We start from the raw sequence: 121,180 nt of genomic DNA on the forward strand, positions 1-121,180 counted from the left end.
TATTATCGTGTGCGTGCTTATCAGTACATGGAGAACCTCATGGAACGAATGCGTGTCATCTATCTCACTTGCACTAGCGATCGCTCTCACGGATTTGATAGTATGCGGTGGTGTTAACCAATGTATTAGAAGATCGGAACAGCTATACGCACCAGTGTGCGGGGGAATTGATGTCATTTCCTAAAAAACATGTTCTCTTGGTATCCGAAATCGAAAATCGGTTCGTTTGAATGGAAGGAATTTCGCATCTGCCGACGGGGACTTTGAGAGTCACGCGTACACCAATTGAACCAATGCTGCTGCATTTCATGTAACATGTAATGTTTCATGATCATCCACTACAGAGTGGTTGGAAACCAATGTTAGCACGATTTCAAAAATTTGCATTATATTTTTGTGTGAATTCTAAGTGAGAATTTAGCGAAATTAAGTGCAACTAATGATATTATTTGTAGCATGTTTGTAAACTATCATGTGGTGGAAAATCGATGCCGATAAATCGATTAATAAATGCTGATAATGTCTGTGGTTCTATTCGCCTACCGCCTACCGTTTGATTCGCCGCTGCAATAGTCATAGGGTCTATCTGGCCAAAAGTAGTCCGGTATCGAAGAACACGCTGCCTTGTTGTGGCACATATATTTTTTAAAACTATTTCGGAAACATTCTCATCTCCTCCAGTATAAGAAAAGATATTAAAACCATTGTTTATAACAATCTTTTTTTGCACCTATATTTTAAGGGCAGTGATAAAGTCACTTAAATCGACCAGTTCCTGCTCGTGCGTTAACTTTTCCTTCCGGGCCTGTTTGTTTACATCGTCAGCTGCTGTGCGCAGCAGCTCTTGCCAGTTGGACACCTCCTTAAGCCGTCCATTGTCGGTACAGTAGAAAATTTCATTCACATCCTCCTCGAGCTGATACGAAAGAACGTAACGGAACGTTTGCTTCAGCGATTCAACCGTCGTTTCCCGCAGACTCTCGTTGCGACACACAAGATTCAACACGAAAAGTCCCGTTTCGCCGATTAGCTTGCGTACGTTGGACAGCACAGCGCGCTCGAGAAAGGCAGCCGGTGGACAGCTCATACCAACAGTTGGATCTTTACTGTCGACATCAAACAGTAGGGCGGAATATTGCGCATTGCGGGCTGCTTCATCGGCTAAAAATTGGATACCATCGGCAATAACGACCCGTAGACGTTGGTCGAGCGTTAGGCCGAAATACTTCACCGCAATCTGTTCTATTTCAGGATCGATTTCAATTGCCGTAATTGTAGTCTTTTTTAAACATTCGCGGATGAACGTACAGAGCCCTCCGCCACCTAATCCAACCACGGCCACCGGACAGTTGTTGCTTGAGCTAGCGGTGGTCATGTTTGCGGCTAGCTGTACGCCCACTGTCATGAATAGATGATGTTGACAGGCAAGGTACCCCGGATCAATCACCTTCTGTGCCGCTCGGTTCCCGCGTACGCGGGCCATTTTAAGCGCCGCTTCCGACTGTACGACGGACTGGTTGGCGAGGAAAACTAGCCGTCTGAACAGACGGCCATTTTCACCGGCAATTTCCTCCACGACATACTCGCCGGACAGTTCACTAAGGCCGGAGTGGATCGTTTCACGGCGGCCTACCTCGGCACCGATAGAAAGATAGGGTATCGAAGCACCCTGCAGGCCATTCGGTGCGAGTGATTTTACGCTTTCCGCTAGTTCCGTCTTAACCGTATCCAGATCGTCATACACGTGGCCACGGTGTAGTGTTACTATCGCTAAACGATCGAACTTTGCCGATTCTTGTAATTTTCTACGACCGGCCGGTGTTGCAAAGAGCCATTCCGTTTCCCGTCCCTGGGGAACTATGAATGCCGCGTACTTCCCGTTGCCCCGTTTCGGTGCCTGATCCAGCACATGGATTGTGTAGCGAGGCCGCTGCTTTTCGGATGGTGCAAACAGATCCAGTGAAACTTCCGCCATACCAGCTATGCTACCACGCGCAAGCCCATTACAAACCATGGCCGCCTTCTGAGCGGTAGCTACGGCCGCCAACAGCTCTTCAGGACGCTGCACTCGCTCGATGTGACTGCCGGCCAGGCCGAGCTCGAGGATACGCATCGGGATATTTTTCAACTTTGTCGCCACAATGGCAAACACAACTAGCGATGAACCGTCCCCATTGGAGGATTCATCTTTGCATTGCCCTTTGCCGGCTTCCGGACACCGCACAATTCGTAACATAAAGTGAGAGGCCGGAAAATGATCTACCACCTTTCGAAGGATGTGTTCCTGGAGCAGCGATATGCAAATGTACCGACCAGCCGCACGAAGGACACGACCAATTTCGTTAAAGTATTTCTGCACTAAGGTAACCACAGCAGTTGACTCATCAGTAAATAGTGCATCGAGGGTACCCTTATCCAGCACGACGGAGAACGACTCATCGGGGAAGGACATGGCGGTAGCGTCCATCTGGTTCCAGGTCATTTCGGGACGTGTGGAACGGTTTGCTTCCTGCATCTGTTTGATAACCACAGGCGAAATGTCGATGTTGGTGATTTTTCTGCAGATATAAGTACGAATAATGTAACTGCGATTGAAGTAAAAGAACGGAAAAACTCACTTGAACCCCACATCGTACAGGTCCATGCTTAGCTTCGAGTTACCGCAACCGACCACGAGTACTTCATCCTTGGGTTTAATATACTGATGCAGCTGATCGCATAGCTCCGGATATTCGCCATACCACTCGAACGCCTGCTTTCCACGCTTGCGGAAAAAGTTGTTCCAATACTCGGTTGACCCAAAGTCGGCTGTCGATTTTGGTAGCAAATTCATAGTGGTGTTGCGAGAAATCTAGCTTCGACCTAAATTGTCTGCTTTTCTACGAAAATGTCTTGCGCGTATGTTTCACACCTGCCCTTTAGCTATATACAATCAAACACTGCATTTTGAGCTAGAATTAAATGTGAATAACACGTGCTTTTATGCAAATTTTAGCATGTTTATGATTTTGGTCGGTTTTGGAAGTGATGGAAAATGTTTGTTATGATAGCTGTCATGGATCAGGGTAAATGTTTATGATGCACGGTTCAATACTCAACATTTCATTCGGGTGGCTGCACACTGGGGGTTTGTCATACTCAGAGAAGGTCATTTTTGTTTATAATTCTACAAATAAAAAGTCATTTTGGCCCAGATAATGGACGAAATCTACAATAGAATATCTGTAATGTATTTGTGTTAAAAAAGACACAACGAAATTCGAGTTGTGAGAATCCTTTGCTTATGACTCACAACTGGGTTGAGTATTGGCTGCGTGAGCCTGCAGGTATGCAATTTATTTTTGAAACATTTTGGTGACAGCATTATGTATAACGGAATAAGTTTATTCTTGTTGGTATGCAGTCGCCCTACACAACTATTTTCGTCGGGAAATCATCAGCTCTAAAGTAAAAATCATTGTTTTTCCAAATTGCATATTGCTATGCGTACACAATGACGCTAACGATCTGCGTAACCCACGTACACAAGATGGAACAAACCTGAATTTACAAATACGTTTCTTTCCTTATAACATCAATTAACAACAACAAAAGTGTGGTTTAAATCACTTGAAAATAAAAAAAATATTTTATTTCGTGTAAAAAATCATCTTTGCATGTGCGCCTCCATCAGTTTCACCACGTGGGGTGGTCTGTCCTACTGCTATATACTGGCCTTCGTAAAGGGTTTCAAAATGGTTGCTCACCATGGTTTGGTGCCGAGGTTTGTTTTTGGGCATCGTGTTTTTAGTGCATGGATTGTTACTTGTTTTTTATGTTTTTTTTCTTTTATAGTTTTCTTGCTCAAGTCTCACGTTAATACTCTAAAAGTGGTCACCAAATGCGCTAGTTGGTTGTTTTGAAAATTTCTGCTTTCACTTTTTCTATCTTTCTCTCTCTCTCTCTGTTCTTCTTCTTTCTCGTTACTTTTATCTCTCTTTACTGCCTCTTTCCACTCTTTCAACTTCGTGCCCAGTGAGAAACCGAACACACAAACATATATGATCTTAACAAAGGTGTAGGTTTAACAACTTACATTTCTGGAATACTTTTTCTGTTTTGCCTTTTGCATTACGGGTTTGTTTGAAATTGGCATACATCTGTCTACATCATCTTGCTAGTTTCGTTTTAGTTAAATATCTTCTTTGCTGCGTCCTGTTCTTTATCTTACTCAGTTACCTTTATTGGCCATTTGGTTTTATTTTCAACATTGATTGTGGTGTGTTAAAGTACTGCTGCTGTTTCCTACCCTTCTCGTCTTTTACGGACCATTCGGATTGGTTTTATTCTTGGCATCATTTTTGTTTTAAATACAGTTACGATTTTCTCTTTGATTGTTTGCGATTTTACTGTTGTGCCAGACATATTATCATCAGTTCACACAATATATATGCTTACGTCTTGCGAACTTGTGGTGAATTACTTATTACTTTGCGTTTTTTGCTGTTAATAACTTTCAGAACGTGTACCAAATTATTACCGTGTTACCTATTCATTATTAGACTTAATGTTGGAACCGTGTATCAAAATGTTGCCGAAATTTGTGTATTTTTTGCGTAATGATACGATTTTTACGATACGATTTTTACTTATGCTTACTTTTATAAAATTATACCGTCTTCAAGTACATAGGAACGCAAGAGATGATGCAATTCATGCTAAGTAAAATTGAGCATGGTTGTGCTTTTATGTATTCCTAGCATGAATTCTATTATAATTTAAATTATACGCAAGTGTCGGTCGTATCGATCAGAGAACATACTTGTATGGCTTCGCGTAAATTTTTTCTGTTAAAAATCGTTTAGAACCTCAGTCTAGTACCGTAATGAGTAATGACTAGACTATCAATAATACAAAATGAAGAAAAACTTCCAAACATCATCTGATGAAGGTCCTTGATCGATCCCTCTACATGACAGTTGTATTTTTCAAACTCAAAACGTAGTTTGTCTCGTGGAAAACATAGATGTATGATTTTCCACGAGGGAATTCCAGCACGCTTACTGGTAAGAACTGTCGGTACTATTGTTTTTTTTGTTGTGGTTTGCGGTGCCTTCGGTTATTGAAAGAATTAAAAGTACCGACAAAGATCGCACTTTTTGTATTCTTCCAACTCAACCGATTGGCAAGGTTGTAGTTCTGTACGGATCCATTCTATTGTTATTGTAGTTGTACCATTTGATACTGCTTATGTTATATCTGCTTTAGTTTCTTTTAATCGGAATTGTTGTAGTTCAGAACATCACCGTGTACTTTTGAGCCAGCACTTGTTGACCATACTAGCTACCGAACTGTCATCTGCCGTTGCGGTTTTATATGTTAAGTGGGATTTGATACATTAATTACGCTTTGTTATCCTGGGTTTGTGCTATATGCAGGACACTGTTACTATTTACTATACGTGAATTTGTAAAAATGTAGAGACATTGGTTATTGCATGGATGCGGAAAACGGAATCTTGTATTTATACGCACTGTAACTGATTCGGTGTGGTATTATTGTGACTTTTTTTACATTAATTGCAAGCTGTTTGAAGCCAACCTGCAGAAAAAAGCTGCTAAAGAAGTTGTTATTAAGCTGCCAGAAGGTAATTATGTTACGCAGATTGCATACGCTGTGGGCGTTAAACGAAAGTTTGTCACAGTACGCGTGAAGGTATGCTATCTGCATAACAAAATGATCTTTTTCCAAATGGCTTAGTGCCTCGGTCAACTTCTTCCAAGCAACTTTATTAACAGATCTAGCTAGTAGATAAGTAATCCGGTTCTATTGATGCCACCATCGGACAAATGGTAACCATACCCATTTAGCAAAAAACGGGAAGGTAGAATGGAACAGGTCATCGGTTTGTGCTGCGATTTTGACTGGCGATTTTCAAACACGAAGTCCTTTCATTTGTGCCTATAAGGATGTTGGCCTGTTTGGTGTTGGTTTGTGTGTGCGTGTGCGGCTTCGTTCTTATTGGGAAGATGTTCTATTGCATACTGGCGAGTAGTTTGTGGATTGTTTGCTTAAAATCTATTGCGCTTGTGGAATCGAACGGCAGACGATAGTCAGTAGCCATGTTGGCGACGGTTGGCATCGGTTAACTCGCCTGGAAAAGGGTGGGCTCGATCGTACACGATAATGGTTGCATTTATGTGAGTTGATTCCCAAGAGCAAGGGAGTTGCTGTTTGGGATTATAGTGAGTATGGTTTTAATCGGGTGCAATAGTGATTCTGTTACCGGCTGTCGACCAACGTTACGCGCCTTCACTCATGCGTTGCATGTTAACCGTGGGTTGAAAACGATTGTTTGACACAAGTAAGTAAACGATTGCTGATGACGAATGAATGGTACAAACGGTGTTGTCGCATTGGCTGTTTGTTACATTTAGCTAGAGAGTTTGTCGTGCATTTAACTGGACCGCATTATTGCCGTTCGATACACGTACGTTACACATATGCACGTTTAAATATGTAATATTTGCTTAGAATGCTTAGCTGCCTCCCATATAGACAATACAATTTTTACTATCTTCACAAGCACGTTTCAGTGCTCCTCACGGTCGCAAGTGTGTAAACACAGGACGAAGGAAACAAAATGGCGGAAAGAACGTTTGTTGTAAGTTTAAGCAGTTAATTTTAGCGATACGATCGCAAGTTGGCGATCGTACCCACTGAATGGTTACTTCTTCTCGATGGCGATTTGTTACGAAGAGTCTCACAATACAGACGCGGCAAACTTGCAACAGGCTTTCTTTCGCGTGATTGCCACTAGCTAGTAGAGTTAGTAATTTCTATACACAATGCCTCGCAAAGCGCATCTCGATCAGGTGTAGATCGTACAAAAACAAATAATTGCACCTTCATTAGGGTATTTCTTGTACACACATTTTCCTATTCGTCTTCCAGCATTCCACCGGTGGATGAGATAGTTCACAGACGGAAGTAGAAACAAACTGTACAACTTTAAATAACATATACATTTACTTGCGCAGCAGCACATCGATGGCACGCTTCCCGTTCACGTTCCGTCGCTCGTTGTCGATGCGCTTTTGGAGCAAATTGTAGATATCGACGTACTGGAATTCCGCCGCCAGATGGAGCGCTGTGTTGCCGCGCACGTCAACGTGATTTAGTGGCAGGTTGGGAAGCTTCAGTATCTCACGCACGACAGCAACATGGCGCGAAAACACGGCATAGTGTAGCGGAGAGCGTTGCTCGTGATCGAAGAGATCTTGATCGAGCGATAAAACTCCGGCCCGTAGGATGGATTGCACGATGCACAGGTTCCGGTTGCAGATAGCCGTGTGCAGAATGGATTGCCCATTGGCGGAGGGTATGGTAGCGTTGGCACCGTGTCCGAGCAGGTACCCGAAGATAGCTTCATGCCCTGTTTGCGCACTGATGTGAAGCGCCGTAAAGCCTTCCTTGTTCTGTGCGTCCAAACTGACCCCTCCTACCCGGTGGAGCTTCACGCAGTATTGCACTATATCGAGTGCCCCGCGCAATACGGCCAAGTGAAGGACGGAATTCTTCGTGTCGGCTTCCACCGCATCGAGAAAGTGTACCAGCGCGGGAAAGTTGTTAACGAAGTACTGCAACGCATCCAGCCGATTGTTCATGACGGCGATCGAGAGCACATTGTGGCCGAATTGATTGCAGTGCTCCACGTCTGCACCATGTCGAACCAAGATGTCTAGCGTTGCGAGTGGTGCCCTCGAGAGGGCGTGAAACAGAGCGGTAGAACCGATTGTATCCTTCGTGTTAACATCGAACAGAGCACTCTCCAGGAGGTACTCCAATATCCGGTTGTAACCTTCGCGAGCAGCACAGAAGAACAGCTGAAGGGGATGTTGATGTTGGGGTGGATGTTGTCTGGAACTCCGGTGTGTTGGTGATAAGGCTATCAACGTTTTACCGATCGTATCGATCGATGCTCCCATCTCTAGCAATAGATTAGCAATGTCGATTGATTGCTTTCTGATCGCAATCGCTAGCACAGTGTTGAGATCTTCTCTATTGGTTGGTTGCGTGTTGAAAGTGTCGTGTTTGAGTAACGTCTCCACAATGGATATACTGCGATTGCTAACCGCTAGCAGAAGTGGTGTCCATCCTTCCTCATTGGAAAGCATCGGATTTGCGCCATGTTTGAGAAGAGCCTTCACACGCTGCGGTTCGTTGCAAAGGCAGGCCAAATGGAGTGGAGTTGTGCGGTACCGAGGACTAGCCACATCTACCTCGTAAAACTGGAGTAGCTGCTGTATCGTACACTCTTCCCTTGCATGATGCAAAGGCGTAAAGCTATCACTACACACATCGGCGGGTGAAAGACAGTACTCAAACGGTTTGGTCACAAACAACAGCTCGTTCACAATGCTCTGATTTCGTAACCGTTCCGGTAGCGATATACTTTCCACCTTTTGTCCACTGTGCAGTAACATCCGAGATATCTTCCGATGTTCACTTGCGATCGCTAGTTCTAACGGGCTTTTCCCCAGCGAGTTCCTTACACCTGAACTGGCACCGTGTCGTAGAAGTAACCGTACCGTTTTCACACATCCACACTCAACAGCAAAATGCAGCGCACTGTTCCCGTTTACGTCGCGCAATAGAACGTTGGCACCGTGCTGAAGAAGTACCTGCGTCACATCGGGGTACCCCTTGCGAGCGGCAATCTGTAACGGCGTAAGACCCTGTCCGGACACTTCCTTCCGATTCACGTTACTTTTCACCTTCCGGTCACTTTCAACCAGAAACCGTAACACGTTTAGGCGTCGAAAGGTGACGGCTTTTGTGTAGATACTCGCGTACTTCACGGCCTCATTGGCAAGCATGAACTCAACGATCTCCTCATTGCTATCGTCGCAGTACTGTAGGAACAGGTCGACACAGGCACCGGCTATTTTGGCACTAAGCAACTCGTTATTCTTGAGAAACACAATCGCGTCCTGATCGTTGTTGAGAAAGATCCACGAATATTGGCTGTACCCGTGCTCTCCGTTAGTGTACCAACGGGCTCCCGCATTCGTCAGGGCCTTGACCATCTCCACGTTGCTCAGCTTGCAGGCCACATCGAGCGGTGTTTGACCACATTCGTCGCGCTGGTTAAGGTCATGGCACTGATCCAGCAGCAAGTTAAGTAGCTCTACATTGCCGGAAAGCACCGCGTAGTGCAGTATCTCCGCATTACTCTCCGCGTTCACGTTATAGTCCGGGTGTGTTTCAAGAAAGCTAGCAAACAACCGATCAAAGTTGAACACCATTGGAATGGCATCGATCTGTCCATACCCGAAATCGGCCACAATCTTCGACAGGATATCCTCATCGTTGCTAAGCATTGCCAAGCTGTAGCAGAACTCAACACGGGACCGAACATCCGCCAGAATGTCGTACAGTGGACGTCCGCACGATATCGCACTTACGCTTTCCATTAGGTAGGACAGCGGTTTGAGAAACTCGTCCATCTTACCAAAGTCCAGCAGGTGTCCCAGCAGCATGCAACTCTGGTGCTGTACCAGGTGATCGACTATACCGTGGTTGAGATGATTTCGGCCGAGCAGATACGCTTCCTTCCGAATTGTGTCCCGAATCTCGCTACAGTTTCGATACCGGAAACCGCCGAGTATACTTTCCTGGTGCTTGAGCAGCGCGAGTTTCTCCGCAAAATCCCAACCGTGCCGATCGTAGATCTCCGAAATAATGTTCTTCGACAGCTTGATAATGCTGAGCGCATTGAGCAGGATCGTTTTCGGTCCCGTGTTTGGTATCAGTATCTCGTACGTGATGTGACCGTGTGCGAGGTAGTTGCGCAAATTTCGCCCCGTCAGCACTGGTAAATAATTGCAGAGACTCTCCCGGTTGTCGACTAACTTCGCCGACAGTGCGCTTGTGGCTTCCAGCATCAGCATTTCGAATGCAATTTCATCCACCCGCTCGAATGGTTTCATGTTCATGTTTTGGTCAAGGAATAGCTTCTGCAGCTGGGCTACTTTTTCCTCCGTCTCACGTTCCTCATCACGGCGCAGGTCAGCGAGCAGGTTAGCACTGTATAGGACACGGTGTCGTCGCAGGAGCTGTCGGAGCAGATCGTAGCGCTTTTCGGGATGGTCTTGAAGTTTGCAAAAGTTGGGATCTTTGATGAGGTATGAAAGTTGTTGACCGGTTGCTTCTTCGAGACGTTTTAAAAGTAGCGAATTATCACCACCTGCAAGATGCACTGTCTGAGGTCCACAAGAAGCACACGACCGTTGGTAAAGCTTCCTGTCAATGGCGTACAAAACGCGACATACTAACAGAGCTACCCTTCGCTCCAGTTCGCACCGATGCCGCAGCTCTGGGAGATCATCGTAAAAGTATGTGAGAAGAGCACTGCGAAGGCCTACCAAAAACTGGACATCAATGCTACGTTGGGATGTTTCTAACACTTTTAGATGGGACCGGAAGATATGACGCATTTTCTCGTAGCTGTGGTTCGATTTGATCTTCGATATGAGACCTTCCACCATGAGCATCGTGTTGCTGAAGTGTTGATGGAGCGTCTTATAACTGTGAATTTCCTGGGTGATTTTCGTTCGTATCCGCCGAATATGATCGTTCGAGGGAACTCCCGCACCGTGATATTCTTCCTCGATCGCATCCACCAAAACACCGAGCTCAAGCAACGTGAATGGAGCACATTCTAGCTCCTCCAGATGTTCTACCGGATTGTGACGAAAAAGGTAAGCGTAATAGGACTTAATCTCCTCCAGACTTTTACTGTCGTACAACCGATTGACTAGCGTCTTGATGGCCAGTATATGCAGGAGGTTCCGTGCATACTGGAACAAATGGCGCAAAATTTTGAGATTGCGATGCAATTCCTCACAGCCCGGCGAGTCATCGTTGATGTGAAGATGGTCCCGTCGATCATCCTCATGCGGACAACTAGCGGTTAGAATAGCCAACAAATCACTACCCCGTCGGTAGTGCGAGAGATAGTCACGAACCCGAGCGTCACCAAGTATTCGTTGCGGTGTGAGCACATTAACGAAACATTCTTGATGTCGTGTAAGAATGGGTGTGTCACGTCCGTGTCGGATGCTTTCACAAACCACCTGCACCACACGCTTCATTGCTAGTGTTTTAATTTCCCGATCGCACGACCAGTCCAGCTCCGATACGGAGTCGATGTACCCGAGTGCCCGATTAATGGCGTGCAGTTCCAGCATGCGCCGATAGCACTTTGACATCTTACGGAACACTTTACGATTTTTGTCCGACACTTTTGGGAGGCTGGTACGCATATAATACCGATAACTAATCGCATCCGTTTCGGTGCGTCGACGGATCTCCTCCGGTAGTAGCTGGTCGCGCTCAATTTTGCGCTGCTGCGTGAGCAGGTTCTGTTCGGTAAGGTCCCAGGGAGGCTGTTCGCCATCGGCAATGCAGCCCTGGGGTTCCTGCGCTCGTTGCCGTTCTAGCCACAGTTCGTGTAACCGGGCTCGATAGTTGGGCCGATCACCGTCGCACGTGCCGCCAGTGACAACGTAATGGCAGAACATAAGCTCCCGGTTTCTCTCGTTTGTCCAGCGGAACTTAAGGCAAGCTTTTGGGAATTTTGGACACACCAAACTAAGGCTCGAAGGGCTGGTTCCGTCGGAGGTACTGCTTTCTTCTGGCGAGGTGGATGTGACGGATGTTTTGCGCGCGGCGTTACCTGGTAGGGCGAGAATTTTCTTCAGTTCGTTTGCAACGGCTCCAAGGTAGAGTAGGAGTTTGCGTTTGTCGATCAGCATTTTGTACATGTCATATCGGGGAGGATTTTTCCAGATGTGTAGAAAAATGCCTGTAAAGATCGAAAAAAGAAATCCTAATCAGTATTGGTTTATGCAACAATATGATTGTTGAAAGATAATTTTCAAATTTAGCAATTCTTTAGTAAACCACCAAAGATAGGACACTCCTGGAAGACTACTGTTATTTATTTCTTCGTAAAAACGATTCTTAACTTCTAGGCGCCGTAACATATCCGTGTACTTTAAAATTTGCAATTAAAGAAGGATAATGTACCTCAAGCTATGCAATTTGTATGATAGAATATCGTTATTATGGCTTAGTAAGTGTTTTTTTAGTGAATAGACACTGTTTTTTTACTATGTTTATGTTAAACCAATGAGTAAAACATAATTTTAAGTGGGAAAATGATCAAAACAAATTATTTTACTAATTGTGGAAAATTTTAAACTTGACTTAATTATTCATTTTCATAAATATTCTCCATTAAACATGTCTATTAATAATGGTTGATCATTTTTTTTAAACCACTAGAAATTTCGTTACAATCCCTAGCATACAATTATTTTCTATTTCAACGACAAAGTATCGATAATCCTTTCAGGAGTTCCCCATGAGAATCGGGTCCTGTCAACAGTTCGAAACGAACCGGCTCCTAAGGCTTTCGTAAAACGGTTCACCGTGTTATCGTCTGTTTACAAACAAAGTCTCCACTACCACCAATTACCACGCTTCTCCAGGTATCCACCGCCCCACCGGTAGGATACGAAACAGTACCAAGGTCCTCTGTAGCACATCACCAATGAAGGCGTACGTCCGATTTGGGTGGTGTGTGAGCGTACTGTCTGTACGGTCTTGTGTATGACTCGTACCGACCAGCTGGTTTCATTCACCAAAACTCGTCCCAAAACCCCAATGGATGGGGAAAGTTTACCGTGTTAAAGAATCTTCTCTCCAATTCGATTGGAAAAACGGGGTTGGGGTACAGCAGATGCAAACAAGTTCCGGTCGCACTTGTCTTACCGGGGTTAGTCTGTCAAGGTACGAAAAGAAGTTCCTATCGTGGCAAAAGAAATGGATTCGATGCGCACATCTCGAAGGGCCGGTTGTCCCTTGTGGTAGAACGGTACGAGATATGCATATTCCGGTGAGTGTGTGTGTATAGGACCGATCCTTCCTATGGAGCTGGGCAAGTATTGGGAAAACTATTTTAGCAATTCATTTTCCTCACCCTCTGCGATTACGGTCCGTTCCTTCTGCTGCTCTTGGCAACAACGGCGTAAAGAATGGTGTTTGAAAGAAAAGATCAGGTTGGATAAGCTGCTTTAGATACTTCTATCCTCTTCCTTTTTCCTCTCGTCCAAGATATCCAACTAGACGAAAGGAAAAAGGATTGCAAAAATGGGGGGAAAGAAAAAAAATAATACAGGCTGACCCCTTTTCCCAGCAGGCCCAACAGGATAGAAAATAATTTAAAATTTTACCGATTAAAACTCCTCTTCGCTTCGGGGCGAAAGAGTTTACCTTTTAGCCATCATCAACATCATCATGGCCATCACCGGTAGACTTTTAGCTTCGAAGAATCGAGAGTCGGAGAGGGCGTTGCATGGATGGGATGGGCTCGCCATCAGTAGCCTTTCCAATACTCGACGTAAATTGTTCGAGATTGTATTTTCCATTCCGTTGTTTTTTTGTTGCTCCAGAAGCTGTGGAGCAGTATGGGGACGTTAAGCCAGCACTTTTTCCAGGAAAAGCGATGAAAGGTAGAAAGGAGCAGGAACGGTACACTTTTAATATTGTGCACTTTGAGTGCCGTTTTTTGTTGCGCTTTCAAGATTTGTTCCCATTTTTGCACCCGATGGTTCTTCTAGATCGTTCTTCCTTTCTGTGCAGAATCTTCATTTTCTGGCAAGTTTTGAATTTTTGCTTCGTGCTCTGTATGTTTGTTGGACCCTCTTCTCGTCCCGTTCACCTTTACCTTGATGTGGACATTCTTTTGTTTTTGCCAGCTTTCTCTCACTGTCTTGGCAAACATGCAGCAAATAAATTTCCCAAACTCCGGTATGTTTCGCCCAAGAAACGGTTCTTGATCGTGCTGTGGCAGCTGGACGGTGGTCTGCTGCGAGGGAAGGATTTGAAGCAAAAAGTCAAGAACTGTGCAACCGGCCACAAAGCATTCGAAAGAAAGCGAGCAACGCACTAGCCAAAGGAGTGGTTTTACAAAGTTTGTTTTTTAAAAGTTTTGTAGCGTCCTGTGTATTTTTTGCTGTTGTTGTTGGTTCGGGGTGTGATTATCTTGCTGGAGGCGCCCGTGGCTTGGTAAGCTTGCGCCATTGGTGAGGGTTTTTTTGGGTTTTGTTTCGTTTACTTGGCGTGGTGCACACAGGACATTCGTACGATGGATTAAAACTGGTAAAAACATTGCAGAGATTTGGCTGGCTTTTTTTAGTGTTTGATTGAAAAACGAGGTAACAGAATGTTTGCCAAGGATTTTCTTTATCCATAGATTTTTTTTTTATTTTTGTTCACTGAAAGAGTGTTTGCCATTGTTATTTGCTTTCTTTGCGCTAGGCTAAAGTACGCACTAGGTTAGGGATTAGAGATTATTGATCTGTTTTGAGAATTTTTGTAGTGCCGATAAATTAACATTCGGTGTAAATGTTTCCTAGTTTGTGTGTTACGTTCTTGCGTCTGCAATAGTGCTATTTTTGTATAAAATAATTTGAAACTTCCGATGAAAAGTGAAGAATTTTCGTCTAGTTTTACTAACTTTATTGGAAAAGAACTTAACTCTCTACTAACAATCTTTTATTGTAATGATATTTGTATACTTTACGTCGCTTATAGATACAAACAGAGTATGGATACTCTATGATTAAAGTCTTAAAGGTAAGTTTAAGATGATATTATTAATACAATCAAACAGTTATTGAGCAATACCTTTTTCATAAAAATTTGTCAATTCTTCAATTATATTAGATGCGTGACGATCCTTCTGCGATCATTAATCATTTCTAATCATGTCATTTTCTAATAAAATGGTTGGATAGAACAATGTTGCCCAGCCCGAACCAAAAACGTCATTACACGCCATTTTGAACCTCCACCCATACGAATGTTTCCGGTGTGATGCTATCCCGGGTACATATCAAAAATGATACTTTTCACCATTCAATCGTTCAACCGAACTGGTAGTTCCCGGAAACACCAGGAAAATTGTTAGAGGGGAGGAAAAAATTGACAAATCATCAAACACATAATCGGATCGGGAAAACCACTCCCTCGGCACAGTCAAGCGAAGGGAGCTTTGGTGCCGTGCACACTCGTGCACATATATTTCTGCTCCACCATTGCGCGACCCAGGATGCGAGACGGTGTTTAAATGTTACGGTTGATTTTTCCCAACATTTCCACTGCACGGTGTCTGTAGTACATAGTGCATTTCACCACTACTGCACGGCGTTTCGATTGGTTTATTATTGAGGGTACCATCTTTTCGTGTTCTCTGTGTATGTGTTTTTTTTCTACGCCAAACTCCACTACTGCATCAGCGTTATTTTAAATGGTAAATGGGAAAAAGGCAAAAAAATAGATACCTCTAGTTCGAAGCGTGTTGGTGTGCGTATAGGTTGGAAAAATCCGCGTCAATATTGTTCGTTTGGTTTATGGAAATATTTTCCTCACCGTGGACCATCCTCCGCATGCTCCTCATTCACTGGCTCGTTTCGAGCGGAGAAAACAAAAAGGGGATTTATAACCCTTGTGTGGCATTCTTCACAGGCCATTGATTCTTCGCCCCTTATCTCTCTCTCTCTCCCGCTTAGGTTTTAGCGATCGTGGAGTGCAGCAGCGTACAAAGTGCGTGCACTCGGTGCATTCTGCTTCAATCCGCAAACACTATCATACGCCACCGACGGATAAAAAAAACGGAAACGAACGGACTCGATGGGGGCGGCTGTTGTTCAAAGGCCCACGCATACTGGTACGTATCGGTCCCCACATACACGCATGCGGAAAAAATGCACAATTCCCTAGCTGCTGAACGGTCCTGAACGAATGAAACCAAACCCACCGCACCACACGCACAAACGCACGCGGCCAACGGTCGCTGATTCGTCGGAATCGGGCTCAAAGCTGGGCCAGCCAAAGGACAGCACCCGAAAACGAGGGGATTGGGTTCGGTTGGGTGGTTGAAGCCATGAAAAGAACCTCGGGAAAAAATAGGATAGGCAAAAAAAACATTCTCCCTCACGCACACGGTCTTCGTGGCACATGGTGACGGTCAGGCGTAGGCTTCACGCGTACCGTGATTCGTGAGTACCGTACCCTTAATATTGCCGACAGCACGGTGGACAGTACGAGATAAAGATAGGCCTGCATCCAGCAGCCCCATTCACGATGGCACCAGCTATGAAAATAACGAAATGGAACGAACGCAAAGCAAAAAAAAAAAATGTACGCCCACTTTTCCCATCAGGAAGTGGGGATTTTTTTTAGTTGTTGGTTTGTTCACGGGCCTTTGTAGTCGTCCTTTGTGGACAAACGGTCTTGAACCCGGGGATGTTTTTGTTTTTCCACAGTTACTATCATTTATCTCTCTCATCACGCAGTACATCAGGATTGGAGTGACCATCGGTATTTTTTTTCAATGAAGTGTAAATTTTTTCATCTCAAAATCCCAAATATCGGTCCTGCGCGATGTGTGATTGGCGCTTGGTTTGGAGGTGTACTTGTTTTTTTTTAGCAACAACTTATGCGCAAAATTTTAATCCCCCATTGCTAAAAGGTGACTAAAGGGTAGAACACTTACTGGTAGTGTTAAGTGATTGGTCAAGATATTGTTTTTCGATTGTATAAAATGATTAACAAAAAATCTATATAATGCAAGTGTAGAATAATTACATGTAATGTTTCATTAGAACAAAGGCTGTTGATTCTATAAAGATATAAATCGACGCTTCATTCATGCAGCGTTTGAGTTAACATTGGACTGTTTTATTACATACATTTCTATAGTGTATATTATCTAATAAGCTATAGAGAATTCACGCTAATTAGAAAAAGAAAAATAAAATGATAAAGCACTCAACACATTGCTCCATAGTCCTCTCAACATGAGGAGACTGCTTAGCTTTATTTAAAACACTTAAATATTTATATTGCATACTTTAAGGTTTTGTACTTTACGCGTTGTACACCAATCGCCCTCTTACGGGAAGAAAATATAACGATAAATACTATTCAGATACAACAGGTAGATGGTAAAGGTAATACACATCAATTCAATTCAGCATCATTGTCAGCAAATTATCTTAAGAAAAGTCGTTTTTACTTTAAGAAATTCCCGAGTGCTAGAAGACACCCTTTAGTCATCAAAATTCTAGGGAATCACGTGCAAGCTTGAGGTAGTGGCGAGGAATTTCCTTTGGAGAAAATGGTTCGGTTCTGAGTTGAAGATATTTTAAACGAATAAAGCAGAGGCATGTGGGTAAGAAAGTATGCTGCCCGATAGTACCCTCATTGCAATTGAATACAGGTTATCGTCGTGATTGAGTTATGGTTGGGTGTGTTTTCTTCAAACCCAACAATATTTTTTTTATTCTATTCTGGTTTCTCACCAGGTACATGCTGGATAACTGTTGACCTTTTCCATTGTCCAGGGGAAAATCATCTAGTGCAGCATGCCCTGCAACTGGTTCAACCAAATGCACAAGGACACCAATCAAGCGAATCCCACTAGGATATTCACAATCCTTTCTCAAATGAACTCGAGGTAATAGTTTTAAAGAGCTCCCGATCCGTTCGATTCAAACCGTGCTCTAACTCTACCGTGTGTAAGATTGTTTGTATGGAACAGTTTCTAGTCGGACTCATGCCCGTGCATGTAGCGTGTGTCGAGTCGCAAACCCGGAGGGAAGTCTGCGAACATCGCTTCTCGTCTCGCGGCATCCCGTGGTAGCGTCGTCTTTTTTAAACAACGTTTTCTCGCCCGCTTTCGCTGGTGTCTTTTTTTAAACAACTTTTTTAAACAACTTTCAATTGCTCCAAACCGCGCGACGTCGACACGGCGAAACCTGGCGAGAACCGTTCCCCGAAAGCCTGGGGAGGAAAGCGTTCATGCGATGGTTTTCTTCATGCCTCCATGCCTTGCACTACGGGGCCGAGACACACGTACACATCCTACACCGACACACGGAATCTGGCGCCCACTACCGTCCGCCGGTACCGTGGTGTTAGTTTTGAGCGTCCGTTTGTAGTGGTGGATAGTCGCATTCGTCCTTAAAATAATAATAACGGTCGCACGACGTCACCATCCAGTGTGGTTGTGTGTGTTTGTGTGTGTGTGTGTGCTGCTAAGTGTGATGGAGAAGGAGAGAAGTTAGTTTGACATGGCGCAACTATCACGCGGGCTGCATGTGAGCCGCGCGTTTTCCACCACGCTCTACAAACGTGCGCGAAATCGGCACACTGGGCACTTCGGTGTATGTGTGTATATTGAATGTGAAGGACACAATTCCTTGTGGCAGGGACGGCGTAATGGGAATGGAAGTGTAATGCCCGTTCGATCTTTCCTCCTGTCAGAGAAATCGGTGACGATAGTGGTGTGATAGTGTTGCGTAGGCAAAATCCAATCAACATGTGTTTACAGTGCTGTACACCCTTGTGCCCATATTATGAGCTTTGAGATTTATAATTCTAAACATGCACAGATTTTTTGTACTACATAAGCGTTTGAGTCTTCCACTATTTGTCTGTCTAAGGTAACGAAAATAGACTCCAATAAGAGTTTATTTCATTTCAGGAAAGTATTTGATGATTATCTATTATAATGAAAAGTTAGTAAATAAATACTCAAAAAGAGCAACAAAATGTTGGATCGTATATACTTTGGTTCTAAATAAATTATATCTCAAGGGTTATTCTGTTGAGCTTGAGAGATTTCTACTCTGCTTGAGAGATTTGACATCTTTTTATGAATTAACTGTCTAGGATCGGACGGATGCAATGATTTTGAGATACACGTTAGGTTGTGTGATTGTGTTGAACTAACTCACATTGGTGACTGAGACATGTAGATAGTAGGACACTGATGAAAGATTATTAACCGTGTTCGAGAGAAAGATGCTCAGTAGGCATTTGGCTCGTATGTGTGGTAAGAAAACGGAGGACCAGCTACAGCGACGATCAACGACGATGTAACTCAACTTAGAATTTTTTTTATAGTGTCTGATCTATTGGTTATATTATTTTTTAAATAAAAATTTTCCGCAGTACGACAAACGAGAAAACAAAATTGTCACGCATTGTAAATAAACGAGTGCAAGCGCATTCTGACGTCGACGCAGGAAGAGAGTAACTAGGTGTGGATGGATAGTGCGTACGGCTCGTGCATTGCGTTCAAGTAGATACGTTATATTGTACCGAATCGCTCGGAAGTAGGCTCGAAACAGGAAAACGGTAATTGGAAAAGGACGAAAAAGAGCATCAGAAAGAGAGCGAGAATTGGGTGGGGGAACGGACCTTCATTCCTCTGCGGTGTGGGCATTGCATTTGTACGCGTGTGCATGTGTGGATCGGAGCGTTTAGCTACACTGTATGCTGTGCGTGTGTTCGTATGTGACGCTGCTTTATAGGCTTATAGTTTTACGAGCTAATGAGCGCAGGCAACCATCATAAGTTCACTTTGGAAAAACAACGCGTACAAAACACTTTGCCGAAAGGGGGCGTCTATTTGGCGGAAGGCAGGAAGAAAAGTTGTTTGGCATGAACCGATTGAAGCGGCATTAGGGGTTAGATCTATGCCTCATCCGATCGGACATCAATAAATATTAGTACGCGTACACGCACACGAGGCCAGGCGCACATCAAACACCCAGTTATATATGAAATAGAATTTGTTGCAGCAATTACATTTAATATTATCATCATCATCCTCGTCGTCATGGTTACCATCAATAGCTTGGGGATCTGTTCATATACACTATCGAACAGCTACAGTCAAATGGTCACGTATGTAGTTATTATGACCACTAATGAAAGTGGAACCGTTTTGTCATAAATATTTTTCATGACAAAAATTATTTTAAATATATTGTCCTTACTAATTACAATAAATTTTGTAAAATTGGAAGCAAACAAATATTTCAAGAATATGCAAACAGGTGAACAAAATGTAAAATTTATTATTAAACGGATTAAAAAATTTCAACATAAACAAATTTGAAGGGTACGATGCGACAAAACAATTTTTCCTCAATGAATCTAATGCAAGAGATACGTTTCAATTTTTAATCTTTGACCAGTGCCGTACATGTATCTAAACATGTCCAAATATCTATAGAATGGTTTAATTGAAACGAGGTATGTGTTCGAACGAAGCAGAGTTTATAATTTATCATCGAGAATGAATATAAATAAAATCTATGTGCTTCTAGCCCCGGGAAAGCAACTGATACCGAGTGTCCCGGGATTTTTCCTTTACTCGCGCTAGCTTGCCAGTGCTAGATGGTACGGAAGCCATCGAAAACGAAGCTAGAACTGGTTCGAGCTAACGTGTATTATTGCAATCGGCTAGCGGACCATTTGACTGGTATAAACGTGTAGGTTTTTCCCTTCATGTTTGTGTAGCACTTCGGTATCTAAAGCGCGTTGTTTAGTGGACGGAAAATATATAGCTGCTTGTATGTGTATGTGATTCTATGAGAGTTTTTTATTTAAAATCTAATTTTCACTTCAATACAATGGCTACCATGGGTGGCGGGATATCTAAACAGCAGTACGCATAAAGCATAGCTGTTGTAGCGAAGGTACCGTGGAATGGGACAACAGACGCTCGGTATGCATCATCGTACGTAGGTTCCCGGACATCCCTTTGGTGGCTCGTTCTAATTGTTTTCGTTTGCCCGCGGTTTGCGAAAACGGTGGCGGTTTGTTTTCGTATTTCGAACACATGGCGAACGGTGCCGTGTTTTTTGTGTTGGTTTTAATCAATAGGAAAAATCGAAAACTAACCCACACTATCGGTAATAAAACGGATAAAGGCCGTTTTGTCAGAATCAAAGCGCTGTTTAGTTGTTGTTCTAAAACTACATCAAACGTGAGCATTCCAACGGTAGTGGCGAAATCCCGATCATTGATGTGTTTGTACTGTGAAAATTATTCTATTCGATTGGACAATAACAAAATGAAACGTAATAAAAACAGATTTTGAAACATCAAAAACAGAAAACGTTTGCTGTTTTTGAATAAACTGAAAAGGAGGCGCTTGGTGCTTTAGTACAACTCATGGAGACGCCCAGTTGTTTATGACTGCTGGAATAAAAAAAAGTGAAGCATAATTATTTGCAATGTTTTTACTTTTGCAAGAATTTATACACTGTAGTGATAGCGAAAGAGTAAATGTTTGCTATTTCCGGAAATGTAACTCCTTATCTTCGTTAGCCACGCCATGACGATGGCATTTTTTGTGCAAATATGCACCCGTCCTTTATGTTATTTTAATTTTCTCCCCAATGCTGTACGGAAATACGTACGAATGATGCAGAGTCTGTTACCCCTGGTTCAGTTCTCGATTACTGTACCGTGTGTAGCTTTACAGCTTTACACATCTTTTACCAGCTACACTCTTTTCCACGTCCCGCGATTCAGCATACACGCAAATGATGCTCGCATAATGCCACCTAGAGGACGAGATGCGAACAACTCGACCCGTAAGACATTTTCCGGATTTTCCCCGAGTGGGAAAAAGATACACAACAGACGCTTGGACGCTTTTAATGCACAAAAAGCAAGTTTCCATCCCCCGGACCGGCGCCGCTCGCAGTGTACATCGTAATTAAGAAAATTTTAAAATATTCCAAAGCTATAATTTCCATCGTACCATCGCGTGTCCGCTGTCTTGCTCTGACGCTCGTACGGTCAACGATTTGAAGACCCGGCACTGGCGTGGGATAAAAAAGCGGGAGGAGAAAATAAAACGCAGGGCTACGGCAACGAAAAAAGCAAAACGAACAAATTGAATGAAACCCACTCCAGAAGGGTTTAAAACGAGAGTGAGAAAAAAGCTCCACACAGATACAATTACGACGGATGCCGACGCCCGGTATTGTGGCAGTCCCAGTGGAAAGCGGTACGGAACAGTGGACTTTGTTTTTCCTCCATTCCCGGTTTGGGGCGAGTGTGAAAAGGTTTCGTGGCGTTCATCTCCATTTTGTTTGTTCGCTTCCCGTCCGAGGGCGAAAATTTGCGCTCGAGAATGAAAATTGAAACGAAACGGAGGAAGACATTCGAGCTGTTTTTGGTTTCGAGGTGGGGTGTTTTCCTTTTTTATTCTCTTCTACTCTTAAAGGAAAAAATAAACTAGCATAGCTGTGCTGGCCCGAAAGCTTCTGCCAGTGAGCCGGTGGAACAAAACGGGTTGCAGAGAGGGGAGAAAATGAATTTGAAGTAAGGAAAAACTTCGACCGGATTCTTGCATGGAGCAAACTGCTACGAAAGGAAGCGAAAAAAAGGCAAACCATTTGCTAGGATATGCTCAGGGAAGAGATGGTAAAAGGGAAAACAGACTAAAGATATCACCAGCAAAAAAGAGTATTTTACGAAAAGAAACACAAATAAAAAAAAAAACAGACTGCTTGATAGCAGTCTCGGACGCTTCCTTTGGTTGGTCGTGGACCAAGGGACGTCTTTGGGGCCAGCCAAAAGAAACGACTTGCAAACAGAAAAAATGCCAACAACAGTAGCACCGAGAGAGGCAACGTAGCGAAAAAGGCTGTCAGATAAAAAAGTTGTTTAAATAACAAAAGTGTACGATATTTTGCTACAGTTTACTGCAAGCTTTATGTCCTTCCGTTTGCGCAAGATATATCAGAACGTTTACCCTGTCATTGGTTTTATTTTGTGTCGTTTTTTATTCAAATTTCATCTTCATGTTCTTGTTTGAGTCGTTTTTCAAGAGAAGCCTACATCAGCGAACCGTCAGTGTTATTTATTTCTTTGCTGTTCGCTTGTGTTGTTTGTAGTAGAAGAATTCTCGGGTAGTTCGCTTGATTCAATATCCTTTCACAGTTTATACAGCTATTTTTTACACAATTCTTAATTAAAGCACGCTGAATAGAGGGCATTTAACCGTAGGAAAAGAACGAGAAGGAGAGAGATAATGTTCAATGGCGAAAATAAAAGGTGCCATCGAACGCATAATTGGTTTTCAAACACAAAAGAATAAAACTGTCGTCCTTTTAATCGCCATCTCTCAGACAAAAATTGGAAGGAAAAAATATAATTATTGCAGCTTATCAATTACCTCAGTTTCTTTGTAAACAGATCTTTTTTTTAAATTGTAAAGTATAGGACTGAAAAAAAAAACACTTTTGGTTCGACGCTTGAATAGAATTGTTCGTATGCATAATTTAAGAAATAATGGTTGTATCGACAACCATTATTTCTATTTATTTTATTTTTATACATAAACTTTGTGAATAGTTACTCTACAACATAATTCTAAAAATATATTTTATGTAAAAAAGCTCCGTTTTGCTAAAATGTACTAAAAACCCAGAAGATTAAAATCGTAAGAAGTTAGAGCAATTAAATAAGTCACCATTGAATCACAATGGACAATAATGCCAATATCAATCACAATCATCACGCCGCGTGCACAAATGCAAAGAAGTTCACCCCAAAAAAGAACCATCCACTCTATTTAAATCCAAAAAAATGACTTCTGAGAGCTTTCATCATTTGCAATGATTTAGCAACTGTAAAAGAAGCATCGCACTGGTGCCTGCTTTCATCTGGATCTCAACCCTCCACCCCAAGCTTTCAACCGACCGTGGGTAATGCTTTTCGGAATGGAAACATCCTATTGCGTTCGTCGGTAAAATGTTATTTTAGCAATAAATATTGCCATCTCCTCATCCCATTGCTGGCCCAACCACTCGGCGAAACAGCAATGCCGGCTCTCCATTTTCTTACTAAGCAATCGAGCTGAGCAATGAAAAGTACGATAATGACAGTGGAAGCTGATGTCACCATCGGCTGAGAAGGAGTTGAAAGTTTTGCCTCATTTTTCCATTCAACGTCCTTTGTGTCCAGGCACTGAAGCGTACCGGCCAGTACCGGGGGTGTAGAGTGTACATCGTTTTTCTTTGCCCATTTTTCACCACCACCGACTCCCGGTGAGTGCTGTCGGACCGGTTCCATTCCCGCTCCTTCGTTGCGTGCTATCAGTCACCTTTCGGATGGCCAGTATTCTCGGGACGCAAGCCTGTGAGCGAGGTGAAACGCGCAGTACACCGGGGCAGTTTGTATTAATTTCCACATTTTCATTCCCATTCGCACTTACTTTGTGTGCAACGCGGAGACGCGGAGTAGGGCGGAGCACCAGCACCATAGACCAGCAAGATGGAAAGATTTTAAAATGCAAAGTGCGCGAACCGGTGTAGGGGGTAAGTAAAGGAGAAAAATTAATTTATTTCTCATAGTAAAAAATAAATTACTCACGAAAAAAAAGAAGTACAAAACTTTGAGAAAACGAAAATAGTAGAAAAATAGGAAAAATACAACAACTATAGCAAAACCCCGGGTCCGGGACATCTTTCGGGTAGCTGTCGTTTGCCCAGCTCAAGAAAAGTTGCTGTTGACGTGGTGTGCAGCTCAGAGTGGAGCGATGCAAAGAAACAAAAAATGGAATACGGAACCTAGGAAAATCGGATATGGCGGTAAAGAAAAGCAACGGTTCAAAGGTGGACGTAGAGAAAATGCACTTGACGACGGACACTCGGGACGGTTTTCAACACTTTCCCGCCACCAAGCGTCGAAGCTGCTACAACCTTTCGAAGGAAGGAGAAAAGTTTTCGATATGATTTTTTTTGTTGTATGTTGTTTCCAGCATCAGGACTTTTCTGTACCTTTATTTAGATTTCAAAAGCACAAACTGGGCGTAGAAAAAAAAAAAGTAGAACGCCAGATCGTTTAAACCTATTGGTTCAGAGCGTTAAGTGGTACAACACAAAGCGAAAGTGGAAGGTGGTCTCTTATCCATTGTTGTACTGTGCACACGGATGAAGCTTTTATTTTTAACGCTGTCACTCACTGGTCCAGAAAACTTGGAGCGTTCCTTGCAGACCGGTTCGAAGGTTGTTGCGAAGGTTGAAAGAATGATGGTGGTCCGCTTGCATGCGGGTGTGCAGTGTGTGCCGATTGCATTAAACGGAAGGGTTTAAATCTCTGAATAAAGAGGCAGAAGATTAGAAGCGATCCGGTTTATGGTAAACTTTGTACCGCACTAAACGACCGATGACAGAATGTGTAGTCAGTTCGGTCAACTCGTTCGAACTAGCATACTTTTATTCGCCGTTCCGTTTATGTTCACCGAGAGTAGTGCGTGGTCATTGTTAGCTAGATCTTTATCGTATTAATTGGCCATAGATTGATAGTTTAAGCCTCGCCTAAATGGTTTATCACTCACAACACTGTTTTATACATATGTAGCTATATACAGCATAGAGTGACAACATTACGGCAAGGGTTTTATAAGGTATTTACGAAAGAATGAGTAATATTCAGATTTTCACGAAAGAAATTTTGTTAGAAAAAAGTGGTAAGCGGTTAAAAAAATCCATATAAATATTTTATATTATATAGGGAAGTTTTAGGGGGGGGAAAGTATACTAACAAAATCACTTCCTTTAAATTTAGATATCAAAATTTCAAGTACTTTATACCAATATCTAAAAAGTAGCCAGCATTTAAATTTTCGAAATGCACATAAAAGTCGAAAGAATTGTTAAATTAAAATTAGTTACCAGTAACCGTTTATCACGTGCCTACTGAAGTGCAAGAAAACGATCGTTTAGTATCATCATCTGAAAATGGAAGTGCTCTATCATGGTACCAGTCTGCAGGAAAGGAACAACGAATCCGTAGCAGGGGGAAGCTAAAACAAGTTTAAGTAAATAAAATCATTTTATTTCCACCAGACTGATGACCACTGTAAATTCCATTATTGCACGGTAGAGTACTCAACGTCACCCCACGCATCAACCCTACGCAACTAAAATTCAATCCAATCGTGTACTCAACGCCACGTGAATTAATCATGTTTTCTTCAATTAAATCTTCCCGTGCAGTGTTTCGTCTCGAAGTGGCCTTTTACTTCTCTTGCCGGGAAGGGTGGTCGTAATTAAGTTAACTGTAGGTGATTTTTTTAGATGTGATCCAATTCCACACGCCGCATGAAGATGTTCAGATAATGGCCAGGTAATGAGAATGAAACCACCCCCAAAAGTAAAATGGTTTGGATGCTGGATGAGGTCATTTTTATTACTGCACTATGCTTAGCGCACAATTAAAAACAAATAATTGTTTTCATTAGCTTTGCCGTCAAACGAACCAACCACGACCAAAAGCAAGTAATTTGAGTCAATCAATTGGTAGTGTTTCATTGGTTCACTGAGATGAGTTTTACAAAACGGGTTAGGTAGAATTACATTTCTCCAAACATCTAGTTCAATGTAAAATATTTGACTTACTCAAAACGATTGTCTTATTCATCGGACTTAAAATTCTGTAAAACACATTGTTGGTCTGCTTCTGGTTATCGAATGTTATTTGAATGGGTTTGTTTCGCAACAAATTCTTAGAACCGAAACACTACAAGTTCTTTTAGTTATGTTTTGTAAATAGCAACAAACTGAACTGAATTCAAGCAAACTGTATAGAATATATAGGTGCTTTAGTATCGTTTTCTTTCAGTACAGGCCCACGAAAGTCTGGGCGATTGGAGTGAAAGAGGGGAAAAGGATGAATTTTGTTCTTTTCCATCGAGACACAGACACCATGGCAGACCAATGTCCTGTCCGCACTAGAGACGTGTTCCTTCCTTTCCTATCATCCACCAAACAAACCCACCCAATCTCCCTATTTCCTGCTCACGAACGACGGCTATGATGAGGTTTTAATTGTGTTATTTTTTAATTAGGCAAAAAATTAAAACGTTTGTCCGTTGCACGAGTTCGCCTCACCGATCCCATTCCCATCGTTTTGCACCGTCTGGACAATGTTTCGCTCCTTGGCTTTGGCTCGCACAAAACGTTTGCGTACCCGTGAGAAAGCGATGTCCACCGAAGATGTCAACAAAAAGGACAGGGCAAAAACTGAAGAGACCATTTCTTTCTTCATTTCGTTTTTCTTCGGGTGGATGCTTTTGAAACGAAATCTCTCGCACCAGACGTCAATGTTTGAGTCAACAACTTTTCCGTGTGCGTTTTCTTTAGCGTTTGTGCGAGCGTGTGTCTGTGTACATGGATGCTGAGGAAAATATGATTTTCTTTCCAAAAAAGTAAAGAAAAGAACAAAATCTTTGAAAAAAACTGTTCCTCGAGTGGACTCGTTGAAGGTACCGAGTAGGTTGAAAAAATCGGTTGAACTCAGCGGACACTAGACAAGACCAAAAAAACAGAAAGCAAGAAAATAACTGGTCCTTTAATTGAACCCATAGCGGGATGGTTGAGGTGTTGCGGATGTGGAAGGTGGTTTTCTTAATTAAAAATAACATTTTTTCAACATCTTCTATCGTCCGATGGTGCTGTTTGACAAACAAGAGGTCTTGCTGGCGCAGACAGCAAAAAGTTTACTCCACGCAGAAACGTTTGCTTTAGCTGCATGGGTTTAAAATAATATTAAATGTAGTATAATAAATTTCATATTTTTAGCAACAATGATACTTCTATAAGAGCAGCAAAAGGGTCGTTGTGAATTTTAAATATTTAAGATGGTAAATAAATTCAAACATCTTTGATTGCACAATATCGAATGGAAAACGATTCGATTTTGTATGAAACAAATTGTGCATATTGTTTTAAAATAGAATTATAAAAATATTATTTTTTTATTATTTATTTATTTTATTTATAAATATGGTTTACAAACTTGCACTTCAGACGACCATCATTACTAGGTGCCTTTTGCTCCGTTTGCTAATTAATCAAAACGGGACGTTGTCTAACGGCTTCGGCGGATTGTAACGACCATTTCCCCAACGCTTTTACGTGCTTTACAAGAAGAAATGTAAATAAAAGTATACATTCATTCGTTGTGGCAATGCAATGATGGCGGCCAAACGGGTGCGGGTGATACGAATAGAAAAAAAATATATGGAATAATAATCATTCCCCATTGCTGTTGAAGTCTTCGGTGGTGTGTGTGTGTGTGCTTTTTTTGTTGGGAGCTCGAAGTAGGAGTTTCTGATTCGCCAACAGCACAGCCATCGTTACACTTGACTGGCTTCATTTTGAACAGAGCAGAGCAACCGGGTGAGGCATCGGAATAAAACACTTTTCACACAGAACATCCCCACTACGGCCAGAGGACGTCTCAAGAAGGGAAAGGAACTGAGCGGAGTGGTCATTAAAGGAGCATCGCTGGGAAATGGCAGGGTAGTGCAATCCAAGAGGGAGCGAAAGAAAAAAAATGGACGCATTCTGCTAAAAGCAGAGATTGTTCCGTAAGCATAAAAGCTTCCAGTTCTTCTTTGCAGTTTCCGTCTCGTTTTCTTACCCGTCCTTTTTTCTCAACCTTCGTCGGCACGATGATTCAAACGGGCGTTTTTATGTTTCCAAATGGCAAATCATTCTTTCTTGCCAGCTTCCAATTTTCCGACCCCATCCCGGGTTTTTTCTTGTGCAACCCGCATTTTTGTCCGGGCCGACTTTGATGGGGTCCCCGGGAGGATGGCGGGTGGGTTTTTCTTTTCAATTTCAAAGCTTTCCTGCACTGTGCGCTATGTCCATCCGTCAAAGGGCTTTGTTTGGTGTTTCGTTAGGTTTTCTTCCGTCCTGAGTGTACCAATGGAAGCACTTCTCTGCGAAGCAGAGTCCAATTGTGTTGGGGATTCGTGAGGAATAAAAGCCTTTTTTACTACAAAGGGCTTCCATATTGAATGGCCAAAAACTGAGATGTTGTTAAAGGGCAAACTAGTAGATGCGAATAATGATAGCAACTAGACAAAACGGAAATATTTTATAAGCGCACGTATTGTTGGTGGAAATGTAACGAAGATCAATTTTCCGTTGATTTTAGCAATAATAACAGGAAAACTGGTAAAACCGAAATGTGTTTTGGTAAGCTTTAATTATAACAGCTGTAAATAATAAAATCACTCACATGAGAAAGTTATTTTTAGTACAAATGTGTAGAACTTTAGTGCAATTGAACCAACAAGCAGATTCGAAGCAGATGTAGCAGTTAATTATATCACATTTAACAAACAATTATCAATTCTCGCACTTGAGAAATGATCGTGATTCATTTACAGTATATGGGAAGCTCAGTCATCTTCAAACTAACACAGCGGACCAAGCAGCAAAGCTAAACCATCCCTAAAATACCTAGTTTTATTATTTCTTCGTGGAAATTAAGCCTCACCCATTTTGGACGGTAAGTAGAGTCGTTGACTTTAGGTATCGTTTTTTTAAAGGAGTTTCTAGTTTTCAGTTCATAGTTTTCTAATGAGTTTAGTACTGGTTTAGCCAATCATTAGACCGATGACCTTTGCTCGTTGATGCCGTTCCGTTGCGAAACCGGCAAAAACGTGTATAAAACCAGCTTATCACCATGTGATTAATGGCACCTGGTAAGATTTTTCATTCTCTGTAAGCAATGAAAAATGATGATCTGGACCACAGTTTGTGTGCTCGAGCAGGAAAATTAATTCGCCTTCTTGTGGTTATTGATGGTTTTTAGACTATTTTAATCATTTAGTAAGCTTGAGTATTCGAGAATTCTATTTCTTTTAGCATATTTTACCACCTTTGAAATAAAGGATCATAAGGTATCGAATTGAATAAACTAATGATGATGAGAAATATGAGGTTAATATTTTACCCAGCAACACTTCAGCGTGCGTGTCCCAATGGTGTCAAGTATTCCGGAGTTGTTTCAACATCACCCAACACTGTGTGAAGCTTTGGCAAAAAGAATTCTTTGATTAATTACAGCAGCAACAGCAAGAGAATACACAAACATGAGAAACTGCGTAAAGTTACACCCTTCTTGGAGAAAATGAGCAAAATACTACTTGCCTTATATTGTTACCAATAAATCGTCCTGCGGAGGACAATCTCAAAGAAATCCCCTGAAAGGGTGAAGAAATTCCAACGATACATTGTCCTTTAACGTCAAGCTCCATTGTCTGCCAGATGTTTTACAATGAAGCCACACTGTTCGTTCCCAGTTGAAACTGAGCTTACGATATGAATCAAATCTATACAGCAACAAAAGAAAAAAGGCCACACCGTGACATACGATACGTACCACGGGACTGACTGCAGATAGGACAAGTTTCATTTACCACGTCCAATAGTGTTTTGTTATGCAAGCGGGAATAAAAATCCAGGTTTCTTCACCCCAAATGATAGCAACACAAGCCTGGTAAGGTGGAAGCGAAAGATCACGCGAGCAGGAACTCACTCCGTTTCGCTGACGTGGAAAAATAAGCAGTTATTTTTCAAATTATACACACATCCACAACTTTTAGCACACACCGTTGCAGAAACATTTTGCGCCATGGTTCGTGGTGGCAGCAAGCAGGACAGAAAGTGAACGGATGTTGGCGTGTTTTTTTGTTTTGTTTTGCTATTCGACTTTAATTTTCCCAACTGTGGTTTTACGTTGTATCACGCTGAGAAAAAGGTGTTACGTGCAGAAAAAGCATATAACCGATACGTTACCGTGTGCTACCGGTCCTCTGTGGCAGGCGGGATGAAAAATGTGTCCGAAACCGAGCAGCTAACTGTTGGGTTTGCCCCACCAAAAAAAGGGAAACTACCAGTATACTGACTTTTTGCTGTCATTAAATCTTGGTGAATGGTAGAGACTTGGCGTGGAAGCATTGGAGGGAAGTTACAAAAGGTGGAGCCGAAGTGAATGATGCATTTTATACATTTTGCATGGCTCAAGAGAGATATGTTTCTGCTTCACACTACAATGCTGCAATAGAATGTTTGTAGGTTTCAATGAGTGTATTGAAATTTCAAATCAGGTACTATGCAGTTATTTTTTCACAGAATTAACCACTGTCTTGCCTAACCCTATAACCGTTGTACTAAATTTTAGTACTCACTTGTAATATTATCATCTATTTATTTGACGCCCTTGAACTTATTTCAATACCCGATACCCTATTGGGAAAAAGCGATTAACGGGTTAATTTAGTTTTAGCACAGTACTTAAATTAGTTCTCAGTAATTCTTTAGTACTAACGAACAAACTAACTTTAGTACTAACAATGAAAGTATGAAAAAACTAATAATCTACTATCGTCCTCTTTTTCATTACATGTCAAAACCTGCACATTCAAATTAAATCTGCTATTTGTAACTTGTGAGCAAGTTAAATGAATGCATAAAAAATAATTCGATTGTATTCTCTGAAACACACAGAGTAAATTCAACCGAACTACAAATATCCTCTTTTACACTCTAACCATTTTGAATCATCGGGTTGTTCATTGGCACCCGTGTTTCAGCAAAAAAAGTAATGACCCAAACCAACAGTCGACCGCAATCAACTCCAACTACACTCCCACCTCCGTTTATATCGGTGGTAAATGAAGGAAAAAGAAAAATGCGCGCGCGTATAATGTCTGCAAGATAACGAAAAGAAGGTAGGATATATGGGAGAGGACGAAATTAAAAAAAAAACCACACACCCAAGCAATGGTCTGCCATTGTGGTAGAAATATTTACCCGTGCGCAACACCATTAACGCGCCACATGAATGGGGCTGAAAAATGTGTGTGTGTGTGGGAAAATTTTTTTCACCCCTCAAGACAATAAAAAGGGACGCGAAGGAGAAAAAATGGCACATCATTCCTGGCCCGTTGGAAGCATGAAAGAAATGCGAAAGGGAATGCAAAGAAACAACACGTCGTTGGCGCCTTCACTTTCGCATGTTTGTGTGTGTTAAGAAGTAATGTGTTGATATGGTGCGAAGAATGACTACCGTACCGGTCTGGGGTTTGAGCAAATGAAACACGTCCGAATACAATGGTAGGAAGCAACCGTGAGGGAAGTTAAGATGGTTTCGAGAATAGCCTCTTTAGACGTGCTCTGCCTTCGTGTTGTAAAGGTGTCTGAAGGCATCTTTGTAATTGTGCACATCCTCGTGGAGTGTGGTATTTTTTTGGTTTTTGTTTAAAGTGTAGTTTCATGCAGACAGCCTTCGGTAAGGTAAAAAAGTGCAATTTAAGGGTCAGAAAAACTTTGCAGGTTGCAAAGTAAAAAAATATCCTCAACATTGTTCAACGTTCTTATGCTAACTGTTTATGAAATATTCACAATGCGCGTCATTGTCACAAAATAAAACACCTAAATGCATGCAATATGCTTTTTCTGGTAATTGGAAACTGAATAATGCTTTTTTACTAATGTTCTATTTTTTCATTTTTTATTTTGCCAACAATGAAATAACGAATATTCATACAGATACGTTTAGCACAACGAGTTGTATAGTCAGTAGAGTTTGACACCAATCAAAAGAAAATATCATTAGAATTTTTAAACAATTGTTAAAAGAAATAATAATCATCAAAAAAATAAAGGTTGGTTTAGTACTGCAGTGCAATATAAACATAGAACATTATCAATAATAGTAAAAAGCGCTAGATATGTGTTTTGTTTTGTTGACAAAACCCAACACGGTTCATAAAACGACTTTACCTTCTTACCACACTTTATCGCCGTTGGTTTCGTTGGTTCGCTCCGGTTGGACTGCCAAAAAGCCATTTTAGCTTCTTCGGCTGTCTGTATGTGTGTTGGCATTTGCGTAACATAAAGAAAGTTGCATTTATAAAAGAGGAAATGAATGAGTTTTGGGCGGTCTACTTTCCCTCACTGCCGTGTATGTAACGGTGGCAACATAAAAATCCTTCCCTACGCCCAGCAGGGGTTGTGTGAAGGTGATCTTATGGCTGCGTGTTTGGCAACTGGCATATGGGGCTGGACGGGTTTTTTTCTTTCCGCACACCAGTGTATTTCGTGGCTATCTTCCGCGGAAGGAAAATTACTTTTTCCATTCATTTTAGACCCCTTTCAGGTGTTTTTAGAAGATACAGCAAAGTAAATGCACGTATGGCATAAGAAATGGTACGTGAGCAAAACGAGCTCAGATAACGAGCGAAGAAACGCCAGTGTTGTATGAAGTCGAGACATTTAATTTAAAAAAAACACCTCTGAAATAAAGCGGCACAGCGTGTGTTGCAAAGTTTTATCGAACAACCTCATTCCTGTGGTTAATGGTTGGTCAGAGAAGAAGTGGAAGATAAGTTGACAACTGGTTCTTGAACTAAAACTAGTTGAGCAACGCAATTTTAAAAACATATTCATAAATAACATAAGTTTTTTAAATGAGTCTAATTTGATGTTTGGCCAAAATTTCTTTGTACTAAAAAGTGTACTAATTGTATTAAAGATCATTTTAAACACGTAAAGCACTGGTACTTTCATTGATTTCGATATTAAATGGATAGTCTGCAAATGAAAATTCGTAGCAACAACAATTCAAAATGAGTGAAACTACCTTTCGCCACGGAAAACACTTCCACCGGCGCGAATGCTGACAAATTGCCAACAATTTACCCGCGCTACCATCCGAACGAATGAAGGTGGCATACCGTTATCCTTGCGATTCTAGCCATCGGATTATCGTTTCAGCAGTTCATTAAAGCACCATTGCGAAGGCACCGCGAAATCCGTGGTCCGTGGTTTCAAAGTACGCTGCTCGGGAAGGTCGTATCATCTTGTGTGCCCGATGGGACCGATTCCGGTACACGCTTAGTTAACATTATTTGCGGATTGCCACCGTGTTCTTGCTCGGTGGAATGCTGCCCAACTAAGGGGGGATTTTCCTTATGTACAGGATGGCACAGTTTTCACACCATATCGTTGGCAAGTGAGTAAGGATAAAGGTCCGTTTCCTTTAACCCTTTGTTGCCCATCGATCGCACTACCTTCACGTTGGTCAAGTTTTGTGGCCAAGATGATGAACTTAAGGGTCTGTAGGTGCCGGAGCTGGAGACGTCGTCGGGCTGGTTGGCCTGCACTAAACTGTGTTTCGATCATCGGCCCAGTCTCAGTGGCCGTAAGATTAGGGTGCTGATAGGCAGGTAGTGAGATTCTTGAGAACCGACAAAAGGTTCGTTCGTTGAGCGTTTGCGTATGGTTCAATATGTCAAGCCGAAGCCTCGGGTGTTTTAAAGGTTGCGGATGTTGTCCGTACGTTTGTGAAGTTTATGTCAGTGTAATGGAGAAGTAACGTTTACACTAACTACAAATGAAGGCGGTAGTGAAACTGTCTAACGATGATTTGTGAGTGTGAAAGAGTGTCCATCAAAAAAGTTAAGCGATGATCTGTTTCATTCGGTGAACAAGTTGGCTGAAGTATTTGGGTTTATAATTCTTATTGATCCTGAAGCCAGAAAGTGAGTTGAAGGCCCTTCAATTCTTCAACTAGATGATTATTATGAGATTGATTCTAAACGGCAACCTCACAAAAAATATCATCTATGGCTCTTGATGATGTAGCTTAAGAGAACTATACATATGTTGTTGTGTTCTATAAATGAATACAAACTGGAATTTCAACTGTAAATGTTTATTCTCAAGAAATGAAAGATTAAACACTCGATAAATAAAATACTCGCAAGTAAATGTACCCATCAGTCACAAACTAATGCAATTATCTATCAGGAAAATATATTCCAGCACTCCCTGCAAGTTTCCATCGACACAATGCCGGCACTTACGCTGCACACTTGTTCTCCTAAACAACAGTTCAATGCTGCTGTCAATTCGCCCATCCCGAGCAGCAGACTCGAAGAAACGGTACACGTATGTCCTTTGGCGTCCGGGATTCACTTGGTATTAAATCAAACCCGATGTGCGTTTTATTATCCACCGAGGGCTCATCCCGAAACCCTCGTGCACCGTTGGCACTACCCCGTTTTTGATGATGCATTGTCTGTCGGCTGCTTTTTTGCCGTTTGCCCCATCCCGGGAATCATACCCGTGCTGCTAGAAAGAGACGGTGTAATAGAGTTTGAGCGGCCAAAACGGGGGTAGGTTTTTACAATGTTGCGAAAGATATGTCGAGGATGGGACAACGCTGAACGAGACGGAACCAAACGTCTGTAAGTAACGCTGTAAATCAAATACAATGAGCCTCGAAGATCCGACAGGGGATCTCTGGATGGGATTGGAACATAACCTTGGGTCTTACGGCACGGTTCAAGTGTGCATCTCCAGCAAAGAGGCTTTAGGGAAGGATTTTGTATGACTGCAGCTAATCGTTGCATATGTTAACGGCATGGTAGAAAGTGCTTTACGGAGAAAAAGAAACAAGGAAAGATAACAGATGACATATTATGTGCCTGGTTGCCGTTGGGACGTATAGATTAGATTCAGGACATGGTTTAAGAAATTGCAATACAAAGTGAATAATAAATTCGAACTGTTGGGATAATATAAAAAGCTAGTGGTAGAGGCTGTGTATTGCGATCTGTGGCGATGGATCTGATTAGTAATGCCTAAATTAATCCAACAATTCACTTTAAGGATATGAAACGAATCAAGGACTGCTCTGTATTGACCTGCTCTGCTTCATAACTTAAATTACTAACGCCCTAAAATTATTTTAAAAGTTGAGTAAAATCGTAATCATATCTCAAAAAGTAATCAAATTATTATACAAACACACTATACTCATTAGTATAATCTCATTTAAATCGCAATTGTATCATTAATTCACAATCTCTAGTGGAACGTTAGTTGTAGTAAGTCAATATATTTTTAAAATTTAATTATGTTTTGTTTCGCTTTCCATTTCATAATCCTGGAAGCCGTGCGTCATAAACGTCCACGGGAACCCTACACGTGTGATAACTGTAGTAAGACTCTATGCTCAGCAAAAAAGTTGTAAAGAAGCGCGTCTGTTTGTCTTAAGTTGCGTAGGTAACATGCTGGAAGGGAATGGAATGAATGATGAAAGTTTCGCTCAACACACTCAATATACATGTGTTACCTCTCTGGGTCCGATGGACAACCTATCAGGCACCACATGCTCGTGAGTGGACGGGAAGGCAGGTTCAAAGGATGAGGACACGGTGGTTTAAATATGAACCGAAACGGAAGCTAACTACACGGACATAACAAGCTATAATGCCACCGAAGAGTTTGCTTATCCCCCAACATTTCCTTTTGCCACACACATACACATGCATATGCGCGCATGAAGATCGTTATTCTTCGCTCACCCATTAAACACCATCCGCATCGGTGGTATCGGTTTGCATTTTGCACGTTTTTCCCTTGCGTTCGCACAAATTTCTGCTCATTTTCTGTGACGGCACGGGACGACGGCGACCATGCGCCTCCATCAGGAAAGGTGAAAGGTGTGGGATTTTCTTGGGCGTATATAGAAATGGGGAATCGCACAATTTAGGGAGGCTCAGGGGAGCGAAATGAACGGAAGAATGAGGTGCATTTCCCCCCTGCCCGCCATCACTTCATGTCTTCCCCACCTCAATTTCATTCTTCTCTTTGTTTTGTATTTTAAAGCATTAGGATGGTGAATACTCGGTGGTGGCAATGCCCGGAATTGGTTTGGGGTTGTCTTGGAAAGCGTCTTAGAAAATGGAGGAAACGTCTTACAAGAGGTGCTACTGGGCTTTCGATACACAGGCTACCCGCCCGTTGTGTCCTCAGTGCTCCTGTACCGGTTGGGGGTGGTGGGTGGCGAAGAACAACGATAAGGGTGGGTTTGCTTTAACGGGTGTCCAGTCCTTTCCCCATCTCTGTAACATTCGCTTTCCTTTCCTTTATTTCTCTCTCTCTCTCTCTCGCTTACTCTTTCTTTCTGTCTCTCTTTGTCTAATAACGAAACTGTACACAACTCGTTCGCTCACTGTCATACCCTATGGCTCGCGCTTTCTCTTTCATTTCAGATGACCAACAGGGTGTTGCAGAACCGTGCTCGAATGGTGGGATGAAAGGATGATGTTTGTGAGTGGTTTTGAATTTCAAATCGAATCCTTCTACCGCCCGAACAGTGGGTGGCCGGTGGGTGATATTCCAAGATGTTAGATGAGGGAGCCAACAACAACTGCAACAACAGCCGATGGGGTAAGATGTATTTGTGCCACCCACTATTTGCTTCCTCTTCTTCGTCTTCGGGTAACGAAGGGTGGTCTCATCTTGCCTACATCCCCTTTTCCCCTAATTTTCCTAGCACCGATTAAAAACGGCCACCCAACAACCCACCCAACTGAAACAAACACTGAAGAGGTCTTTCTTACTGTGGCATCATTCCCTGGGACCGTTGTTTAAGACGTTTCATATCCTTAGCACGTATATGTATGCTTTATATTTTATCTTCCATGTCTCTCTCTCTTTCTCTCTCTCTCTCTCTCTCTCTCTCTCTCTCTTCCACAAATAATATATCTTCTTCATTTTCACTTCCACGACAGTGTGCTAACACATACAAGTTAGTGTTTCGTAACCATCACCAAATCTTTATTGTTCCTTCGGTAGAATTGGCAACCGGTGGGTGGTAAGTTTTGAGTATGGTCCACTCGGAATGTTGGCAGAATGGTTTTGCAATGCCCGAAAGGAAATACAATTTGAAGTCAGATTTTGTGAGCCCAACACTATTCCACAATAAGCACCCCGGCGGGAATATTGAAGGTAGAAAAGTTCCTCTTGCTTCGAATGGATATTTCCAACGAGAGTTACCAAAAACCTGGTTGCCTCAATCTTTTTATGCTTTCACACACACCTCCCTGCTGACTGAAGATGGTTCCAGATTTCAAGGCTTCCTGCACCGGTCAGTGCTGCGTGGGTGGGTATTGTAAAATGGTATGTGTGAGCAAGATGGTTCCCGGCCAAGGAAAGCCATGGTAGCATCTTACCACTTTCTTAGACATTTTATGTGTGTACACGTCTTATCTTTAATGCATGTTTCGCTTCGCACACACATGCTGAAAAGTTTGTGCATTCTAGGGGGGAAGCGGGAGGGGGAGGCCGGTTTGGATAATGGGGTTTTGGCCTGCACACATACGGGTCCGGTTTGGGTGCCGTGCACACATACAGAACGGCACAATCGATGCGGACCCGTGATTCCAGCTTGAAGTTAGCCCTGTGTGCTAACCGCAGACACAATTCGCCACCTTAACCTCTCGTTCTCTCTCTCTCTTACACACACACACACGCGCGTCCTTCTTAAGGAGCTTATAATCCTTAGCTACCAAGAGGATAATGAAGCTTGTTCGCAGTGCTAAGAAGGGTGCAAGGAGAATTCCGAGATATGGGGACGAAAGGATCCTTTATTAAGATCGACCGCCTGCAACACGTGTGTGAGCAGGGGGTTTGTTATGTATGTGGACGTGTGTTTTGTACGCTTCGTGGGGCAAGATGCCCTCTGCCATTGTGTCCACCCCGGGTATTTGCGTCCCTTTTTGGATTTCGGAGCAACGCCAAGGGAGAGGGAGGTCGAGAAATGGGGCGAGTTTTAAAAACCCCCCAAACCAAGAGAACGGGGAGGGTTTTTGGCCCATAGGATCGGGTTTTGTTTGGCCAGTCGGTTGTTGGGGGTGTGAGTTGTCTTATGCAAATATAAAAGCACGATCGAGAGAGATAAGAAAATGGCAGTTCCGGTAGTTCGTTGTGGACAATCGCTAGGATGTCTTTTCCGGTTCGGCACGCATTAAGATACACGAGCCGCTGTATACTGCACACGCACACAAGCACAACCCCCATGCATGGGAGGATACAATGGAATAATAAGACAAGACGTGAAAATTTTCCACCCCCCGAGAAAAGGGGAGTCGGTGGGTGAATTTTCTTAAGAAAATCTTAAACACTCCTGGCCGAGTCGATCCACTGGACACATACACGTGCATACGCACACCAATGTGCGGTTGCTCCACATGCACTCCTTAGCTATTGGCGTTGTCTTAGAGATTATCAAACGAGCTTCTTCTGGGAGAGAAGATCCCTACTACACCACCTTCCTCCGGTTCCTTTTACCAACCGTTTCCCTTACTATTTGTGCCCATGTACATATGGAGATGTACGTATACGTGGAGTAAGCTTCCAGTCGTGCATAATGCATAGTGCAAGAAGTTCAAATATTATAGTGTCTGTTTTTTTTACTTTTCGTTTGCCTTCTTCCGATTTCTTAGGCATAGCTTTTGGCAAAGATGCGCATGTTCTTAGCGCATTCCGGAGTGCAAAGATACGCACTGGAAACCTCGACAAGGGGGAAGAGAATGGTGGTAGACTGTGGGGGCCAGAGCGCATTAAAACTTGAACGAAAGGATTAGGTTGCATTTTATGCTCCAAATTGGATATCGATCACACGGACGGTTCGAAGATGGTCAAAAGAAGGAGAACCAGTACTGACAGGGTTGAAGGGAAATAAGCGAGTGTGATAGTAGGAGTGAAGCTAACATAATTTAGAGCGACGATGTAGGGGGCATACCATTTGAACTTCAATCAATGTTTTGTAATAACCTAACGAATTTTAGAGCAGGAAGAAAATAGTTGCTGTAGAAGAAAAGGGGTGCGTCCTATTAAACAACATCCACAAATTTTAAGACGAATTCGTTGCTTAGCTTTGATTACGCAAATCAAAACAGGACGATGAAAAAACAGTTGCCATACTAGGCAGTTAATTATGTCCCAGGGTGCTTTATCGACGTTTTGATGACCAGCACTCCCAATTAGAGCCTAAACGGGTTGAATATAATGGGGTGGGGCTTATCTCACCATTGGATCATATTACAGTGGTCGGTCGGGTTGATAATAAAGCATCGATAAATGTTGCTAAAATAAATCGAACAATCGATGGTGTTGAACAACACAGCTACGCCTTTGTTTTATGATGAGGACGTTTGAACTGATAGGAATTTTGAAGCGATGAAAATATTCTCCAATCATGTACCAAAATGCAAAATGCTAATTGCTCGCTATTAATTAAATAAATTATCCGTATGCAAGAACCAGGTGAAAGGCAAGTAAAACATGATATCTGATCGGTTAATATTGCAACACGAGATATGCAACTTAAATCCTTAAGGTAACTAATAACCCGTTTCTAGTAGTATAAATTAAGAACACGTAGAACACAATAAATAAAAACTGTTACTACGCAGTAAATTGGAGTGTACAAAAGTTCGTTGCAGGCAATGACTACATTTAGAACCGTTTTGAGCAGTTTAGCCCTTGTACCCAAATAGTTTACGAATGTTATACAAAAACAGCGTGATATGTTTTGGGATTTGGCAGTGGTAATTCTTCTTTTTTAGCGGCAAAATAACCTCAAGAGTCCTAGGCCTATCATTTCTGGCGATCTTTCTTATTTTATTTAGCCTAGTCATTTGTATTATTTAGCGTAGCCAAATTAAATCTTCATAAACAACTTTGATGGAAATAAAAACTTATTGCAGACAAGTGAGCTGCTAGCAATATTCAATAAATGACTTTTACTGTATTTGTTTACGATGTTTTACATTTTTGCGTGCTTTTCATCAACAACATAAACGAAGCGAGCAATCTCACGTTTCAGTATGGTGTGTTCAATTCAATCGTTCAATCGTTTATTTAATCCGTCCACACTATAAGTTGGACGAGACCAAAAATACTTAATTTACAACACATTTATCACACAAATGATCGAACTATTTAAACCCTCCGTAGCATTGACTGATGAACAATGACGCACCATCTCACTTTGTTACCACCAAAGAGTGTCCAAAGAGGATGATGCGTTTTATTCTGTGAATGCAGCAAACATTAGATCAACCGCTTCCGGTAGATTTACAGATTTTCCCTGCTAAAAGATGGTTCTATCCCTTTCACTTTGCTGTCGTTGTGAACCTTTCATACGTGTGAGTGTGTTTTCCCGTAGCCATGCCATGCGTGCCATACGCTGCCATAGTTGTGCAAAAATAGTGCAACGGATGGGAAAATAAACACGTATGAAAAATGAGCATCTCGTAAAAAAATATAAACATTGGGGCCCATCGTGATGTGCGCTAGATGCGTTCACTCTCGGCAAAGGCAAAGAAAGTGATGTAGCAGATCGGTACAGTGGTAATAATAAGAAGTAAAAATGGCTGCACGATTTAGTGAATGTGGGTTGGGGTAATACGCAAACCTAGACAGCCGATGGGAGGTTAAGATGTAGGCTGGATGGCTTTACCAGTGCCTCGTAGATAAGAACGACAGAGTTGATGAGATTAAAAGATGCAATTACGTACGAGATAATAACGCGATAAAAGAAACACTTCAAAATATACAAAAATATTGCACACTTTGTCTGTGCTGACGTTTAACGAAGTTCGATTGCTTTGGGGTAATTTTTTGTAAGCAAATACAAGTTATTATGATCTTACCAGCTATGGCCATCTCCAAGACCATGTCAAGTGTTAGTATTTTTAACCAATTTTTATTTGCCTCCACCGGGACACATCTTCTTTTCCAGCTGCCTGTTACACATATACACGGTGCAATTTACTGCATCGGTGCAACTCACAATTATCGTGTTTCTCCGTCACCGCTAACCACCCTCACATGTCACGCGCTCTCATCATCTTTCCAGCGCGGAGAGAAAATAATATCGCCCAGCAGTTCATTTGTTTATCTATCCTGCTACCGAACAGTTACCGAGTGTATATTCGCAAGACGAGATGCGGAAAGTTCCTCAAATAATTTTTATTTCTTCTTTTCATGTTCTTTTTACGGTTTGCAGTCGTAGTGTGCAAGAGTGCAACGGATCTGGCACTGTTTCGCGCGATCGGTTGGGCTAGTTACGTTCGTAGGTTAAGTTTGAGAAAAAAAAAATGCAAAGAAGCATCTCAGTGTTTATTGGATGGTTTTTTTTCTCCATTTGCCTGGCCGAAGGTTTAATCATGGATAAAATTGGAACTATTCTGAGCATCTTCGCACAACGTCCCGCAAGGAGACAGTTGCGCATAAAGAAAGAGCATAAAATAGGAAGAAAAAATCATTTCAATTCATATAAACACTACTATTTAATTGTTTTCTTTTCTACTCTTTATAATCATAGAAAGTATCTTTTTCTAATTAAATTAAAACTATGTAACAGTAAGAAAATTTTATTAATAATATTCAGCATGCTTTTGTCGCAGTAAACCATCAAAAATGAATTATAATAAAAACTAAATCAATGAAAACAACGACGTCATCCGTTTACATCAATGACTGAATACCAGTCCAGAAATGTGTTAACACATAATTAAAAAATGTCATTTACTAATTAACAATATTATTTGAGTATGAAATAATTTAAGTAAATATTATTGCACTATTATATTTGTTATTGTACAGAAAAATGACAAATGCTATTGCCTAATCTTGAAGATTTAAATTTATCAAATTATTTTATCGAAATGTTAATTTTATTGCATATTATTGTGATCTATCATAACATAATAGCCGGATGTTAAATAAACAATAAAGATGTCATTAATTTCGTAAAAAGATTAATAATAATTTTGCAATAAAAAGCACTTAAAACAGCAAATAGCTAGCGAATTAAGACTCTACTCCATACTATTCAGTGAACTAAACCAAATTTGCTCACCAACTCGGTGGAATGCGTCTGGAATTGTGTGCTGCCAAGTACCTAAAGCCCTCGCACGCGAATACAGCCGTGTGTTAGTTTTTGTTGTTGTTGTCGCTTTCTCTCGATTCCTTTCGTTTAGTTCAATTTTGTTTTATTTTATTGTCGTGCCATACGTTATGCGTTTCTTTCCTACAATCCGGACCGGGTTTGACGCCCGACACGATCGAACTGTCTCCCAGCGTTATATATACAGATTCCGTTCCCTGCCCATCCCTCCATCTCCCTTGCTTTCCTTTCCTTTGCTGTACTACTAGCAACCCCAACGATTTGGAGGCCAACGGCCAACCGGCTTCCACCAGCGTGGAAGGCGTTAGATGTGCGTGAGAAGGCGAGAAAAAGAACTGGAAACGATTGACACAAAGAGTGCACCAACGAGTTAACGGGCAACCCCGCATCCCCCAAAGAGCAGAGGCAGAGGCAAAGAATGGAAATAATCATAAAAATAATGCACTTTTGCATTACATTCGCCGTTCGCACAGCGCACTTACACAGGGTGCCGCATCGGTACACAGTCTTGCGTTTTTTTTTTGTTTTGCTTTGCGTGCTTTTTCTTCCGCCCCGGCTTTGCACTTTGAGACGTGCCGTAAATTTGCGTACGGATCAGCCAGCCGGTCGGCGTGGCGCGGTGCGGGTGTGGTACACCAGCATTTGTCTTTAAGATGTACGCGCGCGCGTTCTTGCCTCGGCTGGTTGGTCCGTTTTGTTGGCGGATGCATTTAGCGTCGATTGGCGCGCGTATGTGAGTTTCTTTTTTTGCTTCTCCTATCTCTGACGCTGAATTCTGCTTTGCATCTATTTCACCTTGCAAGCCCGTCGATGCAAGCAGCACCGTATGGTTGTGTTGCATTGTTTATTTTTTCTAACCCCGCTACTCTAATAATGCACACATGTACAGTGCACTGCACATGAGAACATGAGGTACCCCTTATGAGATGCGTATTTTGTGGTTGAGATTCGCTGGGGTATTCATTTCCATTCGATTCGACATTCTTTCTGTGGGGTGATTTGTGTGTCTGTTTTGGGATTGCTTACGAAATTTGCAACATGAACGCAAGGAAACTTGCAGTTGTTTACTTTATTGTACACACTACTAATAATGTGAATAATTGGAAGGTAAAGGTGTTAAACAGAGTCGAGGGAGCTTCTAATCCAAGGAGAGCTAACATTAAAAGGTGCTGCAGTTGTCTGCCAAACACTGTCTGATAAATGATTGCAAACCTTATTTCAGAGTATTGCACATCATCTGTGTGCCATTCTGAAAAAATGTCATTATTTGCAGTAAAGCCGTCATATTGGCAATATACAGGGTTTACACAACCAATACGTTATCCTAAATGCACTATATGTCTTCACAAACACCGTAAACCCAAAACTCGACAGCGTAAATCCAACAATGGCATTGAGAGCTTTCAATCGGCCAACGCAAATACCTTATCGCAAATAAACTTAAATTAAAGTTTAAGCAAATAACTTTTGCTAGGCCTATTCACATTTAGTTGGCAGCATTAGCTGTTGGTTAACTTATGTATAGCGCAGTAAACTGCTTGACAGAGAAATTTTTGTACCTAATTTTAACTCACCATAGGATGACATATTTCCACATAGTGACATTTTGTTCAAAATATAAAAATGGGAAAAGACATAGAATGCTGTGCTATCCAAACTTCAATTGACCCAAAACCATCCATTCAAGCACTATTATTAACGGGTATTAAACTAACTGTGCATTTATGGAAATAAAATAAAACGGTTTCACACGTCATCTTGAGTACCGACGATACGGTCATGCTCTGATAAACAGGTGAACTTAATCGTCACTTAACGAGCGGTCAATTTAACATCTCCCATGTAAAAACTTCAACCTCAACACGTGTACAACCCCGAAGGCCTAAAGGCAAATCCATTTTTTTTGCTTTTTGGATAAAAAAGGTCCAAGCAGACTCAAGCCACTCTCCCTTTGTGACATTGCGCCACCACGATCGAATGTACCGAACGGATGGTTAACTCTTCGGCCAAAAACAACCCTTTTACAAAATTCCTCTTTCATCTTTCCGTCGATCGGAATAAAAAGGGCGAGGAGTTTCCTGTTTTTTTGTTTTGTTTTGTTCGAGCTGTTCTTTCGCTCTTTTCCTGCCACAAGGGAGAATGAGTTTATTCGAAGGACCAAACCTAAACGGATGGCTCAAAAGGGAACGATGAGAAGATGACGGACGATGCTGACCGGATTGGAAGGGTTAACCACCAGGTCAACTTCAATCTCGGTCCAGTTTGGCACGCGTTCTGGATGGGATTAACGTGTTTTTCGGGGGAGGAATCATCCTTTTCCTAAGTTCGTTAAAGGGAACATTCCGGCAATCAGATAATATACATCCGTCAACCCTTCGGTTAGGAGGCCATTCACCCTTTTTGGTAAAACCTTTTTTTTCGACCATTCGTTACTGCCATGCCGCTACGGGGAAGCTGTTGAATACCACAAAACAGCTGTTCGAAGGAGTCTGGGTGGAGTGCTCTGTTACAGGGTTACTGTATGAAACGGAGGACGAAAAATAAAAAAAAAAACGACACACCAAACATACTCTCCTGCGGTTGGTGTATTGGTGGAAATGGTCGATTTACGGTTCAAAATAAAACTGACCATACACAAGCCGACAATCGCTGAGAATGGGAGTGTGCAAATTGGTGGATGTTTTAATTTTGTCTGCAGTTGTTATGCTTTTAAACTTTATTCGTACTTCCACCTATCTGATGCTTTTTTTTCAATGTCACACCCTTTCTAATGGAAGTAAATATAATTGCATTGAATTGAAATTAACCATCCGCTACGTTGCAACTGACAGATGGGAGTTTTTTTTTTATCATTGTTAGAGAAAACGGTAAAAAGTGAATTAAAACCAATTAAATAGAGCTAAATATAATCTAGAAGGTGTGATGTTTTATTTACTGTCAGCATTTGCTTTTATCATGCCAATCGAAAACAATAATTAATTATAAAGGCAACTATCATTTCTTGATTTTTAATTTGAGTGGGCCCATCTCTCTCTCTCTCTGCTACCGTTGAATCCAATCAAATTTTATGTGAATCGTTACTATATTCTTTTATGCCATCGAAGGCACATTAACATTACTGCCATATTCGAGTGCTAAGAATGTTCGTAATGGTGTGTCTACTTGGGAATGCCTGGAAAGTCCAGAACTTCAATTGACGGGCGGTTTCATGGTTGGTACATTTCTTACTACTGTAACATTTAAACATAGTAATTATCAAAGATCAAATATAAAATGTACAATATAAATGTATTGGATTGACAGCTGCATGGATGCCATAAAAAATGTTCAAATTCCTGCAATTGTATGCTTTGAACCAGCATTAATTAGCTTGAATAGTTAATTCTAAAACAAATACTCCACAAAGACTGGAATTTTCTGCATGTTTCCCTTTTGTTTGTGTTCTACACCCAATCCATGTGTTTTTCTAACTATCAATGAGTTAGACGGGCAGCATAAAAACGGGAACAAAACGCAAACTTTCCCCCGATTTGCTAGTTTGGTGTGCGTTTTACCGAGCGCGAATAAAATGTGGAGTTTGGTTGAAATGTGGTGTGCGAGTGGAGGTTGTTTTTTTGTTCGTCTCTTATATATATTAAAAACCGCTCGCGGAGGTTGTTTAACGCAGTGAAAATGCAGCTCGCCTGTGAGTACGATTGATTGCGATGTGAAAATGAAAGAAAGATATGAAGGAAAATAAAAACAGGAAGTGCGAGGGAGTTGGAGCTGTTGTCCGGGGTGTGTGGCACACGCAAACGAGCGCGATGCAGGACAGATTTGGTAGCAAAGAAGGGGGTCTTGGCAACATGGCAACCGAAAAGGGCTGTGTGAGAGTACTGGATACGTTTTATATACCTAATTTTGTTATAAATATATGTTCTGGCTGAAAAATGTTTAATGAAAAACATGGGAAAATGTGATTTACAGCCACTAATCGATGTTACAAATGTTTAAAATCGAAAGAATATTACTGTAATAAATTATCATACAAAAATAATTCAAATGACACGAACAGAATAAAATTCGATTAAATAATACTTAAAGTAATATAAATGATAGCATACCTTACTCGTTACAAAATGAAATAGCAAGTATATAATTAATAACACAGAATACCGTAGAATTAGAGCAAAAAGTATAAAGCATAAATAAGATAATGAATCGAAGCAAATAATACAAATGAAAAGTATTCGTAAAGTATAAAAGACTTACATTGCGATCTACACTAATTGCCTCAAACTTAACCGCATCACAGTTAGCTTGTTTGACACTAGCTTCCTAAAAACCCAACTACTGCACCGTGTCAACGAAACCGGAAACCTCCATCCTAGTGTAGGAAAAGACACATTGGGCCATATTTAAAAAGTCGCACGTCAGACACCAGGCGTCGTTACAGCACATGACGGATGGTTACTGATGATGATGATGGCGACGATGGCAGCAAGGAATAGGACCGTTGTCGCTCGCTACTGCCAGCGAAAGTTGTTTAAATAAGAGCCAAACCGCGAAACCGAGCACGGCCGTAAAACTAATGCCGTGCGTTAGCGCTCGTTAGACGAATCGCTGCGCAATGCAAGGGGTGGTTGTTTCTAAGTGTGTGTATGTAAGGGTGAGTGAGTAGTTGTTCGAATAGAGGAAAAAATCTAAAGCTTCTTTTCCCCCAATGCTCATCAACACCTTCTAGTCACTGGGTGACACTATTGAACTAAAACACCTCAAACAGTTGGAATGTCCTGCTCGGCACACAAACAATGAGAAGATTCGACCCATTTAAAACTGAGTTTCTACCCCTGTACTTCGCAGACAGAATGAGGTGGAAATGTCAACTAAAAACTCACCGATACAAAATTCCATGTGATGCAGCGGCAGCTGTTTGTAGGCGTTGCGGACGAAGAAAAGATTCTCCAGTATGTAGGACAACCGAAGAAGAAACAGACTGTCCACGTCCGTCAGATTGTGGCTGTCGTAGCCACCGGTCAGCTGCTGGACATTTGCGACGATCGCTTCTAAGCGGCATAGCGTTTCCCGCCGGCTATCGGTCCATCCGCTGCGGACCCGGTTCCGCAACCAGTAGTCGTGATTGATCAGGATCTCGTTCAGGTACGACTCCATCGGTTCGTTGAGCGGTACGTTCCGCAACCGTAGCTCACCGTATGCCCGGGCAATGACGCAGATTTCGTCCTCGTACTGGAGCCGCTTGATCGAGATCAGGTACTCGAACAGCTGCAGATTGCCGCGCCGTATCAGCAGGTAGTAAGCGAGATGGTCGTCCAGGTGTTGGGTTTCGCACCGTACCAACTCCTTTGCTACCTCCGGCAGCCGGTTCTCGAGCGCGAGTTCGGACGCGGTGAGGCGCTTTTTGTTGAGTGCATTACAGTCGGCACCCCGTTCGACGAGTAGGGCCATCATCTCGAGCCGGTTCCGGCGGGCAAATACGGCTCGGTGGAGGGCCGTATTGAAGAACTTGCCGTCCCGCGCATTAACGTCCGCACCACCGTCCAACAGGTGGCGTACCCGGTCGAGGTCACCATTTTGGACTGACTCGAACAACATGATGGTGGCGGAACGGGAGGCCCAAACTTGTACGAGACACCCGGAACCCTTGGTAAGGTGGACGTTAATATGGTGATCTTTTTTTACGACTTCTGTAGGAAGCCATGGTGGCTTGCTGTGTGAGTTTCGAGTATGTGATGGGTTCGGGACACTCAAGTTCCGGTTGATAGGATGGGTAGGAATGGCGAGTTTCTAACACGGTACACGTGCAGCCGTTACGTTAGATTTCCAACACATCTGGACCGCCTATTGCATGATGTCGAATTTCCTGTTCCGGAGTTCACTTATGTTTGTCTACTAATATCTCTGTACACGAGCAATCACTTGCGTTCTACACTAATACTATTAATTACAATCCACTGCACGTTTTGCACTTGCTGTACAGATTTCAAATTTACCAAACCGTTAGACTGTTGCTTTTCCGTTTACTGGAATTCCGACTCTCCGACCGAGAGCGTGCCGTCCGTGCGGAGGAGAATTTCGCGACAGACTGACCGAACACACCAAGAGGAACGTTTACGGTGGTTGTTGTTCCACACGTGCACCCACACCCACACGCAAGTAGGACGAATGCGTCGACGCGAAGAAAAAACAGCGCTTGTGTGTGTGAGAGAGAGGGAGGGAGAGAGAGACATACAGAGAGAAAGAGAGCAAGGAACCATGTGGTACCAACCAGCCGCGGTATCGCGGGTGCCGCGTATTGTGGGTCGCGATTCGCACGGTGTGCGCCCTCTTCTGAAGTTGTTTAAAAACCGATACCGTTTGGTTACCAGCAGCGCTGCCGAAAGTTGCTTAAAACTTTAGCTTCACCCCCGCATACACATCCGATGCACTGGTAACATTTCGCGCCAAAGACTGCCATCTCGCTCAGATACACCCACAGCGCACCGTCCGGTGCCGGTTGGTGCAGCAACCTGACGAACGCATTTTGCACTATCTGTCCGGGAATACGGTAAAGGAAACGAAAGAAGCCACTGAGGAAAGGGATCCGGATCCGTAGTCATCGCCGGTACAACATGCAATGAATCATGCTTTTGCTTTGCGTTGTTTGTTTTGAGTCTTATGGAGCTGTATTCTAAACTTTGGTTTATGAATTACACCATTAGAACGGCATATTTCCACTGATTTCCGTATTTCCACTGATTTTGAAACTTGTTGAGCGTTTTTTAATAAATATACAGGAATATAAACACCTTCACGTAACACTATTTTCTTTAATCTTCGTAATCCTGAAAGCACGTGTTTATGCACTTTTGTTTGACAACAATTCAAGAACGCTGTCTGCCTTTTATTTATAAAACGTCTGAATCCAGCACATTTCTAATGGCAATTCATCAAACACTATTTGAAACAAATACTTGAAATTGGTATTTTAACAGCTTCCTACACTACGCGTGCGGTGAGCAAAAATTTGATCCACCATTCTCAAGCGCCGAAGTGAAACTGCGATGAGCGGGATCAAACGTTCCCCAAGGAGCAATTTTTACGCCTCAACCTCCAGTTTCACGCCGGCTGACTCCACATATTTCGATTATAGCTGCTGCAAATGATGAAAATATGAAACCATTTTAATGGATAAAACTGGAAATATACGCGTAACTCTTAAGCAAAAAGTATCACCAATCCGGGTAGGCGATTATAGAGGTAATTGAGTACAAATCGAAAATTTAATTGAACACATATTTTAAAAAATTCAAAAATATGGATTTTTGTTCGCGTGATGAAAAACATATTTTTCTAGGTATTCCTGAAGTTTCAAGTCGGTAGCTCTATTCTATCAAATGTTATTTAAAATGAAAAGTGCGAACCATGACTGGGTAAGTGGTCATTGAAATGAAGGTTCAAATGGTAAGTAAACCAAATGTAATCGATCAATATCAAAATCATATATATCAAAAGTACATAAAATAGGAGAGTGGTTGCTGCTACTAGGATGAAATTCTAGTCCTCCAGCCCAAAGTGCACTGGAGAGTGTGTGTGTAGGCGGTATGTATGATAAATACGGTTCTTCTGATAAATCGAACAATAATTACAATTGATGTACTGGAAAATGAGCATCCACCAATATAAAAGATTCTACACATCCAAAAACAGCTGTGATTGAAGTGCGCCGCTGGGCGGGAGGGCCAACATTGAGAGAGTGAGAGCGAGTACCTGCGCAGTCCCTTTCTCGTTCCTTCCGCCGTCGTTTCACAGCCTCTCAAAGGGCTAAATAATTCTGCTATTCGGCCCCCTGTCCGGCAATAATTAAACCAATCTTCGCGCGCGTTAAAATTCGAGCAACTCTCCATCATCCGTGGATTCGAGCAGATATGCAGACAGCTGTCAAAACTGCGAGCTGCCAACGTTAAAATCAAAATTGTAACGTATTGTTTGTTGTTTGCGCTTGTGTTTCGTGTGTGCATATTTTATTTTCCCGTATATTGTTGTTTTTTTATACATAAACACAGTTTATATATAACTGAAACTGAAATATTAAGAAAAGGTACGATAAGTTGTAAAGCGATTGTTGGATTGATCCCATATTTCTTTGTTGTGTCTGTTAAAATGAGCCCGGGACGATCTGCAGAAATGTCGCACATTGTGGAGTTCAACAGCCACATCCAATCGTATTTCATCAGCAGCAGTTATGGCAACGAAACTCTCGTGAACCGGTGCTTGGAGGTAAGTTTTCTCGCATCCGCACAATTCCAAATGTGTTGCACTGCTCAGCAATGTTAGTTTTTCTTCCGTAGCACCTGGCAGCAGCTAGCCCGGAAAATAAGATCTTCGATGTGTCCGTATACGAGTGCAACATTTTCTTCGTTAATTTGCATAAACTGTTAAGCCACAGCATGAAAAAAACGAATCTCCTCTGGTCAGCGGTAGCGGTGCTAGAGCTTGCGGTGAATGACGATGAAACACGTACTGCGCTTGTAGACAAGTTCCGATTCCTTCCGGTTGTTTCGCTTCTACTGCTGGAAGTGCACACGCCGGAACAGCAGAAGCGTGCTCTTTCACTGTTGCACCACCTCTCCTACGGGGCCACGATCGATGGACAGGAAATGTTTATCGAACGTTTAATCCAGAAGCTGCTTACCCTCATTGAACAGAACCACGAAAAGAAGGAACGCTGCGAGCTGGCACAGCTAGCATTGTCCATATTGGTGAATCTGTGCCATCGAGACCTCTCGACGACGTTTGTGTTGACGAGAAACGCGAACATCTCTGGGTTCTGTAAGCAGATTAAAAAGTTTGGTCTGCTCGCGTGCAAAATGTACATCATACTGGAGCAAAACGATTATGTCAAGGAGATTGATTTGCACTACCTTCTGCGTATGAGCTTCGAGGAAGTTCGATTAATGCTAGCATCGAAGAACACCTTCAGCTTGAGGCATGTGATCGACTTTCTACGCTACGTACGAACGCAAAGCGGTTCACGTGAGTCGGAATCGGCGAAAGCGGCGGTAACGGACGAATACTTTCAACGAGATTTAAAGGAATTTTTGCTTGAAATAGAAAAGTATTGGGAGAATGGCACACTATCACCTGAAGTTGAAACAACTGGGCGGAAGAAAAAGACAAAGCAAAAAGGCGAACTGAGGAAGGACCGTACGAAAGACGGATTGTTTGAAATTTTGGAATGTATCGTTCTGCTCAAACCGGATGATGAGGAGCTCTACAAGAAGATTTTTGACATCGGTCCAATAAAACTAATCAACAACGCTCGGGATGATTGTTCGAAAGCGGTCGATCTGTTGCGCACGATACTGGAAAAGAACCCCAAGGAGGCAGCCTTCGCCGAGGAATGTAAAACAGTGCTCACACCCTTAATGACCACGATCACAAGCAATGACGACGAACGACTTGTAATTGCTTTTACGAAACTGTTTACGACGATGGGAAAGACACTGAATATGATCGATGATCCAATGAATGAGATAGCGGAACAATTATTTCAGCATCTTTTCGGCAACGTCTTGACAAATACACGTGATTGTGCCATGTTTAACTATTCGCTTACTGACGGTCAAGTTCGGGTGTATCTGTGGGCCTTGCACGCGTTTAATGAACTGGCCAACATTTGCCCTACGCAGTGGTATGCTAAAATAACGAATCTACTCAAACAGAAACCGATCCAGTTTCTTTTTGCCAAGGGTTTGACCGGAGGCAGCGATGTGGACCTGCTAGAAGCATTACTACAAGTAGCAGCCTCTACCGATTTTCCCAAGCACGATGTGGCCCAAATGATCGATATGTTAAAAAGCAATGTTATAACATTAGGAGGAAATAATGCAAAAGTTCCATTTTCCTCAGCGAATAGCAATATGCACAACATTCAGCCTCCGACGGGTTACACCTATGTACGAGCGCTTAGTAGGGACCTGCAGGAACGAATTGACCAGGCCGTGGTTCATATACAGGACGCTAAAGCAGCTGGATTGATAAATGAATTAGAAAAGTCGGAGCTTGTTGAATTCTACACGTACAAGATCAATATGCAGACGACGCTGATGAACGATTTGAGAAACAGTTTAGAAGCAACAACGGCACAGATCACGACCCTGACGCACCAGAATCAGCTGCTGATGGCGGAGATAGACAAAAATCAGAAGAAAAGTCTTCCACTCTTATTGAAGGAGTCAGCGTGAGTAAACAAACAATTAAGGTGATGAAGAAATGATTTACATAAACATTATGTATGTATCTTTTTTAGGTTAGAAAACGAAAATCGTCTTCTTGAGCAGGAGCTAGTACAGTTGAGATCGGCTGCCGCAACGTATGATAAGAAAATGAGCCAGATGAAGCAAGAGCTGGCAGAGTATATCAAAAAATACGGCGACAAAAATCAAAAATGTGCGGCACTGTTGAAGGAGATCGAGCACCTGCGCGCACGTGACGACAATTATGAGAAGGAAAACAAGCGTCTTCAGCAGGAGTTGGCAGCTATGGTAAGCTAGAGTTTAACAGCACATAGAGTAACATCCATTTATGTACGATCGTTTTGTTTTAGACCAAAAATCGAGATGATGCACGGAAATTGCTAAAGCTTGGAGAAGAGGACCGACAGAAGCTTACTGAGCAGCGGGAAGCGGAGCGAAAGCAGTACGAGTGTAAAATTCGCGAACGGGAACGAGACATCTCCAAGCGCAACGATCTTATCCAGCAGCTTGAGCAAACGCTAGTACAGCGTGATAGTACAATCGAAACGCTCGAAACGGATGGTAAGAATTTGAAGGAGAAACTAAAAGATCGGGAAGAACGCATCGCTCAGGTCGAATCAGAATTGAAGGAAAATGAAAAAATACAACAAGCAATCTACAGTTTAATGAACAAGAACAAAAAATAAAAGGCGAATCGGACAAGGAAACTAACCTACGGTAAGCAGTGTAACAAATGATAAACTCGTAAAGACTAAGATTTTAATTATAAATTTAATTGATTTGTTCCCATTTAATTTCTATTCTTACTAACGGGAGAAATGTTTAGTTGCACTATGTGTCTTAGTTTTATTAGAATCATGTTTCCACATCCTTTCATGCCAATTAGAATTTCCTATAGCTTTGAGCATTAAATAATGTAAAATCAATCAAATGAAATTGTGATCCCAAGCGCATACTTTACAGTGTGTCCTTGTTGATGATCTCAATGAGTTCAGGGTTGGCGAGCATGGTTTGATGTGTACCATCGATAATTTTCACTATCAAGGACGCGATGGTAAACTCACTGAGACCGTAATCCTCCTCGACGTCACCGATCGCTGCTGACCGTACAAGAACAAGTGGCGAGGCGATCTTTTCCTTCGCTTCCGTGCTCATGTTCATTGCTGCCTTTAGTCGGTAAAACAGTGCTCGCATCATTTTACGGGCATACTCTTCCGAGAATGAATTAGACTCGCGTGCGACATCCATTAGCTTCTCTACACGTTCGAGGTACGTTGAATTATCCATGATAGACTTTATAATATCCTGGGTTGCTGTGGGAAGCACAAACGAAAGCACGAGCGTGAGGATTGCCATTTGTAAGTGCTCGTCGTCGAAGCCCGATAAATGGTGGCTGGCGAAACGCTGCAGGTACAACGGGGACCCATCGATTAACATCACCTTTCCGTGAAGTGATCGTGCCTCTAGGCGCTTTACAATTTCTAGTGCTAACAGCGATCCGAAGGAATATCCAATGACCAAGAACTGTTCCGCTTTGGCGAAGACAGTCTCGAACATATTGTCAAAGACGGCGTCAACGATTCCGGGGATGGTCTGCTCGTCGGTTGCGTTGGCGAATGTTTGGAGCATAAATGTAGGAGCGTTGATCTCGGAAGCGATCTTGGTCCAGACTGGACTACATACGCTCTCAATTCCCGGTATGAGCAAAACAGGTCGATCGAACACGAGGTCGTTACATTTGGAAGGCAGCCGTAGGACAGTGTGATGACTGGCGGCTTCATCTCCGAAACTTGCCAACAAATCCTCCAGCTGCAGCTGTTGAGTAGCGGTTTCGGCAGCCTCGTTCTCGGCCTTGGCATCGGCGAGCTTCTGAAGCTTGGAGAAGGTAAGCGTGCGAAGGTCTTGAGGCGTCAAGATGATATCAAAATCTCGCTCCAGAACCTGTCGGATTTCGACGGCCATGAGCGAGTCCATACCGATGTCAGCGAGCGTGCTCTCCACGGAGACGGACTTCATATCGCGAATGTTCATGATGTTCATGACGGCTTCGACGATGTTCTTGGCGCCACCGCTAGAGCTACGCTTCTCGGCCACAACCATACTAGCCACAAGAGGTTCCGGAGTGGTCAGCAGCTGATCGAGCACTTGGATGCACGAGGAGAGCCGTTGCTGCAATGTACCACCGATCTCCATATCGATTTTATCTTCCTGCATGTCGGCAACAATTCCCACCTCTCCGATGGCTCCCCACTGGATGGCTTTTCCGGGCAGGCCTTGAGCGACACGATGTTCGATGATGCGTTCCATGATGGAGTTCGCCATGCCGTAGTTAGATTGCCCGGCGTTTCCTCGTCCACACGATACGCTGGAGAAAACGACAAAATGCTTCAGCATGGGACACAGCTCTCGGCTGAGTAGATCGAGATGATGTGTAGCGGTGGCTTTAGGAGCCAGACACTCGGCAAACTTATCCACCGATTGGTTTTCGATGATGGCATCCCGTAGCTGTACGGCCAGATTGAAGATGCCGGCGATGGGTCCCATTCGGATGGCTTGCTGGAGAAGTCGGCGACAGCCATTCTCAGAGGAAATGTCTTCGGTAGAGACGAGAACTTGCACTCCGTACGTGTGCCATGTGCTAGTGGGGAAGTAATAGTCAAGTGAAAAATAACTACAAGAATCAGGACGCACAGAATACTTACTTGACACGGTATTGCTGATAGGGCTTGGTGATTCCTCTGCTGGAACTAAGAAGCAGCTTACGGCAGCCCCGAATGATAAGCCAATCCGCCAGCTCAAGTCCAAATCCACCAAGACCTCCAGCAATGACAAAGCTTTGCTCGGGGTTGCAGTACACCCGCGGGAGATAGGATAACGGGACGGATGCGAGATCGTCTTCGTTATCTCGAATCTTGAGCACAACCTTTCCGATGTGCTTGGCCGTAGCAAGATATCGGAACGCTTGTTCGATCTCGTGCGCCTGGAAAACGGTGGTAGGAAGCGGCTGTATGATGCCCTTGGAGATATCCTCCACAATGAGTTTGTGTAACGCCTGCAAGAGCTCTCGTTTCTCCTGGAACATCAAATCGACGAGCACGGCGGTGAAGGTGAGTCCTTTTTGGAAGAGTGTCATTGCCAGTTTAGAGTCCTTCATCATGTCATACTTTCCAATTTCTAGGAAATGTCCACCCTTAGCCAGGCAGCGAATGGAAGCCTGAAGCTTTTCCTCGGAGAGGGAGTTGAGAACGAAGTCAACACCACGCCCATTGGTACGCTTCTTGATGAGGGCTTCGAAGGAGATGTCTCTGGAATTACCGATGTTGTTGGGGTTAAGATCGGGGAAGTAGCTTATGAGGAATTCACGTTTTTCCTTGGTGCTCACAGTGGTAAAGACTTCAAGTCCGTAAGCCAGACATACTCGAATCGCAGCTAGACCTATGCCTCCCGTACCGGCGTGTATGAGAATGGAGTTTCCTTTGCGAATATGAGCGCAAATGAAGAAGGCGGCATAGACCGTAGCGTAAACCGTAGGGATAGTAGCCGCCTGCTCCAGGGTGCACTCATCAGGAACATTCAGAGTGAAGAGAGAATCAGCTTCAATTATTGTAGCCATGGATCCAGCTGGAATAATTCCCATAACTCGTTTGCCGGTGGCAGTGACTCCAGAGTACTCGAAACCTAGAACGCATTCTTGTTGCAATCGACTAGTAAAAGTTGTCTCCACCGTGAGTCTTCCTGTTGCTAGCATAACATCTTTAAAATTCAAAGAACTGTAAACGACTTTGACCAACGGGCTTGACGGTGGTTGCTCACTCAACGGTCCAACCATCCACGTGAACGAAGAGAGATCTCCAGGCTTAATGCAATTGGCGAAACAATGGTTAGTGGTGGACTCATAACGTGGTTCTTCCAATAGCTTAAAATGGCGATAGGATCCCCATGCTCCATGGCGATAGACATTGATCGCAAGTCCAAGCTCGATCTGATCTTTGTAGAATGGATTGGAAGCATCGAACGGTGGTGCATTGGGGTCATCGATGAAGAAGCAGGACACGCTTTGAATGTTAGGTTCCTTGCGGATGCAGTTCACAAGGCCGATGATACCCGAGGACGAATCATTCTGGGCGTAGAGGATGACGGGTTTGGTTTTGACTTCTTGCTTCAACTCCAGCAACCAATTATGGGTCGTATCGTTCGATGATATCTGGATAACGTGAGCATCGACGGAGGTATTCATAGCGGACTTCTTTTGTTGCAGAAGCAGGAATGTTTCACCTTCGATCGGAATGGTGCTCACAAGCTGAAGTCGTCGATGGCTATCCTGTAGACGATATCCTTGAGCCTCACGAAGCAATATGAAGCCCTGATCGGATAGAGAGTTGATCGCATCGGAGATGAACTCGTCATCATTGAAAAGGTTCTCGCAGATGAGCAATAGTATGTTGCGTTGCTTCATGAGCTTATCCTCCGAGATGGTGACGCTAGGAATGGGCTCCGGCTTAGCACTGGAGAGCAATGTAAGGTGAGCCTTCACCAAGGGCAAATTACCGATAGCTTCATCGAAGAGGGAAACGATCGGGTCCCTCGATTTGGAGTGAACTTCCGTAACGGTGAAAAATATTGTGGCTTGATTTTCGAGAATCATTTGTACAATCGTTGAAACCGCTTGAGCGGTTTGTATCGTCTTTTGGGAGAAATATGGATAAAATTTGTAACTTTCTAGTACCGGAATTCCTGGTGGAAGACGTCGAGCGATAGTACTCGCATTAAGACCACGAATTTCGATACCACTGCTTTGCAATAGATTTAGATCGGAAGCGAAGCATACGCTATAGAAGGGGCCGCTACTTCCATCAGTTTGTAATGACGTTTTCTGCTGTATGGGATCAACTTTGATAGACTCAATGCGTGTAGGAATCACGAGCGAACGAGAATCCACAGCTATTATCGCAATCTGAAGCATGCAATCCAAAAGTGCTGTCCAGTTGCCTTTCCATTCAATTTTAGCATAAGACCCATCGGCAGCGGACTCTAATACGGACTTGAAGAAGCCTCCGTAGTGGTATCCACGCAGCCGCAGCTCCTTATAGAAATCCTTGGTTAGAAGCGTTACAGACTGAGTGTTTTTTTGCCTAAGGAGTGTGGAGTGTTTAAAATGGCTAATTCGTTGAATGTAGCCTTTAACGACGAGTGTCGAACCTTCGGTCACTTCAAAATATCCACTGATGTCGTTGATTTCGACAAAAAGTGTTATAAGTTGGCCACTCGCAATGGTAGTCGCGCGCAGAAATTCAACCTCCGTAAATTCAACAGCCACTTCGTTCGGGATGGTTCCCGTTTTGCTAGTGAAGGAATCCCACACTAGATACAGATATTCTGTTGCAGGTATCAACACCCTGCTATCAATGCAGTGCCCGGCAATGTACTCTTGCTCAGCAAGTGTGACGGTGTACTGATTGGAGCCTTGCCCTACCATCTTTTTCGTTTGGAAGTTGGCCACATGCCAATCGACCGAATGATCCCAGCGGATGAGAGGGCCGAGCATGGGTGTTTCTAACGATACCGGAAAGATGACCTCGGGGTAAAGATCTAACAACTGGCAGTATTGTCCATTGACGAATGCTCTAGAAAGTAATCGTAAATCAAATAGAATGTCAACAATAATTGTAAAATCTTGAATGGCAAGAAAAAATTTACTCACCGTCCAATGGTGGCTAGAAAACTTTTCATTATGTTATCGGTGGTTTCAATCGATGGAAGTGGTTGCAGCACTATGGCATCACTATCAATTCTATTGAATATTTGTGCCGAGGTTTTTGGATCGTAAATGCGGAAGGACAGGACGGAAGTCGCAGTTTTCCACTTGTTGGTCGGTTTCGCGAAACGGAAAGATTGCAACACTGAGACCAGCTTGCTGTTCAAGTCTTTGTTCGTGATAATATCGCGATAGTTAAACGTCTCCGGATTGCGGTACGAACCGAGCAGTACTCCATGTGTGAATGCCACCCGTATGGCGTCCGTAAGGGAAAGTGCACCATCAATGTACGCGCACGTTATCTGCCCGATGGAATATCCGCCATACTGATGAACCTCCATACCGATAGCTTTCAGTGAATGATACACACTGATTTGTATTACCAGTGTCCAGACGGCTCGCTGAAGAATGGTTGCATGTTGATCCTTGCTAAAGATACAATCATATTCGGGTGCCTTCAAAAGACTTAAGCACTGTTCTACCGAGGTTTGAAATGGTGGAAATTTCTTGAATGCACGCAAAGTCGTTGGCCAATCGTAATCCATCTGTCCAAAAACGATGGCAAAGTTGGGCAGCAGTTTTCGCGCTCTGGAAACACTCTTCTGCATAATAACAGCGGTACCGTCATCACGACGAGCCAATATGGCGTACCCACGGTAGTGCATTTTAGCGAGCTCCTTCCGCTGAATGTTGTGCGTTAGGGCGTAGAGTTCGGGATTAAATTTGTGTTTGGCAACACCTTCCAGGAACTGGTCAACTGCGTCGATCGTTCGTCCACTCCACACCACCAACCGAGGAAGCTCATCGAACGGTCGATTATTCGGCGCTTTCCTTTGGGTGTGAGCATGCAGTAGTGCATGTGCATTGGCACCTCCAAAACCGAAAGAATTCACAGCTACCAATGGTCCATCGAGCGATGTTAGTTCATCGACCACTTTTAGGTTACCGTTCAACAACGCCGGTACATCTTTCCGCGGTTCCGTGTAGTGGATGTTAGGGGGGATGAGTTTGTTTTGGAACGCGATTATACATTTTGTAATGGAGCAAAGTCCAGCAGCTGGCTCCGTGTGCCCTATGTTAGACTTAACCGATCCGACAAGTAGTGGACCATTTCTGTCGGGACAAAACACCTTCTCAATGGCGTCACACTCTTCCGGATCACCAACCACGGTACCGGTACTGTGCGCTTCCACATAGCTGATGTCCTTCGGGTCATAGGGAACCTCGGAGTAGAGCTCATCCAGCAACTGTTTCTGTACCTTGTTGGAAGGAAAGGTAATGCCCTCGAGCTTATAACCATCGCAGTTCGTTTTGGTGTTGACCACGTGCGCATAGATACGCTTGGCATCCTTAGCCTTTTGGAGCAGAATTACAGCATTAGCCTCGGAGCGCGAATACCCGGAAGCATTCTTGTCGAATGGCCGACAGTATCCGTCCGCCGCCAACACGCCGAGCAGCGCAAACTGAAGGGTGATGTAAGGATGCAGCGTAAGGTTGGTACCGGCGACAATGGCAGCATCACACTGTCCCTGCCGTATGGCCTTACAGGCCCAATCGAGAGCGTACATTGAGCTGCTGCATGCCGTATCTACCGTCATGGCCGGACCCTTCAAATCCAACGCATACGCTATTTTAAGTGCTAACATACTCCTCGTAAAGCTGCAAGTGCAGTACATGTTAAGACTGGTGTTAAGTATTGCAAAAAGTTTTGTGATACAAACCCCAGCATTACTTTTTTGTAGGGCATACGAGTTTTCTTGTACGTCCAGTAGGTTTCCGTCTCGGACATGGAACATCCAATATAGACACCCGTTTTTGTGCCTCGCAAATCGTCTAGATGCAGTCCCGCATCCAGTACCGCCTGATAACAGTGCTCCAGTAGTAGGCGATGCTGCGGATCCATCGTATGCGCCTCCTTTGGACTGTATCCGAATAAATCCGCATCGAACTTTTCGAGATTGTTCAGCTTCCCGAGACGCTTCGGTATGTCTGGGTGTGTATGGCGCCATCGATCTTCCTTGTCATCGACAAGATCAATCTGCAAAGGAGTGTAAAAGGAGTAATGCGACGAAAGAGAATGATTCCCTTTAGACACCGAGATAGTTAGCTTCAGGGGATATATACGAACTTTGCTGTATAGGTTGTTGGCAAACTCTTGGACATTGTCCGATCTTGGATATTTTCCCGCAATACCCGAAATGACAATTGAGTTCTCAGATTCGATAGGTTCTGCCGCAGAACAGTTGACAGTCGTCATGATGTACGCGATAACACTGGCGAACTAAACGAGTTCAGTGAATGGATTTTATATGTGCGGTTTGCACAAAATATTCAAATTGTGCTGCATAATTATCCGGCCCCGCGGATGCGACGCTGGCCATGTGCAAATAGTGGGCAAACGTATCGTTTATTTCTCTTTAAACTATTAGCGTTAGCTAATTAAAGGTGCTAATTATACCGTTCCGGCGAGGTGAAAAGCCATCTTTTTTACTATAATGTGTACGTCACAGGTTACTGGAATCGATACACATTCTCTGCACGACGCCGATGTTGTAGGTTTGTAAAAAAAACCTATTTAAATCTGTACCGTTGGGGTTATTTGTGTTGTCCAAATAAAGTGGAGTGCAAACGCATTGAAAACAGGGTTAAAATTTCGAACCTCAATCAGTCGATGTTAGTCTTTGGCTTTCGTAAGTCTTCTCCAGGCTTTCGTAATTTGTGTATGTTTTTTTGTTATTTTCCAAAAACAAAATCTATAGAGTAAATACCATTCATTGGCATTTTTATATTTGCATTGTTATTTGAACTGATGCTAACAGTTTATCGATTTTTGAATGCTTCGCTTTATTGATTAGCTTATAGAAATTGATAAATAAGTTTACTTATATGTGTCATGTTCACAGAGTGTCCTTATTAATAATTTCAATCAATTCCATGTTCGAAAGCATGGTCTGATGCGTTCCATCGATGACTTTGACAATCATCGACGACTGGGTAAATTCACTTAAACCATAATCCTCCTCAATTTCGCTAATCGTTCCCGAGCGCACAAGCACCAATGGAGATGACAGCTTTTCCTTCACATCGGTGCTCATGTTCATGGCGGCTTTCAGCCGATAGAACAATACTCGCATCATTTTACGTGTGTAGTCTTCCGAGAATGGATTTGATTCACGACCAATTTCCAACATTTTGGAGACACGGTTTTCGTACGTGGCTTCACTCGTGATCGTGGCTAAAATTTCGTTGGACACTGAAGGCAACGAAAAAGAAAGCACGAGCGTGAGGATTGCCATTTGTAAGTGCTCGTCGTCGAAGCCCGATAAATGGTGGCTGGCGAAACGCTGCAGGTACAACGGGGACCCATCGATTAACATCACCTTTCCGTGAAGTGATCGTGCCTCTAGGCGCTTTACAATTTCTAGTGCTAACAGCGATCCGAAGGAATATCCAATGACCAAGAACTGTTCCGCTTTGGCGAAGACAGTCTCGAACATCTCGTCAAAGACGGCGTCAACGATTCCGGGGATGGTCTGCTCGTCAGTTGCGTTGGCGAATGTTTGGAGCATAAATGTAGGAGCGTTGATCTCGGAAGCGATCTTGGTCCAGACTGGACTACATACGCTCTCAATTCCCGGTATGAGCAAAACAGGTCGATCGAACACGAGGTCGTTACATTTGGAAGGCAGCCGTAGGACAGTGTGATGACTGGCGGCTTCATCTCCGAAACTTGCCAACAAATCCTCCAGCTGCAGCTGTTGAGTAGCGGTTTCGGCAGCCTCGTTCTCGGCCTTGGCATCGGCGAGCTTCTGAAGCTTGGAGAAGGTAAGCGTGCGAAGGTCTTGAGGCGTCAAGATGATATCAAAATCTCGCTCCAGAACCTGTCGGATTTCGACGGCCATGAGCGAGTCCATACCGATGTCAGCGAGCGTGCTCTCCACGGAGACGGACTTCATATCGCGAATGTTCATGATGTTCATGACGGCTTCGACGATGTTCTTGGCGCCACCGCTAGAGCTACGCTTCTCGGCCACAACCATACTAGCCACAAGAGGTTCCGGAGTGGTCAGCAGCTGATCGAGCACTTGGATGCACGAGGAGAGCCGTTGCTGCAATGTACCACCGATCTCCATATCGATTTTATCTTCCTGCATGTCGGCAACAATTCCCACCTCTCCGATGGCTCCCCACTGGATGGCTTTTCCGGGCAGGCCTTGAGCGACACGATGTTCGATGATGCGTTCCATGATGGAGTTCGCCATGCCGTAGTTAGATTGCCCGGCGTTTCCTCGTCCACACGATACGCTGGAGAAAACGACAAAATGCTTCAGCATGGGACACAGCTCTCGGCTGAGTAGATCGAGATGATGTGTAGCGGTGGCTTTAGGAGCCAGACACTCGGCAAACTTATCCACCGATTGGTTTTCGATGATGGCATCCCGTAGCTGTACGGCCAGATTGAAGATGCCGGCGATGGGTCCCATTCGGATGGCTTGCTGGAGAAGTCGGCGACAGCCATTCTCAGAGGAAATGTCTTCGGTAGAGACGAGAACTTGCACTCCGTACGTGTGCCATGTGCTAGTGGGGAAGTAATAGTCAAGTGAAAAATAACTACAAGAATCAGGACGCACAGAATACTTACTTGACACGGTATTGCTGATAGGGCTTGGTGATTCCTCTGCTGGAACTAAGAAGCAGCTTACGGCAGCCCCGAACGATAAGCCAATCCGCCAGCTCAAGTCCAAATCCACCAAGACCTCCAGCAATGACAAAGCTTTGCTCGGGGTTGCAGTACACCCGCGGGAGATAGGATAACGGGACGGATGCGAGATCGTCTTCGTTATCTCGAATCTTGAGCACAACCTTTCCGATGTGCTTGGCCGTAGCAAGATATCGGAACGCTTGTTCGATCTCGTGCGCCTGGAAAACGGTGGTAGGAAGCGGCTGTATGATGCCCTTGGAGATATCCTCCACAATGAGTTTGTGTAACGCCTGCAAGAGCTCTCGTTTCTCCTGGAACATCAAATCGACGAGCACGGCGGTGAAGGTGAGTCCTTTTTGGAAGAGTGTCATTGCCAGTTTAGAGTCCTTCATCATGTCATACTTTCCAATTTCTAGGAAATGTCCACCCTTAGCCAGGCAGCGAATGGAAGCCTGAAGCTTTTCCTCGGAGAGGGAGTTGAGAACGAAGTCAACACCACGCCCATTGGTACGCTTCTTGATGAGGGCTTCGAAGGAGATGTCTCTGGAATTACCGATGTTGTTGGGGTTAAGATCGGGGAAGTAGCTTATGAGGAATTCACGTTTTTCCTTGGTGCTCACAGTGGTAAAGACTTCAAGTCCGTAAGCCAGACATACTCGAATCGCAGCTAGACCTATGCCTCCCGTACCGGCGTGTATGAGAATGGAGTTTCCTTTGCGAATATGAGCGCAAATGAAGAAGGCGGCATAGACCGTAGCGTAAACCGTAGGGATAGTAGCCGCCTGCTCCAGGGTGCACTCATCAGGAACATTCAGAGTGAAGAGAGAATCAGCTTCAATTATTGTAGCCATGGATCCAGCTGGAATAATTCCCATAACTCGTTTGCCGGTGGCAGTGACTCCAGAGTACTCGAAGCCCAAAATACACTCTTGCTGTAGTCGGTCAGTGCAGAACGTTTCGATCGTGAGTCTTCCAGTAGCGATCATGACATCTTTAAAATTCAAGGAACTGTAAACGACTTTGACCAACGGGCTTGACGGTGGTTGCTCACTCAACGGTCCAACCATCCACGTGAACGAAGAGAGATCTCCAGGCTTAACGCAATTGGCGAAACAGTGGTTAGTGGTGGACTCATAACGTGGTTCTTCCAGTAACTTAAAATGGCGATAGGATCCCCATGCTCCATGGCGATAGACATTGATCGCAAGTCCAAGCTCGATCTGATCTTTGTAGAATGGATTGGAAGCATCGAACGGTGGTGCATTGGGGTCATCGATGAAGAAGCAGGACACGCTTTGAATGTTAGGTTCCTTGCGGATGCAGTTCACAAGGCCGATGATACCCGAGGACGAATCATTCTGGGCGTAGAGGATGACGGGTTTGGTTTTGACTTCTTGCTTCAACTCCAGCAACCAATTATGGGTCGTATCGTTCGATGATATCTGGATCACGTGAGCATCGACGGAGGTATTCATAGCGGACTTCTTTTGTTGCAGAAGCAGGAATGTTTCACCTTCGATCGGAATGGTGCTCACAAGCTGAAGTCGTCGATGGCTATCCTGTAGACGATATCCTTGAGCCTCACGAAGCAATATGAAGCCCTGATCGGATAGAGAGTTGATCGCATCGGAGATGAACTCGTCATCATTGAAAAGGTTCTCGCAGATGAGCAATAGTATGTTGCGTTGCTTCATGAGCTTATCCTCCGAGATGGTGACGCTAGGAATGGGCTCCGGCTTAGCACTGGAGAGCAATGTAAGGTGAGCCTTCACCAAGGGCAAATCACCGATAGCTTCACCGAAGAGGGAAACGATCGGGTCCCTCGATTTGGAGTGAACTTCCGTAACGGTGAAAAATATTGTGGCTTGATTTTCGAGAATCATTTGGACAATGGTTGAGACTGCTGTGGCTGTTTGAACTGTGTTTTGAGGGTAGTAAGGCTGGAAGCGATAGCTCTCGAGCACAGGAACACCCGGTGGAAGACGTCGAGCGATAGTACTCGCATTAAGACCGCGTATTTCTATAGCTCCACACTGCAGTAGGTTAAGTTCGGGATTGAAGCAAACGTTGTAGCTAGGAACTTCATTGCCTAGGGATTTATCTGTACCCTTATGCTGTATCGGATCAATTTTAATGGAGTCAATGCGTGTAGGTATCACGAGCGAACGAGAATCCACAGCAATGATGGCAACTTGTAGTATGCAATCGAGTAAAGCTGTCCAGTTGAATTTCCATTCGATTTTAGCATAGGACCCATCGGCAGCGGACTCTAAAACGGATTTGAAAAATCCTCCGTAGTGGTATCCACGCAGCCGCAGCTCCTTGTAGAAATCCTTCGATGGGAGCATTACAGCACTACTCTTCTTATGTTCAATGACCGGTGGTTTGTAATTGGTAAGCGCTTGGATGCGACCCGTTACTACCAGTGCCGTACCTTCACGCACCTCAAAATAGCCCGTTACTTCATTCAAATCAACTGTAAGCGTTACCTGTTGATCTCCAACGAGTGTGGTAGCACGCAGAAATTCTATATCGAAAAACTCGACCGGCATTTCCTCGGGAATGATACCCATCTTACCGGAGAAAGAATCCCACACGTAGAAAAGATAGCCCGTAGCTGGTATTAGGATTCTTCCATCGATACAGTGGCCAGCGATGTAGTCTTGTTCCGAGAGCGAAATGGTATATTCAGATGTGCTTTGATCTACCATACGGGTCGTTCGGAAGTTGGTGACGTGCCAATCGGCTGAATGGTCCCACTCCAGAAGGGACGATATCATGGGAGTACTCTGCGATACAGGAAATTCAACTGGAGGATATAGCGATAGTAGATTGATTTGATGGCCCTTCTGGAATATTCTGAAAAAGGACAAGTTTTGATTATAGATCAATAGTGAAGTACTATTAGAAAGAGAGGGGTATGCAAATACTTACTTTCCAAGTGTCTGAAGGAAGTTGATGACAACTTCGTTAGGAGCTTTCAAAGAATCATTCAAAGGTTGTAGAATGAATGTTTCATTGTCTAATCTTTGGAACAGCGATGCCGTCACTTTAGGATCGTACATATCAAACATTTTGAGCTGGCAAGGATTAAACCATCTCGGTGATGCAGCCTGTAGCCGCAGAGGTTTCAATGCAGCCACCAGCTTAGCGTTGAGCTGTTTGTTCGACGCAATACTGCAGCTTTTCTCGGTATGATGGGCTCGAATGATGTATCCCTGCGCGTAACCTACACGTAACGCATCTTGTAGCGATAGTACACCATCGAGATGCGCGCACGTTATTTGTCCAGCACCATATCCAGCGTACTGATCAATGGATAGACCACACTTCACCAACATGCGATACACACCCACCTGAGTGATGAACGTCCACAAGGTGCGATGAATGGGATCGTCCGTTTGCATTGTTTGGTCGAAAGCATCGAAACCACATCCCCTTATTGCCAGCAAACAATCTTTAGTGCTTTTAGCAAACTCGGGAAACTGTTTGAATGTTTCCACTGTAGTCTTCCAGTTGTTATCCAGTGGTCCGAACACGAGAGTTACGGTGGGAATCTTGTACTTCTTGGGAATTACGGTTGACGCGGCTTTGTAAAGTTGCTCAACGGTGCCATCCTTACGTCCTCCGAAAATAACGTATCCTTTGGTGGTCATTTTAGGAATTTCCTTCCGCTGAATGTTGTGCGTAAGTGCGTACAGTTCTGCATCGTATCCTTTACCTTTCAGACCGTTCAAAAAGTTATCCACCGCAGCCATGGTTCTACCGCTCCAAACGACCAACCGTGGCAAGGCATCCGATGGACATCCTCCTTTAGTCTTTGACTTCGTACAGTTGTGCAACAGGGCATGAGCATTTGCACCTCCAAATCCGAAGGAATTTACCGCCACCAGTGGTCCAGCTAGAGGGGTGGATTGATCAACGACTTTAAGCTTTCCATTTAACAGCGATGGTACATCCGTACGTGGCTCCGTATAATTGATGTTCGGCGGAATGCTACAGTTTTGCATCGCAATAACACATTTCGTAACGGAACAGATTCCTGCTGCTGCTTCCGAATGGCCGATGTTAGATTTAACCGATCCAACCAACAGTGGTTCGGTTCTGTCGGGACAAAACACCTTCTCAATGGCGTCACACTCTTCCGGATCACCAACCACGGTACCGGTACTGTGCGCTTCCACATAGCTGATGTCCTTTGGGTCATAGGGAACCTCGGAGTAGAGTTCATCCAGCAGCTGTTTCTGTACCTTGTTGGAAGGAAAGGTAATGCCCTCGAGCTTATAACCATCGCAGTTCGTTTTGGTGTTGACCACGTGCGCATAGATACGCTTGGCATCCTTAGCCTTTTGGAGCAGAATTACAGCATTAGCCTCGGAGCGCGAATACCCGGAAGCATTCTTGTCGAATGGCCGACAGTATCCGTCCGCCGCCAACACGCCGAGCAGCGCAAACTGAAGGGTGATGTAAGGATGCAGCGTAAGGTTGGTACCGGCGACAATGGCAGCATCACACTGTCCCTGCCGTATGGCCTTACAGGCCCAATCGAGAGCGTACATTGAGCTGCTGCATGCCGTATCCACCGCCATGGAAGGTCCCTTCAAATCCAACGCGTATGCAATTTTGGTCGCAAGCATGCTTCGAACGAATCTATATTTGGTAGCAAGAAAGCATTGGATAGAATTTTGAAACATGATATTCAACAATGGATGTTGGACTCACCCCAGGATGGACCTGTTGTATGGTGACTTTGTTTTCTTGTACGTCCAATAGATTTCCGTCTCCGCAATCGACACACCGACAAACACACCGGTGCGCGTTCCCTTAATATCATCCGGATGCAGACCGGCATCCAGCATTGCTTCATAGCAATGCTCCAGCAGCAGACGTTGCTGCGGATCCATGGTGTGCGTTTCCTGAAAGCCACTGTTGAAGAATTCCGCATCAAACTTGCCCAAATTATTCAGCTTTCCCAGGCGCTTCGGTATGCCGGCGTACAGATGTCGCCAACGATCTTCCTTATCGTCGACTAAATCCACCTTAAAAAAGAGTTGAAAAGAACCACAGAACGTATTTGGTGTAGCGGAGGCACGGTATGTAAGACACTTTAACTCGCGATCACTATAACGCTTCGTACCTTGTTGTACAGGTTTTCGGCAAAATGTTCCACACTGTCCGAACGCGGATACTTGCCCGCAATCCCACTGATCACGATCGAATCGTCCGCAGTGATTGGAGTACATTTCGAAACCGCTGACGTGGAAGGCTTGCTCGGGTGCATGGTGATAGTTCTCGAGTGAGTCCGGTAGTGAGTGATTGTTGTTTGAATGAAATGTACGAACGTGTAGTGAAGAGTGCACTGCTGCGGTGTCGCTACTGCTAGCTTGGTTTTATATTCGGATCTAAAAAGACATTGCTTTCCCATACCTCAGCCGTCTGCACCGAATTGTGCAAATTTTTGCGTATTAATATGCAATAAATAGCATTGACGAGAAATAGGTTAGCGAATAGATACAGGTCAATGGGCAGTGGTAGACGATGGTTAAACCTAACGAATTTTACCTTCTGATGACTAATAGATAATAGGGAAATGTATTACTCGTAAAGTACCACACTTTCACTCAACAGCGGGTAGTTTTACAGTGCTCCAGAGTTCCAAGAATTTTTGTAGAACGATCTTAGACAAAGCAAAAAATCTATTTTGTTTCATATATTTACACATTTGAATAATGTTACAAGTGGATTCATATCAATCGCTAGGTGACAGTTTGTCTAACCTTGAAATCGTTAATGAATGCAAACGATACGCGGCAAGTGACCTGTTAGGTGTAACAAATTAATTCGGTTTGGTTCGGACCGTTTGAAGGAAGTATAAATAATGGGTAAGTTAATCAGGCGCACCGCGCTTCATTTCTTACGGCCAATTTGCCGCTGCATGTTTGACGGTCAGTGAGTTTCGGTGAAGTGTGTCTAGCGCTGTATATCCGTCTGGTGAGCCGGTGTTATCGGAGATGGAAGATTACCGGTGTAAACTAGTGTGGATAACACGAAAAAATGCTTCGTGTAGTGTTGTTGGACTGTGGATAAATCTCTGGTGGAGTAGACAAAGTGTGGTCTATTACGGCCACTCTTGACGAAGATACAGTGTCAGCCGGTAGAATATCAGTCAATTGAAGATGATCAACGTTGATTGAGATGCGCACCGGGGATAACAATGCCAAATCGAGCTGATGATTCCAACAGATCGCCCAGCATCTCGATCGAGGCCGATCCCGGTTCGCGATGGGATGACAGTTTGCTGAAAGTATTCGGCGTCCTAGGTGCGCTATGACGGATACGAAAGAAACGCGTGGACATTGGGCATCGAAAACTGAGTTCATCCTATCTTGCATTGGCTATGCGATCGGGTTGGGAAATGTGTGGCGATTTCCGTACCTTTGCTACCGGAACGGTGGTGGAGCATTTCTGGTGCCGTATCTGCTGATGCTTGTCCTGTGCGGTATACCATTGTTCTTTCTGGAAACGTGCCTCGGACAGTTTAGTGGAACCGGGTGTATAACGGTGTTCAAAATCGTCCCGCTGTTAAAGGGTGCCGGTATTGCGATTGTGGTGATTAACTTCATCTGCACTGCCTACTACAATGCAATCATATCTTACCCGTTGCTGTTCCTTTGGCGATCGTTACAAGCCCATCTTCCTTGGGAAAAGTGTGGTAATGCTTGGAACACTGCACGATGTCTGGAGTTGCGAGGTGAGCATCAGGTGGAACTATTTCTCAACAACAGCAAATTAATGGTGGTGGATCGCTATCGTACCCCGGCGGATGAGTTTTTCCAGTAAGTACTCGCAATTGATCGTTCTCACATATCAACGTTAAATCGTTGAGACATATGGTTTATTTTCTTTCTCAGTAATGAAATTCTTCACATATCGGAAGGTATCGACCATATGGGAGGCATTGTGTGGCCACTGTTGGTGTGTGATGTAATCGCCTGGATAGTGATATTTTGCTGCATTGCCAAGGGTGTCAAATCTGTCGGGAAGGTAGTCTACTTTACCGCCACCTTTCCGTTCGTGATCCTTACGGTGTTGCTAGTGCGCGGTGTCACACTGCCGGGTGCGATGGAAGGCATCAAGTTTTACATTATGCCACAGTGGAGTCAGCTGCTGAATCTTCGTGTGTGGGCTGACGCGGCTATACAGATTTTTTTCTCACTCGGTCCAGGTTGGGGTGGCATAGTCAATATGGCGAGCTACAATCACTTCAAAAACAACACCAAGATGGACTCAATCATCATACCGATCGTGAACTGTGGTACAAGCATTTTGGCTGGCTTTGTTGTGTTTTCTGTGTTGGGATATTTTTCACGTAAGTTTGAAAATGACCGAAGAGAAGAAGGTAATGGTTAAGCTCTTATGGTTTTGTAGATCAAACAGGTCTTCCAGTAGCAACAGCTGCCACCGGTGGTCCGGGATTGGCGTTCATCACGTACCCGGAAGCGATCAGTATGCTTCCGCTTTCGCCACTGTGGGCCTGTCTGTTTTTTAGTATGTTATTCTTTCTCGGAGTTGATAGTATGGTGAGTATGACGCTGGAGATGAACCAAATCCAGAAACTGTAAGCCTATCATTTTAGTTCGTTCAAATCGAAGCGATAGTGTCCTCGATACTGGATGTATTTCCCATGTTGCGCTCAATGAAGCTACTAATAACGGCTGGAACATGTTTCCTTCTCTTCCTGGCGTCACTTGCCTGCGTTACCCGCGTAAGATACAGTTCAGGGAAGGGGTCAATAATATTCAATAGTCACGCTGGGTCTTACATTGATTTGCAGGGTGGCATGTATATGGTACAACTGTTGGACTGGTACTCGGCGTCAATTTCGGTGATATTGGTCTGTATCGTAGAGGTCATTGCCGTCGCATGGATATACGGGTGTGATAGGTTTGTCCGCGACATCGAATTCATGATCGACCGTAAGGTAGAACGTTTTTGGATAATATCGTGGAAAGTCATCACACCGACCGTACTGACCGTAAGTAAACGCAGAGATCTTTGTTGTACGGTTGGTTGTATACGATTTCGTGGTTTAAAACTGCAACTGCTTCCCTTGTTTTAGTTTATTTTCATCACAACAATCGTGTACAACACTGAGGTGTCTTATAATGGGTTGTCGTATCCGCGATGGGCGATAGGAATCGGTTGGGCAAGTTGCTTGGTCTCCATGCTGTGTATTCCAGCGTTTGTCATTTACAAGCTGATTTTTACGAAAGGTTCTTTGATGAAGGTAGGAAAGCGAAAAATATAAGTTGGTCTTGTGGATTTATATTCTTTATTATTAATGCCTCATTATGCAGCGTGTGAAAAATCAACTAATCCCCCAAGATTGGGGTCCGGCCGATACATACCAACGTGCAATGTGGAATAACACTGTGTAATGCGTTCACAAAGGTTCACGCGTACAAGAGAATAACATTAAATAAACAGTTTCTTCGTATCTTCGTACTGCAAATCACACCGAAACTTTGACCGGTTTAGTTTTAGTAACATGCACTGCTCCGGGATTGGCGGCCACATTAACTCCTCCTCCAACCTCCACATCCACTGGTCGTTCAACCGGAACAGGAGCTGGATGAACCACAACCGGAACATGATGTACAACAGGCCTTACGACAGGCACATACACCGGTACCGTATGGACGACCTTCTGTACATGTACTTCCGGCACCCGAACATACTCTCGCACTGCAACCGGATGGTAGGTATGGAGTTGGCTGCGGAAGTGGTGGTGGAAGAACGGACTGGGATTTGCATACACGGTAGCGAGGAGTGTGAGCGCCAAGATAGCTCCGAAGCCCTGTAAGCGAACAATCAAGATAAGAACCATTATTCCCGAAGAGCAGGGAAGTACTCGTCTACAAACACCTACCTTCATTGTGACTGTTGTGCCTGTTGTGCAAGATGGGCGGAAGATGACCAAATAATGCTTCTACCGTGTATCGGTTGGGAATTTATATAGCTTGGTTTCGGAGCATTGGAAAACTGGTTTTTCTATTCCAGATCATCCAAACTACTCTTATCAGATGCACACGCCGAATAGCCCGGACAATGGCATCGACACACCGTAACCTAAGCTATGCTTCTTTCTTTCTGTTTTCAAACAATCAATTAGTGAGAACTAGCGAGAAGTGTACATTGGTAGCCGAATGTTTGTATTTTGTAACGAATCGATTCTTAATGTCCAGATTCTTCAATGTGGATTTGATTTGACTTGATGACTATTTTTGGGACAGAAAGAGTAAATTAACTGATCAGCAGCGTTTAGTCTGAACCCGGCGCAGCTTCCAGGTTGAGTTGCTGCTGAGAGAAAGCATGGCCTGGCAGTGGGGCCTCATGGATCGCTCCTCGGTTAGCGGCCAGATAGCGGGCCTCCTTCTGATAAACGATGGCCGGTGCACTGTAGGCCAGTGGAGCGGTGTAATAGTACGGTGCAGCAGGCGCGTACGCCAACGGTGCATGGGCATAGGCGTATGCAGGAGACGCGGCAATAAGCTTCGCATCAGAGTTACTCTGCACCACCGTTGTGTGCGGGGCGGCAAGGGCTAGTGGTGCTCCGTACAGCAAAGGGGCCAGTCCAGCGTCGGCGACCGCGGCCAGGGCCATCATGACTACAGCTGCGATGCACTAGAAATTAATATTAGTATATTAGATGTTTTTTCCCATGTATAAAAATTGTTTTGAAACACTCCGTTTGTTAACAATACCTTCATGATTGTGATTGTTGGAATACTTCGTTGTGTTATAAAAGACGAACAAATTGATACTGATCACAATCTCCGCTTTACATCGATATTTATACTCTTAAATTAAAAAAAAAGGAACAGTACAGTTTCAGCACATTTCGCGATCGTCGCATCCAATCCAGTTCATAATTTTACAGAAAATAGCGCAAGTACTTAAAAAGAGAAACAATGAACAAACATTCATAACCAGTTTCTTTCCTGCAACGCGATCCTCTCCCGTTCGCCAAGTGCACTGACCCGCGCAACATACGCATTGCTGTACTGGTCCGTGCGAAATTGACGATCGCGTACGGGATACGCATGCGCACGCATCCCAGGAACTTGTATTTTACCGATCTAGACACTTGATCTGGTTGCGTTTAAGCCCCCTTTTCGCCTTACATTAAGAACGGTTGCTCACCTGATCGTGGGTCTTTTCCCTTTTCTGTTTAATTCATTATATCTGATGCTGTAGAAGAATGTTACCCATGTTTTTTTTTTATATTGCTTCTTTTCTGACAAGTACGCGCGTCTTGACTTGGTATAAAAAGGGAAGAACATGCTCTCAAGACATCACACAACGCAACCGATCGTTCGATCAAGCAATCCTTCTCAACCAACCAACAAACAATTTTAAGAAGCAATCATGAAGGTAAATAGTATTCAGCATTTCAGTCTTTTGCTAACTTAATTTATATTAGATGTTTCAACACTTTTCCTAAACCTTCCAGTGCATCGCAGCTGTAGTCATGATGGCCCTGGCCGCGGTCGCCGACGCTGGACTGGCCCCTTTGCTGTACGGAGCACCACTAGCCCTTGCCGCCCCGCACACAACGGTGGTGCAGAGTAACTCTGATGCGAAGCTTATTGCCGCGTCTCCTGCATACGCCTATGCCCATGCACCGTTGGCGTACGCGCCTGCTGCACCGTACTATTACACCGCTCCACTGGCCTACAGTGCACCGGCCATCGTTTATCAGAAGGAGGCCCGCTATCTGGCCGCTAACCGAGGAGCGATCCATGAGGCCCCACTGCCAGGCCATGCTTTCTCTCAGCAGCAACTCAACCTGGAAGCTGCGCCGGGTTCAGACTAAACGCTGCTGATCAGTTAATTTACTCTTTCTGTCCCAAAAATAGTCATCAAGTCAAATCAAATCCACATTGAAGAATCTGGACATTAAGAATCGATTCGTTACAAAATACAAACATTCGGCTACCAATGTACACTTCTCGCTAGTTCTCACTAATTGATTGTTTGAAAACAGAAAGAAAGAAGCATAGCTTAGGTTACGGTGTGTCGATGCCATTGTCCGGGCTATTCGGCGTGTGCATCTGATAAGAGTAGTTTGGATGATCTGGAATAGAAAAACCAGTTTTCCAATGCTCCGAAACCAAGCTATATAAATTCCCAACCGATACACGGTAGAAGCATTATTTGGTCATCTTCCGCCCATCTTGCACAACAGGCACAACAGTCACAATGAAGGTAGGTGTTTGTAGACGAGTACTTCCCTGCTCTTCGGGAATAATGGTTCTTATCTTGATTGTTCGCTTACAGGGCTTCGGAGCTATCTTGGCGCTCACACTCCTCGCTACCGTGTATGCAAATCCCAGTCCGTTCTTCCACCACCACTTCCGCAGCCAACTCCATACCTACCATCCGGTTGCAGTGCGAGAGTATGTTCGGGTGCCGGAAGTACATGTACAGAAGGTCGTCCATACGGTACCGGTGTATGTGCCTGTCGTAAGGCCTGTTGTACATCATGTTCCGGTTGTGGTTCATCCCGCTCCTGTTCCGGTTGAACGACCAGTGGATGTGGAGGTTGGAGGAGGAGTTAATGTGGCCGCCAATCCCGGAGCAGTGCATGTTACTAAAACTAAACCGGTCAAAGTTTCGGTGTGATGTCGTGTAGAATGTTAAACGTGAATAACAAATCGGAATATATAAACAGAAACAATTTTGCGGACCTATGTGGAATCCAACACCTGTAGTTCTCGAAGGAAGTACCAGAAGTGAGAAATAAGTTGGGTAAATAATAAACACGTGGTATTATGTGAGATTTTGCAATATTATTTCATTTTGTATGACCAACAAGACAGCACTTGTCAGCAGTTCGAAATTTGTTGATTTAGTCTGTACGTGCGTGTGCAATCGAAACAAAATATCCTTTCCGCGCCGTTGTTATCCTTCGATATTATCTTACTGCGTTCCTGGTGCAGGTTCTACGTTGAAAGCCTGCTGGCTAACAGTGTGTCCGGCGAGAGGCGCATCATGTACGGCACCGGGGGTGGCAGCAACATATCGGGCACCGGTCTTCGCCACCACAGCAGTGGCGGGCTGCTGAACGACAACGGATTCGGCGGGAGCAACCGAAGCAACTGGGGCAGCCTCAATCACTTCCGAATCTGCCGAGTAAACGGTCGGGATTGGAGCGATCGATTTGTATTGCGTCACTGGGGCAGTAGCGTAGGTAACCGCCGGGGCGGTGTACGAAACGGCTGGGGCAGCATAAGACACGGCAGGAGCCGAGTAGGTGGTCACAGCCGGAGCCGAATAGCTAACGTACTTCGGAGCAACGTTCTGCTGCACAACGGTCTTTTCCGGGACCGTGTAGGCAGTGACGACCGGTGTCGAGTAGGCAACAGCAGGGGCAACGTTCTGCTGCACCGTGGTGTAGGCAGTCGGAGCAACGTTGTAGGCGGTAACAGCAGGCGCGGCGTATGTTACAGCTGGTGCCGCCGAGACGTATCTCTGCTGGACGTAAGTCGTTTGCGGCACGGAGTAAGCGGTGACGGTTGGCGCACTGTAGGCAACGTTCGACGTAACGTATTTCGGTGCCACATTCTGCTGGACGACGGTCGTCTCGGGAGCGGAGTAGACCACCGGAACTGGAACTACGGCACCCTCAACCACCACGGCCAGGGCCACCATGACTACAGCTGCGATGCACTGGAAAGAACATAGAAAAGATTCGCTTTGAGCTTTAGGCGACACCCAACCGATGCTCCTTTAAGCACTTACCTTCATGATTGTGGTGTTTGTTTGTTTTTCGGAAGATACCGTCCAAACTGCGTGAAGATCGATTGCGTTGTGATCGAAACCAAGCCGGTTGTACGGTTTATATAGGTGGGCCACTATTCTTCTTTCCTTTACCAAAAAGTCTCTTGCCAAAACAGGATTATTCCATAAACAAAAAGGTTAATTGTGTCTTAAAAGATCATTTTTTATTAGATGACTTGATTGGGCGGGTTCAATGTGAAGGAGGTAGCAAACATTCGATAAAGAACGCACAAAAGAACGGAACGAGAATAACGAACATACATGAACGAGCGGAAACAATCCAGCATAGGATTAGTGGACAAAACCGAAAATAAAATCACTCGTGCATGTATGTACATCATGGATCGGACTGGATGACATTTAGAAAACATATTTGGCAACTGGAGCAGAATGAAGATACTTGTTGTATCCCAGTCCATAGCCGCCATAGTTCAACAGTCCATTATCGACGACTTTGGTGGCGACAACCGGGGCGACCAGCTTGTTGTATCCGAGACCGTATCCGCTGGCAAGGACCGGAGCAACCAGCTTGTTGTATCCCAGTCCGTAGCTGTTATCAACGACCTTGGTGGCGACTACCGGGGCGACCAGCTTGTTGTATCCCAGTCCGTAGCTATTATCAACGAGCTTGGTGGCCAATACCGGAGCAACCGATGGGTATTCGACCACCTTCTTCACTGTCGGATAGGAACTGTACAACGATGGGTAGGCGTACTTGTCCACAGCTGCTGGCAGACCGTACGAAGATCCGACGACCACCTTCGACAGGGGAAGTCCATAGCCATAGCTCTGGTAGGACAGATCATCATCGTATGAGAGGTAGGACGCCTCGGACACAGCGACCAACGCCACAGCCATGATTGCGATGAAGAACTGGAACGCAGGAGAGGATAGTTGTAGAAGCGATTTGAACAATTAGATCTGAATTCCTCACGACGCTTACCTTCATTTTGATTGATTTTGTAGAATGTGTTGATAGAAGCGCTGTACGAATACTGATGCCGATAACATCAGCGGTCGCATCTTTTATAGCGCCACCTACCGGAAGTGTAAAACGAAAGGAAAACTCCTTCGTCAAGGTCTTTTGACCGGAAAATGTGTCGCTTGGAGTTTGTTATAAAAACAGACGATATTTGGGTCATACGATCACAGTTCACTTGCAACGTTTTCGCGATCAGATCCAATCGATCGAAGAAGCACTCAACTGTAAACATGAAGGTGAGTTAAACCCGAGCTTTTATCGTATTTATTGATACAAATGTGGTGGAAATGTTATCTAGGGATTCATCGCGATCGCCGTCCTGGCTTTGGCCGCTGTCTCCAATGGATCGTACCTGCCAGCTGTGCAGTCGGTTCTTCCGTACTCCTACAACTCTGGACTCTACGGCCTGGGTCTGAACGGGTATGATGGTCAGGATCACTACTCTGGACTGGCTGGACTGGGATACTCTTCCGTGTTGGATCACGGACTGTCCTACCCGTACACGGCCGCCCTTCCATACTCTGTCTACAACAACGGTTTCTATGGAGGATACTACGGTGCCAAGTACGCTCCCACTGTGGTCCAGGCCAACGTCAACACACTGAAAACGGTTAGCCCATTGGGTCTGTATGGAGGATACTACGGTGCCAAGTACGCTCCTACTGTGGTCCAGGCCAACGTCAACACGCTGAAGACTGTTAGTCCGCTGGGTCTGTATGGAGGATACGGAGTGGAACACGGATACGGTCTGGGTCACGGATATGGCTACGGATACAACAACTACCTCCCAGTTCAGGCCCATGCTGCGAAGTACGTTGCCGCCAACCCGGGAGCCGTACATGTGGCTCCTCTGCCAGGACATCTAGTCAACCAGAAGTCGATTGTGGCGTAAATGAATGTGATAGTGAAGTGTTTCCAAAGGAAATGTAAATAAACCAAACGTTTCATAAGCATAATAGAAAAAATCTAAATTTATTTACAAATCCAAAAAACAATACATTGTTTTCAGTAAATATTACAAACAACAGAAGTTGATTTGTAGCAAAAACTTGAACAACACTTGCGTTTTAAATTTCCGTTAAAAAGATTTGTTGATGTAACTTGTGTATAGCTCAAATGAATATTCGTTTACTGAAATGAAAGCACCAGAAACAGCCGTATTTGATGTTTGTTACATTTATTTAATCCTTGTAACTGGACATTAAATTCGTCAATAATTTAAATGTTTACAGAGTTCCTGGCGCTGGCTCGACGTTCAGCGATTGCTGGTTGACGGCGTGTCCGGCCAGAGGAGCCTCATGAACAGCGCCTCGGTTGGCGGCCACATAGCGAGCTTCCTTCTGGGCGACGACGGCCACGGCGGGCTGGGCGACGACGGTGGCAGCAGGAACCACGGCCACTGGAGCGGCTTCTACAACATCCGAGTCAGAGTAAAACTTTGGTTCGGAGTAGGCAACCGGAGCTACCGAGGGGACATGAGCATAGGAGAGGGTTCGGACGGCTGGGACGGCATGGGAGACGGTGTGCGCAGCATAAGGGTAGGTCGGAGCGGCATAGGAAACAGCGGGAGCGGCGTATGTGATCGGGGCAGACACAACGTATTTCGGAGCCACGTTCTGCTGGACGACGGTCGTCTGGGGAGCGGAGTAGACCACCGGAACCGGAACTACGGCACCCTCAACCACCACGACGGCCAGAGCCACCATGACTACAGCTGCGATGCACTGATTAATGGGAAGCAAATATCAGTTAGTTGGGGACAATTCCAATATTATTACTTGACAAGTTCTCCAATTACCTTCATGATTGCTAGATGGAGATTTTGGTTAGTTGCAGTAATGCGATCGAGTCGAAGATCGTTCTGTTTCTGATTGATACGAGTCGGGAGATGTCTTTTTATAGCAGCCTCCAAATCGCTCGAATATGAATGTAACGCTAAGTGAGTGGCCGAATTAGAGTAACAAAAAACGCAAGCGCCGAAAACAGGCACAAAAAACGAAAACGCCTCTCCAAATCGAACTGGCGGACGGTTGAACAAAGAGAATAGGGAACTTGGTTTGGGTTAACATTCATATGTCATGCATCGGAGCCGGAGCAAATTTATTAAAACAATATTATTTACATCTACAACACATATTTGGCAACTGGAGCAGAATGAAGATACTTGTTGTATCCCAGTCCATAGCCGCCATAGTTCAACAGTCCATTATCGACGACTTTGGTGGCGACAACCGGGGCGACCAGCTTGTTGTATCCGAGACCGTATCCGCTGGCAAGGACCGGAGCAACCAGCTTGTTGTATCCCAGTCCGTAGCTGTTATCAACGACCTTGGTGGCGACTACCGGCGCGACCAGCTTGTTGTATCCCAGTCCGTAGCTGTTATCAATGAGCTTGGTGGCCAATACCGGAGCAACCGATGGGTATTCGACCACCTTCTTCACTGTCGGATAGGAACTGTACAACGATGGGTAGGCGTACTTGTCCACAGCTGCTGGCAGACCGTACGAAGATCCGACGACCACCTTCGACAGGGGAAGTCCATAGCCATAGCTCTGGTAGGACAGATCATCATCGTATGAGAGGTAGGACGCCTCGGACACAGCGACCAACGCCACGGCCATGATTGCGATAAAGAACTGGAACGCAGGAGAGGATAGTTGTACAAGCGATTTGAACAATTAGATCTGAATTCCCCACGACGCTTACCTTCATTTTGATTGATTTTGTAGAATGTGTTGATAGAAGCGCTGTACGAATACTGATGCCGATAACATCAGCGGTCGCATCTTTTATAGCGCCACCTACCGGAAGTGTAAAACGAAAGGAAAACTCCTTCGTCAAGGTCTTTTGACCGGAAAATGTGTCGCTTGGAGTTTGTTATAAAAACAGACGATATTTGGGTCATACGATCACAGTTCACTTGCAACGTTTTCGCGATCAGATCCAATCGATCGAAGAAGCACTCAACTGTAAACATGAAGGTGAGTTAAACCCGAGCTTTTAACGTATTTATTGATACAAATGTGGTGGAAATGTTATCTAGGGATTCATCGCGATCGCCGTCCTGGCTTTGGCCGCTGTCTCCAATGGATCGTACCTGCCAGCTGTGCAGTCGGTTCTTCCGTACTCCTACAACTCTGGACTCTACGGCCTGGGTCTGAACGGGTATGATGGTCTGGGTCACTACTCTGGACTGGCTGGACTGGGATACTCTTCCGTGTTGGATCACGGACTGTCCTACCCGTACTCGGCCGCCCTTCCATACTCTGTCTACAACAACGGTCTCTATGGAGGATACTACGGTGCCAAGTACGCTCCCACTGTGGTCCAGGCCAACGTCGACACGCTGAAGACTGTTAGTCCGCTGGGTCTGTATGGAGGATACTACGGTGCCAAGTACGCTCCTACTGTGGTCCAGGCCAACGTCAACACACTCAAGACTGTTAGTCCGCTGGGTCTGTATGGAGGATACGGAGTGGAACACGGATACGGTCTGGGTCACGGATATGGCTACGGATACAACAACTACCTCCCAGTTCAGGCCCATGCTGCGAAGTACGTTGCCGCCAACCCGGGAGCCGTCCATGTGGCGCCCCTTCCTGGTCACATCTTTAATCAAAAATCGATCGTTGCCTAAACATCCAATAAACGGACAAATTCAGTACACACCTTTTAAAAGTATGCCTTCCTTCGTTACCGGTTTTATTCAGGAGGCTCGTTTCATCGCGCAAACTCGTACTGGTTCGAACCAGTTTGCGCACCAGAATAGGGGTTGATTGAAATGCGGAAAATGTGTCCGCTGGAACATACGATCGAGAGCACATAATAACGGCTATCGTGTTTTTGGTGTGGGTAGCATTTTATTCAGCGATTCAATACATCCCTTTTTGGATTTGGTTTCGATAAAAAGCTTGATCAAGTGACGTATTCTAACGATCAAAACGATTAGCGTGTGCCACAAGCACCGTAACTGTCTGCTGAGTTGAAGTTATAGTTATGACAAAAGTTCTTACTCTTGTACCGCCTGGACCTTTGGACGGTTCCTCCATGGATTCTTCTTTGAAACAACCCACGAGATGGCGTGGCCGAAGCAGGAAATATGTCTTGTACATATACGTCGCAAAGAGAAGCACGCAGCAATATGTGTAACGAAAGAAAGATCATGCAAACTACAAAACCGCGACCCGCCCGTGGTAAAACGCGAGCCTGACCTTGAGATTGTTATTGTGTGATCGATTTATTTAAGCGTGACTGTGTTGGTACTATTAATTTGGTTTTTGCTCCCTTCGTAAATGGTTACTTCAAGCTGCCATACCTTAACGCAACATTAATTGATACACTTCTTTTTGTCTGCGCTACGGAGTATCCCGATCGCTCATCTAGAGACATGTATGTAGCATGGCGTCTTCGGCAAGAAGTATGGGTGCGAACGATCCACCACGCCTTAACCTGCAACGGGCGGCGACTCACCCGGTCGCATTGTGGCAGCCGTCGGGTTGGAAGATAGAACCCGGTACAGTTTGACCGGTTCCAGAAGTTATTTTCCGGTATGTTGGGGGCTCGCTGATCGATTGAAAGCGATCTTAGGCAACACCCGAACACACCCGATTGGCGATGAAAAATGGATCGAGATTGAGGCGAAGGAGACGCTTTTGTAATCCAATTAGCCGTGGCAACGCAATTCCTTAATTGCTACGATTTTGGTGTTGTTACCGCGGAAATGTTGGTTCAGAGAGGAGTGAATGATTAAGTAATTTGATGTTGTGTTTTGATGAAGTAGATAAACATGAACTTGTAATAAGCACGCTTTTTGATTAACAATAGTTAACCCGATGCAGTAGTTGCGCTTGTTCTGGGTTGCTGGAGCAGTGTTAAATGATGTAACATACTTGAAGACACAGATGTGTAAATAACTTTTTTTGAAATACATTTTAGCCATTAATTAATATTTTGTTTAAATTTCCAAAATTGCTGTGAATAATTTGTGTCGTACCGAAGATCTGATTTAATAGCTGAACAATCAGTAGTTTATGCAGTTTGTTAGTACTGGGAAAGATTAGATCCTTGGTTTTATATTGATTCTTCTGGTCTGCCTCTATTTGAGATGGATGATTTTATTATGGAATAATTTGAGTTAGGATCCAGAGATAAATTAAATAAACACGTTTATAACTGCAAGCATCTTGATTGCTTATTAATGCTGATTAGGGGTCCTTGACATATTGGACCATTTAAATGCTTGTTTGAAGTTATAAAAACCGTTTTTTATGTTGTTATCCTTAATAATGATGACACATTTGTACAAAAAGAATACACAATTGATTAATCCTTGCAACAATCCATTTTATTTCAAACCATTCTCACAGGCAAACAAAGTAGAGGGACAAATATTTACAGGGTTCCGGGAGCCGGCTCGAAGTTCAGCGACTTCTGGTTGACGGTGTGTCCGGCCAGAGGAGCCTCATGGACAGCACCACGGTTGGCGGCCACATAGCGAGCTTCCTTCTGGACGTGAGCATAGACGGACGGGACAGTATGGACGTAGTTGCCATGATCGTAGGCGTAGGCGGTCGGTGCAGCATAGGCTATCGGGGCCTGGACGACGGTGTTATGAGCGGCATATGAGATTGGAGCAGCATAGGTGGCAACTGGAGCAGCATAAGTAGCGACCGGAGCGACACTGGCGTGGCTGGCGTAGGTTACGTGCGGGGCAGAGTAAGCGGTGACGTACTTGGGCACAACATTCTGCTGGACCACGGTGGTCGACGGTACGCTGTACACCGATGGGTTGTAAAAGGGTGTGGCCTGGACGGTGGCGACCAAAGCGACCATGACTACAGCTGCGATGCACTGGATGGGGCGAAGAGGACAGGAATCCAAACACTGGGATGAAATACTTCGCGAATTACGGGCGTTATAGGGCAACTCACCTTCATGATGCTGGTTGTAGGTTGTTTGAAGATTCCGTCTGGAGGAATAGATGTGAGTTGTTCTGAGAACGGTTTTGATATGACATCCACCAACAGAATGGGCACTATTTATATGGGGCGATCATCAAATGGACATTGTGTTGTTAGCTTGATCGATCGTACCCCAAAACAGTATCCAAAAAAAAACACCCCTCTGGTCAAAAACGCCTCCGGAACCAGTGAAAGGAAAAGTCAGCAAGAAAGATTGCTACAAAAAAGAGGATTACGCTACACATCGCGTTCTGGGCGGTTGAGCACACGGTGTTTTGATTTTCGTTTTCTTCACTGGTAAGTTTCTTCTTTTGTCAAATCTTTTGCAAAACCTGCCCAGAGGGAGTGAGCAAACACGACCACTTCCTGAAGAACTCCTGCAGAATCGGTTTCGGCATAGTAAGTATTGGTCGGTCCCAGGATCGAAGCGAGAGAATAAGGGAATGTAATATGAAACCGGTACAACCTGTACTAGTTTTCGGTTACCATGAGTGGCATGCTAAAACGAATTATCGCATGTTTGAAGAAAAAAAAAATCGATCAACGAAATTAAAAGTAAAGCTACCGTAACACATCGAAGCGGACGGACTGGATGGCGTCAGTCGAAGAATTTAATCAAGTGTACGGCCGGCATTTGATAACTTGAGCTACACACGTTTCTAGAAGAAGTTAACGGTGTGTTTGAGGTGACAAGACGAAGACTGAAATAGTTGTTTTGAGGTAGTGCTTGCAACTTTTTGCTGCTGAAACAGAATTGTGAAGAAAAAAGCGTGCTTATTTCTTCTTACTCTTTAATGATTACAATATTTAGGCTATTAAAGAATAACAAAGACGATTAGGTTGCTAATTAGATCCAACTGCCGCTTCATGGGGTATAGGTAATTAAACAAACATAAGTTTATTAAAGTTGATTTATGTATCAGAAATATAAATAAAAACAACTAGATGCTGTATAATTTTCCACCAATCAGAATGTTATGAATGAATTAACCGTGGCATGAGAATTTACAGTTCATGACATTGCAGCAGTGGAAAAGAAAACGAGAAAAAATACGACCTTGACACGTTGAACAGTGAAGAGGTACTATAAGTTTTGATGTCAAGGCACTGGCAAGGACGAATATTGTCGCTCTTTAGCTTCGAACGATTGCGTGGACTTTATCGGGTACCAACTTATTATACAGTTTAGTTTCGATTGAAGAATACAGTAGAATGGCAAATAAATTCAAACCATATTCGAGTGCCCTTATTAGTAGTGCGAGCGTATGTTAGTTTGATAAAATGGTTTTCAGCATGTATCGAAAAGAATTTTCATAAATTATCCCTATGTTATACTACTTTTTTAATAGTACAACCCGTTCATTCCTATGGATACAAAATAATTTCATAAAGATCTGACACCAAAAATCAACAGTAAGGCAAAAACGTATAACTTGCTGGAAACTGAAGCGTGCATCGTATGATGAACTTTTACAGTCCGGAAACAGGGATGTCTCGTAGACGGTGTGAATGAATTACATATAACAACTTTTATACTTTTGCTGAATTCTTCACAAGTGTACCCAAGGTCTTTGGTAACTTATGAATGTATATATATATATATATATATATATATATATATATATATATATATATATATATATATATATATATATATATATATATATATATATATATATATATATATATATATATATATATCCTTGACTCGGACATGCAGGAGCTACAAGCCGTATGAATTGTTTCAATTAGTTATTTTAAATATAAAATTGTTCGCTTCTACAAACCCTCTTACTTTTAAGTTAACGCTTGTTTGTTCGGAGGTTAGTCAAACAATAATAGCAATAATTACTGTACAATATCACAACGAGCTTTTATTTGCAGCATCCAACAGTGACTTCTGTTCCCGCTCGCTTGAATTACAAAGTTCCGGGTGCCGGTTCCAGGTTCAGGGACTGCTGATTGACGGTGTGTCCGGGTAGGAGAGCCTCATGGACCGCACCACGGTTGGCGGCCACATAGCGAGCTTCCTTCTGGGCGACGACGGCCACGGCCGGCTGATAAGCGTATGGTTCGACATAAGCAAGTGGAGCAGCAGCAACGGGGGCGATAGGGGCCTGGTAAGCGTAGTTCCACGGTGATACAATTCTGGCGTAAGAATTATCCTGTACCCAGCTTCCGACCGAAACCGGCGCCAAATGCTGCAGCGCTGCTCCATTGCCCCAGTAGGTAACGGACGATCCCTGGACGGCAACGGTGACGACCATCATGACTACAGCTGCGATGCACTGGACAATCGGTAACAAACGTATAAGCCGGCTTTAGGTGTAGGTTGGTTGGTCTCCAGCATTATGTATCAAGGAAGAGTATTGTACTTACCTTCATGATTGTTGGTTTTTATAACTGCTAACGTTGTGTTCACTGCTGTCTGAATGCTAAAATTGTTCTGTTATAGTTTCCATACCGATCGATGGCTTTTTATAAGACACGACATTCTGAAACAGCACAACCATCCGCGATCGAGCTTTGCCCCCTTTTGGCCAATGACCTCGAGAGGCGTACGCACACAAACAGTACAGTTCTGAAAGGCACCTTTTTCACCTCCCACCTTCGTAGCTCAGCACGGACCCACCACGGACGTACGTCACAAAGTGCAATGTTACCAACCGGAAATCAACTTCCACAGATACTTGCAATTAAACAACGGTGGTTAAAATGTCAACCTCTTTACATGCTCCGCCATCTAAAGCAACATTTCAGTGAAATGTGAAACCAAAGATGCACGCACAGGTGCATTCGTCGTAAGGTGCATGTTCATGATGTTAATGGATAATGGTGGAAAATCTCTCTTATCTTTTGTTTTCGCTTAAAAACATATTTAATTTAGGCAGAATATTGGATTATAAAGTCATTAACCAATGATTTTGAAACACGCTTGCAAATCCAATTATTGCACACTAACATAATCTTCAAATTAGCAATACGGCCTGGCCGTTTCTGTGTAAATAAAAAAAAAATAATAATCTTCAAATTCTATTATTGCTCAGTTGCTATTCAACTATTGCATTCTTTGAAAACCACCATATTCAGTCATAGCGCACTCGTCACGATCAATTATTGTACAGTTTGTTTTTCATTTTTATACATTTCGTTCGTCCTGCTGCGTGATAATATTATTTTGGGCATCTGTGTTTGTTCATTTCAAACCAAGGCGAAACTTTATAATCGATTTTGGAACACTTATCGTGAATGTTAGAAATACTTTTTTGTGTGCAATAAAATAGGATCGGTGATCTTTCTTAGATCCAATTAATGAACAGTGGCCTAAAGTAAAGGTTTTTTTTGTAAAAAAAAACTATTTATGTTACTTCAATGTGAGGACTATTTTTATTAGTCGGATTTCAATCAAAATATACCGTTTAGATACTACACACGGCGAAATAAATATTATTTCGTGACGCAGAATTCTTAACTGCTTGATCTTAGAAACCCATTTAATTTTACCATTGCCGTGGGAAATATTTTCAACGATATTAATGAGATGCAAGGCATGTTTTCAAAAACTTGATGCACAGAATGATGCAACATTAATACAATTGCATTTTTGTCACTGGACTTATAATCAATCTTCTCTATTAATATCTCTCGCTCTATTATGTTTTAAAGAACAAGCTCTCAATGCGGTAAAACATTTGATTATGTAATTTAATTATTTTAAATATGCGTAAAATAAAATCCGTGTATTTGATTCTTAAATTTCTTGGCATTAATTAATGATGAGGTGATGGATGAGGTTCAGTATAGATTCGAATTAGAAAAAAATCCACTTCATTGATTGTTCAAATCCAACATTAGATCTCCAAATCGATCATTATCGCAACATCCGTTTGGTAACACACTATAGCCGTTATTTGATCGTATCCACCCCTATGATCGAAAGTCATTCCCAACATCCTGGTGTCAAAATGCTGTACCCCGTCAGACACAATGCCACTCAAAGCGAGTTCAAAGTGTGCTTCAAGTGTTACTATCGCTTAATATCCGAAAGGAATGCGCGATACGCACGCAGCTCCGGTTGAATGGAAAACGTTCACTGTGGATAGTAAGAAAAGGCGTAAGGACAAAGCAACCGCGTGTACCAATCGGTAACGGTTAAGACTAGGTCCATCCCCACTCAAAACGAATTTTTGTTTTGTTTTTATGGGAATTGACAGCGTGGTTGGGACAGATTTTGGAATCGTATGCTGTTACATTTGGTTCTAGCTTCAATGTGAATATAAAAGGTAAGACTCGCCAGTCCTGACAGTATCATACGTTGGTTGAGTTCAGCTTGGTTCAGAAGCAACCTTCCGTTTTGTAAGCACCGAAACCACCACCCAACACTACAAACATGAAGGTAAAAATGGCTGAGATGAAAACGCATCCTGTTGAGGAGAAGGATCTAATCGATTGTTCTATTGCAGTGCATCGTCGTTGCAGTCATGGTAGCTCTGGCCGTTGCCGCCGAAGGAAGTGCCATCACGTCGTACGCTGTTCCGCTGGCCTACTCTGTCCCGCAGACCACGGTCGTTCAGCAGAACGTCGCCCCGAAGTACGTCGTGTCTGGTTACGCTGCACCGTACGTTGCCTCGCCCTATGTTGCCGCTGCCCACGGCTATGTCGCTCCGGCCGTGTCCTACACTAGTACCGCTGTCCACTCCGTCCCAGCTGTGAGTTACACTGTGCCACAGGCCACCGTGTACGCTGCCCATGTGCAGCACGAGGCTCGCTATGTGGCCGCCAACCGAGGCGCTGTCCATGAGGCTCCCCTGGCCGGACATGCCGTCAACCAGCAGTCGCTTAACTTGGCTCCCGCCCCCGGTACGCTGTAAATGACTGGTCAAGAATGTTTCGAACTGTTTCTACCTCAATAAAAGAGACCTAAATGTAAATTTTAAAAGAGTTCTAAAATTCCTCAAAGATGCGATCTTTAAAGATCAATTCTAAACCAGTTCCGCTAAGCGCAGTACTCCATGACATTGCACTTCGCTGAATGTCGGTAAGTTTTCCATGCTACGGAGATCTCGAACAGACGGATTGCTCAGTTGTCAGGCTGGATGTTTGGAATGGTTGGGTGTCGGTTACCATCATGCAGGTTTCTGGTTTGTTACGTGATCAACCGCCCTACAAACAATTCAAGGACGCCCGCATCTTTAGCAAACTCATATGTACGGTATATTTCATACCAACTCGTGTCCAACTCTCTGGTCGTACGGATTGTTCAATCCAATCCATTAGTATGACGTTCGACTGGCAACTTTACTTTTGGTGGCTTATAATTATAACGTACTGCAATTCGTCACCTCGTCGCCCAACCGGCCTACACGAAAGCAATGGAACTGCAACAGAGCAAACCGGTTTCAAGCTCGGCACCGTTGGCATTGATCTTGAAATTTGGAACTCTCGCTGATAGCCGAAGAATGCGTAACGGTGCGTAACTGATACTCGTGTAAAGGTGTGTAGCGATGGTGACCCTTAAACCCTTCCGGTTGTAACGGAATCAAGCAAAAACCCGTTTTGGTTCTATACGTATTCAAAAAAGCAAATGTTAAAGAGGTGTGTTCGTAGAAAGGTAAAAATATGCAGAACAATAGAAGTTCTATTTAACGGTGATGTAAATATATTGAAGAGAAATATTACCACACAACAATATTGGAACCTAATGGAAGTTGTATAGCTTATTTGAATGTTTACGAAATTATTTTGTAAGTAAATCTGGGTTATTTGAAGTTTAAGTGAATAGCTTTTTTTATTAGTGGCAACCTTGAATTTCAATATATTTTTTAAACGGATGCCAAAACCGAGAATTTTATAAGAAGAAAAGACATCACAAATTTTAACTTGACCGTTCATAATGTTGCATGACACGTTTTATTTACAAGACAATTCAATTTCATATAAGCTGAAATATTTGAAAATTTATGCCACAATCGACTTCTGGTTGACTAGATGACCTGGCAGAGGAGCCACATGGACGGCTCCCGGGTTGGCAGCAACGTACTTCGCAGCATGGGCCTGAACTGGGAGGTAGTTGTTGTATCCGTAGCCATATCCGTGACCCAGACCGTATCCGTGTTCCACTCCGTATCCTCCATACAGACCCAGCGGACTAACAGTCTTGAGTGTGTTGACGTTGGCCTGGACCACAGTGGGAGCGTACTTGGCACCGTAGTATCCTCCATACAGACCCAATGGGCTAACCGTTTTCAGTGTGTTGACGTTGGCCTGGACCACAGTGGGAGCGTACTTGGCACCGTAGTATCCTCCATAGAGACCGTTGTTGTAGACAGAGTATGGAAGGGCGGCCGAGTACGGGTAGGACAGTCCGTGATCCAACACGGAAGAGTATCCCAGTCCAGCCAGTCCAGAGTAGTGACCCAGACCATCATACCCGTTCAGACCCAGGCCGTAGAGTCCAGAGTTGTAGGAGTACGGAAGAACCGACTGCACAGCTGGCAGGTACGATCCACTGGATACAGCGGCCAAAGCCAGGACGGCGATCACGATGAATGCCTTCAAACAAATGAATATTTTTAACGTTTTTTTGTTATTTTCAACCTGTGTTAACACTTACCTTCATAATTGTTCTTGTTGAATGACTAGCTTCTTGTCTGAACTCAGTAAATTGTTGTTGAGAACTGTGGCTCTATGGCAGTTGTTCGTTACTTTTATATCAACAGTTTTGAAAGGGATTTTTTATCAAATGTCCATACAATTACAGACCTCTTCGTCCTTCCACTTTCTAATTAACCGTTCAAACTTGAATTTTCAATGGTTGTGTACCATCTAGCACGCGTTCAACCATGACTAAATGACAATAAAAGATCGTGGACGAGAAATAATAGGTTGGCCGATTTGTGTGGTTGAAAAAAATGATAGTATATCCGGTGAAGCTTCCGTCACTAGTTTTGTTATACCATAAAATTAGAGCGATATTCGATACTATACACATAAAGGTATAAAAGAGGTGAAGAACACAAAACAGTTTAACAGTTCCTGTAAACCCGTCAAACCTAAGGCAGTGCTTTTCGCATCCAACATGAAGGTAAACTAACAAGATACGACAAATGAAGAGCTAGTAATGACAACAGCTTTCAATTTTCAAGAGCTTCATCGCGATCGCCGTCCTGGCTTTGGCCACTGTCTCCAATGGATCATACCTGCCAGCTGTGCAGTCGGTTCTTCCGTACTCCTACAACTCTGGACTCTACGGCCTGGGTCTGAACGGGTATGATGGTCTGGGTCACTACTCTGGACTGGCTAGACTGGGATACTCTTCCGTGTTGGATCACGGACAGTCCTACCCGTACTCGGCCGCCCTTCCATACTCTGTCTACAACAACGGTCTCTATGGAGGATACTACGGTGCCAAGTACGCTCCCACTGTGGTCCAGGCCAACGTCAACACGCTGAAGACTGTTAATCCGCTGGGTCTGTATGGAGGATACTACGGTGCCAAGTACGCTCCTACTGTGGTCCAGGCCAACGTCAACACACTCAAGACTGTTAGTCCGCTGGGTCTGTATGGAGGATACGGAGTGGAACACGGATACGGTCTGGGTCACGGATATGGCTACGGATACAACAACTACCTCCCAGTTCAGGCCCATGCTGCGAAGTACGTTGCTGCCAACCCGGGAGCCGTCCATGTGGCTCCTCTGCCAGGTCATCTAGTCAACCAGAAGTCGATTGTGGCGTAAATGAATGTGATAGTGAAGTGTTTCCAAAGGAAATGTAAATAAACCAAACGTTTCATAAGCATAATAGAAAAAATCTAAATTTATTTACAAATCCAAAAAACAATACATTGTTTTCAGTAAATATTACAAACAACAGAAGTTGATTTGTAGCAAAAACTTGAACATCACTTGCGTTTTAAATTTCCGTTAAAAAGATTAGTTGATGTAACTTGTGTATAGCTCAAATAAATATTCGTTTAATGAAATGAAAGCACCAGAAACAGCCGTATTTGATGTTTGTTACATTTATTTAATCCTTGTAACTGGACATTAAATTCGTCAATAATTTAAATGTTTACAGAGTTCCTGGCGCTGGCTCGACGTTCAGCGATTGCTGGTTGACGGCGTGTCCGGCCAGAGGAGCCTCATGAACAGCGCCTCGGTTGGCGGCCACATAGCGAGCTTCCTTCTGGGCGACGACGGCCACGGCGGGCTGGGCGACGACGGTGGCAGCAGGAACCACGGCCACTGGGGCGGCTTCTACAACATCCGAGTCAGAGTAAAACTTTGGTTCGGAGTAGGCAACCGGAGCTACCGAGGGGACATGAGCATAGGAGAGGGTTCGGACGGCTGGGACGGCATGGGAGACGGTGTGCGCAGCATAAGGGTAGGTCGGAGCGGCATAGGAAACAGCGGGAGCGGCGTATGTGATCGGGGCAGACACAACGTATTTCGGAGCCACGTTCTGCTGGACGACGGTCGTCTGGGGAGCGGAGTAGACCACCGGAACCGGAACTACGGCACCCTCAACCACCACGACGGCCAGAGCCACCATGACTACAGCTGCGATGCACTGATTAATGGGAAGCAAATATCAGTTAGTTGGGGACAATTCCAATATTATTGCTTGACAAGTTCTCCAATTACCTTCATGATTGCTAGATGGAGATTTTGGTTAGTTGCAGTAATGCGATCGAGTCGAAGATCGTTCTGTTTCTGATTGATACGAGTCGGGAGATGTCTTTTTATAGCAGCCTCCAAATCGCTCGAATATGAATGTAACGCTAAGTGAGTGGCCGAATTAGAGTAACAAAAAACGCAAGCGCCGAAAACAGGCACAAAAAACGAAAACGCCTCTCCAAATCGAACTGGCGGACGGTTGAACAAAGAGAATAGGGAACTTGGTTTGGGTTAACATTCATATGTCATGCATCGGAGCCGGAGCAAATTTATTAAAACAATATTATTTACATCTACAACACATATTTGGCAACTGGAGCAGAATGAAGATACTTGTTGTATCCCAGTCCATAGCCGCCATAGTTCAACAGTCCATTATCGACGACTTTGGTGGCGACAACCGGGGCGACCAGCTTGTTGTATCCGAGACCGTATCCGCTGGCAAGGACCGGAGCAACCAGCTTGTTGTATCCCAGTCCGTAGCTGTTATCAACGACCTTGGTGGCGACTACCGGGGCGACCAGCTTGTTGTATCCCAGTCCGTAGCTGTTATCAATGAGCTTGGTGGCCAATACCGGAGCAACCGATGGGTATTCGACCACCTTCTTCACTGTCGGATAGGAACTGTACAACGATGGGTAGGCGTACTTGTCCACAGCTGCTGGCAGACCGTACGAAGATCCGACGACCACCTTCGACAGGGGAAGTCCATAGCCATAGCTCTGGTAGGACAGATCATCATCGTATGAGAGGTAGGACGCCTCGGACACAGCGACCAACGCCACGGCCATGATTGCGATAAAGAACTGGAACGCAGGAGAGGATAGTTGTAGAAGCGATTTGAACAATTAGATCTGAATTCCCCACGACGCTTACCTTCATTTTGATTGATTTTGTAGAATGTGTTGATAGAGGCGCTGTACGAATACTGATGCCGATAACATCAGCGGTCGCATCTTTTATAGCGCCACCTACCGGAAGTGTAAAACGAAAGGAAAACTCCTTCGTCAAGGTCTTTTGACCGGAAAATGTGTCGCTTGGAGTTTGTTATAAAAACAGACGATATTTGGGTCATACGATCACAGTTCACTTGCAACGTTTTCGCGATCAGATCCAATCGATCGAAGAAGCACTCAACTGTAAACATGAAGGTGAGTTAAACCCGAGCTTTTATCGTATTTATTGATACAAATGTGGTGGAAATGTTATCTAGGGATTCATCGCGATCGCCGTCCTGGCTTTGGCCGCTGTCTCCAATGGATCGTACCTGCCAGCTGTGCAGTCGGTTCTACCGTACTCCTACAACTCTGGACTCTACGGCCTGGGTCTGAACGGGTATGATGGTCTGGGTCACTACTCTGGACTGGCTGGACTGGGATACTCTTCCGTGTTGGATCACGGACTGTCCTACCCGTACTCGGCCGCCCTTCCATACTCTGTCTACAACAACGGTCTCTATGGAGGATACTACGGTGCCAAGTACGCTCCCACTGTGGTCCAGGCCAACGTCAACACGCTGAAGACTGTTAATCCGCTGGGTCTGTATGGAGGATACTACGGTACCAAGTACGCTCCCACTGTGGTCCAGGCCAACGTCAACACGCTGAAGACTGTTAATCCGCTGGGTCTGTATGGAGGATACGGAGTGGAACACGGATACGGTCTGGGTCACGGATATGGCTACGGATACAACAACTACCTCCCAGTTCAGGCCCATGCTGCGAAGTACGTTGCTGCCAACCCGGGAGCCGTACATGTGGCTCCTCTGCCAGGTCATCTAGTCAACCAGAAGTCGATTGTTGCTTGATTTCTTGAAGTTATGAGAAATTAGAGAAATGTTATTTGAGCTTTGTAATAGATTTTTTTTTTTTTTCATTTTGAAAATGGTCACCATAGAAATATTTTTACTAATTTTTTACTAATTTTTATCATTTATCTAATGTTTAGTTTTCTAATTTGCATTTGGTTATTCTTTTTTTTTAAATTAAATCATTTGTTTGGTTTGTCACAAGTTGTTCATAGTCGTTTGCTATGTTTTTTAGCAGCAAAATTGCCCGATTGCGTTGAGCTCACTGCGCCTTTGTTTGCCTTTGTTTATTTGACCTTACCCAACAAATAGCTCCACCTTCCGTAAAATCAAGAATCGAAACATATAACACTTGCGAAGGAGTTCAAACGTTCGTACAGTATGCATGTTACTGTTCTGTCTATCGAAACATTAATCTTACAAATGCTGCCAGTTCGATGGAACCTGCAATTTGTTGCTGTCCTCGTACTTCTCGCTTCCCGTGTACGATACGTCGATACGAGTGGGGTGTAGCAAATCTGGCCATGCAGCACAAAACACATTGCACATCGGTCGTCATCATCACAAAGTGTGGTGCCTCTGCCACGGGCCCGGCGTAGCAAGAGATTACATCGAATGGGTGTGTTTTACGTCAAGCGCCATACCTCGGCGGCATTAAACTGGTGCAGTGGCTGTCGTTGATTGATTACCATTTATCAACGGTAACGCCAACTGTTCTAGGCGGTTCCCTAGCCGGGCTGGTAAGGTACGCCGAATCAGCTAGGCACGGGGCACCTGGACTCAATGTGGCCAGAGGTTTATGCAAATGAAAGTGCAATCCTTACCATTCTTACTGTCATGTGTTTTTTGCGAAACCGTTCGATTGCGGGTTACTTTTCTTGGTGCCTTTTCTCAATCATCTCTTTTGTTGGTCGGAGAAGTGATGGGGAAGAAGGTGAGTTTGCGGAGGAAAGAGGAAGAAAGGATTATTGCTGTAACGAGTGGATTTGTTTGTAGACAGCAGAAAAATTGAATTCTATCGGCTAATGAGTTGAGTGTGGATTAAGACTTCAAAGCCGATGACAGCACAGCTGTGGAATTAAGCTGTCGTATTGTGGATGCACCCTAGCAAAAAGGGTGGTGGAAAATGGGAGGAATGCGTCAAATTAGAATGATTACTTTAATGTGTTAGTGCATGATGAGTGTACTTTGATGGAGCTCGTTTGTGAAGATTGCGAGTAGAACGATATGCATTATAACGATGTGATTTAAATGCAGTTGCAATTATTCACACCAGTGTGATATGAATGGGTTTATTTAAATGTGACTCTTCGAAGAGTGATATGAAGTGGCAATAATAGCATCCTCTGAAGGATGGACTCATTCCCATGACAAATCTATTCCATTTGCAAACGAATGAATTACTGTATCGAGTAAAGCCGAGCTTAGAAAACTGCTGCAATCCTATGTTTAAGTTGCATTCAGGAAAAAAGCTGTGAAGCCCTATTGGGGGCTTTTATCAAATTACAAGTTGAATAAAAACAACCCTTTTCATGCGTGTATGTCATGATTTATTACTCTTCCAAAATGTATTTCAGTAGATGACTTACAGCAGATATTTGGTAACTGGTGATGCACCGGCAAGATACTTATTGTATCCATAACCGTAACCATGGCCGTACGCACCATAAGCTGCAGGATAACCCCAATGATTCGCGAGGCTACTGGCTAAGTTTTCCTGCACGACGGTCGTCTTGACCGGTCCGTAGGTACCGTAAAGCGATGCGTATGGTGCGTACGGATGCGCTCCATGAATTGGAGCTGGCAGACTGGCGGCGTTTTCCTGCACTACCGTCGGTCCATGGGAGCCCCAGTAACTGTACGTACCGGAAGGGTTGCCATAGTAGGCGGCATACGGTGCTGCATAAGCTGGAGCTGCGTATGCAAGCGAAGCATAGTGATCGTCGTAGTATGCACCGGTATCGTGTACGGTGTGGGCAAGCTCTGTGTATGGTGCAATGTATCCTGCCTCGGCGATAACCACAGCGCCCATAACAGCAACAAGGGCAGCAATTGACTATAGAACGAGGAAAACGAAATATTTCGTCTGTATCCTCAATTTTCATTGAAAGGGTTCGTTCTCCTGGGATGAAATCACTTACCTTCATGATGATCGATATGCTTCGAATCTTTATCCGACGAAGGTTCTTGAGGTACAGCAGCACTTGATCTACGGTTGCCTTTACTCATTGCAGGTGATTTTATAAAGCTACCGAGAGACAACCTTCATGCGGTAACGCACGGCAATGAAATAAATGCTGCTCGAGCGCTTTCAAGCGTGACATGCGGCCGTTCTCAACCACTGCTGCACAAAACATTAGCGTGTCAATTATCCAAGCATCCAGGCAGCTAGAACAATGTGGATAATGCACCTGCCGCCTGTGTGTTCTCGAGCACGGTGGAGAAAGCTAGAATTAGTATCACCAACCCAGAACACCTGCAAGCTAACGCTCAAGATGGAGGAAAGCTAACCACACGTAAATTCTAATTGATTGATAACGCCTTGTGAGAAATGGGTTTGTTTTGTTTGACGTTGAGTACGTAGTGTTAATAAAATAGCCTTTACACATGCACCGACTAGTGACTATCCTATCAAGAACGGATCCAACCACCACAAGCCAGAGCTCGGTCAAGGCAGGGCAGCCCTGGGGGCTTGTTTTTTGTTGTCGTTCTGTTTGTATTTTTTACTGCAATTCCTTTGGCGCAGTATTACGTGTTTAAGGTGGCTAGTTCTTGTTCCAGGATACGGTACAGCTACCGCAGCTGTCGCTTGACGTTGTGGGATACACTGGATAGTAATTAGCATACGCTGGAAGTTGTACGGCATTTGCTGGTGTTCTTGATCGATCGTGGATCGAAACCGATCAGTGTTCTATATTCCGAACGGCAGATAAAGTAGAATATCTTTGGAAAGGGTGCCACGACTTGGATTGTATTAAAAGAGCTAATTGTTATCAAACGCCCGTACCCGCACTGGCACAGATAATTGATCGTATGGAACAATTACGGGCAAAAGTTCCTCAATAAAATTGATTTTTAATGAACGGCTTTTAGGTGGATAGATTAATCTCGTGCACGGTGAACCTCAGTACGCAATGTGTTGTTTGGGTCGTGTTTGTGACTAATGGTGAGCAGCGAAACGGGAACTTATTACGCCACTTTGTTGTGTGTTGTTCGGTTGACCATTTGGATTGGGTAGAATTTCTGGCCTTATGTCACACCCGTACTTTTCACGCCTTTGGTATGTCCCAAAGTACATCCAGAGGCGCAAGATATTGTGCTGTTCCCACTGACTCGTTTTTCGGGAAGCTCCCATTTTGAAAAGATAGAGAGAGTGTGCGTTAGACAGCAATAAGTTTACAATGCGTAGGCAACTTGCACACCCGCAGTGAAGTGCAGTCCCACTCATACGGCGACTAATTAACGCAATTATCGAACGTGACATATTTACCGCCGAACGGGCAATTAAACTTTATCTCTTCCAGCCTCCGCCCGTTACTCGGGCTGCGGGTTCGAAAGTAGTCCTTCTGCGTGAAGCACACAGAAAGCCACCCGGTCGGCACGAACGGTGCATTTTTCAGGAAGTATCAAGTGGCTGCTGGGTGGGGAACTTGAGGAGAGCATTTTTTCTAATATGTTGCACTGCTATGTTCGTTCGCACTGGCGGTGCGATTGGTAATTCGCGTCACGTATGGGATTTTGTAATAAGCACCCTAGCCAACGCTAGGGAAACTGTTCGCACGTACACCTGGACGGTGCAGAAACGTGTTTGGGCAGGGCAGATGGTGGTTTGAACTTGGCCGGAACCCTTTTTCGCAGGCGCGTTAGGGAACGGGCGTACCAAGTGACACACAAATAGAAGGGCCAATGCTGACCTTGGCCACGTTCCGGAATGGGTTGGGAGGAATGACGGGAGGAGGAAGCGGCTTAGCAGAACTTTACATAAGAATTAATTCACGTAATAGTCTTAGCTAAGCGCATTAGAAGAAGAAAGTTGACGTCAGCCAAGGCAACATGCGAAGAAGGAGGTGTTTAATATGACTTTGTTCAACGTTTATAGAGTATCTTTACCACTGTAGTATTTACTCGACCTGTTCTTTCGTGACTGCGTAAACGTTCAGTAAAATAAAATTCGGTCCATGGTCTACACTGTACCGAATGCTTGGAGTACGGTATACTGCAAAGAACAAGACAAATCTATCGGTCATTTCAATGCATTGAGCTTTACTACTTTGCTTGGATAGCAGTTTGCAGATAACACTTTATAATTCGCATCTCCTTGGTAAGGATAAGGAGTTATGTTCGACTTATGTTGATTATAAACTAGAGAAAGAATAAACCGTCTTTTGCTGGCTGAGAATTATACTTCATGTAAAAAAATATGCCTTAGAGATTTGCTATTGCCGTTTGGGTATGAAATTTGGCGAAAAGGTAATTTAGCCTGATTGTGAAATCCAAATTTATTAATACCTGCTTTATTTTTATATCCTGCTATTATATTTTGCTAGCCTGAGTTAAATTATAGTGAACGGCCTCAAAAATCGGGTTCGTCGCTTATTTGAATCGTGTTGAAGTCTTTTGTTTTTGTATGGAGTTCTTCAATATTTTATTTGATTAATGCAACTAAACAATCGATAAATTAGTGTTTGACTTATTCAGGCTTTGTCATGTGATGGTTGAAGATATATAAATTTAGATAATTTCCTACGAATATGAACATAGGAACCGGAAATTACCTCGATGATGCTAGTATATTTCTGTGCTAGTAAACAATCTTTTGTTGGGTATTTGCCGTAACTCTCAACAAAGGAAGTTAAAACAGCTGTAAATTAGTAGAGCTAGTAAAATTTCATTGAGAATGTTGAAGACAACACAATGTGTATGGAAGATAATTTTAACACGTTAAAGATTCATTAGAATTGTTCCTTTCGAATAGATCATCTACTTCTTCTACCGCAATTCTTCTGACACCGTTTGAACTCTTATCGCCAAACATCTATTTTGGCGCAAAAGGTGAGTAGAACGGTTTAAAAACAATCATGCTGACCATTTGTCATAACTAGAACTAGGTTCCGATTGGGTTGATTTCTCTGCACTCTTGCTACCAAGCACACAACACCACCTGACCTTCGAAGTCTTTGGACCCTGACGAACCACAATCGCCAATTCTTGGCCTACCGGAGTGGCCATCTGAAACTGAACCTCCCAGAGCGGAAGCTTAACTGTACGGGTGGTTCGGTATCGATCGGTATGCCGATCTCTCCCTCCTACCGGCTTTCATAATCTATGTGTTTTGTGAATGTGTGTGTGTGTGTGTGAATGCTCTTATTGCATATAGACCTGCAAGGCTAGGCGGTGTATGTTCGATAGTACGATCGGTGAACAATTTTCTTCCCCTCGCAATCATCCGCCTTCTCTGCTGCCATCACGCAGGCAGGGCGAGAATGCATTCCGAACGTTGGAACGAAGTTTTGTTTGGGAGTTGGTGCACTTGCCCGACCCCGTGGGTGCATTTCGCGCGTTAGTACGAGGAGTGGAGGAAACGGTTTGGTATGGAAGTCCACACAGAAGGGACCATTGGCCACGATCGGCTGTTGGTGCGTTGCGTGTGTGCAAAGGTATGGAGGGAGGTATCCGTTCACCAGGAGGAATGGCGGGATCGGGTTCTTCCCTTTTGCGAACCAATCTTCGGATCGAGCTGACGATTCTTGTATAAAAGGATCCGCCACTGGTCAAACCAAATCATAAGCAACCCAAGCGTTCTAAAAGCTCATCCAGCAACCACCAACAACACCAATCTACCTATCATCATGAAGGTATATTAGCGATTCCTTTAGAACTGACCATTTCAGGACCTCCAACGAGCAATAAAGATTAAGCAGGATCTTGGTACTGATGGTTGTGTTTCCTTTTTCTATCACACAGTGCATCGTTGCCGCCGTTGCCGTCATCGCCCTGGCCGTCGCCGCTGAGGCTGGATATCCGTACGCTGGCTATCCTTACGCCGGATACGGAGCAACCGTCATCCAGGCCAATGCCCCGGCCTACCCATACGCCGGTTACCCGTACGCTCATGCTGCCTACCCGTATGCTCATGCCGCTGCCTACCCCTATGCTCATGCCGCTGCCTACCCCGCTGCCATTGCTGCCTATGCTGCACCGCACGCCGCCATCCTGGCCGCCCCTCATGGCCCAGCCGCTTCGGTTGCCCATCATGCCGGTGTTGTCCCCGGAGCTACCTCCGTCACTGCTACCCGTGGTGCCGTCCATGTTGCTCCTCTGCCCGGCCATGCCATCTCGCAGAAGCAGCTGAACCTGGCCCCGGCTCCCGGAACTCTGTAAGCTGGACGCTTTTACTAGCGCTTAAGCACACGGTCGGAAAATGAAGCGAAAATTGAATGAATTTGCGTGTGATAGGCGGAAGAAACTACCCAGACAGATGCGTACGACAGATTTGCACAGCGTTGTCGTTGGGCAATTGGTCGACGATGTTTGGTTGGACGCACAAAAGCAGGATAGCAGGTTGTTGTTTTGTTCATGGTTATCTCAGCTGGTTGTACATTTACTGTAAATAGAAGTTATTTACATTATTAAATGACAGCATAAAAGTAAAAGTTGTTTTCTTTATTGATCTATATGCTCTTCACAGAAATGGGCTTAAATGTTTTATCTAAATAATATAAACCACCATAATATTCATATTGCGCAAAACAGTCAAAATTAGATTGTGTGTCAAAAGTACACACTACTACTAGGTGTAAGAAATCTTAATACAAACGGAGTAAGTTTATAATATTTACTGACTGAAGTATTTGACAAGTGACACTACTGATAAGATCGTTACGACACACGACTACTCGGGCTGTAGGTTATGGCGAACTTTGGACACTGGCACACTTTTCTGAACAGCCGGGCACTCATCACCGATCATTGTGTGCTAGATGCGGTACTCACTTACTTTACTTTTAGTTTAATTTTTATACTTAATGTATCCCAAGTTTTAACAGCTGGCTTGGTATAAGTGCTGTTTAAACTGCCAATTTCGGCATGGTTAAGATACATGGCATCTCCAGGAGAGTCACAGATAGACTCAATAGACAGCCGTTGTACACCTTTCATTCACGGAAGCTTGACATGATAAAACCATCGAAAACTGGCGTGACTTATCCACCATCATCCGACTTTCTCGGTTTTTTCCATACGTACGGGGCTTCATGTTGAGAATGAATTCTTCTAATAATTGTAGTGTTTTTTTCCATAACATAGAACTTGAAGTCCTTAGAGAAGTATAAGTGTACTGAAATTGAGGGAGTTTTATAAATAATCTGTTATTCACGTATTCATAACAGGTTATTTGAGTATAAAAGATTGGACATCACATCTTGGAGATTTTATTTACTTCCTTTGCTGAGATCCCATGTCCGAAATATCTAAATGGGTTTTTTTTTAGTACAAAACAACCTGGTTAAAAAACGGTTAAGTAAGAAACTTAAAAATAACGGTGTTTAGATTTGAGTCTGCTAAGTTTTCGTTAAACAATTTCTTGTCTTTAATGCCCTTATCTATTTTTACTGTCTCTTCCATTCATAAAGCATAACAGCGTATTATAATCGTAATAAAATTTAATAAATGAATTTAATATTGTTTTATTCATTATATTCTGTATAATTGTTTTCATTTTTCATAATAATAATTTTTTTTGTTCCTTAATATAATGAACCTTAAAAACGGTCCGGTTTACAATACGTACTAAAAATTGAAATTGGTTTATACCTTAGTTAATAGTTTGACGTCCATTTTCATATGATGTTTTTAGAAAGGATTTATGACCTGAGAAAACCAACAATAAAAAACTGAATAATAAAAACTTTTTTGCTAAATAGCCTAATCAAATTGTTCAATCAAAGAGATAGCTCAAACAAGCTCAGTTAGAGTAATTTATGAGACAATAGATTTCATATGGAACATCCTAGTTTAGAACGAGACTTGCTCATGCGTTACTAAATCAAACGTTAACGTGCATATAAATTCATCGTTCGTTAAACACGCGTGTCAAAGCGAACGGTAGTGTTTGGGAGTGATTTTGGGAGTGTTTCTTTTACCGATCTATTTGCTCGTCCTTCACGCTGTAGTGCCTCCGTCCTTATGTTTTTTTTTAAATTTTAGCACAGCTGAACATTCTTCAGCTTCGAGTGTGATGTGCTCTGCCCATTCTCACGACCTTTCATTTATTTGATAGGAATATGTAAAGAAGACACCGGGCCACTAGAAGCAAGAACTTTTCGCTATAAATAGGCGCTTCAGGCAACGGTATGACATCAATCAGCTTCTAGCAACCGTTGTCTGCAGCACACATTTGCTTCCTAGCTAACCAAAAACATCCTACAAAATTATCACAATGAAGGTAAGAGTTAATGCGTAAGGGGTTTCGAATTGAATTGCATCATCTTCTTATCCCATTGATTAGGTTTTCATCGCATCGATCGCTCTGGTTCTGCTGGCCGCCGCCAATGCTTCCTATTTGCCGTACGGAGGTGGAGTTGTCAGCAGCTATGTTTCGGGCTTGCCAGTAACTACATCAGTCGCGTATCCACCCTACGGAGTGTACGGAAAATCGGTGGGTCTTCCGCTTGTCAGCAAGTATGCCTACCCCTCGGTGTACGACAGCTACCCACTAGTCAACAAAGTCGTGTCATATTCAGCCCCAGCTAAGATTGTGAGCTATGGCGGTTATGGTAATGGCGGTTATGGCTATGGCAACGGATACGGTTATGGCGCTGGCTACGGATTCGGTTATGGTAAGGTTTTCCCATCAAAGTACTACTTGTAACTTGTGAATCATTTTTAAAACAATCAACCGAACAACATCCGGAGCAACTTGAAGAAAACAAAAATGTACAGAACCAGCTTTGTATAAAACGAGTTTTAAAATAAATATGCATTAAAAAGGACTTATAATGTTTGAATATTAGTAGATTATTACGACCATTACGATAATTGTCACAAATAAAAATTGGAATACGTCATTTAAAACGAAGATTAGGCGAATATCATAAATAGGAATACTTAAGCTGTATAAATATAAGCACAGTTGAAAAAAGGACTATTTAAAATGTTTCTTTGATAACCAGGAATTAGTTTTCATTCAAATTACTATGTACTATTATCATTTCATCAGTGTTTTAAATGTTTGAATTAATTTGGTTCATATTGATGAAATTTTGCATGGATAATGACAATATGTGAAAAAAGTTTCTTGTTATGTAACCTTACGTAACTGTTTTGTTATGTTGTTGTTTTAAATTCCTTTTATTATGCTTTAAGTAATGAAACACATGAAGAATGGTTAGGGATTCTAAGTATTTTATCTATTCTCTAGTTATATTGATATTATGTGTATATTAACTTCACATAACTGTTCCAATCAATGTTACATGTTGTTTCATTAATTAATATAGCAATGATACTATATTAGTTGTTGTTTTTAAACGAAGAAAATTTTTTGAAATTTTGAAGATTATGTTTTGCCAACTTATACCAAGACGGTGTAAATATAAATCTCAGCTGGATGCAGCAGTAACTAAATTGACAAGACTGCAGGTGTTTCTTTTATAAAATGCTTTGCATTCTTGCTTTTATTCAAACATTTGCAGGAATCAATAGAAACGAACACAGATCGCAAACGAACGAACTACTTAGCAGCTAATGAGTATGTTATCACTTGTTCAGCGTATTGCACGACGGGCGCACAGATGGGATGATGGGTTCCGGTTGGTTTAGGTGCATCTTTTGCTCCGTTCGACTTAGATGGTTCCTGGTGCCGGGGCCAGGTTCAGCTGTTGCTGGGAGACGGCATGTCCGGGCAGAGGGGCAACATGCACAGCACCTCGGGTAGCGGTGACGGAGGTGGCCCCAGGAACAACACCGCCATGGTGAGCAACCGAAGCAACTGGAGCATGAGGAGCGGCCAAGATGGCGGCATGTGGAGCGGCATAGATGGCGGCATGAGGGGCGAACGCCGGGTAGGCGGCATGGATGGCTGCCGGTGGCCACGAAGCTACGGGGACAGCAGCAGGAAGTCCAGCGTATGGCCAGCCCCATGGCAGGACACCAGCCTCCGAAACGACGGCAAGAGCAAGAACAACAGCAACAATGGCGACCTGTAAGGTGAAATTTCGTAGGTGTATTAGTTTTCTTCCACGGTGAAATATGTGGATCTCCCGAAAAAGAGAAGCTTCTTCACACTTTAATCACCTTCATGGTTACGTAATTTGGTATGCTTGCTTGGTTGGAATACTTGTGAACTGTTCGATCGAACGTTTGGATTGATTGTGATACTGTTTCCAGAGCGAGGTATGGGTTTTATACCTTGCATCGTCTAGTACTGCACAAGAATGCACCAGAGTACGAGAACAGAGTACTCCAGGAAGGACACGACTACAAAAAAACCAGCGTAAACAGTTCGAACGTTACGAGCGATCGAGCTACACTTTTACCGACGCGATTGCATCAACCAGAAGCACCTGGGTGAACTAGCCGAACCTTACTACGGATAGCAATTAATGGTCTGCGACCTCTCATCCACCGACGAGGGCTCCACGCGCTCCGACATTCCAATCCAGCACCTGAACCGCAGAACAGACCCAGAATACATAGATCGGGACAGATCCAGCTGGTCACAACAGATGGATTGGTGGGTGAACGTCATTCGTCTTATGAACTTGGCAAAGGCGTTGATGTTTAGAGGTGAAGAAGGAAGTGAAAGAACACACACCAATTCTAGGAGGTTCCTGCCATGGTGACATGACTCGTATAGCCATTTGTGCCACGGTGAGAGTTACCCCTCAGAACGGTTCACCCAGAAAACGCTTTCCAAAGTTCAGTGATCGATTTGGCGTGTGGAGAGTGCCGAGAAGTACATAACATTCATGTACGTCAATTGTCCAAGACACTGGCGGGTTGCATGCGCGTATGTAGATTAAGCATTAGTTCGAGCATATGGTCGCAGTTGTCCCCACCACCGTGTGACGCTGGTTCGCATTCTAGACCCGACACAGCAAGCCGGCGAACCTTTCGGCCCTGCACCATCGATGGGCAAAGTGAAAGAATAATCCCGCGGTATATAGGAAAAGCTTTGCAGTTTGTGGTCGCTCACAACCCCCGGTGTTTGTACCGCACACCCTTCTGCTTGGTTTTTTTTGTTTCACTTATTCGCACTGCCCCGCATGTCGCCGACGACGCGGTGAAGATGGTGGGAGGTTATGCACATGCACAATTGCACCGGGCACACAAACGGCAAAAACGGTATCGAGGTCGAGCGTACTTGACGGGCGTATCTGATCGTGGTTCGGGTTAGAAGAAGGAGTTTCCGTATAAAAACCGGCACGCGTACTTCGGCAAGGTATCACAACTTCTACAACCGTTCCAAAGTAACCACCGAAACAAAACGCTTCCAAACCAAAATACCAAAATGAAGGTACGGGTTGGGGTGGTGATTTTTGGGGAGAGGTCCTAAGGAAGATGCTGTAAAATTTGCCTGATCCTAACTTCGTTTTCTTTTCATCCTTGCTGAAATAGTGCATGGTAGCTGCAGTCATCTTGGCCCTCGCCGTCGTTTCGGAAGCCGGAATCCTGCCCTACGCCGGTTGGCCGTACGGCCATCTAGCGGCCCCGACCGTCATCCAGTCGAACGTGTTGGCCCATCCGTACGGTGCGATCTCGCATGCTGCCATCCACGCTGCCTATGCTCCGCATGCCGCCATCTTGGCAGCTCCACATGCCGCCATCTATGCCGCACCGCACGCACCCATCCTGGCCGCTCACCATGGTCCGGCTGCTTCGGTCGCCCACCATGCCGGTGTCGTTCCTGGAGCCACCTCCGTCACCGCTACCCGAGGTGCTGTGCATGTCGCCCCTCTGCCCGGACATGCCGTCTCCCAGCAACAGCTGAACCTGGCCCCGGCACCGGGAACGATCTAAGATGCTCTAGTCCGCGCAACGCCTTTTACGGGGTGTTTCTCTCACATCATCTGTCGTCTATCGCTGTTTTGTCGAAATTACGCTATCCCCATTTAGAATGGTAGAGTTATTTCGTTTGATCGCACGCCTCATATTCGGACTCGGAACGTGTTGTGAATAAAAGGAGCAGACCAAAATTGGTTTCATATTTCTCATACATTTTGTGCAGCGATTGTTTTGAAGCGAAAGAAAAATATGCTAAAAATTTTGATTTAAAGTTTATTCTTTCTGAGGAAATTCCAGCTATTGCACTGAGTGCACTGAGTTCGTGCATCTTCTTGCCTTACTCATTCGTTTTTAAAATGCGTTCTTATTTTTTTAATTCCGACCATGTTCTTCCTTTGGATTCCTGATCTCACCCTGAAAAATTAAACTCTCTTAACTGGAATTCTCCATTAAAACACGAAATGCATCATGTATAGATGGAGAATGAATCGCGAACCAGCTGTGCAGTTTGGCGGATCAATCATCCTGACGGTGACCAAGGTCGGAAAGATAGGATCGCTGTGTCACGTGATGAGGATGCAGGAATTATGCCCTGGAAGATGTTTCTTGACGACCCGTTCTACACGAGTCGTAGAGGAGCGCAGCGTGCTTCTTGGCTGGATCAAGTTGGGCTAAATCTATTGGAGATTGGGTAATGCCGGGGACGGAGGAAAGCCTACCTGGACCAAGATTGAATGACCAAGGATTGATGACCGGGCCATGCCAGCACGACACGACTTAATCATAGCACATGTAATCATTACAAGTGGCCATTCGGAAGACATAATTATGAAATAATGCGGCGATTTTCGAGCAAATTTGCTGTACTAGGTGCTACCTCTTCCGTGGATGCTCTCTTGGTACTATACATTCGGAAACTGGTAGTTTTCGAAGAAATTTTTCTCGAGAAACGGGAGAGTTAATGTTTAAACATTGCATACCTTTCGGCGGTTTTCGAGCAAATTTGCTGTACTAGGTGCTACCTCTTCCGTGGATGCTCTCTTGGTATTATACATTCGGAAACAGGTAGTTTTCGAAGAAATTTTTCTCGACCAACGGGAAAGTTAGTGTTTAAACATTGCATACCTTTCGGCGGTTTTCGAGCAAAATTGTAGGACTAGGTGCTACCGCTTCCGTGGATGCTCTCCTGGTACTATACATTCGAAAATCCTGGTGCAATTTCGTTTATACTTTAAAGTCACAAAGTCGATATTCTTCTCTGCATTTAATTTATCACAGAAACAAATGTTTTATATAACCAAGGAAGATATTTTTGATAAATTCTTGATCTTTTAAATTAAATTTTTTGCTATAAACTCTGCTGTTAAATTTCGAAAAATCGCACAATCGGCACAAATATTTTTGGGGTCCCCCACACGGCGAGGCCCTAGGCGACCGCCTTTTCCGCCTACCGTTTGATCCGCCGCTGCGTAACTTTAATTTCGTATTGATGCAAATTTTCTCCTCCTAGATTTAAATTAGTTTCCTCGTAGACCTCCAACGAGAACGCTAGTTGAGTCACAAACAAGAAGTTGTAGTTCTGGTTGTCACGAAGCGACCTCAGCATGTAACGATTGTGTCAAATGTGCCGATCAATCGGTCGTTCGAGACCTAGAATGCAATTAAGCATGTTTTTGTAAGAACTTTAGTTATTAAAGAGACAAACTTAAAAACACATTGCGGAAATGGAATTGAAATAAAATTGTCCAAATAGCATAAAAATTGTAATAATGGTATGAATCATCAAAAACTTAATTTTAAGCAGCCAAAAAAAAAAGACAAGAATTGCTGACACCGTTTGTCACATCAGACGCCCACACGTGTGCAACACGGATCTAGAGCACAAAAGGTGCTAAACCTTAAATGCATATCCGTTGCGTTGCATGAATGGCGTTCTGGAGTATAAAGTTGTACTTCCTTTTTGTGGGGCCGAGCCGATTGAAGGTGTGAAAGCTTATAATGTCCAGTCCCGACGTAAGCGCCAATGACTAATGCGATAAAGAACGGTTCAACGGCAGTGGAAAGCGAACGACCGTCGCCGTCAACAGCTCATAAGTCCGATCGTTCAGTCACGCGTGGGCCATGCTATCGGTTAATGGATGAAGAAACCGCCCCGCAGTCCAGATAGGCTATGAACTTGGGAACCCGTTGGCGGGTTTCGATTTGTTCTAGGTTTGGCTGGGCACTACCGGGGTTCTACGGTCGGGATATCGGACATACACACATGCACGGACATAACAGTGTGGGGCCAATGTCAGCCGGTGCTAGAAATGGACCTAGAAATGGTGCAACTAGAAATGGAGCCAGATTGATTGTTGCGGCGTGCAAAGTTCTAGTAGCTGCACGGTGCACATTTGCAAACTAACCCAGCCCGCAGCTTGAACTTGGGTGGAGTCGATATCCTGGACCGGGTAGTAGAAAAATAAACGAACCAGAACCCCATCAAAATGGGGGTGCACAGTTGGGTGGATTTTTCCCCTACAATGTCACATTCTTGTTTTCTGTAGGTCGCCAACTGTAGGTGGTGGCCTGTAATATTTATGCTGTTGTTGTTTTCTTCTAATCAAGCAAACAAAACCACGGAAACTAATCGGTATAAAAGGCTACGGACAAGAAGTTAGAATTGTTACTTTAGCACATTTCCTCGTCCAGAACGGCAGAAACTCGCGCACCCGACACCGATGGAAGTAAGTATGCATTTGGAAAGCAGTGCGCTGAGCTGAGATTGTTGATGTTTACGTGTCGTCTTCGATTCTTAACAACAACATACAAGTTCCTCAGTAAAGTACTCCGTCTGGCACTGGCAGTTGGCATCGTTTCATCTTTGGTGAGCCCTTCGGATGCATCGTTTCCGGGATTGTCGTTGGAAGGATGGCCGTACTTTTATCCACTCGGTCCGTGGCACGACCATACACCGGTGCAACCGTACTACGTACCCGTACCGATCACACCCGTCGTTGCGGCCCAACTGGCGGAATATCCTGGTGCGATGTCGATCGCGGCAACACGCGGTGCCATCCACATTGCGCCACTTCCGGGCCACTCGGTTTCACAGTTCCAGTACAACCTGGATGCACCACCGGGAACGTACTAAACCACTACCAAAAATCAAACAAATTAACACACATACACACACACTGTGCACTTAAAACTTAGTCAATAAACGGCTGTATTTCTCGCAGAATACTCTCCCACCGGAACACAAGGCGTGGTCAATATTGTTGATGATTTCCTTGAGAATTTCCACAGAACTATCGGGGGTCCTGTGCGAGGAGCTTCGTCATCAGTGTCGGTGCCACATAATGGTTGGTACTGTAGCCCTGTCCCTTGATAAATACGTTCGGTACAGCCCAGGGACCTGGTTTGCCCCGTTGTACCGGAACGTACGCCACCAAGGATGCGGATGGAGCGACAAAGCTCAGATACCTTTTATCGGGAAGGAACAGCTCTGGAGGATGGTGAATCGGTTGGTGAAGTGTGTGTGGATAGTGGTGCTGAGGTACCACCGGATGCAACGAATGTGAGTGCGAATCGGGAAATCTCACAGTTGGATGCTCCTGCACCAGTCCCGTTTCCACGTGGTCGAAATATTTTGGCCGTGGGAAATATCCTTCATCGAGCGGGTGAACTGGCACGTAGGGTGTGAAGAGTGTTAACTTGGTGGAATGTGCCGCACAGTTTGTAACGAAAATACCAAACAAAACGGCAAGAAATACCTGCGAGAGATGTAGAGAAATGTCAGTGAAGTGAACCAAAGTATTTTCATCCAAATTGAAGCTTACCTTCATGTTTTTCGATGTTTCGTGCCAGTGTTGTTCACGAGTTACCCAAATGCCTGGCGTGTGTGGCGGTCAAACACAAAGTGGATCATCCTCAACGGTGATGATCACGTTTTATAACGAAGAAATGTCGAATAGCTGTAACACAAGGTGTCCAAAAAACGGATGCGTCTGCGCAATTGTGATGTGGCACCTTATGCAATGCGTTGGTCAGGGGTGGTCCAACATGTTGCAGACGGTCAGATGTGTGATATGGTGCATCATAAAACTGTAACACATTGTTTTCCAGTGAGTTCGCGCTAGTGTGCTAGTGAGTGAGATTGCGAATGGAAGATCACAGTGCCGGATAGCAGGCGGCGAGTTCACCAGAGGGTGAAAGTTATGCGTAAACTTGACCCACAACTGCAGTAGTGAATGTTGTCAGCAAAGATAAGGTGGTTTGTGTTTGTTGTTGGAGCTAATGTGGAAGGAAGATAGTGTGAGACCCGATAACTTATAATGAGGTTACATGATGCTCGTATTTAAAACATTTGGGAGGAGTCGCTCTAATGATGTTTTGCACCTTAAATGGTAATAAGAAACAAAAGCTCGAGTTTCTTGAAGCTTGCATTTATTTTTTGTGCACAAGTTGACGTAGATAAAGCATATCGGGTGGGCAGAATAGTATATTTCGGTCTGGCATCTCCATTCCCAGGACGTGTCAGAATTTGGGAATGAAATTGACTAAGCAGTCACGTCCTGGAGCAGCGATCCCTTAAGAACACACTAGTTGAAGTTGTGATTTGGGCACTACTCAGTTCCTGGTGCTGCGGCCAGATTGAGTTGCGTCTGCGACACAGCATGTCCTGGCAGTGGGGCCACATGGACAGCTCCACGGGTAGCCGAAACGGCCGTGGCAGCAGGTGCAGGAGCAACAGCCACAATAGCTGGACCGGCCGGTGATGGCGCCAGCAGCAGTGTAGGAGTACCGGACAGATCTACAGCGATCGGTGCCGGCAGGGCGTGAATGATCGTAGGAGCCGGATTAGACTGGATAACGGTGGCTCCGGGAATGGCTAGACCGGCCGGTGCAGCGATCGCATATCCCGGGGCCAGAGCAATCGGAATCACGGAACCATCAGCAATGAGCGCGGTAGCGGCAAGGACAAGAACTACGATGCACTGCCGAAAAAGATGGAGATGATACGAGTCTGTATCGAGAAATCTTCTGCTGGTAGTTGTCTCACTACATACCTTCATGGTTGCACTAAATGGTTTGTTATCTTTGGAGTGGAGCAATGCTGGAACGGAGAAAAAGAGTTTTTGCACTTGCAACACGTTTCGTTCGACACTGCAGATCAGATTCTGTTGAGTTACGGTACTGTGGTTCTTCTATTTATATCACCATCAGGTAGTACGACTTTTGCTATTCGCCGGGAAGAAGATATCTAGTGTTCTAGTTGGCCGGATCGAGGCGAACCCCCGTGGCCAAGAGGGAGAATTAATTATCCACCAACAATCGTCATAGTATCGCTCAAACTTGATAGGACATTTCATCAGCATTTGATGGAGTGTACGCGTGTGTCCGAGATGGGACACCATTTTAGGACCGGTTCAATCCAGCAAGGGTTTGGCGGTGGAATTAGATTACAATAATTATTAGCATACATTAATGGATAGAGCAGAAGTGGTTGGAGAATCCACGCGATCCACGCGATAGGACCATAGAGATGCCCCAGAACGGGGACATCTCAGCTCGGAGACGTACGGTAAGTGTGATGTAACGCAACGTTCCAACATCAGCTGGTTGGATGATATTGCCATCTGTGGATGTTACGGAATGGGGAAAATGTTTTCTACATGGATTGATGACGTCAGAGTTCTAGCATCTTGGTAGATATCTTGATGTATCTGTGACAATTCATTACAAATGTACAGACACACCTTAGAACTCAGATGCAACCGGGAGCAGGTTTGATATATTTGTTGCAAACAGAACACCAATGCACCGCCATGGATGGGAGTTCTATAAAAGCAGATCTGAATTGTTGTAACATCGTCAGTAACTCTCGATTGTTGGGATCGTTCGTAGTGCACAGCAACGCTAATTGAATCTAGATTATTATTGAATCTAGATTATTGGGAATTTGGTTTGATTTGAGCCAAACCAAAAAACTTGAGAGAAAATAATTATCTCTTGTTGAACCTCATCCACTTCCTAAAACCAGCACTGTCCTTCTGAATGGCTTAAAGAATTTAATGGGCTGGGTCATTCTCACCACATGGCTGTTTTTAACCATGCTAAAGAGCTTCAATGAGGATATGTGTCTAATTTAATCATGAACAAGCTCGAGTCGCCAAAACTATGTCAAGGCTCTACTTCACCATCAGGCAAGGCGGCATCAGAAGCTATAGAGTATGGTCCACTAGAATTATGTCCGTATGCATCACAATAATTGTTAGATAGGTAATTATTACCAGTTCTTCAACAGCTTCTACTGGGCTTTGGGTGATAACATGTTTTATATACTCGACAAATATATATTTTCTGTCGGGTAAAAGAATACGTCTATGATCCATTTTAAAATCCCCAGCGGAAAATTAAATCCAATAATTCAACACAAGCCACAAGTCGGTACAGCGAACGATTAATTGTTGAGTGAGCAACATTTTTCTCGCTAATTCCATTTTATGAGCGGTACACTTCATACTTAAGGTGCTGTAAGACAAATTTGTAGTTCTGCAGTCCATTCTGTAGCTACCAACCAAAAGCAAAACAACTAAAAAAACACTCGTAAATCTTCCAACCCTCCAACTTGGCTGATGAAGTTTTATTGCTCACGATAATCGAGGGAAAAAAACTTGCAGCTAAATAAGAAAATACCAACGCCTGAACAGCAACACACAGGTCGCTGAAACCGCTAAACCGTTGATCTGCCGTTGGTTCGTACACTCGGAACACCGTCAAGCGGTAGTTCTGGTACGTTCCACTTCCCGCTTTGAAGGCGCAACGTTTTCGTCGTTGTGTTTTACTCCGTACGATCAAGCGCCCTCCTTATGTTACCCTTTCCCTACGCGGGTTTCCGATCGCACCTCGACTGCAAGCACACGGTACAAGCTCCCGCATCTTGCACTGGAATGTGACATTGATCTTGACGATCGAGAGCACGCGCGATCGCGTTTTCGCGCTGGTTTGGAACGCGGATGGCTTTCGCTTTTTATCTCGCGGTGTGTGTTTGGACTTTTTTTGTTTCGTTTAGTCCACTAGCGCTTGCGGTAGGTTTGCGGCAATTTTTTTTCTTCTATATTGTGCTTCAGTGCGTTGGTCGGCTGTAAAGTTTGTCACCCGTAACGGACCCTGTGAATGGTGAACTTTGGGCATATATTGGTTCGATTTGATTTGGTAGACGTGCGGTAAATTACTCCTGTGTTGTGTTTAGCCATGGTGGGGATAAAGTCTCACATTGGGGTGCAGCTTTGAGCATTATTGCTACGTTTTCTCTAACAGCGTGCGCAGAATGGGCGGCGTAGCAAAGTGCAATCGGCCAAACGGTTTTGACGATGGCGAAATTAAATGAGGTAGCATTAACACCCACCCACGCCGATATTTAACCCTTAAGGCATAACCCATAAAGGCAGATTTGGAGTGAGTTATTGTAAATGAAGTTTTAAAAGCATGTTTTAAAAATACATTTCCATCAGCGGTACAAGTCTATTAGTCCATATTTTTCATAATTTTATCAAGCAGATAACCGGTAAAAATGCATAAAAAATATGATATAGAATAGAATTATTATATTAACAATATGATCTAAGAAAATACTAACTATCATTATCATTCATTGGGTACAAAAGCCATTGTGATCGAATTGTTCAAATGGTAGAGTCTTTAACACTTCTGGCACACGATTTTAACACGACAGGTCAAGATTCAAAGCTCGAATAAATCGAAGTGGAAATTGATTATAAATTAGCTTTGAATAATTCAATAGTCATTTTACATCTTCTACGATCTTTTCTGTCAAACTTAACATTTGTTATAATTCATTGTAGCTCTGAAACATATTGCATACATGAACTCTGTTCGAAATATTCTTTAGTATCAAAGTACAAATTTGGTTGTCTATCAAGGGTTAAATTTATTTAAAAAACTTTTTTTAGCTGGAAAAAAACGAAAACTTAGCTGCTCGAAGGGATAACTAGATATTGCTTCCATGCGCGATAAACGGCATGATCAATCGCGTCCAACCGATGGTGTAGGTATGTTTTCACATTCCGATTGCGATCGACAACAATATGGCACAGAGCAATTGCTCCAGGATAGTGAATTTTCCTTTTCCTCGTATTGCAACAGCATCGAGTCGCGCTGCGGTCAGTCCTTAACTCACCCTCCGACCATCCACCCTGGAATATACCAAAAAGAATGTTGGACGGCGGCACGGATTGGCAAATACCGCACATTCGTAAACGGATCGTTCCCTGTTTTACTTCAATCCGATGCTAATAGGTCGCAAGGTGTAATGAAACGTCAGACCAAATTTCATAATATCAAGCTCGCGTGCCGGGATAGCGAATAGTTGGACGGGGTTTTCGTTCGGGTTGATATGTTTGCCTAAACTTTCCCGCCCGTACTATCCCTATGCTGCTGATGTAATCTGATCGAAACGAACTAGTTCTACGAAAAAATGCAACCACAACGCGCAACTAGTTCAAGTGAAGTAGAGCACAAGGAAATGACGCCTGCACTGGACGGCCAAGATGTAGTCTGGTTAGCTGCTGGTAGGACCTCGTGTAGGAGTCCCGTGCTTTGACGCAGGTGGTGGGAATTTATAGCTAAAATATGTGTTTTTGTCTTGTGCGACGGTTTGTTGTTTTTAGACAGTGGTCTACACGTAGTAAGACATTGATCCTCAGGAACGTCGGTTTTGTGCGCAGTGGTAAGGAGGCAAGGAGCGGGTTAGATTTGCATACGTGAGCTAAAGGTGGTATTTTTACTTTCATTTGTAGGGCCATTTATTCGAACAGGAATACATGGATCGAGTTCTCGCGCGCTGTTCAAGAACGCGCTTGTCTAATAATTGGGTCTCTCTTGTTGCTGGCATCTGACCCACGTTACTGCTAATGAAACGGTCGTTGAACGTGTCGTCATGAATGGGTGTTTTTAGGTGCGAAACTATTGTTGTTAACACCGTTTCAATTATTAAGTTTTTTTTTGTTTCGCTAGAACGGCCTGGCCGTATCGACTTATTTTAACCACGTAGTCGGAAAGACAGTCCTTGCTACGGGGGATTGATCCGGATGGGATTTGGTCCGGTCCGTTCGTGTGAAGACCGGCTCCGCTACCATCATGCCACCGGGCCTGATTATAGCCCGGTTATAAAAAATTATAATACAATCAAATTGGATCGAAGAAATAAAATCGCAAAAATATATTCATTAGGGTTTTAATTTTGAAATCTGAGTAGAAGTAGTTTCATTGGTAACATAGCTATATGTTAGGGGTGAACTTACCGATGTTTAAATAATACTCTGTTACTTGCTTGACGCTAGTTTAAGCACATGAAACCTGATTGTTTTTTTTTATTTCTTCAGGAACGGCCAGGCCGTATTGCTTAAACCTTATTGTTATTATAAATTAATTTCGTTGTATGATTTTTTTTAGTAATTTAATATTGAGACCATACTATAGTATGGCCGATGTCTGGTCCAATATTCTTCAGATCATAAATCAAGAGAGATCTTGTCCATAAAAGAGAATTTCTCTAGAGATCTTGTCTAAAAGAGAAAGAGGTCTAGACCTGCCATTTCTGGCTTATTTTGACTTTATTCAGCCATAGTCAGTCCAGCATACGGAGGATTGGTCCGTATGGGATTTTAGACCGGTCTGTTCGTGTGAACAAAAGAACATCATATGAGCACTTCATTGCCATAAACCCATTTAACCTGCCATTCATTATTCTTGCATTAGTTTTAGATAACAACCTGTTTAAATCATCTTGCATGGTTTAAAGTTTACAGCAGAATTTAAAAGCGTGACAAGAAGTTCGGAGGAACATAAATTCGATAAACTAATCTAATGAGATGTAAAGCTTGGATCATGTATTTCAATGATCATAAATTACCATTCTCGAAAAGCAAACTAGAAGAAGAATTTCTGGTTCTTACTGTTAATTTTACTACTAAGCACTTTTATTTCTTTACAGTAGAGCAACAAGATTAATTTCGTAAACGATGGAACCATGAACCGATTTATGGATACGATAAAACGCTAAAGCCTTGTCCCGCTACAGCTTCTGTTCGGTGGTACCGGGCGCTATCAGCTTTTGGTCGACGGTGTGTCCCGGCAGCGGTGCAACATGGACCGAACCGGCGTTAATGGCTTCGTACCTCGCGACGGGAGACTTATCCGCACCGGTACCGTACTCTGTGCCGAAGGTGGCAATGTCCTTTACTACTGCCACCTTGGCGCCGGGTGCTACTGGCACGGTTGCGGCACCATTTACGCCGTTAGCGGGTGTTTGGTTTACACTGACAACTGGTGGAGTTTGGAGTTGGTTTGGTGGTTGGGAATTATTGCTGGAATAGTGCAGCGAGGAGTACGAAACGGCAGCCGCATCCGAATGCGGAAGTCCGTGGCGTACGAGCTGAACCTGAGCAGGTAGCTGTGGCATATTGCCGAACGGAGGCACTGCTACACCTGGGAGTAGTTGCTGTTGCGGGGGTGGTACCGGAAGTTGCAGCTGGTAAGGATACTGTCCGGGTTGAGCGATTGGCAGAGGGAACTGTGCCGGGAAGGGTACGGGAACGGGAGGAAGTTGTGCGGCGGGAACTTGCTGAACAAAGGGGAACTGCTGAGCAGGCAGGAACTGTTGAACGGCGTAAGGATAGGGCACATTCGGAGCGGTAAAGGGTTGCCAATCGTTGTACTGTAGAAGACCTTCATTAAGGTACGGATCAATCAGCTGTTGCTGAGCACTGGAAAGCGTCACCACTGACACCAGGGCTATCAGAAACTAGAGAGATGACATGTTGTTCTTAGTTTCGATTACACTATTCCACTTCCTTTTTTTACTACGCATCACTATACCTTCATGATGAATTGATAACGATCACAGCTGCACAAGAAAACTCTCCACACTAAGTCACTCCGGCACCGTTCCAACGCAGTTTGATTGGAAAAATCAATGAACGATCAGATTTATATGACGTGTGGTTTGACCGTTTTCACACCGATTGGAAAATTGCGAAATAATAGAGCCATCGCACGAGACATGCCCGTGGTATGTGTAGTGGGAGCACACCACCCGGTGGAAGGTCATCATGGTATCGATGGTCGACGGTTAATGGTCACTTTCTAGGTCGTACCATCGGTAGTCACCGAAGCACACGGTGAAAACCTCCGGTGACTCTTTATGTGGATTGCTCTCGATCAAGTTTCGGTCGATTCCACACGCGGTTAAGATACGGAGCATACGCGGAAGTGGTAGTGGACCGAAGAGCTAGAAGGGGATGTTTTCTTTCGGTAGGATTTCCTTCATCTAACGGATGAGGAAAGCCTTGTCATACGAGATTGATTCGAAATCGTCATCGGGCAATAACAATTCACGAGTAGCACGTGCTGGTAATGCTCCGTCGGTGGCGTAATGCGTGAACGGACGAAGGTGTGTCTTTAAAAATAATTTAATCATCGTTATCTTTATTTATCAACTTACACACCGCTGTCACGGCAAACGGATATCCGTGGATTGGAATTCCGTTGTGCAACGTACGGTGACGCGATTAGGAGGAGAATTTTTGCTGCATACGTCTGTACAGACCATGACGACAGTACGAAGCTGTCGCCAAAGTGCCCAGATTCCAGTTTCCTTATTCAGCGCGTGCAGGAACCCATGCAGGTAGGATTGTTTAATCAGTGGATTACTTAATGCGGCTGGAACCAATAATGTCCCAGATGCTGTTGCAATACTGGTCCACCTTTGCAAGGACCTACCAGTAACGAAGCACCTATTGCGACTTAACAGAACCCCCAGGAGCACTTGCGGGCCACACAACCACAACCTCCTCGGCACTTGGGCAGCATTTGATCTCTCCAATTACTTCGTGCCAGCATTGGGAATTGCTCGAGGAACAGGCTTTCAGTGGACCTGCTTCGAAACGATCGAAACAAGTTCTCCCTTCTTGGACCGTCCATTGTCCAGCGATCGCTCTGGATCTTTGGCTCACTGGGAACCTTTGTCCACTGCTGTTGAGTTGTATGTGTGTGCCCTCTCGGTTTAGTTTCAGCAATGCCGGTTTCACCTTCCGAGCACACCTCGCGTTCACAAACAAGAATAGAAGTATTCGATACATAAAACTCGGTAAAATCGATCGTACGAGTTCAACCATCAGAACATGTTTCTAGGTACCACATGCTTCCCATAAGCACTTGCGCCCTTGTTTCTTTACCACCAGCTTGCCGGATATGAAGTCTTCGTCTCAGCAGGGGAGGGTGAGCTTTTTCGTCGATTACTATTATTGGTACCGAAACCGGTAATGCGATTTAGTTTTAGATGCTAGGCGGTAGATCTATACTTGCACATGGTATGTAGGCGCTCGCATACGCGTGCTCCGTATGTGTCGTGCAAAATCAAAACCGGCGCTTGAAGTGCGGCATTACCTAGTGCAATTGTTTTGTAAATTTAATAATTCAATTGCTGATAGTTACTTGCAAGCCTACAAAACAGAATTTACTAGCAGGTAGGATAATATTGATCTTATAATACCAGTTCGAAAAATACCTTTTACAGTATAATAACCGATGGTTAAGGTGCTTACAGACGGATGCAATAATGCAGTTTTCTGTGGACAAAAATGATCTCGATTTGTCTTGGTTCTTTCTACATCTTACAACAATTGTTGAAAATCAACTAAAATATTTTGTTAGTTTAAAATAAAATCTCGCACTGATCAACTGATAGGGGCACTCATTTGATTATCTGGTGCCAAATATATTATCTAGATATACTAAATATAGTGTAGTTATCTAGTAAATGTTGAAAATTGTATTTTTAATGAGCAGTAATACATTTTAATATGATATAGAGTTTAGAACACTACTCAACAACTAAATGTGAATAAAGATATTAAAAACTCATGATTTTACATTGCTACCGTCCACGAAGGCCTTTACTGCATGTCCGTTTAGGGGCAGCACTGTACGATTTTTTTCCTTTCCGGTAATCTTTTAGCAAAAAGGCACAGCACAGCACACAAGTCCGAAGAAACAGCGAATCGCGCAAAAAGGAAAAACACAACACGAAAAGAGAGAAAAAATAAATAAACATATAAATGGCAGTAACTGAATCAAGGTTACTGCCGCCTTTCTACAACCGCGAGAGACTCGCCCAACCGCCAGTGATCCGAGCAATGAATCGAACCAGCAGCAGCAATACCAGCATTCCTTGGTTGACGCTCGGGATGGGTTTGGAATCGGTTGGTCTGATCTCCGATTGGAAGATTTAGCGTCTTAAAGCACTTAGACCCCGTTGGTTAGCCATCAATGGTTCAAATGCTGCCTGGCGTCGGTTTGCGGGTAGTAATGAAGCATTTTGAAGTGTTGGAAATCGAACTAGATTGAGTTGGCTCGAGTGTGGGAGGGGAACGTAGTGTGCGAGATAGAATCTTTGCCAGCTCGAGACATTTTAGAAGTGTGGCAAGACCGTAGACGAAACACTTGATGTCGAAATGGGATTCAGATTAGTCTAGTCAATGTTTTTGATAATAATCGTAAGGCGTCTCGAAAAGAGGAGATTTTGACGAGCATATCATGATAAATTCCGTTTAGATACCGATGGAGGATTATTGATCAAATAGTTAAAAGGGAAGCTGAATAATGAACCTCGTCTTATCTCTATTGTTAGTTCTTGGAGATTTTAGATGTAATAAGAATAATCTTACTACTCTACGACACCTTGTACGGTTCATAGTGGATACAATCGTGTCCTAAAAGCAACGCTCCAAACTATAAATCTAACCAAGACCATCCATTCCGTCGGTCACAACTGACAAATCACTTATCAATAAAGTGTAGTGTACAGCTCTATTTCATCCCACATTCACACCGCTTGACACCAATTAGCGGACCATAAACCTTTTTTTCTTCCAAGCCCTCGCTACATCATCCGCAAGTGATCCACAAACGCCATGCCCTCGATTGGCATTGCAAATGAGATCGCTTAATTTGAGTGAAGTGATCAACCAAGACAACCCCCAGCAAAGAGAAGGGTGGCACGGACGGCATATACCAACGCGAGTAAGCGTCGTTGTTTCGCATCGATCGTAGTGCACATTGAGTGATAATAATAAATTTCCTTTCCTAGTCCGGTGTTATAAATGTCAAATTTTTGTTGTTTTTACACCGCGGAAGGTACCCAGTGTTTAGCGCTCGAGTAATTTGTGCAGTTGTTTCGATGGTTTAGTGTATAGCTTTGGCAGAAATTATAGTGTTTACGTTCCCGATAATATAGCTCGGTTCGGACAACGTACTTCGTGTCTACACGTGTGATAGTAATACAACAAAGAACCGAGCGGTAAAGAGCGTGATGGATCCTTCGGTAAGGCAGAACCGACATGGTAGTAACGACATGTTGTTAAATTTGTTGTCCTCAACCCACCCGGATTCGAATAGCGGTATGGTTCTCATAACCTGATGCTTCCCTTTTTTCCCCTTTTCCAGAACGGCGACATTGACACCAAAGACTGCTGGTGGGAACGGCCAAGTGTTATCTATGCGTGAGTAGTGGTGATTTTTTGCCTTCTTCACACGATTACTTGGAGCCTTGGGGATGAGTGTCCTGGCAGTAGACCAACTTCCAGCAAGGGTTGAGGTGGTTATACGTACCGCCGTCCACCAACCCCTTTGTTTGGGAAAGTATTTTAATGCATTCCAATCCGAAGCGCCAGTAAGTGGAACAATCGAGCATGGTGAAGTAATCCGATTGCGTGACACTGCCAGGTATCTGCGGCTTCTTTTCCCTTGTTTTTTTGTTTGTTGCAGAAACAACTCTGTTCCGCCCTTTTATTTCGTGTCATTCGGGTTCAATCCCTGGTTTTCGCGGTGGAAAGGTCCCGGAAAAGTGGGCCACCCACCGAAAACTGACAGCTTGATTAAAGTTACGCCGAGTCATCGCGCCAAAAAGGGTAACGTCCGCGAGAGCTAATTTGTTCCCGCCCTAATCGAAACTTCGTTATTTACTTGGTTGTAACCATTGTTTGGAGGTGTTTTTACCAGCTTTAAAGACAAGATGTACATTAAGGAAACAGAGAGAGGATGTTTATCATATCTTAAAATATTGTTATTTTAATAAGTAATGGACCTTAAACCGCGTACTTTTATGTGAGTCGTACAATTAAGTTGAGTTTATGAGCTAAGGAATGTTGCACAGTCTTGACGAGAATATTATGAAAAGGATTTAAATTTAAAATTTTTGTGTACTGCAATCAATGTTATTCTAAATATGAAATGTTAATGATATTATTACTACAATCTTGAGGATGTTTCACACATTTCTTCGTCTAAAACTCAATTATCCTCAGGGTCAATATATTCTGCCACAACGAATCTATCACGCCAAAGTAAATATTAGTATCTTTTTTATGTCTGCTTCTTTGTCCTATCCAACACAAAGCATTCTCCTTAGCATTCAACTGATTGTTTATTCCTGCAGTCATGTGTGAACGCTTTTTGTTTGGTGGAAGCAGGGGGGGATTTTCCAACGATTTTTCCTCCCCTAAACGCGTTGTTTACTTTCTATCGCCAAATGTTTCATACGTGGACTCCGTACGTTTCTTGAGTGTTTTATAACGCTACTACGACGCAGTGCTATAGCGCGAAGTCTGGTGCGCTATAGTAAAACGTGAGCACCTTTACGGCTGATG

General features: G+C 43.9%; 20 protein-coding genes across 20 annotated transcripts; 8 read left to right on the forward strand and 12 right to left on the reverse strand.

Moving 5' to 3' along the window:
- Nucleotides 1-721: 721 nt before the first annotated feature.
- LOC128302440 (eEF1A lysine and N-terminal methyltransferase homolog) lies at nt 722-3,005 on the reverse strand. Its single transcript, XM_053039262.1, has 2 exons — nt 2,619-3,005; nt 722-2,558 (listed from the first exon to the last, which is right to left on the reverse strand). Exons 1-2 carry the CDS (start codon nt 2,831-2,833, stop codon nt 731-733), a joined length of 2,043 nt encoding a protein of 680 aa, XP_052895222.1. The 5' UTR covers nt 2,834-3,005; the 3' UTR covers nt 722-730.
- Nucleotides 3,006-3,596: 591 nt separating this feature from the next.
- LOC128303468 (uncharacterized) lies at nt 3,597-48,093 on the reverse strand. Its single transcript, XM_053040435.1, has 3 exons — nt 47,379-48,093; nt 7,936-11,848; nt 3,597-7,899 (listed from the first exon to the last, which is right to left on the reverse strand). Exons 1-3 carry the CDS (start codon nt 48,091-48,093, stop codon nt 7,008-7,010), a joined length of 5,520 nt encoding a protein of 1,839 aa, XP_052896395.1. The 3' UTR covers nt 3,597-7,007.
- Nucleotides 48,094-50,499: 2,406 nt separating this feature from the next.
- LOC128302445 (uncharacterized) lies at nt 50,500-53,516 on the forward strand. The gene is made up of 4 exons (XM_053039271.1): nt 50,500-50,757; nt 50,829-52,720; nt 52,790-53,024; nt 53,087-53,516. The coding sequence occupies exons 1-4, from the start codon at nt 50,641-50,643 to the stop codon at nt 53,420-53,422; spliced, it is 2,580 nt and encodes an 859-aa protein (XP_052895231.1). The 5' UTR covers nt 50,500-50,640; the 3' UTR covers nt 53,423-53,516.
- A 177-nt stretch (nt 53,517-53,693) lies between these two features.
- LOC128303352 (fatty acid synthase-like) lies at nt 53,694-60,748 on the reverse strand. The gene is made up of 5 exons (XM_053040280.1): nt 60,620-60,748; nt 60,213-60,529; nt 58,438-60,150; nt 55,439-58,360; nt 53,694-55,374 (listed from the first exon to the last, which is right to left on the reverse strand). Exons 1-5 carry the CDS (start codon nt 60,746-60,748, stop codon nt 53,694-53,696), a joined length of 6,762 nt encoding a protein of 2,253 aa, XP_052896240.1.
- Nucleotides 60,749-61,388: 640 nt separating this feature from the next.
- On the reverse strand, nt 61,389-68,474 carry LOC128303286 (fatty acid synthase-like). Its single transcript, XM_053040186.1, has 5 exons — nt 68,331-68,474; nt 67,916-68,232; nt 66,128-67,843; nt 63,134-66,052; nt 61,389-63,069 (listed from the first exon to the last, which is right to left on the reverse strand). Exons 1-5 carry the CDS (start codon nt 68,472-68,474, stop codon nt 61,389-61,391), a joined length of 6,777 nt encoding a protein of 2,258 aa, XP_052896146.1.
- Nucleotides 68,475-69,520: 1,046 nt separating this feature from the next.
- On the forward strand, nt 69,521-71,679 carry LOC128303687 (sodium- and chloride-dependent glycine transporter 2). Its single transcript, XM_053040730.1, has 7 exons — nt 69,521-70,029; nt 70,105-70,562; nt 70,622-70,773; nt 70,830-70,958; nt 71,028-71,228; nt 71,313-71,480; nt 71,551-71,679. Exons 1-7 carry the CDS (start codon nt 69,521-69,523, stop codon nt 71,629-71,631), a joined length of 1,698 nt encoding a protein of 565 aa, XP_052896690.1. The 3' UTR covers nt 71,632-71,679.
- An 835-nt stretch (nt 71,680-72,514) lies between these two features.
- LOC128305718 (cuticle protein 16.5-like) lies at nt 72,515-72,963 on the reverse strand. The gene is made up of 2 exons (XM_053043302.1): nt 72,958-72,963; nt 72,515-72,877 (listed from the first exon to the last, which is right to left on the reverse strand). Exons 1-2 carry the CDS (start codon nt 72,961-72,963, stop codon nt 72,515-72,517), a joined length of 369 nt encoding a protein of 122 aa, XP_052899262.1.
- A 658-nt stretch (nt 72,964-73,621) lies between these two features.
- On the forward strand, nt 73,622-74,069 carry LOC128305723 (cuticle protein 16.5-like). Its single transcript, XM_053043310.1, has 2 exons — nt 73,622-73,627; nt 73,707-74,069. Exons 1-2 carry the CDS (start codon nt 73,622-73,624, stop codon nt 74,067-74,069), a joined length of 369 nt encoding a protein of 122 aa, XP_052899270.1.
- Nucleotides 74,070-75,175: 1,106 nt separating this feature from the next.
- Nucleotides 75,176-76,003, reverse strand: LOC128305731 (cuticle protein 38-like). The gene is made up of 2 exons (XM_053043318.1): nt 75,998-76,003; nt 75,176-75,925 (listed from the first exon to the last, which is right to left on the reverse strand). The coding sequence occupies exons 1-2, from the start codon at nt 76,001-76,003 to the stop codon at nt 75,176-75,178; spliced, it is 756 nt and encodes a 251-aa protein (XP_052899278.1).
- Nucleotides 76,004-76,396: 393 nt separating this feature from the next.
- Nucleotides 76,397-77,129, reverse strand: LOC128305732 (uncharacterized; the record flags this gene model as incomplete). Its single annotated transcript, XM_053043319.1, has 2 exons — nt 76,397-76,909; nt 76,980-77,129. Coding segments are annotated over 2 exons (663 nt in total), but the record flags the coding sequence as incomplete, so codon positions are not given.
- On the forward strand, nt 76,594-93,464 carry LOC128303189 (uncharacterized). The gene is made up of 6 exons (XM_053040057.1): nt 76,594-77,254; nt 77,317-77,770; nt 80,124-80,516; nt 84,221-84,276; nt 90,362-90,556; nt 92,871-93,464. The coding sequence occupies exons 1-6, from the start codon at nt 77,132-77,134 to the stop codon at nt 93,462-93,464; spliced, it is 1,815 nt and encodes a 604-aa protein (XP_052896017.1). The 5' UTR covers nt 76,594-77,131.
- Nucleotides 93,465-95,044: 1,580 nt separating this feature from the next.
- Nucleotides 95,045-95,662, reverse strand: LOC128304743 (uncharacterized). Its single transcript, XM_053041959.1, has 2 exons — nt 95,606-95,662; nt 95,045-95,520 (listed from the first exon to the last, which is right to left on the reverse strand). The coding sequence occupies exons 1-2, from the start codon at nt 95,609-95,611 to the stop codon at nt 95,050-95,052; spliced, it is 477 nt and encodes a 158-aa protein (XP_052897919.1). The 5' UTR covers nt 95,612-95,662; the 3' UTR covers nt 95,045-95,049.
- Nucleotides 95,663-99,263: 3,601 nt separating this feature from the next.
- LOC128303891 (adult cuticle protein 1-like) lies at nt 99,264-100,111 on the forward strand. Its single transcript, XM_053040974.1, has 2 exons — nt 99,264-99,319; nt 99,429-100,111. The coding sequence occupies exons 1-2, from the start codon at nt 99,314-99,316 to the stop codon at nt 99,843-99,845; spliced, it is 423 nt and encodes a 140-aa protein (XP_052896934.1). The 5' UTR covers nt 99,264-99,313; the 3' UTR covers nt 99,846-100,111.
- A 1,790-nt stretch (nt 100,112-101,901) lies between these two features.
- On the forward strand, nt 101,902-102,333 carry LOC128305734 (glycine-rich protein-like). Its single transcript, XM_053043321.1, has 2 exons — nt 101,902-101,907; nt 101,971-102,333. The coding sequence occupies exons 1-2, from the start codon at nt 101,902-101,904 to the stop codon at nt 102,331-102,333; spliced, it is 369 nt and encodes a 122-aa protein (XP_052899281.1).
- A 779-nt stretch (nt 102,334-103,112) lies between these two features.
- LOC128304016 (adult cuticle protein 1-like) lies at nt 103,113-103,823 on the reverse strand. Its single transcript, XM_053041137.1, has 2 exons — nt 103,758-103,823; nt 103,113-103,663 (listed from the first exon to the last, which is right to left on the reverse strand). Exons 1-2 carry the CDS (start codon nt 103,761-103,763, stop codon nt 103,307-103,309), a joined length of 363 nt encoding a protein of 120 aa, XP_052897097.1. The 5' UTR covers nt 103,764-103,823; the 3' UTR covers nt 103,113-103,306.
- A 1,099-nt stretch (nt 103,824-104,922) lies between these two features.
- LOC128304110 (adult cuticle protein 1-like) lies at nt 104,923-105,678 on the forward strand. The gene is made up of 2 exons (XM_053041245.1): nt 104,923-104,979; nt 105,081-105,678. Exons 1-2 carry the CDS (start codon nt 104,974-104,976, stop codon nt 105,480-105,482), a joined length of 408 nt encoding a protein of 135 aa, XP_052897205.1. The 5' UTR covers nt 104,923-104,973; the 3' UTR covers nt 105,483-105,678.
- Nucleotides 105,679-108,163: 2,485 nt separating this feature from the next.
- LOC128304783 (uncharacterized) lies at nt 108,164-108,668 on the forward strand. Its single transcript, XM_053042013.1, has 2 exons — nt 108,164-108,193; nt 108,280-108,668. The coding sequence occupies exons 1-2, from the start codon at nt 108,188-108,190 to the stop codon at nt 108,598-108,600; spliced, it is 327 nt and encodes a 108-aa protein (XP_052897973.1). The 5' UTR covers nt 108,164-108,187; the 3' UTR covers nt 108,601-108,668.
- Nucleotides 108,669-108,757: 89 nt separating this feature from the next.
- Nucleotides 108,758-109,294, reverse strand: LOC128305735 (uncharacterized). Its single transcript, XM_053043322.1, has 2 exons — nt 109,289-109,294; nt 108,758-109,222 (listed from the first exon to the last, which is right to left on the reverse strand). Exons 1-2 carry the CDS (start codon nt 109,292-109,294, stop codon nt 108,758-108,760), a joined length of 471 nt encoding a protein of 156 aa, XP_052899282.1.
- A 590-nt stretch (nt 109,295-109,884) lies between these two features.
- Nucleotides 109,885-110,620, reverse strand: LOC128304179 (adult cuticle protein 1-like). Its single transcript, XM_053041336.1, has 2 exons — nt 110,519-110,620; nt 109,885-110,446 (listed from the first exon to the last, which is right to left on the reverse strand). The coding sequence occupies exons 1-2, from the start codon at nt 110,522-110,524 to the stop codon at nt 110,075-110,077; spliced, it is 378 nt and encodes a 125-aa protein (XP_052897296.1). The 5' UTR covers nt 110,525-110,620; the 3' UTR covers nt 109,885-110,074.
- Nucleotides 110,621-115,482: 4,862 nt separating this feature from the next.
- On the reverse strand, nt 115,483-116,357 carry LOC128305739 (uncharacterized). Its single transcript, XM_053043325.1, has 2 exons — nt 116,352-116,357; nt 115,483-116,277 (listed from the first exon to the last, which is right to left on the reverse strand). The coding sequence occupies exons 1-2, from the start codon at nt 116,355-116,357 to the stop codon at nt 115,549-115,551; spliced, it is 735 nt and encodes a 244-aa protein (XP_052899285.1). The 3' UTR covers nt 115,483-115,548.
- Between the last annotated feature and the right edge of the window lie 4,823 nt (nt 116,358-121,180).

The sequence above is a fragment of the Anopheles moucheti genome, chromosome 3, assembly GCF_943734755.1.
Source record: "Anopheles moucheti chromosome 3, idAnoMoucSN_F20_07, whole genome shotgun sequence".
In the NCBI taxonomy this organism is placed as follows: Eukaryota; Metazoa; Arthropoda; class Insecta; order Diptera; family Culicidae; genus Anopheles; species Anopheles moucheti.

Bases quoted from the DNA above. Each gene is read 5' to 3' on its own strand.
- LOC128302440 (XM_053039262.1), bottom strand. From the start codon at position 2,833: ATGAATTTGCTACCAAAATCGACAGCCGACTTTGGGTCAACCGAGTAT. The intron at 2,559-2,618 runs GTGAGTTTTTCC...TTATATCTGCAG, and splicing joins CTGTACGATGTGGGGTTCAA to AAAAATCACCAACATCGACA.
- LOC128303468 (XM_053040435.1), bottom strand. From the start codon at position 48,093: ATGTTGTTCGAGTCAGTCCAAAATGGTGACCTCGACCGGGTACGCCAC. The intron at 11,849-47,378 runs GTGAGTTTTTAG...CGATCTTTACAG, and splicing joins TCACATGGAATTTTGTATCG to GCATTTTTCTACACATCTGG. The intron at 7,900-7,935 runs GTTGATAGCCTT...CCGGAGTTCCAG, and splicing joins ATCGATACGATCGGTAAAAC to ACAACATCCACCCCAACATC.
- LOC128302445 (XM_053039271.1), top strand. From the start codon at position 50,641: ATGAGCCCGGGACGATCTGCAGAAATGTCGCACATTGTGGAGTTCAAC. The intron at 50,758-50,828 runs GTAAGTTTTCTC...TTTCTTCCGTAG, and splicing joins TCGTGAACCGGTGCTTGGAG to CACCTGGCAGCAGCTAGCCC. The intron at 52,721-52,789 runs GTGAGTAAACAA...TATCTTTTTTAG, and splicing joins CTCTTATTGAAGGAGTCAGC to GTTAGAAAACGAAAATCGTC.
- LOC128303352 (XM_053040280.1), bottom strand. From the start codon at position 60,748: ATGACGACTGTCAACTGTTCTGCGGCAGAACCTATCGAATCTGAGAAC. The intron at 60,151-60,212 runs GTTTGTATCACA...CTGCACTTGCAG, and splicing joins TACAAAAAAGTAATGCTGGG to CTTTACGAGGAGTATGTTAG. The intron at 58,361-58,437 runs GTGAGTAAATTT...ATTACTTTCTAG, and splicing joins TTTCTAGCCACCATTGGACG to AGCATTCGTCAATGGACAAT.
- LOC128303286 (XM_053040186.1), bottom strand. From the start codon at position 68,474: ATGCACCCGAGCAAGCCTTCCACGTCAGCGGTTTCGAAATGTACTCCA. The intron at 68,233-68,330 runs GTACGAAGCGTT...CTCTTTTTTAAG, and splicing joins CCGAAAACCTGTACAACAAG to GTGGATTTAGTCGACGATAA. The intron at 67,844-67,915 runs GTGAGTCCAACA...TACCAAATATAG, and splicing joins TACAACAGGTCCATCCTGGG to ATTCGTTCGAAGCATGCTTG.
- LOC128303687 (XM_053040730.1), top strand. From the start codon at position 69,521: ATGACGGATACGAAAGAAACGCGTGGACATTGGGCATCGAAAACTGAG. The intron at 70,030-70,104 runs GTAAGTACTCGC...TTTCTTTCTCAG, and splicing joins CCGGCGGATGAGTTTTTCCA to TAATGAAATTCTTCACATAT. The intron at 70,774-70,829 runs GTGAGTATGACG...CTATCATTTTAG, and splicing joins TTCTCGGAGTTGATAGTATG to TTCGTTCAAATCGAAGCGAT.
- LOC128303189 (XM_053040057.1), top strand. From the start codon at position 77,132: ATGTGTCGCTTGGAGTTTGTTATAAAAACAGACGATATTTGGGTCATA. The intron at 84,277-90,361 runs ATCGAAAAGAAT...GTCTACAACAAC, and splicing joins TAAAATGGTTTTCAGCATGT to GGTCTCTATGGAGGATACTA. The intron at 90,557-92,870 runs GTGGAACACGGA...AATGTTATCTAG, and splicing joins GTCTGTATGGAGGATACGGA to GGATTCATCGCGATCGCCGT.